The sequence below is a fragment of the Zonotrichia leucophrys genome, chromosome 8 (assembly GCF_028769735.1).
Source record: "Zonotrichia leucophrys gambelii isolate GWCS_2022_RI chromosome 8, RI_Zleu_2.0, whole genome shotgun sequence".
In the NCBI taxonomy this organism is placed as follows: Eukaryota; Metazoa; Chordata; class Aves; order Passeriformes; family Passerellidae; genus Zonotrichia; species Zonotrichia leucophrys.
The window spans coordinates 18586160-18726576 of NC_088178.1; the positions used below are offsets into that span (position 1 = coordinate 18586160).

The following is a 140417-nucleotide window of genomic DNA, read 5'->3' on the forward strand; positions in this document are numbered from 1 at the left end:
TTGAAACACCCAGCAACACAAATATTTAAACTAAATCTGTTTTCAAAAGTTATTTTATGCTTTTAGTTTTCACAGCAAAAAATCCAGAAACCAAATCACAACATGGTCTAATTCCTCTATTCTAAAATCAAACACCCAGTATCCCTGGGGGCAGAAAGTCACTTTCCTTCCTCATGGAACAGTTCTACCATATTTTTTTTTTCTTCTCCTCTACTACAACATGATTTCTTAGTGATTGGAGATGATGTCTTCCCTTTTAACCTCCTGATGCAAAGTTTATGTAGTATGTATTACCTACCTCCTTCTTACAACGTGGAGTGACCCTCAAGATATTTATTTGGTTTTCCCAGCAGGGAAAAGTACATGTGAGGCTCAGCAACAGAAAGGCAACAGAGGACCCTCAAGCAGAGTAATACCCCTTCTGAGCAAACCACATGGCATTTCCAACAAAAAATGTAAAAAAGCCATTTATATTCCACCTTTTCCCAGGTGTGTGAGATACACAAACCTCTGTGGCTGAGGTGACTGTCCTCCTCCTGGAGGTGACATTCCTCCTCCTGTATGTGTTTGCCTTCTGAGCTCTGTTAGCCCAGCAGCTCTGCCTCTGCAGCCTCCAGCTCCTCCTGGAGTACAGGGCGCCTCTGCAAAGGTCTCTGTCCCAGCAAACTGGGATTTCCAGAGCTTGATGTCCCACCTTGTTGAACTATTCCAGGACAAGGGTGCTGAATCCCCTGCATTGTGGGATGCAGCTGTAACTCACAGCCCAAGGAGGAGTCTCTCCAGACCAGGCTGAATTCACATGAGAATCAGTCCCTGAAATCAAATATCTGTACACAAATTACTCTGCTAACTCTGTGCAACTCCCTTGCACATCTTATAAAAGATCAAGATTCCTAGCTTAGGTGGCAGGGTTTTTTCTTAACACAATCAATTTGTTTCAGTCTGTTTGTCACAAGATTTACATCTACTAGTTACAAGAGAATTTAAACTACATAGGTTGTTTGCTTATAAAATACATTTTGCAAAGATGGATCCAGTAAGGTTTTAGGAGATAAATACTGAATCCTTGCTTATTCTCATTCTCAAAGCACTGAAATTTTCTGTAAAGTACAAAACTCACTGCCACAGTTGTCATGGATTTCTGGTATCTCATACAATAGTAATTTAATATCTGTAACAAGAAATAAGAGGCAAAGATGCACTGAATGAACATGTAGTCAAAAACACCTCAGAAATAATTGATTTAGTGATTAAAGAATTTGAATGTGTACAATAGAAGTGAATAGCTTTACCTGGCTTTAGAGCAGAGGCATTGTTAACTGGCTGGGCTTAGCACAGCACAAGTCATCTCAGGTATATAAATAATGAATGTCACTGTTAAAAAATTATTTTCTGTGAGAGTCAACAAAGTATGAAAGAAAAGAGAGAAGAGAGCAGATTCAGCAGCAGAGAGACATTTAGAGGCAGAAATTACTAATGTTTTGATGAGAGGTAATATCAAGCAACAGGTCCTGGGTATGCTTGCAATGATTCAACCCAGTCCTTTTCCTATCACAGTGAAAATAATTGTGACAAAGAATGAGCAAATGACAGAACTTCCCTGCAAACACCAGTGAATCTTGATTGTACTTTCATCTCTCAGCACAGCTGAACCTGTGCATGGAGTAAGTCCTTGTAGCAGACACATGCAGAACTAATGCCCAGGAGCTTCTGTGAGGTGGAGGGGGGGAAGGACTAAATTCCACGCATCTTGGCATTCTGTTAATGCACACATAGAGCAAATGTAAAAAATTTTATACTTTTTTGAGATATCTTAACATTACATTGATATTCAGTACTTAATATTAAGAAGAATCTAAAATTTGGGAACTTGGTGCTTTTTCAAACATATTACATCTTTTTCTTAAACACAAGGCTGTGTTTTTCTCTGATCCTATTCTTCCTCCTTGAAGGTCTGCTGTTTTCATTGCCTTTTTAATTGTCTCTATCTATTCAGTCAAAAGTTGAGCCTGTAAAACACTGGTCTAAGTGCGCAATACCTAATATGAAAATTCATAGTAAGCGCAACAGAAAAATAATATAATCATATCATAGCAAGAACTAGGAAATTTGCAACAATGAAATCAGGTCAGTTCTGCATAGCTGCACACAACACTCTCACAAACTTGCATCTCTTCTCCTAGGAATTACTACTTTGTTTGCAGCAACTTGCATACAAGAAAACCTGATGGTTTTGTGCTTGTTTTAGGCAGATGTGCCGCCATGCTCCAACAGTGTGCTGCTGAGGAGAATTGGATGGGTCAGTACTGTCTTGAAGGACCAGGCATAGAAATTAACCCCCACATTTCCTAAGTGAGAAAAATTAGCTTGTGATGTACTAATTTACAAATGTGAGTTTTTGACAAGGTATTCAATGTCTGTCCCATAAGCTGTGCCATTAGGCAAGAGGAGAAACAGATGAGAAAGGGCAGGAGGGAGTGTTTAAGTTTCCATGACTCCATAAAGAGGAGGAAAGGGCAATTTAACTTTGAGAGTGTGCTAAGAGGGTTAATTCAGGAGAAGTTCTGCAATTTATTCTCCTTCTCCATAACGTTGGACCTTAGAGCTTAATGTAATGGAATGTGATTTAGAGTTCTGAATGTGCTAATTTTGTAATTCAGGTGTCCTGTGGAGAGGCTGTGTTCATGCCAGCTGTCTGGGGAATTAAATGCAGCTGATTTGTGTTGGGGAAAATGTGAGATTTGCTTCAGGCCAAAATCGTTGTAAAATTTAAACCAGTGTATTTTTCTCTCTCCTTAATTTAAAGTATGGGATACAGGTGGGCCTGAGGGGAATTACCAAGGGCTCCCACATACTTCCTGATGTTTAGTATAGAAAATTCTCATATTGTTAAATTACATCACTTGATAACCAGCATAAACCAGTTCTATTTATAACACCACTCTTCTGTTTTCCTTGTGCCCTGCTTTGGCTGTTCCATCTTCATCAAACCCTAATTAAAGTAGGATTTTGAGTCTCACGCTCTCTGCAAGGATGAGATGCCAATCTATAGCCAATTTCTTCAGAAGAAACTCTTGTGCTAAATAGCAATTTGATATTCCTTCATGACAGACATCTGGGTGGGAAAGTGGTTTCCATGATATTCTTGAGTCAGACTGGGTATTTGTGGATATTGCTGTGAAGCTGTGAGCTAACGGCGCCTGTCAGCCATAAGGGCTGTGCTCCAGTCTTGGCTCAGCACAGCAAGTCAAGCTTGCCAGGTGAATAACACAGCCCTGAATTATTTATTTATTTCAAAACATATCCTCAGGATATTACAAAATGTGGTTCTGGAAACGCAGGGCCATGTTTTTGGTTTATGTAAATCAGAGTCGCTCCATTTAGTTCAGTGCAACTGTGCTGATTTATGCCAGCTAAAGAGCTGGGCCACTGTTCCTTGGGCTATGAAAATGCTTGTTGCTCTAGAAATGACTCTGCATCTAAATGGCATTATCACACCACAACACCTGACCTGAGAGGTGAAACTGGTTACTTTTATTGAAATCAAAACAATTACATGTGTATCTTTACTGCTTTCCTTGGGCTGCCTCAGGAAAACATTTTAGGAAAGCAGAAAGATGACGTTGTCTCTCTATGTTTTTGCAAGTGTACTGTTTTTTGGAAATACAGCAAAGACCTCTCACATAGAAATGTTGGTGAACAGAAAATAAAAGGTTTCTGCTTTGTTTTTTTTTTCTTTACCTCCATCTTAGTCCCTTTGTAAGATCTTTGTGCAGTGAAGCATGAGTACAATCTCTTAAAATTAAAGCAAAATGCTTGAAAAACAGAAAACTCAAAGATGCTAATAGCAAAGTACAGTGAATGAAAAGATCTACCCAAACCAGCATCTGGAAGTATGGCAATTCAAACATTCAGCACGTGATACTTATGTCCATCAGACACATTTTATGATGTGCTTTTAAGCAGCAATATTTTATATTTGTTGATTTTGCTAGAGGGGAGATCGAGTTTGCAGAAAATACAAAGGAAGCAATGTGCAGAAGTGATGTATGTGCTTCAAAGTAATATTAAAATCAATTTCTGTTATTCAGAGAATATATATGAGCTGATTTTATTTTGTTCTGTTTAAGCGTGACTTGAAATATCCTCTTCACAAAATCATTTTAAGATGCTAGTGTGTGAGAGTGTGGGCACATACTCCACTAATATTCCACTAATATGTGACAGACAAAATTTCATTTCTAAAAGGGCAAGGCCTGACGCCATGGTACAAGTACCTTATTTCAGAGTGGATAAAATAAAAGATGAAAGTTGCCTTTAATGGAAATCAAAATTGCTTAAAATAGCAAAATGATTGCACTCTGATTTGACCATGTATCAAAGTTTTGCATGTTGATACATTTGGTCCCTACCTTTATATTTATTCAAAGTTCAAGAATTTTGTGGTAATTCATCCACTTCCTCTTATATTGCCGATGACTGCTGAACTTAGTATTGGTTTTATGTAACCTGCATGTAATTCTCTTGTTGTCACTTCCTGGCTAAATTATCCAGTCAATAGCTAATAGGTTTCTTCCTGTGTCACTTTTGTAATGAACACCTTTCCTGGTTTTCACATTGTCAATGAAACCGTTCCCCAGAAGTGAAAAGTCAGCCACTATTGAATAAAACCTTATCTGCATCACTACCAGAAAATTAATCTGAATTGGCCATTTAAATAGTGGAGCTAAATCACTTTAAGACCTTATTGTGGACACTTGTATTCAAAATTGAATTAGTATTAATTTGGTTTTATTTCCTTCACTTCACAATATGATAACACTTTGTTGCACCACTTTCTACTGTAAGTCTATCAGACATTTTAAATGGGCAGAACAATAGGTTCTAGGAAGAGGCACCAGTTATTCAATGCACATCATTTCAGCATCCAGTTGTAATTAAATTAAAGATGAAGAAAAGTATATGAGGTAATAAGCTACTGAATGTGAAAATGCAAAATGTGAAATTGAGGTCTTGACCACTTTGCGTAATGACCATACTGCATCTCTGACATGCCATTGCTGCTTCCAGGGGAGAATAGTCTTCCCACCTGATTAAACTTTTGTGGATTGTTTTTGAGTTTCACACCAGGGCAGTTTTATTTCAGTTTGTAACTATCCATTCTCCACTGTTTGCATAAGTGAAGTGATGCTTGTAAGTCATTCTGGTTTCTTCAGAAAAAGCAGCTACAGAAGTACAAACTCTTACTTACCTCATCCAAGACAGACACTGGGCATCATGACAAAATATTCTGGCCTGTTTCTGACATGTGAGTTTATCAGAATATAATTGTGTTAGATGTTTCATCTGAAAATCATAAATTTAATCCAAGCCTTTTTTATTAGAGCTAACTTATTCTGCCTTCAGTCAGAAATTTGCTGTTTCTACCACTGGTTATGCCCAAGGATTATTAATATCTGGTGTCAAGTTCAATTTTATTTGGTGACTGTAACAGAGATCAACCTTGTTTGATCCCTTGCTTTTTCTTTAGGGAAATTAATTCCAAATGATGCAGCTGAATTGAAGAACTGAGAATTTAAATTTCTCTTCTCTGCTGGTTGAAGGAGGATGCATATTTATAACAGGAATAGCAAACTCTACATCTTGGTTTCCCATATTTTATTACTTGCCACCGGTTGCAAAACTTCAATGCTCTCAGCAACAGCATTTCTAGTAGCTTCTTTGGGGGTTTTGCAAACTCTCATATCTAAGAATTAATAGTTCCATCCCAGAATTTGATAAATATTCTTCTGCTTTTTATTAAATTATTTAATCTTTGTCTAGAATTTTGTCATAGATGAGTGAAAAAGAAATGTGACTTCTGTTCCCCATTATTTCTATCTGTTCTCCCTGCCTGGCTCTTCAAGTGTAGTTCATTTACTGCTTCTTTGCAATATCTGTATGTCAGATATTGACACAGAATTCATTTGTAAATCTCTTTGAAGGCTACTAATGGAAAAAGTCAACACTAAAAGTTTGTTGACAGTGTTGATACTGCCTTATTTGGCCTGAGATATAAAACAAATTTTGTTCAAGGTTTTTTACAATGTTCCGCACGAAAGAACATTGTCTTCTTGTGAGCTGCACCAGTTGCATTTGGGTTAGAGACTGATGGGCTCTTCCACTCATTGTCTTCTTCAACCCCAGAAAGCCACCACCTTCTCTCTTGCCTGTCAGACTGAGTGATACAGAGCAGACATATGGTCTCACTTTCCAACATTAAGTTAATTAACTGTTTTACTTGGGTGTTTTGCATCTCCTTCACAACTTTTTCCCTTCATCCCCTCACCCATGGTAGTGCATATAGTAAACATTACTGTTTCACCTTCCTGGCACTTGTAGAAACACAGCTTCTGTAAAAGTCCTGGAAATGTGTCTAGTGAGGAAAACGGGCCTAGACAGAAAATGCCTTCCTTCTAGCCTATCTAGACCTGTGTTTTCTTTCCCACAATGGCTCCCATGTTGAAAGCGGGATTAGCCACAGAGGTTGGAGGCAGAGCTCTCAAGCACAGCAAGGCAGGGGCGCCTTGAGCTTCTCCTGGGTCTGATGGCTCTGCACAAATCCCCTGCCCACGGGTGATCAGAGGTGTAGCTGGTAGAGATGGTGCACGACCCCTACAGAAAAGTTCATCCATGCAGGAGGAGAGCCAGCACCCTGGTGTGTGCTATATGTTGGTGGAGGAATTTTGTTCAATGTCTTCTCCCTTAGCACACTCCTTTTCTTCATTTTAAATTCAGTAAATGCAACAATCTGTCCCGTCCTGACTCACCAAAATTAGCTGGGCCAGCAATGGATACCAGCAATTAATTTAGGGACTAAGTTGTTACTAATGATTAGAATACTTTCTGCCACCTCCCCTCTCTTGGCAGCTTCACAGGGAGAAATATATGGTTATTTCAAGGCCTTTTGACATGGGGCTTCTGTAAGACATTCAAGCATTCTGAGCAACTGACCCCAATCATGCTTTTTTTTCCACTTACTGAGACAGTTTTGGTCATAACTACAAAACATTTCAAATGGCTATAAAATTGATAGGACATTAAAATTACATGTTTCCAAGGTTTCTTTTTATTATTGCTCTGTGTAGGCCATGGCCATGCCCACTATGTTATAGAACTATTCAGCAGATCTGCCCAGACAATGATGATGCTTTTTCAAAAAGCACTTTGGATTTGGAATAATAACCACAATCTGCTACAAGACAAATGTTGATGAAAAGAGGATGCCAGCAACAGAAAATGTGACAGAGCTGGAATTTCTGTTAGCAAAGCTGTGTGTGCAGCAGTGTTATTCACACTTAGAAATGCAATCTCCTTCAGATAGCACTGCCTTCTGATATGTGGCGTGGGCCTGATCTAAAGCCTGTTTAATTCAGTGGACTGATTCCCAATGACTTTAATGGGCTTTGGATTACACTCTAATTGCACTGATGTTCCTTTTAGTAAAGCTCTTGGTTATAATGAAGCTCAACAATGCTGTTTGTTTTTCCCTCATTTCCAGGTGTTAATATTTTCACTCCCGCCATCTAAGCAAAGCCTCAATTATCAGGGAGGAGAAGGAAAAACCCACTTTTTTCACCAGCTGCTGTGATCTGCTGCACACAGATCACTAATGCTCGGTGCTGAGTCACAGCAAGCAAGGTGATGATTATCATGTAAACGTGGTTAATAAAAGCAAAAGTGCAGTGGCATTTCAAGCCTGATTTGACAAGAAATGTCTCCATGCGTGAATGGCCCACTCTAGTGAAAGAACCTAGAGTACCTGTGAAATAGGAAATGACCGAATATGAAATGGGACCAGAGGTCAGGGGGAGGAAAGATCTTAAGAGAATCAATGAGGGAATTTCTTCTTTGCCTGTGAAAACATAAAACAAACAGCTCATAGTTCAGAGGGGCACTGACAGTTTCTAGAATTTTTCTCTAAAAAGTATAAGCAATAAAAATCCTGCCCCGGTATGGCTGTTTTGAGCTGGTCCTGTAAATGCTGGGGTAAATTGCCCTTCCCTCCCTGGTGGGCAGCTCCCATGAGGACAGGGCTGCATCCTTCCACTATAAACAAAAGGTAGATAAGATGTCGTGTCTATTTCCGTGATGTAAAGCAGGATTTTTGACAAAATACCAACACTTACCTCATTAAATTCTCATCTGACAACTAAAATCATCTTCCCACTAGTGAGATGGGATACTCCTGTGGCAGCTACTTGCTAACTAAACATATTGACACAAGTTGCCTATAAATTAATTAACTTCTTAAGCGAATTAAACAGATGGAAAATGGGGAATCAGCTGTGAGAGGGGGAGGGAAGAATGGACAGTCAGAGACACACAGGCACACTGCTGATGACAGCAGTCCCTTTCTCTTCCTGTGGTCTTCTCCTTTCTAAATGGAGAATATGAAGTTTTGTTCAATTAATAAACACTGTGGTCCAGCTGAAGTCAAGTGTTAGAGACTAATGAAAGTGGATAAACCATAGTATTTGTTATAGGTTCTGATAAAAAGCAATAGATTTAAACAAACCAAAAATTAGAGAAAAAATGTAGGTCCACAAATAATGAAAACTGGAAAATGTTCCTTTTATGTGTTTTCTTCAAGATAAGGAATTTTTTTTTTGCTTTTTACCTTGAGCAGAGTAGTCTTCCTCATTTAAAGCAGATTTAATTTTTTTGAGCCTGTTTCAGAAGAAAAATTAATTTCAAAATAAAAATTCAGAAATGTTCTCTTAGAAAATGTCAAAGATTTTTGGTATTTCCATAAAGAAATATTTCCATTTCACAAGATGTCAAAACAAAATGTTTCATTTTTTGAATAAAAATATTTTCATAAGTCAGCTTGAATTTGGTAATAAGTCGTCTCCTTCCATTTTAAAAGGAAGGGGAGGTTGTTTGTTTTGCTGAGTTTTTCAGCAAATTTGTTATTCATAATTTTCTTTTCAGCTCCACCCTTGATTCCATGTGTATAGTTTTTTGACATGGAAAATATTGTTTTAGTTAAGGAAAAGTAACTACCACACTCTACACTAAGGTAGAAAGCTTGATGTGAAAAAGAAAATGGGCAAGATGGACCATGAATGATTTGATTACTAAAGTATGAGCAGAAAGCGTCTTGCATACTCTGGCAGGTAACAAACTCTTTGAAGAGTTTGAATTTCGGTATCTCAGTATTTCAAAGTTTTCCCAGAAAAGGGATGTGTATTCTGTACACTATTTCTGCTCACAGATCGTAAAGCGTGCTATTATTTCTGTGTACAGAAAAAAATAAATAGAAATTCCAGAATCTGAAAAATCTTAAAAAATGAAAAAAAATCTCCCTAAAATACAAATTACTCAAAGATCTCCAAGAGTTAAAAAGTTTAATGAAGACCTTCAAAACCTTTATGGGACCAAAATTACTAGTAAAGGATGTTTCAACAGCTAAGCACCTCTCTGCAAAATTATGAATCACTGTTATTGTTTTTATAGCAGGAGCCCACAGTATCTGATGATAAGACCTTTCCATTATTTTTGTGTTCCAGTTACCTGTTTTTAGCTGTGTGAAATGCCTGTATTGAGCTGTTATTTTGATTCAACTAAGGAATTGTATAATGTAGTAACAGAATGTTTAGTACTAACTTTTTCAGCTTACAGCATAGCACAGTTGTTCTCATAAAACAAATAAAAAATGTATTTATCAGTAATATTGTATAAAACTACAATAAACAATGTCTAAAAAATTGTTAAGTTTTAAGTAGTTTAGAAAAGTCATTGACAAGCATGTTTTTCATAGGGAATTTTCTATTTCCTTCTGTTTTTTTGCTGTATATACTATGCAGTAGAAGCCATGCTTATCTCAGGGAAATGTACTTCAAACTTAAAATCCAACAGATATCACCTTGATATCCTAGATTTGTATTATTTACCTACTTGTGTATGCCACACCCTTTATGCACCTAATCCTTCAAATATTAAGACAACCATAAAATATTTACTCATTTTAGCTGTCTCTTTGGTATATGATGCTGGACAGGAATTAAATTGTGAACCCTAGCCTAAATAAAGGCTTCAAGAAAAACCTATAGTTCAATTTCTGTTGCAGCCATAATAATTTTCAAGTGTTTTCACCAAAAAAAAAAGAAATTAAGTTACCTTGGAAATCTTTATTTTCTGTCCTGTATCTAAATATTCATCACTTCGGTTGTCTGCTACTTTGCCTATACTGCATCACCGGGCTTTCTGACAGTCACTTGCTTTCCCTTCCATGACCTGCAGCACTTTATTGTCATTTGCACTCACTTAAAGTGCACCAGTGGTGTCTCTTTTGCAGCCAGTTAGGGCTTCTGAATAGATAATTTCCACCTTCCTTTGGTCTATGCTTGGCCTGGCAGGTTTTCTCTTTAAATGCTGCTGTGTCAGTGGAAGCTGGAAGAAATAATCAAAGGCTTTCTACATAGGGGATAACTGAAATCTTAAAATTTCCATTTGCTTTTAAAAGCATGAAAATATTAAGGTTAGTAAACATTGATAAGCTATATTTCCAGAAACACTGAAATGAGTAAAGGACTTATAGTGAATCACACACTGTTAGTATGGGTTTTGTTTGATCTTGGTCATAGATGTATTATTTTCTTCTGAAGTCTGAGTGTAATTTACTTGTCAGGTTGAATGGTCAGAGAGAAAGTTGTTCATTGACCCAAAGAAATGTATGGTGTCTTCATGATGATGAAGAACATAAAAGAGTCTCCTTCTTGGGAAATATTAGAGTTGATAGGGAGTGTTTGAAGAATAATGTGTCAAAGAGACTGACAGCAACATGGACAAAAGGAGGAAGGGAAATAGAAGATGAGAGGCTGAATTTGTTCTCTTTGGGATTTCACATTTAGGAATTTTAACAAAGAAAGGGTCATTATCTGGGCAGCATAACTTCCTGGACCCATCTTTTATCTCTTCTTGTCCTTTTATGTAATTGAAAAAAAAGGGGTCTTTCACACAGACAAACAGCAGAGGAGCTGGAGGAAACACGATGGACAGAGGAGAAAATCCCTGTGGCAGCTTTTCAGTGCTTCCCATGGGGCGGGATGTGGCAACCTCTCACTTGCACCCAAGGTTCACTGCTCTTTAGAGTCTCGCTGCCCTTCTGAAGCTGGGAACTTTTTGTTGCACTCTTTTAACATTCTTCTCTCCCTCTTTTTTCCTTTTTTGCTAGTTGCTAGGCTTCTCAAGCACTGTGCTAATTCTTTCCACAAGCTGTTTGATCTGAGGCTATTCGTTTCCTAATCCAGCGCTACTTAATAAAAGAAAAATTCAACCCATTATTCATAACCCAATTGTAATATTATACATTAAACCTGATATTTGCTACACAGTATGAAGTCCATACAGGTTTGTTGTTTGCTTTCTTTTCCATGGATGGGGTTACTGGATTGTACGTCCCAGTAATACCAGCTATGAAAGGCAAATAAGCTCTGAAGTTACATGATATTCTGCTGGCATTTGATTTATTATTTCTCTCCTTGGCCTCTTCCTTAACCCTACCCACCTTAAACTGAGGCTAATTCAAATCCTCACCTGTTGCCTGTCTTCAGTCTGGTGAATTTCTTCTGGCTTGCTACAAAAGAAATATCTCATATCCGAGTGGTGAAGTACCCTTGGATTGAGGTTGTCCTGCAGAGGGGATTTTGGCTGTTGCAATAAAAAAGGTGCAGAAGTGGAGGAGTTATGGGGCTAACAGGAGGCTTGCAACTAAAAGATTCAAAGCAGGAGTGAAGAACTATATTATTCATTCAGATCCTATCCAATTTCACAGCCCACTTTTCCAGTCCTTATTGTTAGCTTTGGGTAAGTTCTCTAATTCTATTGCCTTGTTATGCATCTCTGTAAAAAAAGTGTTATTTTCCCATTACAGCTATGATTGTGTCCTTTTAATAGATCAAAGTATACAATCATAAAGTTCCATAATTTTAACAAGCATTAATATAGTAATGATGATATTATATATGTGATGAGCTGCCAAGCTCCACACAGGAAAGAAGGACAAATGAACTCAAGGAATTCAGACTTATTGAAAGACAAAAGACTTATTTTAAACAAAACAAGAGCCTGGATAAAGGGTCTCCCTTATGTGCAGCTCCAGTAGGCTGGTTGGCTGCTCTGGCAAAACAGCAGTTTGTGCTTTATTCAGAATTTCCAGAGTGTCTGTGTTGGCAGTAATTTACCAGGTAAAAAATACCTGAAGGACTGTAAGGTGTGCACATACACATATATGGACTTAGGTATTTGTGAAGTTTGCTGGACTTGAGGACTGTGAAATCCAAGAAAATGAGACACAAAAAGAAAGTTGTTTCCTTTGCAACTTTCATTTGCAAATATTAAATAACTGTGTAGTAAATATTTACTAAAGAAAGTAACTAGCAAAATTCTACTCTGAAGTTTATTGTGCCAAATTTAGAGACTACTCAACCATTAAAGTGTGAAATAAGACTGTTTCAGCCTTGATTTAAATGCAAATCTCAATCCAATCTTAACTAGGGAGTCATTAGTAATACACCATTATAAAAGAAATCATTCAGTGTATTTACAGTGTTCAGTTTTCATGCCATCCTCCTCCCTCAGGGTATCATTCACCAGCAAGGAGAGTTTTCTACCTGATAAGGCATTGGATAAGAGATGTTACTGGCCAAAATCCAACCCGCCTGTTTGTAAAGGTTTTACATTCAATTCTCCTGTTTCTTCCAGATATATTTGTAACTGCTATATAGGACTGATAATATAATTTATGTTCAAAAGTGTGTAACATTTATGCCACCTGTGTACCTTTGGAATGGCCGATATTCATGCAAAAAGTAATTCATTTTTGAGTGTGTGTGAGAAATACACAACAGTTTTGCTACAACATGTTAATTCAGAAATGCTCATGACAGATGCTGAGCCCTTTCTTTTGCCTGAGGTTTTGGCTACAGATTATTTAGGGCGGTATTTTGGTTAGCTAAACCTTTAAATTCAGCTCCACAGTATTGAAGAATCCAGGCATTTTAGCTCCTGGTCCAGCTAAATAAGATCTGTCAGAACTCCCCTTACTTTCAGACTTGCACTTACAGATTTTTTTTCTCATCTTAGCTGATCAATGAAGTGCAAACTCTTCTGGCTGACTGCAAGTTTCCATTTATACAATGGTCCCTCATACCATTTCTGATGGTCTTGACTATTTGCTATAGGTCAGTCCAGCTGTAAAGCCAGCTTGCATGAAGGCAAGGCTTTAAACATAGATTTTTCAGTTTAATGCCCAATCAATTTCATATGACACCTTAATTGGCTCTAGTATGGTTTTTTTAGTGGATAGAGGAGCAGTTTCAAGGACTGTTCATGAAATAAAAAAGAAATACTTTGATGTTATAAGAGAAAGGGTCTTGATCAGCAATCTACAGATTCCAGCCCTGATCTGATGTACATGAATGTTCAAAGGTCTTCCATGAAAGTGTTTTTGGGGCTTAATTATCTCTTACAAGGAGATAAAAATGGTATCAAAGCAGAAGGGTCCCAGGCAAGACAGATGTAAGCACTTAACCTCTCTCTCAGTTTAATGCCTGGGATTCAGCTCTTGTGAGCACAGAAATACCATTCATTGAAAACTCTGGGATGATGTAATTCAGTCTCCCACACTGCAAAGTTGAGGCCTTAATCCAAGTTAAATTTATAGAAGAAGTGCTAGTATCTATGTGTCATAACACACACATACATATATTTAAATATGAACATATGTAAGGGAAAGAGAATGAAAGGTGTGTTACCCTGTGTTAGTGGGAATAGCTGTCAGTAGAGTTAAATAGAAACTTAAGGTAAACATGTTGTCATCCTCATACATTGCCTGCATTGGAATGTGGATTTAGGCTTTTTTTTATATAGTCTTTCATTACTTGAACTTATTTATTCATTTTAAAATCAGTGTGCTTCCTTTTAGAATAGCTTTGTACTTTTCCTCCATGCCAACACTTTATACTTTATTTAAAAGTGCCTGATAGAAGTGAATATCTGATTATGGAAACTCACTGGAAAACACTGCCTGCTTACTCATTGTAACATAAATCAAATGTCCAAACATGATTTTTAATACAAGCTTGAGATCAAAGGACAAAGTGGCTATGTTCTTCAGAATACAGCAAAGAATCCTTATTTTAATGTATTTGAATAGGGCAGGTGGCACCAGCAAATTACATTACAGTCCCTGGGTAATGCAGCAAGGAAAATAAGCAATAAAATACACCTCATTCAAGCTCACAGCTACAGCAAATAGTTGGGTTTGGTTTAAAAATCTCTGTCCCTGTCAGTGTACTGTCATTAAAGACAAAGCTTTCTTGGGACTTGCTCACATCTTACAACCTTTTCTTTTCAAGTAAGGATCCTACAAAGCTGTATCTTAGCTAAATCTTATTTAAAGATTTATTAGCAAGGCTTTCAGGTCGTAAGTAGATCACAGGTAGTGGTTTCTTATGGGCCCTCCAGTTTGTTTTGCATGTGAATTTTGACATGTAGGGCTCCATGAGACTTTGGAATAATTCCAATGGGATATATGATCCACAACAGCAATGGTCAGAGAAAGCGCACCACCTGCACTCCCAGAAATTTGGAATCCACAAGAGTGACCAGATTTCAGAGAAGGAGACAAGAAGGCAATGCATCCACCAGGTCAAAAATTGCCTGAGTTGTTGGTCTTGACAGCATGCAAGTAGGAAATCTGGGGGAAGGACAGAAGCTAGGGTGGTGTCTGCAGAGACATAAACTTACCTTGGTTTGGGATCATTATAGGAAAGGAAATTATGTTCAATTTGTTGTAGGAAGAGTTCTGCTGGGAGACTGAAATAAAGACTAAATTATATCTGATCACTGCTTTTCCCAGAACTCAAAATTCTTCATGCATTGGAGAGACAATGGGTCCAAATAACTGCTGGAAATTACTGTTGTTTGTGGAAGGGAGAAGAGGGGAGGATAGGAAGGCATGTCAGTTTCATAACATCTCTATAGCTTTTACTGGAGATGTCAATGTATGTTTCTTTATTCCTGATCTAAAACTCATCCACATACGCAAGATGTGCTATAAAAGACTGAGCCATTAAAAAAGATAAATAAATAAATAAAAGGCTTTGAAACTGCACTTGATAAACATGAACTAAATCCAGAAAAATTTAACTTGACTCAGAGCCAAAACACTCCTTGTCTTTGGATTTGGCTCCTAATTGAAGATGAAAATTAAACAGATGCTACAAATGTCAGTTAAACGCATTTTTCAATCTGGTTTTTTTATAGTTTTTAGCTCTTTATACATGGACAGACTTCTGCTTTCAAATCATTACTAGTCTTTTCAATTTTATTTTTATTTTTTAAGTGAAGGAATTTTGTTTCTCCCATGGAGCATGACTCAGTGTATACACAATTAGTATGCCCTCACAAGATTCTTTTGCATGTCATTTTCCAGCATTGAAAAATTTCTTTTTTTTTTAATCATATGTGCCCATTAGAGCCATCATTTGTAAGTATTTCCACGACGGCTAGTGCAAATTACTTCTATCTCTACTGCTCATTTGCTTGCTGCTGTGTTATAAATATGAATTATAGAGTTAGACCCTGTTATAGTTGCTCTGAAGACTCATTGTAAGATGAGAACCTGAAGAAATTATACATAAGAGACTTCAAAATTTTCATTCACTTTTCACTTCTTGTTCTATTTGTTTCCAGTTTTCTTGAACTAAGCAGTATGACCTGAGAAGTCTGGTCTATGTGTACTTGTTACGTGTGTCTTGTGAGGAAGATTTGCCAGAGTTTTCTAAAGATTTAGCACAACAAAACCTTAAAAAATATATACAAATTGCTCTTTTTATTTCTGGGGCTCGTTTTGTAGCAAAACTCTTGCAGAGTGCCAATCAGGGCCCGTATTTGATCTTTCTATTTTTCTGAAGGCACAGTTTTCTTCTTTGGTAGAATGGTTTGAAAGGTTTCCCGGTCAAAATGTTTACAGTCTGGCAGCTGGTTGTGTGAAGACACAGCTGAATTTGGTGGTGAATTTTGTGCATGGTCGGTAGTGCTACAGGGAGGGGAGGAGAGGCCTCACCTCCTTCCTTCCACCCCTCCTGTGGGTAAGAAGCACCACAGTCACACAGCAATCCACCACACCGCCTTGTCGCGCTGGGCAGAATGGGCCTGGAACCTCACATTATTATTTACAACTTGTGTATTCACAGCTGGAATAGCTGTGGATTTGTAAAACATCAACAAATTTCACCACAAGCCTTTCTGACAACCCTGGAGCACCCGTGAGTTCAGCTGTTCCAGGTGTTGGTGGCGCACCCACGGCCGCTCCGGCTCTGCCGCGGCCTAGGCTGGCGCTGGCACCGCGCTCCCAGAGCGCTCCCAGGCAAGGCTCCAATCCTTCCCAACGGGAAGGACGGCCTTATTGCTCCCTGTAAAACCTCCCTGCCCATGGCTGGGCTCCTTGCCTGTGTCTGCTGGCAGCTGCTGATGTTTCCGTGTCAGCCATTGTCTCAATGTAGTCTTTGTAGGCCACTCTGAAACACACAAGGTGATTTTCCACCTTAACAAAAAAAAAAAAAAAAAAAAAAAGGAGAAAAAGAAAAAAAGTGTTTCCATTAGGAAGAGGGGAATGAACAAAGGCTGTGGAGAATTGAATGAATATCCAACAAATATTGTTCGAAGCTTATCTTCAAATGAGCAAATCAGCTCCAAAGTGCTTAATAAATGGCCTTATCAATAAAACTCAGAAGCTACAATTTCTTTTTACAATGTGGATATATTTTGGGTTTTATTGAAAAGCTTTTACTGATAACTAAATCATAGTAATCAGTTACTTATTTTTAAGAAACACATCACATTTACAGATTGGTAAAAATTGTTTGAAGCTTTATTTAGTTGGTTCATTGTTAGACAAGGGCAATGGAAAAAAAGATCAGAGTTGAAAATGTGAGAGTGACTTCACACTCGGAGAGAATTCCTTGACTTTTCAAGAGTACCTATTGTTGTTTTAAATTACTAGCACGGGATATCTGAAGACTGTCATGTTCAGATAGGAATTCAGAGACTTAGGTACTTTTCTAGGTTTCATTGGAGTCTACCTAAGATCAAATTTGACCATTAATTTTTTAGGGTCCTGCAAGACTCAGGGGAGTATTTCTGTTTAAGAGAACTTAAACAAAATTAACTAGTCTGTGCTCTTGATCAGAGAAATACGTGGTCTTCCTCTGTGTGATGGAGAAGTTCTAGTTTCTCCATGCATTGGAACAGAAACTTGTAATTTTATGATGAGAACTACCAGGCCTGAAGTGTAATGGGTTCTTACTTCTTCTTTAAGGGATTTTGCATTTAATGATGGTGGAGCAATCATTTTCCTTATTCCCAAGAATTCTGCAGATTTTTTCCAAGGGACAAGGTCACACCCTAAATGTTAGTTTATTATTTAAGATGCCTTAAACTTCTCAGGTGGCAGTGACAGTGTAAAAGCAATTAGTGCATTAAATGATGGGATTTAGTTTTCATATTTTTTAAATCTCATTTTTCTATGGGTAATTTGCTACTACCATGGGAGGTAGTAGAATTCTTTTGTTATTCTTCTGTCTCCCTGGGCAGAGGGGAGAAGAATAAGACACATACATCTTGTCTGATACAGCCTTTGAAAAGAGCCATCAAACACTAGCAACATGTGCCCTCTGTGAGACATATATTCCTTGAAACTGAAGCAAAATGGGAATGATACTTGCCCAAACACTTAGCTAGGAAAGAGCTTTTTGCTCTGTTGGACAGAGAAACTTTGCCACTGAAGTGAAGAGTTAGAAGTTCCCATATTAATGTGCGTGACTTCTCTTTCCATATGTGACCAAATGTATTCATTTTTATTACTAGTAGTAGCAGCAGTATTATATTCTTATTTGTGCAGGACAAGTTTACAAAAATATTGTGCTGTTCATTTCATTCTGGGCAGTGATCATCAAGCTCTTGTTGAGGGAACCATCAAATAGTCTTCATTGATTACACTGAATGTATTGGTTCCTTACTGCTGAACATACATACCAAGCGTCTTCTCTGTCAATATTTGGTATCAGCAGGAAGCACTTCTGCTTAAAAAAAAAAAATCAACTGTGTTTTATTCTAGTTTTGCTGTATTTTATCTTTGATATTGGGATACCCAGATTGATTGGATCATCTCAGATCATCTAACAGGGAAAGGGGACCTATTTATTTATTTTAAATTGGTCATTTATTTCCTTTTCTTTTCTCTTCTCCAGATTTATATTCTGACCACCCTCAGCTAAAGGTGTTGGATGGTTTAGCTTAAGTTCTCTGAGGAATTTTTTATATCAGTTTTTGTATCAAAGACAATGCCAGAGAATTTAAATCACTTTTATTTCAAAGACTTTTAACCTAGCTAAAATATTACAGTAGGCATATGAGAACACGTGGCATTTGTGTGTTTCTCCCTCCCCTCCACCATCCCCAGGTAATTTTTCTGTCATACTGATATAAATGAAGACACACTGTAAACATACAAAGGTATATTTTTTGCACCATTATCTTGCAATGCGCTTTAACGCATGGGTTTAGCAGAGATAAATGGGAGCAGACTAGCTGGGTGGTGCTCGTGTTTCTGCCATGAGCAGAGTCCTTCTGAGCAGGTCACACCCTGCCTGGCACCCAGCTCAGCTCGGGGCTGCAGCCCCTTCCCCACCACAGCTCTGAGGGCTGCAGCAGCCCAAGCCCAGGGCGAAGCCCAAGCCCAGTGCAGAGCCCAAGCCCAGGGCAAAGCCCAAGCCCAAGGGCAAAGCCTAAGCCCAAGGCAAAGACAAAGACCAAATCCAGGGCAAAGCCCAACCCAGGGCAAAGCCCACGCCAGGACAAAGCCCTCTCCAGGCTCAGCCAACATCCATTACCGACTGTGCACAGCTGCAGCACTGCAGCTCTTAAGACAATGTCTGGGAGAAGATTCTCATTTTTCTCAATGAATTACTGAGCAGTTCTGTTCCGTCCATTTAGAAGATGAGGATTAAGGGGAACATCATACCACAGGTATTATCAGACAAAAACAATGGATATTAAGCCATTATTTGTGCATTAGCTAGTTTTCCCCAGGTAGGCTTTATCATTTCCAGACATTTTGTTTTGTGTTGTTCTTCTTTTTTTGCCTAATCACCTCTAAAATTATGAACACTCCAAGAATAAAGCATCCTGAATAGTAAAGCAGCTTGAAATATTCATAACTAAGAATGCAACTGGTAATGCTCATAAACAAAGTTGTTTGGAGACCCCTTTATTAATTTTTAATTTATTTTCAGTCAATTCCTTATTACTTCCAAATTCCTGTAGGGGATTCTGTTAATTAGTCATGTGTAAAATATTCATTAAAAACAGCTTCCTATTTTCTTCTTTTATTGCAAATTTACATTTCTAATCTTATAACCAAAATAAATGCCATTGGGTAGAGAAACCACATTAATTTTGATCAAACCCTTGAAATAGAAACCCAGAGAACAAAAGATATGGCAATAAAATCATAGTTGCATTGTGCTTTCAACTCACTAGAAACAGGTATGCCTATTTTAAACTATTGTCTTCTTCAGATATAAAGAACAGATATTTTAGATTATTTTAGGAATTCTTGTTAGGGGAGAAAAAAGAACAACAAGCAAATGTGAAATCACAGTCTCCCACTGGCACTTTCTATGGGCACTTACCCTTCTGAATTTGATAAAGCTACTGTTTTTGAAATCTGGTCCCAAAATGGAGGCAAAATGTTTCCCAACAAATTGAAGTTTTTCTTCAACCTCACTTTTTATCTAATGATTAAATAGAGGAAATGTGCTCTTGTGATTTAGTTGGATCTCAGAGGTCTGAATTCAATTTTTCTTCTGATATATTGTCACTTCTTGGCAACTGCATCCCTCTGGACCTCAATTCTCTCCGTGTAAACCCTGACTCATATTTCTGTCCCTGTGAGTTCTTAGGTCTTATACTCAACTTTAAATATGTGATGAGGCCAGTGGGAAGGTTTGATTACTGTTAGTAGTGAAAATTGAACCTGTGCACAAATGGGACAGAATCTTTGTGCTCTCTATTCCAATGGAGAGGAAAAGGAGAAGTTCTTCTTTAAACTGTATCAAGATATGTGAACACCACTGTGTTTGGACCACAATCTTGCAATACTGTGTTTATATTATTGCATTCACATTGTGGTATGCTATGCTATAAGTCCCTTCTGTGAAAGTAGGGCTAAACCAATATTTCTTCTTTTTCCCATCTACTTTGGTCTCTGTCAGCATAAGCATGGAGGAACAATTCCAACAAACCTGTAAGCATCAATAAATGTTGTGTGTGCAGACCAGAAGCCAAGCCCACAACCTGGCATAAATCTCCATAAAATCAGGGATGATTATTTCTTCTCAATGGGACACATCTCCCACTGATATAAGGCATATGGTTAATTTGCTAAAGTAAAGCAAACTTGGTTTCTTTGTCTTTTTTTGTCAGGATGGCTGACACCCCCCCCAAAATGTTATTATTTTCGTTCATTTTCCCAGAGAATAGACACTAAAAAAGCAGGGGAAATACTCTGGAAATAGTACCTACTGTTAAGAAGAAAATTCTGTGAGATAAATAATGGCAAAATATTGTCCAAAGTCACCGTCATGACTCTTTTATCTCTTTTTACACTAAATACAGAGAGGCTGATCCAGTTCCTGCCAGGAAGAGGAGCCAGGAAAAAGTAAAAACACATCCTGTTAGAGGTATGGGAACACAAAATTTGGTATGTAGAAAGGAAAAGTCAAGAAAACATTGAACAACAAAGACTGTTATTCCAATCCCAGCAGATCTGGCCTGGAACTGGAGTGACTGATTTCTGAATGAACATACTTAGGCAAATCAGCGCAGCTTTGCTACTGCCAGCATTTCTGGGTTTGAAATCCTTCTTCCCCCACCAAACCAATCCAGTTGTAAGAAAGTAGGGCTGGTACAGAGCATTCATAGGGTGATCCGTTCTCTTATGAGCTGAGCATCCCGAACACCAGAATATTGACCAGCATGGAAATAGTATGACAAAGAGGCCAGAGGCTGTTCCCTACCTGGGGAGAAGCAGCTGAGGCTCAGAGCAGAAGTAAAAATGTCAGGGCTGTTGAATGTTCCCCCTATCCAAGTGCAAATTAATTATTTCAATCTCCAAAGTAATGTACTTTGCTCTTCTCGAAATCCCAGCCTGGGCATTAAAGTGGAGGACAAAGAACAGGGCTATGTGCAATGGTGCTGCTGGCAGGGAAAGTAGAGCCTTTGTAAGACTGTTGTGGAGATGGAGGCTCAATGGCATCTTGACTAGGGAAATCTGCATTTCATGCTAAATTTCCATTTCAGGAACTAGTTTTCCCTTTGTGATGTCATTTACAAAAAATCCACTGGACATAAAATGCATATCTTGTGGTATTCTAAATGTAATTTAGGCCATTTAGAATTGCTTTGAAGCTTGTCTCTGAATTGGGAGCGCTGCTGACCTGAATTCTCCACACAGTACCACACACAGCTTGTCACACTCCTGGAAGTGGTGAGAAACTGCAAGTGCTTCTGCTTGGTGGTCCTTTGTACTCAGCTCGAGCTGAATACACATTACTATGCAATAAGCATAGCTTATGTCCCCCTGTATTCATCCCAGGAGAAAATTGCCTTTTCAGTGGCCATTTTATGTGTATTCTTCCCCTTCTTTACTCACTACTTTTCCCCATCACTATATTTGTAATCATTTTCTAAGTAACACTTAAAAATTGTTTTATAAATTGTGGCTCGCTATCTCTTCCATTCCTTGACATAAAAGCTCATAACTGCTGCTCCATCAATACCCAGCGTCTCCCTCAGATGCTTTTAATGTATATAACACTAACTCTAGGAAAATATTTATTGCTGCTCCCAATTCCAACAATAGATCTGGCCAAGACTAAATTAATCACTGCCTTAAAATCACTAGAGATTATGTAGTACAGCACTGGCTGAGCTGAACCATGACTCAGCCTGATAATACTCTATCTGAAAACTAATCACCACCCACCATATCATCATCTTGAGCCAGCAATTCATCTCCATTATCTCAGTGGCTCTTCTGATTGCAACTAGATCAAAACATCTTGCTGCAGTCCTGATTAATTTTACCTCATCCCTTTTTGCCCAGTTCAGTATGTGGAAAAAGTCGATCGGTGATGTTAGCCTGAGTTCAGCAAACGCAAGCTGACTCTGCTGAGATGCTTTCCACTCCATCAGTTCTCATAAATTAATTCCTCTGTGATCCTTTCAGGTTCTTCACCTGGAACAAAAGCCAGGTTAAAAGTTTATATGTCCTGGTCACTCATTCTTTCCTCTCTGTTTAAATTCGAGCACTACATTTTGTTTAATATTTGGGTGGTGGAGACTGATCTGCAAAATTAGTCAGATGCCACCTGCTAGTTCCTTGTCTGCTAGTTCCTTGTCCCCAAACAGCAAAACCCTTCAGATCTTGAAGTATTCTTTGTTAACTTAAGTACATGTTTACATTCCCTCCACTGAAGATCAGTTTAACATCTTCCCTTTGGTTTTTTGGATTTTGTATCCAATACATTTTTGCTACTGATTAATTCCTACTGTAAGTAGGAAGAAAAGTGTTTACACAGTAGTTTTGCCATGCCTAAGTCCTTGGTGATTTTTTCTCCTTCTCTGTTATTCAAAAGCTTTACTTAGTCTTTTGTTTTTCTTTCTTCTGGACATTTTTGAAAATTCTGTTCTTTTTTCTTTAATATTACAGCACAGAAGTTGATAATATTTTGAAGAACTTCCTCCTTCAGTTCTTGACTGCTAGCAGGTATTTTAGATGTTGTAGAGGCATTTTTAATCACGCTCTCTCTCTTAAAAAGCCTTATGCAAATCTCTTCTGTACTTAATATGCTTTTGTTCTGAAGAAGGTTTTTAATGTTCCAGTTAAAATTCTGCAAATACAAAACCCACAACACAGAAATGTTAAATAATAAAAAGTGTGACTTTGCATCACAGCAAGAGTTTTAACAAGGGACTTCCATAGGTCCTGAAGAAATAATTAAGGAGCCATGGAATATTTTATTCCTATGGCAAAGTAGCAAAGTACAGCTCTTTGGAGATATTTTGTAGGTATTTGCACAGAAACTGAGACAAGTTTCAATTAGGCTCACATTTTGATTCCTTTGCCCTTTTAATCTGGTCAGCCAGTACAGGGACAAGTAGGGTTGAGGGTAAGAATGTCTGCTTCAGCTCTCTGTTTGGGGTTTGGTGGTGATTTTCCAGTTTTTCCATTTCCCAATGTTTTCTGAGTATTGTTGTTTTCTTTTACCTACCTCTTTACTCTTGATTTCATACTAGTGTGCTAGGACGATAATTGCGCTGGGAATTTTATACAAAACACATGCAAATTTTTTTCAATGATATTGTGCATATGCTGTAGGCTATAATTGTTTTGGAAGATTGCACTGAATTAGAAAGAGTACTTCGATTCAAAATGAGACAATATTGTGCCCTCTAGGACTCTCAAGATGTATATTTAGATCCTGCCTTGACAAAGACTTTGTACATAACCTTGGCACGTCCCCTCATCTCTCTGTTCTTCATGTTTCCAGCTACCCAGCCAAGACAGAAATACTCCCCATCTCTCATCTCTTTGGGGTAGACTGTAGCGTGCTTTGGTGTTTTGCACAATTTTTTCCCCAGAACAATCACTTCGATTTTAGTGGGATATCTTTGATACATGGAAACTCTGCCAAAGGCAATTTTTTTTTTCCTAGCACTGGACCTCATTAGATGCTTAAGAGGTTTATAAAGCTTTAGCCAAAATAATTTTAGTGCAATATGACATATGTTGCCTCCAAGAAAACATTACATAAATTTGCAACTAGTATATCCTGATTAAAAGCTGTAATTGAATGATGTTACACTCTGAAAGGAAAACTATCCAATAATTTTCTTATGAAAAGGCATAAATTTGGATCCTTTCCTTTAGCTCATGAGATCACTGTCCAGTTGTTTTCTTTCACAAGTGTATATCCCTGTTATGAGAAGGCATGTTATTTCTATCCAAAGTGCTTAATATAACATATTGTAAATACTTTCCCAAAAGAATCAATCTTCAGCCTTAAAGGTTATTTCACTTTAGTGTGCAATATAGCACAATTTCTGCTGTTTGATCCGTTTGAGCCAGGGAGTAGCTAAGATTATACATGGTTTATACTGCATGGATTTTTAATGTTTCACACATTAGCTTTTAAAAATTGCCTTCATATTCCCTATATTGATTTTTGTGGCTCCTAACATACAGCACCCGCTGAGTGGCTTTGCCAAACTCTCCTGATGAAAAGATGATATAGGAATCCTCAGCAGGGGCAAAGACAATCATAGATTAAAAAATCCAGCATCCAGTTGACCATTTTTCTTAAGCCTCATTGTAAGATTTCTTCTCTTTTTTTTATTCTTTTTATGATGGCATGCACAGTATAACTGCCTAAGGGCATGCTTATTATAGACTGTATTTTAAAGCTGATTAAAAATAAATTCTCCATGCCTGTCTGAAACTTATTCCACAGAGAATCTTGTTTCATATCAGACGAGTAAAAGGATCTGTTGCTTATGTTCACCTTTTACCTCAGCCCACATTTAAAAACTCATATCAAATTTCCATTACACTTCGTTTATTATCCAGCCTTTCTACTTTCATCAGAGGAAGCATTATAATGACTGTGACTTTGAAAACTTTTATAATTAATGTGTGCATGTGTACATATATATTTATATATTATTATATTTTATTTATACTCCATATAAAAATTAGGCTATCAAGTCTGACAGAATGATCTTGGTACCATAATAAACAGACCTCTCTTCACAATCATTCTGCAGCACACAGGACTTGGCAAACTGTCAGATGGCAGGATGAAGAGGTAAAGAGCAGAATCTGCAAATTCTGGCTGTGCACATGGGAATAGGTTCTGGGCTTTCCAAGAACTTGTGGAGAAAATGAAACTTGGCAGGATCCATTCGGAAATTCATTTCATCTGTTTTCATTTTGCACTGTCTGTCATCTAGTTTTTGATCACTAAATGAAAAAGAAAAATGAAGTTCTGCCATATGCATTCTATAAATTTCAATTTAGCTATCAGGTGTCACACCTGCCACAGTTTTGCTTTTTGCTGCATTTCAGACAACAGACATAATCATTTGTTTGTGTTACCAATGTTGGTTCAGGAAAGTTTATTTATGGTGGTGTTTGCAGTAAATCTGCTCATTTCCAACCATTTCTGCATAAACCTACCACTTGAAATATAGGCAGTTATGTCAGCCTGTATAGGAAACACATTGTACAGTGTTAATTAAAGGGCTCTATTTGTGATATCTGCTCCTCCACTGAAATACCCTGAACCCTGAAACTGGCTGCTAGGGCATCTTGACCAAAGCCACACTCTGCAGGTCTCAGGCCCAGCTCCTCTGCATGGGAGGAGAGGTTTGCACACCCTGTGTCTGCTCTGCTGCGCCCTGCAAGGACAGGTGACAGCCCTGCTTGCTGCCCTCCACCTCCCCAGGTGATTTCTCTTCCCTGACCCCTCAGGGTTTGTTTGGGTCAGGTCATTGATGGGCTCTTGGGAGTGTAGCCGTTCCAAATTTCTCTTGCTGCTGCTGCTCTGGCCATGAAACCTTGGCTGGAGCCTCTCCACATCCCCAGCCCCAGGTGCCACAGCCCCACCTGGGCTTTGGGCTTTGCTGCTGTGCTGCTGCCACACCCAGCCCACGCCCATCCAGCCCAATGCACCCTGACAAGTCACTCCCTCCTCATTGAACACCTCCCAGCCGCAGCGCTCGTACCGCACAAGGAGCACTCTGTGCAGGGTGTATTTATGTTGTTATTAGCCAGCAGGATTAAAAGCAGCAAGTTATCTCTCCATGAGCTGTCAAATATATTTATGCTGGAACCTCTTCCCCAGTTGTGTTTATTTTTTTTCCATAGAAAAGCATAAAAAGTAAAGTTGAAAAATTCATAAATAATCTCCTTGCCGAGTATAAGGAGAAAGTAGGGGTAGGTCAAATTTGTTGGAAAACACTGATTGGGTGGTGGCAATGAATTTTTCCTTGGCTCCATTCCAATTTTTCTAAATTATTTGGGTCAAGAAGAGATTGATGGAAATTTAATAAAAACTGAAATAGAATTCAGAGTGCTTTGCTCTGATTCAATATCTTGATAATCCAGTATTCCAAATTGAAAGGATTTTTCTACTTGAAGGTCTTTTTTCTTTACTATTTTAATTTTTAAACTGCTATCTTATGTTTTCAGGTAGTTCATGCTTTCTTATTCTTTCTCAGGTGGTTTGGAACCGGTTCATACTTTTTGGAATTGCTGGAAAATCAGAAAAGGTTCATGTGGTTCTACACAGAGTAGAAATATAAGCCTATTGGATTAATTTTTTTATTTCCTCTTTTCATATTCTCTTCTTTAAAGACTAAATATTAGAGCCACAATGTGAGACCACGTATGCAATGCAAAGGGCAAGAACTATCTATTAAATACTATTGCAGTAATAAAACACAAGCCATATATAGCAGTCTCACTAATGAAACAGCATGATACTATGTGCCATGCTGTATATATGGGTACTGTTATTTTAGATCATAGGATCATGAAGTCTTTTTTATTTTTTAAAGTTTGGGGGCAGGATGGAAAAGCAACAGAAGCATTCTAGTTTGGCTTTAATTTATACCATAATTTTTAATGGCATTTAATTTTAGGATTTTATCCTTGCCCTTGGGTAGGTAAGGAATTCACAGACTCTCAATTAATTACAGTAATTTTAAAAAGTTCTGATATAAGTTCTGATAAATGTTGGTCCAGGATTTGAGAAAAATATAATTCACATTGAGGGAATAAGACAGAGGATTCATGGGGTGACAGTGAACATCTGTAGAGTGACTTTCTGGATATATAATTTTGAAACTAACCTACTTGAGTTATAATGAGAAAGCAGCTGTGGGGGAAGTTGTCACATTAAGCATTAAGCTTGAGCATACTGATAAGCAGAGGGGCTGATACCCTCCTCACACATACACCCATGCACTCTGTCATACTTATCTAAAAGGGAGCACATCTCTCACTGCAGGATTCATAAATATGTTAGCTTAGAGCAGAAATTTGGAAAAATGGCTATGAAATTTAAACAGCAATTTGCCGGACTTCAATTTTTTCCCCTTATTCTGTCTCTTTGATTTTACAGCCTGTGTTTGTTACAATTTATTGTAATTTCTTTCATGGAGCAATAGCAAACCTGTACCTGTGCCTGGTGCTCAGTGACTGTCAGGCTCACTCCTGCAGCTGCAGAGCTCTGCAGTTCAGCTGTGCCAGCAGAGCCAGCCCCACTGACAGGCACGCTCCTGCTCACCTTGTGACTCACACTCTGCTGTGTGCCTTTCATAGGAAATCTGCTTAAGTGTAAAAATATACAGTGTTTTATACCTGCATCTCTATGCAGGCTGGAGCACCGTATAGCTATTAATAAAACTGTTGGGAGTCAAGCACATCAGAACGTGTATCTCTGGCTTTTTAAGAAACTGACAGATTTAATCAATTAAATTCCAATGCTCTATTCATAGCTCGGGTTTTTTATGGTACAAAGATTTGCATTCCAATTAGTGCTTGCAAAAAAGTTTTCATGTTAACCTGATCAGTAGTATTTGCCCCTCCTTGGTGTCTGTCTTATTCCATTGAGACTGCAGCGATGTGTCAGGAAGAGCATCTCTGTTACCTTCTGATTGAACACAACTCTCTTAGGGTTCCTTTGAAATCTTGAGGGCTTGTCACTTGAGGCATTATTTTTTTAAGCATGAACAAATCTTGTCAGCCTAAGCTGAGAAATCAGCTGTATTTTATCAGCACTTTGGGATCAAACTTCATGTTCAGTATTCAGCACTGGGTGCTATGAGTAAGACAAAACTAGAGGTTACATTATGATTTAGGAAGACCACCTCTGGTGACAGGGGGATCAATTTATTACTGTTTCCAGAATACTTTTACAAAAAAGAAAAAAAAACAACTCAGATACTTTTGCTAGTGTGCTATATAAAGTGTTTAATATCTTTCAACACTTGCTTATTTATGTAGGCATATTATGTTGAATTAAGTACAGCTTCTTTGACTTAAAGTGCCTTGAATACACACACAACTTTTTAAAGAGAATTAATTGGCATCATAGGTCTTTTGTAATTAATCCTCCTTAAGGCTGAGGTAATGCTGCTTTGCAGCAGGTCTATCACTTACCCAATTACTCACTGATTGCTGTGCACTCTAGTCTTCCATCTGGACATCTGTAGAGCTCTGGGACTCAAATAGCTGCATGCTCAGTCCCATCTGGAAGGGTGTCACAAAAGCAAATGTCTACAAGATGTTGTTGGAATAAATAAAATTGAGATGGTAATTTCTGCTCCTACTCCCTGTGCCAAGTCAAAGAAAAAAATATTCTCTGGTAGTGACTGAAGACAAGAGAGGACCAAGGCTCAGTCAGTGCTCCCAATACCTTCTTGGAAAACAGAGAGCACTTTGGCAAGATGTTCTATCACTGCATACTTCCAGTGTGCTTACCAACATGCTGGAAACTTTCTTAAAAATTTTTGAAGCCAAACAGGAACCCAAGAAAAGGTGAAAAATTCCCATGATACCATAATGAGAGGAAAACAACCTTTCTATATAAATGCTGAGATCTTACCAGGAGGAGTCTTTTAACAGTGCTCATAAACTATATGACCTTGCAGACAATGAGAGCTCTTCATGCAAATCATTTCTGTGCACTTCATTTCTGTGTATGTGTTGTGGATTTTGTAAAAGTCAGGGCTGGAATTTCACTCCCGAGACTGAACAGTGCATCTCTGCTATAGTACAGGCAGAGAGCAATGGATCTGAAATGCTGCATTGATGGGCTAATGTTCAAAGCAGGAACAATTCTTAAGAAATTTTAATAATTTTAAAACATTCTTTATACTGTGGGTGCAAGATATGTGGGAGTGGGTGTGATAAAGGACAGCTCATGGCAAAACAGACAGTCTGTTTTAGCATGCTCATTTCAAGACAGGCTTTATTTTGTGAATTGTCCAGGTCTTCTTCCATTTCTGAGGCAGTCATTTCTCACCCTGGGGCAGCACAGTATGATACAGACCTAGCCAAATGTCCTTAATGTCTGTAGGGGACGTCCATAATACCCTGTACATTCCCCACTTGTTGCTGCTGCTTTTCAAGCTTTTACTTCTTCAGTATTTAAGGCATGAAGGGTATTAAATTATAGGGAGAAAAAGGGTTTCATATGGATATTCTGTACCTTCAAATGAGCACCAAAAATCTTAGTAGGATCGTCACCTTCTCTGGTATAAAATTCTTCAGCAGCGCTTTTCCTCCCAGGAATTCCTCCTACCAGACATTGACAGCTTGCCAAGGAAAGCAGCAATGTTGCACTTTCTGAAGGCGCTTGCAGAGAGAGGCCTTCAAAGAAAAACAAAACAAACAAGAAAAAACAAATTGGAAAAAAAAAAAAAACCACACAAAATCAAAAGCACCAAAAACACAACAAACCACACACTGCTTTTTTACTTCATCCTCCAGATTTCTTTCTTCTGAAATCATAATGTTGCTCCTCCAAAGCTACATGGGTAAATCCATCTGACTGCATGAGTGCCAATGCAAGGCATTATCCTGTTTATTTGAAAGACTGCTGGAAGTGAGCAGTGCGTCTTCCAGGCTGCTCTCATGGCAGTTTAGAAATGGAACTGGCAAAACACAGCTGAGTTATGGGAAAAGCATCGTGGCAGTTTAACACAGCCAGTCTCAGGCCTACTGCCAGTTGTGGGAGGCATCTCATAAAGCACGGTGAGAAAAATCACAAAGCTGACATGCAAAAGTTTGCACTGGGTTCCTTGCCAAAATTGCCAACTATGAAGTAAAAAACTCAGAATCTGTAAATGAAATGGTTAACAGGAATTTCTGTAAATCAGCTCTAGGTAGTGGAGTGGAAGCTCCTTCTTCCATTTAACATAATCTTGGACCAACTGCTTTGCTTCATTCTGAAATTCCCACGTAGAAAAATCTTATACGCTAAAAAAATAACAAGATAGCTTAAAGTTTAGAAGGCATTATTTTTATGTAGAGTAGCTTAAGTCAGTTTCTTTTGGCCTTTCATACCTAACATCAGAGGGAAGAATAATAAAAAAATTGTTATTTCATCCAGTATCTTGAGCACACAGATAAATACATATTTTAAAGAAATGCTTAAAACATTTTTTCTGGTAATTTAGACCAGTGTGAGAACCCTGAGAAAAGAATAAATTACAAGCATGTATAATAACCACATGTCGATTAAAAACCATGCAATAGCCAAGCATGAAGGAGGGAGTTAAAGGATTATATGTGGAAGAAATAACTCTAAAATTTGTAATATTTTATGTTTAAGTCCCACCATTGTAATTGTTTTTAGTGGTGTTTTTATACGCTGTTGAGTAATAGTTTGTCCAAACCCTGGCTTTTATAGAAGGAACTGCTTGCACAGAGATTGTGCTGACAATAACTTGTAATAGAGCTGTGGTCACTTAATTAAACAATTTGGAAGCTTAATTTAGGTGACATTTAAAATTGAAATTTCAAGTATGTTATTCTGTCATGTTCTCTCTTGCTATTGTTCAGTAAAATACTGTATTCAAGGAAATCCATGAAATTACAATTCAAAGACTGCGATAAGAATGGATTATTTTTGTACCATTTTTAGCTCTCATTACAATTTTTGTTGCAAGACTAAGTCTTCAGATTGAATATAAAGTATATCAAGCTTTAAATTCGGTGATAAGTCATTGTTAGGACAGAGAATTTTGTGATAACACAGGCAGTAGATTAATCCACTCTGATGACAGCCCTGCAAGTCTATGAGGAACAGAACACAGAGCAAGATTTATCCCTTGCATTGACAAGGACGGTGAGGGGAATGGGAAATGGAACAAAATTAGTCCATTTGCATGACAGCCTAAGACTATAATCATATGGTTCCACTCAAATCCTACAGTAATGGAACATAAAGAAAAAAGCATGAATAAGGCACATCATTTAAAACTATATTGTACTCATCAACCTTTCCAGTGTCTGTAGAAAACATAATCAGAGAGGAAAAATTAATTTCACCCTGCTAAATTGCACTGTAAATACAGAGGAGATACAACAGAATTGTTCAAACAAACTTATTCATGTGGCTTTCTTAGGTTTGGATAAACTCAATCTTCTCTGTATTCACTAAGATGAGACTATCAGACTAAATCCCCAGCTTGCATAAAGCAGCATAGTTCCCTTGACTTCAGTAAACTCAGAATCTCAAAATCTCCAAGGAAACTCTCTTCTTGATAGGGAGGTTCAAAAATATTGAAATAAAAGATAATTCAAGATACCTAGAGGAGAGTTTTTAAAAATTAAGATTGACAAACAGTGTGAAATATAGAATAGCAAATGTATATGTTCATCTTCTGCATCCCTGTAGTTCCCTGAAACACACTAGAATTTCTCACAAGCATCCATTTGTGCACCCAGATGTTTCTAGGATCATGTCAATGAGGCTATAGGGAAGGGCTTTGTGATCTGAAATCCAGCATATCATCCCTTGAATTAATTAAAGCAACTTTGATGACTGTAAGAGTTATAACATATCTACCATATAATGCATATACTATAAATCTGTAGTTGGTTTATTCTTTAAGTAATTAAGCTGCAAACTAAGGCATAGGCACCAAGTAAATATGATGTCATTATTGGAAAGCTCTTAAATGCTTTGTCCAAAGGTCAAAGTAAGAATTACATTAATTTAGTCGTGAACCTTTGCACTTTTTCATCTAAACAATGGAATCTCATTTTAATTTCCTTTCTTTTTCCACTTTAAATACAGGCATTTCTGTGAAGGAAGTTGCATATGACTATCTGCACGTCTCCTTTCCTGCAATCTTATGAAAAAAGCTGTATCATATGGTATAATCAGCACTCACTGGGCCACATAAATACGGCAGCAGTGTGTTTTGAAAATGTTTTAAATATTTAATCTGAAAATATCTGATTTAGTAAGTGAAGACTTCAGTGTACTAGTGAAAGCAGTTCATGAACAGACTTATTGCATGCCAGTTCTTTTAAAGAACGAGTCCTATAGCTATGCACGAGCAAAATTTCCACTAAATTTAGTTTGCAGGCAGGAGTTTCTTCAGGAAATGCCTGCCACACCTGGGTGTTCACAGGCAGGATTACCTACAACTGAGGCAAGCACATATTTCTTGCTGCTTTGTAAGTTCTGCAAACCATTCTGTCCTGTTTTTGTCATTATACTAATGCATGGAGCAGACCTTAAAACAATTTTGGCTAATCACCCAAAAGGCCAAATGGTCCAGCATGAGTATGTATGTGTGTGTGACATTGTGTTCATGTGGGGCTAAATGTGGAGCACAGATTTGAATTTACTGAAGCAGCTGAAGGGGTCCTTTTCCTTATATGCACACTTAACAGAGTATTGATACCATTTAAAAAAAAATAAGGATTAAAGTATGGGGGCAATCAAACTGCTCACCAGCCACCTCCATTCAACCTCTTCTTGCCATTTGGAAGACAAATCAATTTAGTCACTTGGCTGCAATGATGTTTCTCATGCACAGTGTCACAGTATTGCAGATTGCCTGCCTCATTCACAAGACCTGCTTCTCTTCCTCTCTTTTCAGCATCTTCATGGATTCCAAAGACAACCTTCATCTAGGTTAGCACTGCTGTGCAACTCATAACACAACTGCTAACAGACTGGATGGGTTCTTCACTGCTATTATAAAAACAGCTCATTCTTTTATGCTCTTCATTTATGACACATCTCATTACATTGTTTCGGAAATGCACAGGGCTATGTTTAAAAAGAAGCTGTGCTTGGTGTAACCACGCAGTGCAACCTCTCCTGTAGGGATGAGGGATGGTGAAGGTGGCCAGGGACCCACAAGGTGCAGTGTCCTGCCCAAAGCTTGGTCTGGGTGCAGCTGCGTAGCAGGGCCAGGGCCAGGGCCAGCAGCCTGTGAATGGCTCAGCTGACCATGGCCAGGCAGTACCAACACTGGCAGGGAGCCCATGATGCCAGACAGGCCTGGACCAGAGTGCCAGGATGCATGGAACAGCCAATCTATAAGCCAGACCAGCTGGAAATATGGTCAGGAGCCCATGCAGATGGCAGCAGAAGGCTGCAGGTCTCTGCTTGGCGTTGGGTGAATGCAGGTGCAGATGTTGAATGGATGCGTCAGAAATGGAGTTCTCTCCTCACTTGCCTTGTGTCAGATTGCCTCTGCATGAGAAAGTCCTTTCAAATATACTCAAATATACTCTTCTGGGATTCTGTTCCCTTTCTAGAGATCTCTACTCACAAAATGTGAATTTTGTCTAAAAACATGCAGGTGGACATTTTTGGGGGGATTATTTGTACACGGGAATAAAATGTGAATCCTCTGCATGCACTTACACAAGTAAATCTTTAGCACTCAGTTGTTTGCAGAAAGTGAACAAGGGCTGGTCACGAATGCTGTGAAAATGGAATTTGCTTTTAACTTTAAATGAATATTCATGAATAATTTCCTCCGCTATTTGCTCACCACTCATATTTAATGATATGGGAAATGGAATGAATAACAAGGTGCTGAAATTTGCTGACAATACACAATTATTTAAGTTAATATAAACCAAGGAGCAAAGTAAGGAATTTCAGGAGGAGCTAATAAAACTTGAGTGACTAACAAGATACCAGATGAAGCTCACTGCAGACAAGTACAAGATAATGAACACTGTAAGAAATCATTTAAACTTCTTGTGCCTATTGATGGGGTGTGAATTAGCCTTCACCTCTGGGTTAGGATGGATGTACTATCCAGCAGCAGAGAGGAAGGAAAAGTGCGGTAAGCCAGGGGGGAGGGTAAATTCAGAGCAGAAATATCTCTTCAGTCCTACTCCAGCCATGAACAGGGCTAAAGTAAGATAGAAATAGTGACCCCTAGACCCATAAGAAGGAGTCCAAGCTGGGAAACAATAATTACTATATTTATTTATTTATTTATAATTAATTAATATCTCATTTGGGGAATAAAATTACATTAATTTAAGATAAAAGGCAACTCTGAAAGGATAGAGTGCATGTGAGAAGGTGTCTGAAGGATGCAAGTTAAATTTGCAAGTTTACTTTCAAAGTCAAGAGACCATCAAGAGCACCAGCACCATACAAATTATGCAACTCTGTGAGGGTCATATTTTCAGTTTCTTCAAGACGCGCCACAATCCAATGCATGAGAGGACAGACAGAAAGTTTTAGCAATGTATTTATAGACTTGTATAAGGATGCTGACCATTTCAGCACACTTCAGGTTTTAATTTTAAACTGGTCCAACAGAATTTGCCAGCACTTAGCCACTAGTGCCCCAACACCAGAGAAACACGACCCTGTAGGGTGAGTGAGGGAGAGTATGGCTCTAAGTCATTGGCTCAAACAAAAAAATCTTAACTTTTCTGTAGCTGCTATGAACTCTCTGCTATGCAGTATTGGGGTCGAGAGAAAGCCCTTTCTGGAGTCAGTGCACATGAAGAACATGCTTTACCAGGTGACTGGTGTGGTAGAAAAGCAATTGGATAATAGCAGGGCTGCCTGAGGATCTGTCCCTCCTGTCCATGCTCTCTCTCAAAGCATTATCCATCTGTCATTGAATGGAGAGGCTTCACTTACACTCTGTGTGCTACAGCCAACTTTTCCCCAAACATTTCAACTTCCCAGCAAATTCTCATGTTCCTGAAATCTTCAAGGAAGGAGATGATATCACAGAGAAGGAATATTACAGAATAATTGTTTGTTGGCCCATGCACCACAGAGTATTTTCTGCCTGGGAAGGGATAATGCAAGAAGTCAGTGATTATATGATTGTTGTTTGTAATGCAGATGTTTGGGTTTGACTTAAAGCACTCTTGGCGGTTCGTACGATGAACTTTCCACTCTCGATCTTAAACGATCATTCATTATTTTCCTCCTCTGAGTATTATTTTGTTTCCTGTCATGGTCCTCAAGTATTTTTCCTTCTGCTAGAGTTCTCAGATAGGAAATGCTCAAATTCTTGAGGAGTCACTGGGAGAAAGGATGAAGGGGTAAGGAAGGAAAGAGGGCAGGGGAGGAGGGCTCTGGCCTTGGCAGGACTGTGAGAAGTGAGGCAGAAGACAGCAGCAGCAGAGAGCCAGAACTTCCATGAACTGTTATCCAGGGCATCTGGAATTGTGAGGGGCTGAAAGGATGTAAAAAGCATCTTCTTTTCCAGTATTGTGCGTACCTCATTCTGCCCACAGTTCTGTCCATATCTGGCTGGTCACACCTCCTCCTCTGCTCCCTTTGACCTTCATTTCTGCAAGATACACCCCCATGGCACATCAAGTTTCCTGGGAATGCAGGACCAAATTCCAATATCCTTGCTTAGGATTCAAGTCATTCTGCAATAGACATTGAAGTTAATCGGTAGGACCCCAAACCTATGTCATGATTTAACCAGTTTTCAGAGTGTTACCTGAGGACAAAAAATCCACCATGGCTTTTGTGGGGTAGTGCTCTGCTGAGAGGTTGTCTGTAGCATTGAGAGGGTAAACACCTTGGCAGGCCAGGACAGGGAATGCCGCTCTGGGACTCTGTGGTAAGCAAACAAGAAGTGTCAGAACTCCTCTCCCATGTGAAAAACACAAGGATATAATCATGGGCCTGTAGGAGCCAGTCTGGTCATCTGGTGGTTCAGATGTAAGAGCCCTTCGCTTCTGCTGCTCTGGGATGAAATGAGTGTATTAAGGGAAACTGGTAGTGTGGCATTTCATTGGTGTAATTATTCATGGAGTTCACTCTATTTCTCCTGCAGAAATGAGACTATTGTTACAATTTCACTGTAGCATGACCAGGAGAACACAAACAGACATGGAAACTGAATTACTTTATCCCTTTTAGCTGTGGGGAACTTTATACTCAATCTGTACATCTCTGCTGTATTATAGCAGATGCAGAAACAGAGCCCAATTTCAGGGAAGTTAATCTGGCTTTCAGAAACATTGCATTCACTTTAAATTCCCTTATTTCATGACTTCATCCAAGGTAAAACAAAGAGAAGAAAGGAACTGGCTCTGAGCACTGAAATGTGCCATTTCCTTCAGATGGACATAGCTACGCAGATTTAAAAGGATGTGTGCGTGCATATGTTTATGTGAGTTTGTGTGTTTATTGCTTCAGAATTGCCTAGAGTTACATCATCCCAAGAGATCTATTCAGCCCTGTATGCTCAGATGGAATATGATGTTTGCACATAAAATGATAAGGATTTGTAAAGCACTCAGACAGGAAGGTGAGGTGAGACAGTTATAAAACAGATGCTGACACTACTTTTGAGCTAGAGCCCTCTGAGGTAGGCTGCCCTGTGATTGAGTGGCCTGTGTTTGAAAAATACTTTCCATGGATTTTTTTATTTGAAAATAATTTTAACCAATAATGGAAATTCATTATTTTGATCTGACATTTAAGTGCATTTTCAATTGTATCCAGATTTCCGTGACTAGAAGAAAAAACTCCATAACTGTCCTAGTGACAAGGATTAATGAAACATTTCTGAAGTATTATAAAGACCGTCTAAATTTTTGAAGTGATAGGACTTGATTTGAAACCAATGAATAAATTTGATATAAAAAATACCCACAGCAAGCATCAGAGAAAAATCTTTATAGAGTGCATTTGTACATCCTCTGTCTGTTTTATATCATATTTTCTTTTTGGCAGGAAACAGGGTGACTCAACAGTCATTTGTCAAAAAAATAAAAAGCAAAGCATGAAAGATCACGATCACAATTATCATAATTTTATTATTTGCATTAAATATTATCCCAATTCAGTAACTGATACATGTAGGTACTTATGTGATAGAGATAAATGCTTGTGTTGCATGCACGTGCCCTTGGCTGTTCTGCACATTCAGGGTGGATTATGCTGGAGTACACTGTGATGGGTTAGGTACTGGCATTTGAGGGTGCTGAAAATACACAGGTCTCAGCACCAAGGAGGGTGAAGAGTTATAAACAATACCTGGGGCATTCAGGATCTCTCAATCTGATACACCCTCTCTCCATCTCCTTTGAGCATGACCTGTTGTGGTCTGAAAGTGGGGCCTGCAACCTATGGCAAACTTCAAGTTTGGTGAGATTCCTTCTCCTACACTCAGCTAGTAGTCCAAATTTGATCACACCAAACAATATCTTTAATACAGCAGATCATGCTGCTGCTCATTTTAAAAACCACACCTAATGCTAGCTCTGTTCAGTTTTTGCTCCTTTGTTGGCACTATAGGCCCTTTCTGGAATGAAAGCAGTGCTCTGTATTTATATTTATCTATTGAAAGCTACATATGATTGAGCTCTAGAAAGCCATCAGCTGTGCATGTTATTTTCACAGCATTGTCTGCACAATCAGCGTTCCAATTACCTTTAAAACAAGGATAGGAATAAATAGGTTTATTCATGATACAAAGCTTGGAAAGTACCAAATAATTTATAAAAGCAGGCTGATGTCTTCCCATCAGTTCACCAGCAAAAAACAACAGCTTGAGAATTCTACAGTCACATGTAGGATGTTATAATCACAGTGATCAGTAATCAGAAATGTGTGGTTTGAAGTCAAGCATGTTAACCTGTGTATATTCATTTACTTATGCCTTCCTAACTCAGTCTTGCAAAGACAAATGAGCCCATTTATAAAATGAGCAACACAGTTAAGTATAGAACTGGGGCTTTGCTCTCCATGGATAAGAATGGAAAGACTGACTTGTGAAATACTTCCACAAACCATTTATTTCTAATGTTTCTTAATGATGGATTCTGCAGCACTGGCATTCCACATTCTTGTACCCATTTTATTTAGCTTAGACCTATTCTCCACTCTTTCAGGAATATGCACATTTGTGCATGTCCCTCTTCCCTGCCTACAAAGACAGGTACCCATCAATACTTCAGATTTGTGACACCTCAATATTTTTTTCTCAGCATTTTTTGAAATTTTTGACAGCACAAATTTGAAAGTGTCTCCTTTTCATGTGTTCACTTGCTCATCTCCACTTGTTTAACTCCTGTCCCTGTATGCCAATAGATATTATCAGTAAATCCTTCTGGTTTAATCTCCAAAATGTCTCAGAAATCTCTTCTTTCCTCCTCATTCTCCCCATAAAATCTTTGTCAAGTCCATCCTTCTCCACATCCATTCCTATTGTGACCTTGCTGTCTTCAGCCTCTAAATGACACTCACATTAGCCAGTTTTTAAAGCAGTGTAATGCAAAAGTAATCCACTGCTCCCAGTATTGAGATCTCATTAAGATATTCCTAAATCCCTCTTCTTCACTGTCTCCCTATTGCCTTCTAAATCTGATCGAAGCTCCTTTTATCACCGAGTTGCTCTTGACCTAGCCTACCTTCTCCTGTCCTTGCTCTGCTCCTCCTCATCTTTCTTCTTTATGTGCTGCCTGCTCACCCCGTGCCAGGCACAGTGTCAGCCCTGGCCAGCTGGACCTGTGCCCTGCCTCCATGTCACCCAGGTGCCTGTGGGTGCCAGCAGGGAGCTGCTCCCATTCCAGATGGAAACATCCTCACCTGCTTGGCACCGTCCCCTTGCAGGTCTGAATCACTGACCAGTGAAAAGGTGCTAGCACGTACCTTTTTAGCAAAAAGACAAGGAGGCATTCACCTCCCAATATTAAGATTATGGGGTATTTTTCTGAGTCATCCACAATTTCTCCTGTATCCTCATATCTTTAATCAGAAAAGGAATTAAATTTTTTTACTACAAATTTACTATCATTGGGGTTATGAAATTTCTCTCCAAGTCTATCTGGACACCCCTTGCAGAATGCTGGTGTCTAGACAAAATTGAAATGTACATCCCTGAGTGGTAAAAATGTGTTTCCAGCTCTTAAGGCCTGAATCTTAGGTTGTAACTTCTTGTTCTCTTGCTTCCTGTCAAAATCTTTTCGCTTGATTTTGGGGAGTAATAAAACACAGAACAATAACATTTATTTTCTGCATTATAGGTTTCCATCTCCTATTACTCCACTGAAGTTTAGCAGCAGGATTTGTAAGTTAGTACAGACCAGCTGAGCTTACAGTACATGCCAGCACAAGGGACAGGACAAGACGTGCAGATCAAAGTTGTCCTCAAGTCATCTGATTTTGTGTTCCTCTCTGGCCCCATGCATTAGATTATGGGAAAACTTAAGAAAACAAACAAATTCCTAGTCCCTTCCTCTCACGCCCTTTAAGTCCTCCCCCCATCACAAAGTCAAACAGGAGGGAAAAAGTCTTCCTACACCTGGATCCTTTGTTCACTATTCTGCAGTTCGTCAGAAATTAACATCCGGTTCCTGGAGCTTCCTCTCTGTTTACCAAAGTGCTCCAGAGGTGTTTTGTGCCAACCAGACACCTACGTGCTATTCCTACATGCCTCACACCTCCCTGGCCTGAGTAGAGCCTTATTCACTGAGCTGGAAAATGGTGATGAGCAAATAGTTCCCAAAATTTTAGAAAAAAGTGTTGCCAGATCTAGAGATAATTCCCAAGAGCAGACTGATGCTCTCCCATCAGGTACCTACCAAACTCCCAGCCTCTTGTCAGACATGATATATTTTGTGACAGTGACCTTCCACAGCCTCTTATGTTTCATTTACCTTAGAGAGATTCTCCATTCTCCCAGCAGCATGGCTGTTTGTGCACATCCCTCAGCTTGCAGCTATAAGGACAGGCACACGTCACTGCTTCAGTTTTACAGTGCTTCAGCATGAGAGTCATCATCTCCAGAAAGCTGGGAAATGACTGTAGGCACATTGTCCCTGGCAAGATTAGAGAAAATATTGGCATATCAATGCATGATACAAGTACATGCTGAAGTCTCTTCAGGATGCTGTAATGAGAATAGACCTGCTCTCGAGTTAAACACAAAGACATGCCAAATGCTGTATTGAACGTCTTATTACACAACCCATGAACTCTTAGAAATTTGGTCTCCTTCAGTTCCTGAGTTTCCTGCCTCTTTCCTCCCTGCCTATGTCTTTGTTTTCCTCACAAAGCAGAGTTCAGAGATTTCCTGTACCTCCCTTACATCCCATTACCCTTAAAGCAACATTGCTTGACTGCAGTAAAGATCCATCTCAAAACTGAAGAAAGCAGTAAGAACCACAGCAGTCAGCCAAGATTGATTCCAAACATGAGTCTTAGGGCTCACATGTACTCATGTCAGCAGGAAAAGGTGGAAGGAAGCATGCAGACCATTACCTCTGAGCCTGTAAACACCCAGCAAGTCACTGTTCTCCCCCACCTCCTCCTCACCCTCCCTCATCTGCTCCACCTGCTGCTCCTGCACTGCCAGCAGGCTGCAGCCACCCCTGCCTGCTTCCCCCTGCCCCTGCCACTCTCCCAAACAGCTCCATGCTGCCCTAACCTCCTCACCCTGGAATCCTCTCCGATATCCTCCACCAGACGCAGCCTCTCGTTTCCCTTCTGCTTTCTCACTGCCTTCCTGCTTGCCAGCAGACCAGCTCCTCAGCCCCTCCTGACCCTTCCTGTCCTGCCTGAGAGCCTCAGGAACTTTTGGAAGCGTGAGGCTTGGCACAGAGGGCAGAGTCAGGGCTGTGCCTGTACCGGGACATCACTCTCTCCACAGTCCTATGTGCGTATTTTGCACATGGTCGTATATTTTAAAGCAGGGAGTTTTCTTCTCTGACACAGGGGCTCTGCACCAGGCACTGCACAGCAACAGCATCACCAATGAAACTGCTTCCATTCCTAGGTAGGTGAAACCTCTGTCTCTGGGGAGTGTGTGCCAGGTGAGAAGGGAGTGGGATCTGAGGAGAAAGGAGAAATAATTATATTGAGGGTGGTTGAAACCTGCTGGGTACACAGGACTGGAAATCCCTGTAGCTTTGGTCAGAGCTGCTGTTGGATTTGGTAATTGCATGGTTAGGATCATCCCACAACCAAACCCAAAACACCAGTCCTCATCTCATTTTGGCTTTGGTACTGAAAAAAAACCAGAAACATTGTGAGTTTCTGTGCATTTTTTGTATGTTTTTTTCCTTCTCTCAGTCTCCATCTGCTTGGGAAATTTTTAGATTTCACATGCTGAAAACAGTAAAATGACAACAGAATCAACAGGTTTCTGTTTTAATCCCTGTGGAAGACAGTCTCTCCTCTCAGAAACACGGAGAAAATGTGAAATTTGTTGATATCTAAATTGACTTGGATTATATATAATTATTTAAAAATTGTGTGCAATTTTAAGTCTTTTGAATTTTTCATGAAGTCTTAATTTTTTCAAGAAAACAACACATCCGTGAGATTTCATGCGGCAATGAAGCTGTAACACTAGGTTAGCAAATATCCAGAATTACATTTAGGTAGGGAAAAGCAGGGAAAGAGCACCCAGAAGGATCTTTGTGTTTTGAAACTTTCACTATGTCCCGCTAACAATTTGTAAACTACAAAGTAAAAAACTTAGTTTCCTTTCTGAGCTAAATGCCTTATATCTACCAATTGTAGGGTGTGTGTGATCATACAGTGATCTGTAAGTGTTCTCAAAAGAAGAGATTCCTTTTTTGCTTTGTGTTGAAAACCATATGCATTCATACAATGGGAAAGTAGTTATGGTGTTTTGAGAGATTAAATTTAAATCATTTTTCACACTGCAAATAACTTTTAAACCCTGCTATCATAATGATGTAAATATGTGATTTTTCATCTTATTCTACCAAACCATGCCTATTTTTTAGCTTCAGAAGTATGGGAGTGCTTATAAGAACAAAAAGTGTGATCAGGGGAACATTCTTTGGTATTTTTCCCTGGCACATGGAGGGCAGTTTGGATTTCGCTCCATACCTAATTCAGAGTGCAAATGAATGCCTGGGCTTTACTGGAAACTACTAGAGAGCTTTGAAAGGAATGTTTCCCCCCAATCACTGAGTGACTTCTATGCTGTTTACCAATTTTATGCTGGTTGAGAACACATTTGAGTTATCTGTGGTGTCTGCTGTTCCACCAAAGATGCCCCTGTAGCTGGTGGCCCTTGCCCTATCCTGTAGTACAACACTCTGTGATGATGTTTACTGGAATACACTCATTTTGTGGAAACCTCTAGCCCAGATCTCATTTTAGAGCTCAGAATAAAGGTTTTAGATAATGATTTTCCTTTGTTCCAGTTTTGATTTCCAGTCTGCTGGACTATGGCTGCACTTCTCCAAGCTGCAACATGACATGCCACAAAGATGCCAGGTGTGAAGTTCAGGGTGGGACAACAGGCTGCTACTGCTCCCAAGGATACACAGGAAATGGCATAACAGTCTGTAAAGGTAAACAGATTTTACCTATTTATTTCTTTATGTGCTCACTTGAAAAACTTACTCAAGAGCCCACTAGCTCAAGGATGAAACTTTATGTCACAGCAGTATCCTACGCTAATATGTCTTCAAAGCCAAAAACTGTAATATTTTTTAAGAAATTGTACAAATTATGCTCAGCTTGATGTTTTGATACAGCTTGCCATGTGTCTCAGTTGAGTATGACCTGTTTTCCAGCTTTTCTTTTCCATGAGAGCTACTAACTAATCTTTGCTGATTTACCTTTAGCAATTTCCCTTGTGACTCAGGATTTCTGCAGTTAGGGCAGGTGTGGTGGCTACTGCACAGCCCTCAGCTCCCTCCTCACACACACAGCACTTGGCCACTTTTCCCAGCAGCTGGTCACCATCAAGTAACAGCTCCTGGGCTGCTCTAGGAAAACAAGGAGGTGTGTATGCCACAGAGACATGCCAGTGTTGATTTCTCTACTACAGAGAAATATGCCAGAAATCCTATTAAGCAATCTACTTTAGGATGACTGTCTTTCAGCTAAAGAAAAGGATATTTTCCCCACCTTCATATTTGAGTTGTCTTCCACTATAAATAGCTCTAATATTTCTTTTCACTGTTAGGTATGGCTATGTCTAGCTGCAGACAGGCTGAAATGAATCTTGTCAGTTTTCAGTATCCTGAGAAGTAGTTAGGAAAAGTAACAATTTACCAGACCAGTTTTTGTGTTTCAAGCATCTTGGGAAATTTAGCAGTTAATACTTAGTAGTAACCCTTTGGTTTGGTATGAGTGTAGGAAACCAGGCCACAGGTATTTTGGAGTTCTGTAGCTTATTTGCCGTGCTGTGCTTGGAAGTATATTTGTTTAAGAAGATTTAGAATGCAAAAGCCTTTTTTCCAAGGCCTTTTGTGTTTATAAGGTGGGAATGTTTAAAGAGAAATATAGATGTATAAAATAACAAAAAATGAGGAATCACAAAACCATAGAATAATTTAGTTTGGAAGAGACTTCTCTTGGTCATCTGGTCCAGCTCTCCACTCAGAATAGGTTCAACCTAGAGCAGGCAGCTTAGGGCTTTGGCCAGCTGAGTTTTGAGTATCTCCAAGGATGTAACCTGCACCTCTCTGGGCCCTTGTTTCAGTGTCTGACCAATTGTGAAAATGTTTTTTCTGATATCTGGTTGAGGTTTCTCTGGTTGCAGCTTGTATCTTTCCCTTCCCATGTGCACTTACCACTGTATGTCTAATAATAGTTTTGCTTCATCTCCTCCATAAGCCCTCATGACCTCCCATTAAGTAGAGTAGGCAGCATTATTATTTGCCCTTTGCCACCCCTTCTAAAGTTTGAACAAACACTGTTCTGTCAGTCTCTTCTTTGCATCAAGTTTCATGTAGTTTCTAAATAAATCGCCTGAATTTAATGCTAACCTTGCTGTGATAGGTTAATCATTATTTGTCTATCAAGCTGGACAAAAGAAAGTAAGAAATAGCCTTCACAACACTGGTTTTGTTCTTGCACTGGTTCAATTGTAGCACCATGAAAGTCAGCTGGTTTGAATAATAAGTGCACATCATGTTTGCAGAGTCAAGGGCCTACACTTGTGAATAATGCAGAGAAAGAAGAAAAACAAGTCAGTTTTAACAATACTGCCTGGCATAAATCAAACTATCATTTACTTACCTGGCATCATCTGGTACCCACTACATTGTCTGTACTGGTCTAGAAAGTCTGAAATTATGAATAATCAATTTGCAGTAAGGATACCTATTGTTCTCACTGCCATGATTGATGTTCTTAAACCCATCCATTATACATGCACCTATTATAATGTTATTAAATCCAAATTTGTGAGGACAAATTTATCTTGCCTTCCATGCTCTTTTTTTTCTCATACAATACCTTTTTCTTACTTTCCCTTTTACTCGTATTTTCTTAGAGAAATCTACATTCAAATTTCATAAAAATCATTATTTGAGTACTTAAAGAAAATTCAGTGCAGTTAAATATGCATTCACAAATCTTGTAAATCCATTAATTGTTTATTAAGAATTATACTCCGTGTTTGAAAACTCAGTCTTTTAAATAAAATTTCCAAAGTCAGTCCAGGCAAAAAAGATACTAGATGTACTTGTGGTGCATTGCAGTCAAGTGGCAATGGTTTGAAGCAAGTCTCATGTCTGGAGACCAACATTTTCTCTGGTAAAATACCTAAATAGCCACCAAAGTCACTTACCCTCCAGCAAAGCTCATATCAGAGCAGTGTGGCTGCTGGCCCTGAAAGAGAGACAATGTTTCTCTAGGGCAGTATGAAACACAGTGCATTACTAATATTGTGCAGTAGTCCTCTAATAGCATAAAAAATTAACCAGAATTTTAATTGGGTAGGTTCTATAAGGGATTAGAAATGTAGGCTGCACCCTATCATGAATAGTTTAAAGCTGTGAAGACGTAAAGCAAAGCCTCAGTTGTTAAATGATGTATGAGATCTTGCTGTTCTGTGTGGCAAAAGCAGCAGGTGTGTGTGCTGTTCTAGAGATAGCTTCCCATTTTTATTCAGTTAATAATCTTAGGCTTTCACAATGATAGTGCAGTCACCTTCAAAGGAGATCATCAATTATGTGCTAATACAGGCATTTTAGAAAGAGCCTATGTAGTACATTATGTTTACATATTTGCCCTTTTTGTTATTTAGATAGGCTGTGAGAGTCATAATTAGTGTCAACAACATTAGTAATTTTGCATAATGCAGAACCAACTTCTTCTTTGTGGTTATCCTGGTAGACAATTAAACCAGAACAGTCATTGTTTTGAGACTTTATTCTGAAACAAGCAATTCAAATTCTTCCTCCTTATAAACATGTTGAACAGAAAATCTTAGTTTTCAGGTTAGTCCTCTTAAGTTTTCATGGCTGAGAAACTCTTCATTTTTATTTATAGGTACATTCTTACAGTGAAAGGTTTACATTTGTTTCTCTACTTTCACTTGCTTGTAACACCTCTTAAATACTTGTAAAAGTTATTTCTTTGCTAGCCCTGTCTTTTCACTGTGACACACTTAGACATTTTCCCTTGAGTTTTCTGTGCTGCAAAAGGCAATAATGTCCTCTTACATTTATTTCCTAGCACCATTATTGATGAATCATGAATCACTGATGTCAAAATACCTTAGGAATGGGGTTTGTTAGTTTTGACTTTGCTCCCTTTGCCAGCTGGCTAAGTGACTGCAGAGAGCTCAAGATTATTGGATTTGCTGTGTATAGATAAAGACACATAGATATGAATTTAATTTCCTGGTGTCAAAGTCATGGCTTTTAAAATAATTATCCTTTTACAATCTTTCCCACAAGGTTTCAACCACTTTAAATTAGGTCATGTTTTGGACTTTCTGAAGGCATACTTTGGCCACTCTAACAAAAAGCTAATCCTCTTCATAATCTCATTGTCTTCAGCAAGAATATATGCAGGAATGCACATAGTCAGGAGAATAACTGATTGTGGTATCTGGCCTCTTTTATATACTGGAATTATAACTTACAGAGCAATAAATTCCCTCTGTACAGTATCTTCCAGAAAGCCATAAATGAGTCACCTTGTCAAGTTTTACACCTCTGAGGTACAAAATACTATCCCAGTCTCCTTACCTCTTCTTTTGTATTTATATTCCTTGCTTTATGTAGTATTAAATAAGAGAGAATGACCTCTGATAGTACATCTATTTGCTTTTTAGGATTGTTCTTGGGCAGATGTGTATTCTGCTTGTAATTCACAAGGCTTTAGCTTCACAATATCATACACATAATTGAAATAACATGGGCTGAAGCTCTTGGCAAAAAATAAATAAAGATATACCCAGAAACAACTGATTTATAGACAAGTTAACTGCCTCTCATGCAAAAATGCCGTGGATTTTTTACAGATAAATAGTATATATTTGCCATTTGTGTAAGAATAGTTGGACATATAAATTAGGTGTTGTTCATAATTCCAGCTTTCTTCTGAAAGAAAATTAAAGGAAACTAACAAAATTTTTGATCCTTTTGAAAAGATAAGGGTAGAAGTAAAACTTCATAGAAGCCAATATTTTATTTTTAAAACAAAGGGGAAAATGAGTTGGCATCAGTGATGCTTTCCTAAGCAGCTCTGCTGTTTCAAACGCTGGCTGCTTCTTGATTGCTGACTGCCAATTTGCTGCTTTGCTGGCACACTGCAGGAAATTAAAGTAAACAGTGTGATCACAGTGTTTACTTTAACTTTGTAAAATACGGAAGGAAAATGAAGCAGCGCTGTTTGTTCCAGGAGGGTAGGCAGGCAAGCAGGAAAAGCCTGAACACAATATCCCTCCCAGATATCCCTACACAATATTCCCTTGTAAATGTCACTTGCAAATTATACTGCAAGATTAATCAGTGTTTCTTGTAAAATAGTTACAGCTCTTCCAGAAATATTGAGCAAGGACTTAGGCTGTCAGAGAAATTTTCTATTGGGGCAAGGCAGTAACTCTGTTTCTGAAGTGCACTGTAGGAGGATTTATCATTTTACAGAGGTAAAAAGTACATCAGTGCAAAGCGGTATTTTGTAACAAAATACAGAATCCCTGTTAGAACACAGGGCAATTTGTGTAAATCCAGCTGAATCAAATTAAAAGCATGCTCAATATCTGAACACAAACATATTTTCTTGCTTTATGGAGGGTCAAAATACCAAGTCTTTGGCTTTTGCTGTCTATAAAAAGAAGTTTTCCTGTGAGACCTCAGTTCCTTGTCCTAACATGATGCTGCTGAGTCCCACCATTGACTTTTATTGCAATCACTGAATTTGTTTGGATTCACTGGTGTCATTGTCGCCATTCTGCAGTACCCAATTGTCTATAGTTTTTATGGAGGGAATTTTTGCTTTCAAATTAAAATGACCCTGTAAAACCACTGTGTGTAATCATTTTATTCTATCCAAAATTGTTCATCAATAGAAAATTATTTAATTCAAATGTTGATTCACCAAAGGAGATTTTTTTTTTAAACAGCAGGCATACATCACTGGATGTCACTTCTGTGTTTACCAAATAGTCTGAAATCACTGATATGGAAGATCCAATCCACACATTTCCTAAATTCATTTCACTGCTATCAGTTACCACAAGCTATAAAAAGGCAAATTGCAGCTGCTCTAACATAGCACAGCAGGAGAAAGATATGCCTTGGCCAAACACTAACAGGGCTCAACTCAGCGTGTGACAGCTTGGAAAACTTGGGATGTGCTATACAGGGGGCCAAAGAAGATCGCTAATTCCCAGCCCTTCTGACATGCTCCTTACCCTTTTTTCTTTCCCCTTCTTTTCCTGCACCTCCCAGTCTCTTCTTCTTTGCCTCTATATTATGCTGGAGCTTTTACATGGTTTCAGGGAAGAAGCAGGAATCACCTTTTAATTCAGAATTCCTACTGCAGATTTAGGTGTTGGGCATTTTGGTGATCCCAAGATTTGTCTGGAGGCACCATTCTGTTTGTTGCATATTTAGGTATAATATTTAACTTAGCCCATGGTTTCAGGGTTCCTCTTCAGGGGCCAGAAAGTTTTCTTCCCTTGTGTCTTCTTTGGTAATGATGCAGCTGAATGGTTTTTTACTTTTCATGAAGTGCAGAGATTGACTGCTGAGCTGTGAGATGTTACCCAGCTGAGGTATCTTGATTTCACATTCCAGATTAAACCTGTAGGCAGATCATGGAATTGAAAAGTCTGGATAAATTAACTGGGAAGATTTGATTTTCTGGTGCATAACATTCCACTTGCCTAGGAAAGTGTTTGCGTTAATGTTAACATAGCAAGCTCCTGGCCATTTGGGAACCTATGGCTTTATGTGTGTCTTTTGCCTTTTCATGTGCAAGATGTCACACTTTCTGTGAATTTGGGAAGGGCTTGATGACTGTGATGTCCATGGGCTGCTGGGGACTAACCAGCTGTTGTATGGTTGCCTTCCAGCCACAAAGGATGGAGTTATATTTATGTTCCTGAAAACAGCCATACCCTTGGCTAACAGTATTAGTCAAAACAGCTTCTGTAGCCTTGAATTTGTTTTTATAGCTATATTCAAATTAGTTTTTAGCTGAATTTTTTAAGAGTAGGTCATGAATTTGAAAGGGGAGCATGTGTTACAACGGTGCCTGATGCATGAGAAAATGAGTCAGGAAGAAAGCAGTGCAGGATGTCTGGAGTAACAATAACACCCTGCTGAATGAGGCATGGTGGGGGCTGTCTTACTCCAATTGTCTCACCTCTGTAAATGGCTGAGTGTGGAATCACAGAGAGTGACATGGTTCTCCCAGGAAAATTCTCGGAAGCTGTGTAGGACCTGTGGGAAACTTAGAGGAAAGAATTCAAACAATTATTATCTATCTTTCTGCAACCACTGTTTATAGCTATGGTTCTCCAGAGTGTGATATTCATAGTTCACCAATAGTGGGAGAGAAGATTCCTAAAGGCCAAACAGGTCTTAGGTCCACCATTGTTTCTATAGGAACTGTAGATTTCCAATAATAAAGTGTCTTTTCATGCCTCCTGATCACCTTTGGCTGTCCCTGATACCCATTTCGTGATAGCTGAGTCCATCAAATTTTGACTCAAAGCGTTTTATGCATCCAAAATGTCAAATCCAAAAATGAAGGAATCACTCCCAGTTTCCCACTCAAATGAGAGACAGAGGATCTTCAGAGATCCTTTAGTTCTTCTTCCTAAAACAGTAAAAACTGTTTTACTGCCAGAAAACACAGTTCACCTGGGCCAAAGACACAGCCTACAATAACTATTTTTAAGATTGACCCTAACTTTTAGAAGCCCTGGACAAAGTCCATTTTAGGGACTTTTTACATAGATTCATTACATTCTCAGATTTGAGCCAAAAAATAAAAAAAAAAAAAGACCTCTCTATTTCTTTTATGTGTTTTGTTTACATTTTCTTGAAATGGTACTTTGAGCATGACTAAAATACAGTAATGCATTTTTGAAAGAACCAGAAAGAAAAAAAACTTCCTCTTGTTATATCTTTAATCATAACCAGACTCTCTTTTAAATTAGTCCTGTTTGCATCTAAAAGAAGTTTTTAAAATGTGTGTAGATGATGAGGTAGAAAAGAGTAATTTGTCTCTCTCAAAAATTTACCCAAACTTTTAGGCTGATTATCTGCACTTGGATGGTTTCTTACTTGTTTAATTCAAAATGTGTTTTAACCCTTGCCAAATAACGCTAATTTCCTTTCTTGAGAAAATACTCCTTTCATCCTTCTTTATGGTACTAAGAATCAATATGTTACATGTTCAGAGGATGTGGGAAAACTCATTTAAGGAGCTATAAACTTGTTATTTCAGAGTTTGCTTACTTTGTGTTTACCAGAGATATGATTCCCTTCCTGTGTCTCTAACATCTGAAGTAGTCCCAGGAGGTCCAACGGTAACAATATGTTCTTCTCACTTGCTGTTTTCAAGTAAAAGGATGAAAAGTATTTCCTGAACATGTATACTCATACATGTATATTAAATGCACACAACCACGTACACAGGGACCTGTGTATAAGTAGGCATGAGAATAAAAGCAGAATTTTCTATGAAAAAAAAGTAAGGTAATCTCAAAATTGTCAGTTTTACTTATTCTGTGGCTGTATAGTGAAAATTAGTTTTTGTTAAGGAAAGAACAGGATTTATTGTAAAGAAATTCCTTCCATAAATTCCATTTCCTCGACACTTCTCAATGTAGGCTTGCCCGTGGCAGAGGCTGCTGCAGCCATCAGACTGTGCAGCTGCCTTTGGGCTGTGAAGTCGGTGTCACCCACAAAACAAGGGATGCATCATCAGGAATTACACACATGAGATGAAGTCAGTTTTGCACAGCTCCACTGATCTACATGTAATAATAGCCCACTAATCTCCTATATTCATTTTACTTTTTTCTCTGTAACTCTATACTGAACTCAGAGAGTTCAATTGCAGAAAAGTGGTTTTTTTGGGATTTTTTTTTTTGCCTTTTTTTTAATTGTTGTTTTTTATTTTCTTCTGCCAAAACATGCTGGCCAGGAGTGGTAAAGTTGTATGTAACCACATTTGAAATGTGTAATTTATCTAGGATGATATGCTGGTGCACAATTTTTCTGTGTATGACTGTGAAAAATTGCCGACTGAGCTGTTGGCAGAGCGAATATCAAACCCAGCTCAGCCCTGTGTGTATGAAAGAGTTTAAGAAGGTAATTGACACTTTGGACCTCTATTTGCCAAAGAAAGAGATAATGACGTTCTCCAAGAAGATTAGAATCTAACCAAACATTGTGCTCTAAATATAGAGCACAAAGCCAGGTGATGTTTGTGAAAATGCTGCTGGGCTGCAGGAGAGGGAGGGGGCTGAAGGACTGCAATTTTGCACTGTATATTTTTTAGGTACACAGATTTAATTTAGAGATTATGGCTTGAAAATGAAATTTACAGTATGTGTGTTTTTCGGCGATAAGAAATTGATTTTGTGACCTTGGTGCACACTAATTGAAATATCTGGCACGGTGTTTTGCTGAGGTTAAAGGAAGCCATACATGCCTGGAGCCGCATTCTCCTTTCACCTTGAACTGCGTGGTTAATCACAGCCCCAATCAGGGCCAGGAAGGAAGCTGCTGTTTCACTGGGGTACAAGGAAGCTGAATAATCTCTGCTCATTGTCTAAGGGATAGCTGCTTGTGTGATTACTTCTGGCTGGGCTTGGGAGATTCACGATTACTTTAAAATGGAGAATTCTGGTGCAGTTAATGTTCAGGGAGAGCCAGAGGCCAGAGCCCCAGCAGCTGTGGTACCACAGCTGGAGCAGACACAGTGAAGTGCCGGGGGGTCTCCTCCCACCTGCCCACCACAACCCTGGCTGCTCCTTGGGGTGAGACACCTCTGTCCTGTGCTCTCTGCCCCTGTGCCAGGACAGGAAACAGGGAAAAGGTTCTCTGGCTGTGTCCTGTGTGTGCTGTTCCATGGCATGGAGCCCTCTGCCCCTGGATGGCTCCTCCTGTGCACTCTCCTGCTCTAAAGGGATAGTTGCAGCACTGAGGAACAGCAGCCATGTCCCAGGGGACTCTCTTTGTAGGGGTTTGGTTGAATATGCTTCATTTAACTGGGCTTCTGCCTTAGCTTGGACATGTACGACTGTGACACTCTGAGATTGTCTAAATAATGGTGTGGTAGGGTGTCCCATTATTTTGCTTATTATTTAATGTTACACATTTGCTAGGTTGGCACAGGATCTTGTTTTTCAAAAAGGAAAATGAAAGCTCCTGAAAAGCCTTGACAATAAATGGTTATTTGCTCAAAACAGCCAAGTCTAATCTTTGTTTATATTACTAGGCTTCATGTAATGGTGTTGCAATAAAGAAAAACAGTTCTTCAGGATATGCACTGGCTTTTATGTTTTATTTGTAATGAAAGCTAGGCACATAGGCAGCAATCTACTTAAGTTACAGTGAGGGAGAACATAAGCTTGGATGGTGACTTGCATGTTTATATATTTACTTTTTATTTGTTGCAAAGTGCCTGAATCTCAATTTTAAAAAAATGTGAAATTAGCCTGAGGTATTGCAGATTTTATCCCCAGAATTTTACCAGTGGGAGACGAAGAGAAAAGGTGAATTCATCCTACACTGGGAGACCACTGCTTCCCTCTGCCCCATCTGTGCACATGAGCTGTGGGTCTGCTCCCACAGCCATTGTCCTGTCCTTCATGCCCAGTCCCCAGCTGGGACAGAGCACAGACATCTTCATTGCCCTCCTAATGTTCTAGTGAATTTTGGGTGCCACCAAAGCTCAGAAGGGCTGAGGGTAACCCAGCCTTGGCTCACAGAGTGTGATGGCAGGCAAGGGAGATATTGCAGCAATAATCTCTGCATCCCATGACAGTCTTCATCTCTGATCCCTGCAACACCAGAGGCCCTAAAAAAACTCCAGAGAAGCTTCAGGGTGTTGTCATGGGCTGAAAGAGAAATTCAGTTAAGCTCTGCAGGCCTGAATAGGAGCTCTGAGTCCTGCATTTTTTCCTTGTGGTGATGAGAAAGGAGTAGGTGGAAAATTGTATTACAATGAAGGCTTTGCCTTACTTTTTCTCTTGAATAAATCATTTTCATGGGGAACATTGATCCTGAGGAAGCTCTACCTTTCCAAAATCAGCCTGCAAGGAGTTCAGAAGGGAGAGGAAAGTGAAGATACTCAGACAGACAGTTTCAGGCCCTTTGTTCCTATCCAAAATGTTCCATTATTTAGAGCTATGATGAAGCATGCATCAATTCATAAATATGACCCACTGTGCAATATAAAAAATATCAATATTTCTCTCCCATTGTGTCAGGGATATCTGGTGCATACAGAAAGACTTTCATCTCCTTAGCTACCACAGAGAAAATGGGAAAGGCAAACAGCCTTCAAAAGTGACTCAAAAGCAGAGATGAGGAGAAGTTTCTAAAACTTAACACAGCTTTTCATCTGAGCAGATCAAAATACAAAATGTGCAGGGCAGCAGTTGTAAACTATGCAGAACTACAGTTTGGCTTCTTTTACAGTGTTGTCATGCAAATCTTGCTATGGTGATTCCACAACTCTTTCATCATACTCAGCTTTATGGTTAAAACCTAGGAAACTCACAGTGAAGCTGCCTTTAGAAAGTGAGGTCACTTCAGGGATGCATCATACAGCCTCACTGGTCTCACAGAAGTCACATACTCAGTCCTAGGTATGTTGGGACACAGCACTGTGTTACACAAGTGTTGAGCTCCATTTATACCACTTTGCACACACAAGGTCTGGGGTTTAGGTGGATGTCAAAGGAGAGGCTGGAATAATATTTACACAGCTGTAGACTGAAGAAAAAAAGAACTGTTAACTGAACTTTTTGTATTTCCTACTGAATAAACAGGTAGTATGTTAATACCACCAAATGCTTCTTGTTTGAGCAGAGGGATGTGCTATAAAATCTCTGAGCTTTATTCTCTGCTCTTAGAGAAAGCTACTGCAGCTTTCATTAGCTGTAAACAGCTCTTGAATTATTACTCAAATTTTGGCCTTAGACTGATCACCCTTTAGGAAACTTTTAACCTGTCAATGGCACATTACCCTCAAGGAATGCCATGCAGACAGCCACATCCCATTTTGAGTTTGATATTCAAGCCAGTAAGGAGTCTGTGCTGCAATGTGGACACCTGGCTTTGGGAGCTGCGAGGGAAACCCAGGAGCAGGGCTATTGCTGCCTTCACTGGCACTGTGGTAAAAATAGAGCTGCTGCCTCTGTTCCTGCAGCAGCAAGCAGAGGCAGGAGCACAGATGAGTACAGTCAGGTGTTTTATCAGGGTTTCCTGCAGAAGGGGTGATGCTGGTGACATTGCTCCAGCAGGGAGGTAGGTGACTCACGATTGAGTCTCGCTAGCCACAATGGCTCTGGGACACAAAGCCACAGTTAGGGATGGATTTTCCAAAGGAATATATGTTGAGGATTTTTGAACTGTCTGGCTCTATCTGAGGTGCCTAAAGGAGGACTGAGTTGTTTCAAAAGAATACTCCCAGTTGTGGATGCCAAGCAATTGAAAATCTGTCCCTGAAGTGCCTTTTATTTTCCTACCATCTGATGGCAGTTTGGGTTTTTGATTGATTTATTTCTTTATTTTTAACTGTAAAGACCTTTTAATTAGGGAGAGGAACTATGTGAATGAGCTAGAGCTGCTGGTGGTAGTAGCTCCTTGCCATTAGAGATTGGGTCATTAAATAAGTAGATAATATCCTCCTTATTGAGGAGATTTAGAAAATCATAAGGACTTTGCATTATTACAGTGTTTAGCATTCACAAATGGAGTAAAAAACCCCATAATGGCAATTTTCATTAGCTGCAATGCATGTGGAGGGCTCTTTTCTTTCTTTGAACAGCCAAACACTAAACAATTCCTAAATCCCTCCTTGTTACTTATGTTTTCTTCTTGGTGGTTAAAAACCCCATAAAGCAGAAATTGAAGACTTGCTATTAAAATACTTACTGACAGCTCCATTCAAAACATCCTTTCAAATAGTGCTATATCACATTGTGATTCATCTGCTATTCTGATAGAGTTGCTTTAACAAGTACCTTCCTTCTTAGTTAGAGCCCATCTCTTTTTACTGGAAAATTCTTCCTTTAAACACTTTACTGAACCTCTGCTGTAAACAAGCCTTTCTTCCTCTGGTGCTGTACTGTTTGTGCTGCAAAACACATGTGGCCCCTAAAAAGCACGGTGACAGGTTTTTTGGCATGAAAAGGAGAGAACAGCAAGAGAAAGAAACCCTGGTTTTTTTCCCCTCCTCACCTGTGTTGTAGGGGTGCAAGCACCGCATGAAACCAGCCCAGGTCAGGAACATCCTGGGGATGGAGTGGTCCCCAGTGCATTTCTCTGTCAGAGCTTGAAGTTAGAATTATTTACAGTCACTTTAACAGGACAACAGCTGCTCTTTACCTAGAGATGAGCCAAGAGCACTGAAAGAATTTGGATCTGAATTGCAGATGGATGGATTTCAATTTGATTCAAGTAGCTGGACTGCATGATTCTGTACTGTAAGCTCTCAAAGTCAGAGCTTGAGAGAAAAATCATTAATTTGGAAGCTGATACCCTGAAAGACTTTTATGAAGCAATATATTTTCATAGCAGACACAGATCAATTTAAAAGTAGTAATCAAGAGCCATGTGCTACGTGTTCACAGACAAAAAAATGTAGGGAATCTAGCCAGAGCCAGACACTTAACATTCAGAGCATTCAGACTAGCACTGAAGATATTGCCTCTATGGAAAATAGTAGGGTTCAGAATTAAAGTATTGTGAATTTGTGAGATAATCACAATGTTGTGCAGACATAAAGATGCTGCCAGATTGCTGCCAGAAACTAGCTCAACATAACTTTTCCAGGCAAATTTGTGTTTAACTTCTATAGAAACTTTGGAGAAATGAAGAGTCTCTACAAATATTTGACTGAAAAGATGTGTTAAATTCTTGAGAAAAGAGATAAAATTATAGGATGACCCATTAAAAACACTTTTAATCATATTTGAAAGGCATTCTCTAAATTTAAAGTCACTATACAAGTTTTCATCACATGAGATTCAGGTCCTGGTCCTTACCAGTCCTAAGAATTTTTAGGTGTAGCATTTGCTTAAAAATAACGCATCCACACATTAGTGTTTTATGTCATGCAAATAATTGCATTGTGTAAAAGCAAAATTTATATTTACTTGGAAAGTACTACAACTAAACTCCTCCTGGAAATTTTTAACTTTGCTCCCTAAGTAGTCTCTTTGGCAATACTTACATGAAAAAATAGAAGCCACTAGCAGTGATAGGTATTTCAAAAGGTGGATTAAAATCATCTCTTATCAGCTCCTCAACCATCTGGGATTTGTGCTTGGAGCCAGGCATGGTTTTTGTTCCTCTGCTGAAGTCGTCCTCTGTCATGATTTACAGCAGCCTGAAGAGACTTTTGTGTGTGTTACATACACTTTCTTAGGTTGATTTTGCTCTAGTTTTCCATGTTTACCAGTCAGGAAGGAAAGTGGGGAATAGTACAATCTTTGATGGACGCTTTTGTTTAGCTGACCTGTTCAGGTTTTTGGTGTGTCATGGTCTAATTCCAGCCAGCGACTCAGCCCCACACAGCAGCTGCTTTGCTTTCCCCAGTGGGGCAGGAGAGAGAATCAGAAAAATAAAAGTGAGAAAACTTGGGGGTTGAAAAAAGTACAGTTTTACAAGAACAAGAGTTATGCACACAACGAAAGCAAAAGAGGGCTTCATTCTCCATTCCCATGAGCAGGCAGGTGTTCAGTCATTCCAGGACAGCAGGGCTCCTTCATCTGTAACATGGAAAAACAAAAACCATCTCTCTGAATGTCCCCCCCTTCCACCTTATTCCTCCAGCTACACGTGCTGAGCATGACACAAGCTGTTAAGGTATGGTGTCATATAGTTAAGCACTCTGCACATATTGTCACTAACATAGGTAAGGACAGTGGCATATTTTCATGGGTGTTTCCATAGCACACAGAGCACAGTGCTTGAAAAAAATCTTATTTTTCATGAGGAGCCTGGTCTAGTGAAAGCCTGCTCATAGCTGAGGGGTTAGAACTAAATCTTTATGGTCCCTTCAAACACAAACCATTTTCTGGTGATTCTATGAGTCTGTAACATAGGACCTATTGGAACATGCAGAATTAATTTTTTGCTTTTACACCTCTTGGCAGATTCCATTTGGGTGCATTGTTTTGCTTGTGGAGAGTGAAATTCCTAAAAAAGCCTCTGTGTCAATTTTTACTACTTCTGTTCTCATCATGTTGATAGTATATGCAAAGAAATCATGCAAAGAAAATGGTCATATTTTTACCACTGGTTTCTCCTCAGAAGAGAGATGTTATATGTCATATATATATATATATATATGTTAGATGTTATATGAAGACACATGGCTCTGTATTACATTGCTACATGCTACTCCACACAAAATCTTAGGAAACTGCAAACATTGAAATTTATTGAGACTAGAAAATGACAATTAATATCTGACACCTTTGGAAGTAATGTTATAACTAATAATTGCCTCCTAGCTGATTTTGTTGTTATTTCTCTGCTCCTGCCTTTGACAGACCAGATGTAAGCTGCTTTTGACTGGACTTTCAGTGGCCTCCCATTATTATCGGCTGGGGCATAAAACGCTTCCTCACATATTTGTATAGCTGAGTGTGGTCACAGACTCTCCCCATTCCCATCTCTCTGCTTTCCCTCCATAGAATATCTCTGTCTTGATTGATATTAAAAGCATACAGTAATTTAGTATCATCCACGAATTTAATTCTCAGAATGTTCCTCTTTTTCCAGAGCATTAAGAAATATTTAAAATGAGACTGGGATTAACACCAGCTCCTGGGGAAGCCCACTGGGTACCCCTCCACAGCTCAGTGCAGAGCTGTTTGTCATCACCCACTGTCCTTTGTTCACATTCCTGCAGCCAGTTTGCAATCCCCATGGCGGCACTCTTACCCAAGGCATCATAAGATATTTTTCTAATAAGATTTTGTGAGCCACTGTATCAAATGCTGTGCTATATCCCAGAGATGCTGTACTTTCAGCCATTGCTGAGATTCACATCTAAGGTTTTCAGGAAAAGGGAGTAGGAAATCCCAACTCCTACACTTCAGCAATGGGAATCTCATGTGAGAAGTGCCACCAGATAAGAGGAATGGCAGAGAGGTGGGACTACCTGCATTTAGGAGATACAGCCAGAAGGAAAGGACAGAAAGGCACAGCTGATAGCAGGGGAGGGCTGCCATGGTTGTCTGAACAGAAGAAAGGAGAAGGGCAAGACAAGGAGTCTCAAAACTGGGAATCAGCTTGATGGGGGAGTACTGGAGCTGTCAGCTCTAAGGGAGGATCTCTAAGCTGTCGTTCATTCAGTGATTTTGTTTGATTCTCTTCAAACCAGGAGCCATGCCTTAGTCTCCTTCATAATAATTCTTCTGCTGCTGTTTGCATCACTTGCTACTTGGAGGTTTAGGAAGCAATTTCAAAAATATCCAGCAATTCTCTGGATGAATTCAGATGAAGGCATCTTGTGTGTGCACTGCGCAGTTCATATCCATAGGACATCTCTTCTCATGCCATCAGGGTCATGTGGATTGGTGGGGACAGGAGCTTTTGCTCTCATAGCCCCAAGTTTGGGACTTGTCCCATAGTCAAAACAGAAATACATGGACAGACCTTGCACTGGCTTTACCAAGAGCTATTCCTGCCTGAGAATGGCAAGATCACACTGAGGATCAAATCCTCTTTCTGAAGGGATTACATTTCCTGCCAAATATGTGACATGGTTCTGTTTCAAGCACATACAAAATAAATCTCCATCAAGACAGACGTTTAACAGTGGCTTAGTATCCAGGACTGTCATGGGAGACAGCTCTCAGCATCCAATCCAGCAGGATCTTCTGGCCAATGTCTTCAAGACCTTGGGATCTACCTCTCTTAAATAATTTATAGGGATAATATCTAATTAAGCTTTTGTATTAATTTATATGTATTGCACAAGTGTGGATAAGAAGAGTTACATTTTTGAGGGAAATTACTTCTGAGAAGCCACTTATAAACATACCAGTTTTCCTTCCTGTCAACTCTTGTCACTGCTTGCAAATCTTCACTCTCTTCTTTGTGTCACTTACCCATGTTCTTCCTTGGGCTTTAAAATGCATTCATCAAAGAGATAACAGATTTAGTTTTGAACATCACCAAGGATTATCCTGTGAAAACAATACTACTGAAGATATGTGATGGCTGATTTGTAAGTCATGTGTGGACACTTAATGCATATTACAAAAATTTCAGTCCAGCTCCTGGGGAAAAAAAAAAAGAAGAAAAAGAAGCAATATAATCTCGCTCAAGAGCAAGAAGCTCTTCCTCTTGCAAGAAGCAGTATAATCTTGCTCTGTTTCTGGCAGTGGTGGGTGCCTGTTCTGAGAGCTCCCAAGAGTCATACTTCCTGTGCTGGGACAATCAGAGGCAAATGCTGTCATTTCCACCCTGGAAACTGACGGCTAATATAGTTAATACCCTGCACAGAATGCTCACATAGGAAAGTATGGATAATAGTGTCATGAGACTTTTTTCCCTTATGAAAATATGCAAAAACAAAAGAAGAAAGAAAAGAAAATAAAAGGGTGTTTTAAACCAGATATGCCAGCCTTAAATATTTTGCAGCACCTTCCTCCTCAGGAAATTAAGAATGTTTAAACCACACTAACTTAGGGGTGTGTTGGCATGGCTGTGTGATCCCAAGATCCAATCCATACTTCAAGATGGCACCAATTGGAAAATGTTCTCATGAATAAAATAATATGGAATAAAGTGTTGTTTATGATTTCTTTTCTCAGCAGATTAGCTATGTACATCTTGTAACACAGGCTGACTTTGTGGAATATCAAGCACTTCTAGAAACCTGTTTGAAAATAAATTACATTATCCAGCCAAAGCAATATCAGAAATGTCCCAGAGTCTACACTATCTTAATGTTGATTTAAAATCATATATTCATATTACCATTTTATGTCTAGTAAAGCAATGTGATGGAGCCTTTCTTTTGCCAAAGTTGTATTATCTCATTTCTCTGAGTTAGGTAAATTGTAATGTGTCTGCTTTACAGATGGGTAAACTTAGCATAAAGAGAGGAAAGCCTCTGCTTTGAGTTAAGAAAGCCTAAATGTGAGCACTTTCATCTATATTGGTCAGTCGCAGTGGCAGTGGCTCCTAAAATGCGCCTCTTTCCACTCATTTATATGACAGATTATTTTACTTTAAACAATTCTTGGATAAAATATATTAGGTGTCCCTAGGGCAGGGACCTGAAATCAAGAGTGGCACATGAGGCATTGCCTGTGCAGCTGCAGAGATGCTCTCCTGGGCTCGGGGAGATGGAGCTGCTCTTGGCGCCTGGGGCAGCCAGGTAGGAGGGATGGGGTGAAGCTCTGCTCAGGTGCTGCCTGCAGCTGGGTGATTGGGGGCTTCTCAGCACGAGGGCAGGGCGGGTTTGTTTAGGACTGCCTCCAAACTCCTTCCTGCTAAAACACTGCTAATGAAGAGGACATTGCCATTACCTTCATGTCTTTCCCCTGCTTGTTGTGTTTGAATAAAAGTGACTGCTACTATGCTGATCATAGCACAAGCTCCCATAGGTGTTTATAGGACCCCAACCCTTTGGAAATGAGTTTTCAGTGGAATTGAGGCATCATTACGAAATAAAGACTGCCCCACTTATTGCTGACAGTGTCAAGACAGTCCTGACCATATCAAGAATCACAGCACGACATTTGTCAAAGTGCTCTTGGTGCCAAAATTCTTTTTTCAAGTTGTGATTAAAGAAGGAAGTAATCACAGAGAAAGAAAATAGAGTACCCCAGTCAGTAGCCAGTCTTTTCCAGACAGCATTTTGAGAAATGCTGTATAAATTACAGGCATGTAAATTACAGCTAGTATTATGAAACATTGGACCTGCGGGGGGTTTTAGCCTGCATATATGGAACAGCCAACATACTGTTTCCATCATTTTAATAACCTATATAGAGCAGGTGGCTGATGCAGTTAATGCTGGCATCATTTTTCTTTCCCTATGTGATTTGCTGTGATGACAGTTCTGTCATTTCATTTTGACTATTTAAGGCTATTAGGAAGCATTTTTGGATAATCATCTAGAACAGGTATTTTCAAGCATGCCTAAAGCATATAGGGTGTCATCACCTTTCACACTGCATATTTCTAAATAAGTATATGATATATTCTTTGTTAATCAATGAGAAAACTACGGACAATATCACCAGCTGTGATAAACTGCCTAGATTCATTTAGTTAGATGGAGTTATACTCTTTTGTTCCAGATGGAGATCAAGTCCAACATCATACAATTGCAAACATTTCAAAGAAGTGAAACATTTCTAAGATCATTGAAATACATATTTTGCATTTCAAAGATAAAATACCAATATGTCATCAAACCATTTAATTTTCTTCCAAGTCTGAAAGTAAATTGACGAGAGATCAGCAATTGGCAGGAGAACAAATGAAACATATTGAAAGAGCCAATTTGGTGGTGTCGAGGGAGGCAGATGTGTCAGTTTTACATCTGCTTCAGCAAAGTCCTTGTTGTTGTTTTTCTCCCTCCACCTTTCAAAAAATATTTCATTAGCTAAAGGTTTCATTATTAGATAATTGAATAATCCTTGATAAATGTCCAAGTAGCACTTTGTTCATTGGAGACCCCCTTTTATCTCCATGCTCTGATTCAGGCAGTTGCAGTTCATTTGTGGAAGTTTCTGACTTTTTTTTCTCAGAACTCATCACACCTGACACACACAAGGTTTCAATTGCAGCTGAGTAGTTTCCTGGGCCCCAATACTCCAGATGCCAATCTACTACCTCTCTCCTGAACTAGCTATTAAAAGGGAAGGAAGTGGAAACAGCACTGAGATTTCCACTGACAGTCTGTTTCAGGGCATAGGCAGACATGGCAGAGAGCAGCAGCAGCAGAAGGAAGAAAAAAAGAAGGAAGGGTAAGTGCTCCCATGTTTTTAAATGCAGAAAGCAAGGTGGGATCCTTATACAGTTATTTTCTCTGTGAAGCAGGTAGACAGGTATGAGCTAAGTCTGTCAGCAGGTGTTAGAGCTGCAAGACTGAAGTGTGTCAGAAGCTGCTGTTTGAAGAAATATGTACTGGTAATGAAATGAGTGATTCCCTGCCGTTGGCTTTGCCTTGATTTTTTGCTGGTCTCTGTCTTCTTTGTTAATCATCTGTCACATTCTTGTGAAGAGGTTTTCAGAAACGCATCAACAAAACAAGGAGGCACAATTATTTAAATCAATATTTTATAAATTTTCAAGAGATTTGATAGGCATTGTGCCAGGGTGTGTCTGAAAAGTTGAAAAACCAAAGAATTTTATTAGATGAATAGTAGGATCACTGGATTTGTAGAACCTTTTTGCCAAGTTATGTATCTGTGAATCAGATCTCATGTATGCATTGTCCTGCAAACCAGGAAAGTGGAACCGTGAAAATATTTGACTTTCTTTCATTTAAAATAGATTAAAATTTCTGTTGCTAGGAGCCGCTGATACTTGGGTTTTGGGGGTTTTTGTTTAAGTTTTCAGTATTGGCATTGCTAATGTGATTTCAGGAGCTAAAGCTTTAAGCAGAAAAAAAATACTGAATGACATAGAAGTATTAATTTCATATACGGGGGGCATTTCTAAAGACTGAGCAGTTTAGCCTTTAGGTGCCCATTGATGCATAAAAATAACAAGTAATAACAAGGAATTCTGCTCCAAGTAGACTATCATAACCTGCAATTTTGACCTTAGATTCTACGTTAGAACATTTTTTTCCAATAGGAGAAGGAACTTTTCTTTAGAGCAGGGTTTAGTCTGCTTGAGAAGGTTGTTGCAAGGAGGCATCTGTTGACTGGGCTCACAGGGCTTAAAGACAAGCATGAGGAACATGTACCTTCTCTGTAATACCAAAAGGGTATTTGGGGTTAAACCTTCCAACCACTCAAATCCATGGCAGAATTTCCTTTTTAGCTCTGCTTTTTAATGGGGTAATAAGGTGCCTTTCTAACTGTGCAACTTAATCTTGCACCGTCCTTTGCTCGAAGTAAAAACATTCTGGAGAGCAGTGTTTGAAAGGAAGTTTCAGTTTGTTTCATTTCTTAAGATTCATTATGTGGTTTAAGCTTACCCAAACAAGATCAAGGTACCAAATGAGTTCATATTGCTATCAAAGCAAATGTGACCTTTAAGGGTTTGAGCTCATTTTGTTTAAATCAAAACAGACAAGGTAAGTGGAAGGATTTGGTAGATGGGGAACTGAGACAAAGGCAGGCTAAGTGATTCCACAGGCTTCCACCCACAGTCTATAGGACAGTCAATAAAAGAAAATGAAATCTGTGAGTCTCTCAAGGTCACATTACCAAGGGTGCATCCAGCTCACAACCTTTCGTTGTGGAGGTGGCTTCAGGAGCATGTGTGGAGGTGGAAAATCAGGAAAGGACACTGCTGTGTAAAGGAGGCAACACACCTTTTGCATTTGGGAATTACTTAGGGGCTGGGGGAGGTGGAGATGTGGCAGAGAGAGGTGTCATTATGTCAGGGCTGTTGGATGGAGCATCAATGGAATTGCCTGACTCTCTGGAGGCACATGGCATGTGTGCAACTGTGAAGGTCAACAGAGATGCTGGTATTTTTCAGAACAGTTTACACTTGCTTACTTTGCTCTTTGTTTTCAGGGGCAACCCCTTGCTGAGTATCCACCAAAGATGAAATTTCCTGCTGGGTTAATGACTTTTAATTGTGCTGTTCCTGTTATCATTCCAACAACACTCTCATCATAAAGTGGTGTGCTATAGCCCTGCTGTCATAAAAGATGTAGACAGTATTTGTCATGCAGTCCACTGGACAGTCCAGAGCACTTTCCTGTGCTTAGTATAGATGGGAAGTCTTCAGTAGCAGTAGGCAAATGTTGAATTATTAAATTATGTCTACAGCACTTCATATAATTATTGCCCAAGTGATGGTACAGCGAGATAAGCCTGGTGTCGACAAGCAGAATTTTCCACCTTTGGAGTTTGGTTAACAGGCTTGCTGTTTTGAAATTCAGGAAAAGTCCACTCTCTCAGGAAGAATTTAAATAGAAAATTAAATGGGTTTGCATATTGCTCTGCATGACAGATTTTTTGTTAGCCTTCAAAGTCTGCATGATCTAACCAAGCATGTGGAAGCAAGATACAAATTTCTGAGTGCTATAATTTTTGTTATTGTGGAAAATTGTTAAAGGTAAATAGTTACTCCAAATGTTATTGTAATTCACTAAATATTCTGTGGATTAATAATACTGTATGGGGAGACAGCGGAATAGGAATGGCTGAAATCATTTCTGTGTGGCTTCTCAGCTGGCTGCTTTCAGAGGGAATTCACTCTCTGGTGATTTTTTTTTTCTCCCTCAAAGAAAAGTATTCAGACGAGAAATTACTCCACAATTATGTCTAGGCTAGAAATTAGTGTGGCAGAAGCTCTGTTTGGTCTTCCCATTCCTTTCTGATAAAGTGCAATTAGTACATCCCTAGACTCACTCTGTGAGGTGTTTTGGGCAGGGGTAGGCTGCTACCACAGCCATTCTCTAAACATGCAGTTGGAAACGACAGCTCTGCTCTGCTGACAGAAAACATCAAAGCAACAAAACATGCCATTTTATCTGATGGGGGTAACAATATCTCAGCTAATAAAATGGCTGTCATCCCTGCCTATTGTATAGATAAGGAAGCTGAGGATGTTGGGATGCTCTTTGTTGGTACGCCAAGTTGCAATTATCCTATGACAGAGCCCTTCTGGGCTATGATTGATGAAACATTTTGAGGGGGAAAGTGCCTCAATAAGTGAATTTCATTGGATTTGATGAAGATATTGCTTGCACAATGGTTGGCAAAAACAAAAACATTTTGAGTAGAACTAGGAAAATGTGGCCTTATTTAATCTGCCTGAGATGTCCTTGCCACATTCATTTATTTGTGTTTTATGTTGGATGTAAACAAGTCTAATTCTGAAGTTCTTGTGCTGACCTTTTCTGGCATTGAGATCAAAGCACTGTCTGCAATAAAGATGAGAAGACTTTAAAGACTTTGGTGGCTTGTCAGAGTAGGGTACGTTTAAACATAAAATATCACAACACAGCAGCCTTTGGCTAGAACAGGCACCAAATGAAGTTCTAAAGAATTTCTTGCTCCTCAAAAAACCCATCATTATCTTGCAGTTTAATGGCCTAAAAGTGGAGCCTGCTTAGAAAACAATTTTTCCTTCTTGCCTGAGCCTTAAGTCGCAGGGTGACTCTGCCAGTTGTCTCTGGCAGCTGTAACATGGATGTCACCAGCTAAGAGGAAAGGCATGCCCTTCCTTTACTCAAATCCCTGTGTAGATTTTAGGACTGGTAAAACACTCCTCTGAGGAACAGTCAGCCCTCTGTAAAATATCAGCCTTCCCAAAGCATGGCATGCTGTCCCATCCCCAACATGCCCCTTTCCCTGGCTCCAGCTGTTCTGTATCCCAGATCTTTCAGTGAGCCTCTGGAGGAGGTCCTGGAGGTTAACTTCACAGTGCCTGATCTGGAGCCAAGGCAGCTGGTGTAAGAATTTGAGCTCTATTATATTATTTTCTTACATAACAGCTTGACCATTTGAAAATAAATGTCTTTTTAAACACTACTTTTTGGGTCCATAGTCTGAATTTAGATTTGAGGTGTAACCCTTCTCTAAGTGAAATGTCTAATGCATAGAATAATGTAAAATTTGCAACAATTTCAACCACAGAGAACATTTCCCAACAAACTGAAACTGAGATTTTCAGTATGTTGATTGTGTTAGCACTTTTGGAGCAAAATTGAGGCTGTCCTATAGAACTGCCTGTACTGATGCATTCACAGGCAGGTGCAGAGGACAAAAGTCAATGACTTCTTTTGATGAATAAAACATTTGATACAAGATATAATGGCTTTCCTAGACTGAAAACAAAGTCACCATCTTTACTGCAACTCGTGGCCCTTCACCACGTTTCCAATTAAAAAGCTCAGTTTTCAGGGATACTTAACATGCTGCAGGAATCTACCCAATGCTTCTACGAGTTCAGTTGATTCAGTAATCGTAATATTTATCTTGATTATTTTTGCTTGAACTTAGGTTTAGGCACTTACTTTGAGGGGTTTATTTCAATACGTGAAGGGAAGCTTCTTTTTTATATTTTTGAGTGATTTTCTTGGGAAGCAAGATTTTAGCCTTTCCAACTGAGAACTTTGAAGCAGAGTAATACTCAGGGAACAATACTGGTGAAAGTTTCTGCAGTGCCTCCCTCTCAGATGGAACCTCAGCATGGCAGTCTGTGGAGATCTGTTGTGTTTTATGTGCGTTTATTCAGTGCTTTATGACAATCCTCCTTTGCTCTTATCTCAGAATGTAAATTATACCACTCACTTTAACCAGTGCAGGGATGTTTTCTCTGTGCTGTGTAACTGGGAATTTTCCTCCAAGTGTCAGAGCTGTGCTGTGCTGCCTGGACCAGGCTAACAGAGGCTGGATTTAAAGGGCAAATTAACCTGGTGAGAGAGCAGCACTGCTGCAGCACCCCTGCCTCAGGGTTGCACACACCTCTGAGCTCAGGCAGCCCCACAGTGTGGCACACAGCCTGGCTCCCATTGCCAAAAGATACACAGAATATTTACAGCATATCCACACCCTCCCGCCTGTCAGCACTCCCAGGATAAAATGGACATAATAACACTTTGTGTGGCAGGTGGTATTATGGTGGAGAAACTTAAAAGTGTTTTTATCTCTGACTCGTGCCACATTTCAACTTTATACCATGGTATGAGTATTATTTCTGTCCAAAGCCAGATATGTTTTTTAATGGAATTTTGGTTTTTGCCTACTTAGTGTTTTGTATCATTGGGATAATAGAGTCCTTAGGCCCTGTTTCAAAGAATAAAAACCTTCACTAGAAAATTACAAATTCATGTAGACAACAGTGATTATGAATCAACAGACTATTTCAGCCTAGGATGTATTAACTAATGAAGAGTAGAGTTGTTAGTGTAGTCAGCAGGGGAAAAGTCTCTTTAGATTGATTTAGGATGCCACGTACCCCCCTCACACTCAAAATCCATTAAGAGATCTGAGTAGGTTAACTCATTCTGCTTTTTGACATGAAGCTAAAATTTTCCAAATTTTATGCCTTAGAAAAAAGGTCCAGAAAGAGCTACCCAGACCATTTGGCACGAGGAGACCATGAGTTCCATCACTTCAAACTGTGTTTCAGGAGGGAGAGATGAAAGAGGATATTTGGCCTTAAGACCAGTCTGGTTTTTGGAAGAGGCTGCTACAGAAAGGAGGAGAACTTGATGCTTTTCAAAGTAGCAAATTCCACTAAGATGATACTTGGCCATTATATGGGAAAACAATTATAATCATCCAAATACCTGCAACCTTTTAACTGAGCCAAGCAGTACCCCAGACCTCACTCCTCCTAAGTTTTATAACCTCCTGTTCCACTTCTATCACTACATTTACCTTTAACTAACATAACAAGAAAAAAAAAGGGGGGGAGAGGCTGTGGGGAGTACACAACATCAAAACCTGTATGATTTTATAGTTGTGGTTTTTTCCGAAATCATCCACTGGGGTCAGTCTCTGAGAATATCACTGTCAGTAGTTAAGATGTTTTGACCGTGGAGTTAAATACTTGTAGCATTGACAGTAGCTGGAAATACTTCAGTGGTTATTGTTGTAGTCATTAGTCCAGCTGAAATAATGCTGGCATGTTTTCCCTCTGGGTAGAATTCCTCAGCCTAATTGTCTCCTCCTTGCCAGACCATATTTGATATCTTCAGGTTTGGAGACTGGATGTATTCCAGCAATTAATGGCCTTTCTCAGTTATAGATTGAAATTATTTCCTTTTGTAATTTAGTCTATTATCCAGAAGTGAAGCTCTTGAATTCCAGAACATTTAAATGGGATAACTCACAAATAAGATAATATAAAAAGGACAGTCATCAAGCCACATGAAAGCTTTGTGGGCCACTGTAGAAGATGACTATTTCACATGTAATATTTACTTTAAAAATAAAATAAATAAAATCATTATTCACTATTGTAAAATCTTCTTATAATGGCTAACCTTAATATTAGCTTAGAGCAATATAGGTCGAAGTGTTTCATAGAGCAGGATTAGGTCACCTCATCTAATCTCCTGAAGAGTGGCAATCAAATTTTGTCAAGATACTCCTGTCTTCAGTACTGCAAGCTGGGTTTGACAACAGTAAATAGTGATCCCTGTGTGTCTGATGCCCAGGCCAGACTCCTTAAGGTTCTCCATCCACTCAGAGCATAATTAGCCTGTGGTTTCAGAAATCAATGAGCACTCTTCCACAGTGGAAAAAAAAAACCAGCTTTTGTAGTCACTGTTTTATGGCCTTCCATGATGAGTTACTACTTCTCTCAATGAAATTTTACCACATCTTTTATTGTGTTCTGCTTTTTAAATCCAAAATGGAACATAGTACACATCTCAAAAGCAAGAAATGTTCTTAATATTGCTTCAGATATGTTACAGGAAATTATTTGCAATAAATTTGTCCTTTGGAAAAAAATGTAACACAGTGATACCTGGGCCTCATAAAGTGCTACTTGTTATTAAGCAGCAGATTCAAAAGCTGAACACTGAGAAGCACAGTTGTCCTTTCTACATGTCTAGCTGTCCTTGTTCCCCAAGGAAAGTCTTAATGCCATGATTCTAAATTTAGGATTTAGCAAAAACCTTCTAAGTAAATTCAGTTCCTCTTTTCTCTTGCAAAAATGATGCTAAAATGGAAAGTGAAAATGGACAGACTATACCTCTCTTGGACCAGGAAGGTAGTCTGGAAATGTGAGATGCTGGAATTCATCTTCACCATGACCTCTGTTTTAGTGTTTCACTTGCTGTTTGATGGGTCATTGTTGAGGGATGTTTGGTGCATGGTGATGTACAACCTCTTTGCAGCTACTGGAGAATTATGTAAGAGTGGTTTTGGTTCTGATGTAACATTCACAAAATTCTGTCATACTGAGTTTGTGTTTCAGAAAGTTCTGCAAGCCGAGTTTTGAGAAATTAGTGCTGGAAATAACAAGAACCAGTTACATTGATAATTGAACAACTTTGAGTCTTATTTTCCTTAATACTGTTATACAGTGGCTATTGGAGTATTGGACAGATATGTGTACACAGAATAAGTAAATACTCTGAAAAAAGAGTTAATGTAATCAAGACTTCACTCTCACATTGTGATAAATCTACTTTCATGGATGGTGCTGATTCTATATCAGAATTATGGAAAGTGCATTGGGAAATCTGCAAGAAATTATAATGCCAATATTGTGTGGCTGTAGTTTGATTTGGGTTTGGTTGTATTTCTGGTTTTCTTTGTTGTTTTTTTTTTTAATGCAGTTGTATTTGCAGTGCTGAAACAGAACTTCTACTTGAGCTCCCATTCAGTTCTGCAGGAGGGGAAATCTACTGGCAAATCCCTTTCAGCAGGGGACTGCTGTGCTGCTTACTTTCCTTTAAGCAAAAATATTCTGATTGTGCATGTCCTGTTTTACTTTTCAGTAAAGGATGTTTTTAAGTGAAAACAAACAAGCTAGCCACAAAAATGAAAGCTAAATGGGAAATTATGTAATTTAATAACAGTGAAGCTTCTAAAACACTTTGCTGGTAGCATTCAGAAAAACCCTGAATATATATATACCTGCACACTGCCAGCAGTTCAAATCCAGCATATCCCCATTCAGCTGCACTCCACTTTGTGTTAATTCCTTGTTTTTGAAGGAGGCAAACCAAGAAACTAATGATGTGTCTCAATCACATTCTGTCTAATCCTGAAGTAGCGAGCTTGACACAGGGTGTCTGCCAGGATGTTGAGGTTGGATTTTGTAATTAAATCAGTGTGGGTGAGGAAGAGCAATGTGATCTTGATTCTTGACTTCTGCTCTTGGCAGGTTTTGCCCCTTTGCTCCTGTAATAGCAATGGTGTAGGTTAATGGGAACCACTCCTTGGGCATTTGTGAGTTTGAGGTCAGGCTCTTTTATGGAAACAGACCTTTCACACAATTAAACCAAACATGAGCATATTCACTAGGAAAGAAACGCAGAAACAGTCCTGGTATTCCTGAGCCTGCCACAAGGAGCAATGGAGCAAGTCAGCTAGGGGAAAGCGTGCTTCAGAATTAGATATGAACCTGAGCTGGGCCTTTAGCTCAAACACACCTGTCTGCCCCCTCCAGGGAGGAACTCAGCAGCCTGGCCTTAATTTCTGGCTCCCAAATGTATGATATGAACCACCCCAAACAAATGGATCTCATCAACTCCAATTAAAACTACCCTTACCAGCTAGTTCTGTGCCTGAGCAGTTATTTTATGAATCATTGCAGAGCCCCATGTATTTGCTCATTTGTGCCCATCACTGTGTGCCACCTGTGCCACAGGCTCACACACCTCACAGTGCCACTGGTGTTAAATATTTGATTCTGCCCTTTGTGCTGTGCAGAGGCTCCCAGCACAGCACAGGTGCTTTTGTGTGCTTCCAGCCCCAGCTGCCTGGCACAGTGGGAGCACGGTGCTGCTGTTGCCATGTGACATTCCAGACCCCAGGATGCAGCCCTGAGTGACTGAAGGATGATAAGCCCATATCCTGACATAGAACAGCACCATTTCTTCCCATAGCCTTTGCTGCATGCTTCTAGCAAGTCTGATAAAGCTAATCAGATAATGCTCAATGTTCCACTGCCTCACTCAAGCTGTGTTTTCTCTCAGTTACACCTTCTTCACATCTTGCTCACCCACACCATGATGGCCCTACTCTGGACTTCATATACAAGCTGTAAAGTGCTGATGCATTTCCTGGCTGTGTTTTCTGACTAAATATACTTTTTTGTTTTGAAATTTAGGACAGTGTTGCCTGGAAGTTTTTATTCCCCCTTAATCAGACTGTTTCCTAAGCTGCTTTCCTTCTGTCTAATCTCTTGCGTGGGACCAAAATGTTTGGATTTGAGTGACATCTCACTTATTCACATCCTGTCTGATGGGAGCATTGTGTTGTTTGAATTCACAATATAACTAACCAGGAGCTGCATGAGAGTGGAACTGAAGTTGGGATTATTTTTTATCCACTCCTATTCAGTATCTATTAACCAGTTTTCCAAATAATTCACCTAGTCACAACTTCTCACCTCAGAAACCAGCCTTGGAACTCCAGCAGACCACCTTCAGCCTGTTCAGGGGTTTTTTCACACTGTACTGTGTCTGACATTACTCTGCTACAATCTCCCCCCTTCTTTAGCATTGCATTTTAACAGCTCATCAGAGCAGCTCCTCGCTGGTAAATTAATGCTGTGTTCTTGGGAGAAAGACAGCACAGGATCCTGGAGTCCACCAGATACAAGGAGGTTGTGCTCTGCTGCCCTGAAGAGTGAGTGGCAGCTCCTTGTCCCTTGTGCCTGGGCTGCTCCTTGGGCTGTGCTCAACACCCACACCCCTGACAGGCTCCTGAGACCCTGCTCTCCACAAACAGGGGATGCCTGACCAGCTACAAGCTTTGCCTGCCGGAGAAAATCCTCACAGCACTCCCAGGTCTTACCCTCATGACCCAGTCAGGGAAGGGGTGTCAGTCAGACAGTAAATAACTAATTTGTGGTTTGGACGCCCAAACTGATGTTCTGCACTTGCAGCTCTGAAGTTTCTTGCTGAATCTCTGTTGGTCAGTACAGCAATGAGGTCTCTTCTGGGAGAGTGATGTTGATACACTCCATATGGGCCTCTGCTCTTCAGAGGTGCAGGGGAGCAACTGATGGGGAAAAAACTCTAACAGGACCAGTCAATATTTATTCCCTCCTTCAATTATTTAATCCTCCTTTAACTTCTGTTTCACTAATTTAAGCACCTTGTTCCTTTTTGTTCTCCAATTCTTGCAGATGCCTCTCTGGGTAAATGGTTTATTTCCAGTCAAGGATTAGTACCTTTAATGGTATATACCCCATTCTTCACATAGGAGTGATCACAAATTATTTCCTTTTTCTGGTATTTCACAAGTGTTGAAAAGAAGGACATTCTGTGTGGCTAAACAAAATGACAATTTCATCACTGGCACTTACCTGATAATAAATGCTGTCCATGTTTAATTTATAATGTCTGGAAATATCAGCAAGAGATGAGAGAAACAGTTTGGATAATATATTAACCCCTCCAAACCTTGTCCATTCTCTGAAACTCAACCTGAGTGTGACTTTAATATGTAGGAAATTTTCCTTCTTCTTTTAGACTGTTCTGTCCTGTTCCTTAAACTGGGACTAAGGGAATTTCCTGTTGTGAGGCCGTTCAGTTCATCCAGACATGAAAGAACTGCTGATCTGAAATCATCCCTTCATACACGTGCAGCCTGTGTGAAAGAAAATATTTGTTTGCTGCACTAAGACCTTATAGGAGCTAGTTTTAGAGCCACCAAGTCAAAACTGCTTAAAAACTCCTGCCAAGCTACAAAAACATCCCAAGAAGGCATTGTGAAAAGCTCTTGAAGGTGGTAGGGAGATGTGAAATCTTAACAAGGCAGAGCTTGCAGCAGTAAGATTTCCTATGCAGCAACTGCATGGTTCCCTGCCCAGGTGTAGGACAAAGATGAATCAGGCCCATTATGAAAGCAATTCATATTTAAATGAGATTTCCAGCCCAGTTTCTACAGTCTCTAGTGGTTATTCTAAGCATCTGCTCTTTCATGCTGATTTAGACCAAGCTCGAATGCTGAATCTTTGGAGAATCATAAACAAATTGTGTTAAATTGCCATTAATGGAAACAAATCACAAGAAAGGAAAGGGAAGGTTGCTAATGGTGTTGCTGTTCTTAACTCGGGCTTTGATGGCAGTAGATGCAGTCCTGCAGCACAGAAGTAATGTATGTAAAATCACCCACTGTTCTGAGACCTCCAGACAGGCTGAGCACAGCGGGGAGAGCAGCACTGGAATTTGTTTTACAGGAAGCCTTTCATTTCCTTGCTTTTGAGGGGTTAAGTGAGGCACTTCAAGCCCTGTTCTCCCACGAGGGTTACACTAGGGAAGGGTAGTTCTCCTTTCCCCCAGGGGCTCCCCAGCAGCTCTGGCAGCAGAGGCTACTGTCAGAAAGCAGCGGATGCAATGCATCAATGAATTCCCCAGCCAGCCTGGCTGCATTTCCTTCCTCCCCACTGCTGTCCAGCGCTCATACTGCTGTGTCCCAGAGATACTGGGTCCATCTTGATAGATGGGTGTGCCCCAGAGGCCTCCAGCCTTGCTTTCCACAGATAAGATTGCGTGGATTAGGGGAAAATTTTTTGTTGATGTTCTAATTGCATTAACTTTATGTCACGTGGGAACGCACTAAGTAGAACACCCACATATTGTGGTGTAAGAGCTGCTTGTAGTCCACAGTAACATCAGGCTTAACTAAACTCCCGAAAATCACAGCACTGGGCCTATGCTTGTTCCAGTGAGACTCAGGTTAACAAGCTCAAGCTCTGGTCAGGTGTCTTTAATATTCTCTTCATTTCTACAAAAATCTCGTTTTGCATGGATTGGGGAGGACTGAAAATGCACAAATCATTCTGTATAGCTTTGGATTTCCGCCTTGTTTGTTACTTGTACGGAGGAAAAATTTATTTAGAAATTTATAAAAAGTAAAATAAGAGAAACTCCTGTGTGATTGTGAATCAATATGACAAGTTTCACCCCACAACTAACTCTTCATATTATATGTCATCATATCATCAAAAAGTCTATCATGGAGATGTGCCCAGTGCAATGAAAATCTTTCATAGCTGTTCAATAAATCCATTACCTAAAGATTTTTCCTCATGATATTTTTCATGTAAATACACAGGCAGTATTACAAAAATCGTCTAACCAAAGATGATAACTCCAAGAATTTTCCAATGCTTGTCACAAAAAAAAGCAAATTATATACTTTTGTAGTTGCTTTCCAATTGTAGGTTATAATTTCATAACCATGCATTATTAAAATACCATATATTTACCATATATGACATGGTAAATCTTGCACTTTAAAAGGGACAGGGAATATAACAAAGGAAATGTTCCACGTTCATTTTCCTCCTTCTAAAATCTTATCAGATTCCTCTAGCTTCCAAGTGCATCATGCCCCTAAAATCCACAAATCGTTCTTCCTTTTTGCATTGGTATGTTTTAAAATTTGTAAAATAATTTAATACTCTCTATGCAAAAATGTACTCATATTAATGAGCACAAGTGTTTGATAACAGAATCACTAGCTCAGGTCAAAATGGAGCTCTAGAGGGGTATATCAGTTTTTCATTTTTTTTCTTTTTTTTTTTTGCTTTTAAAAATCCATAATACATTCTCAAGAGACTAGTAGAGGTGTGATTACATTACATTGATTACTACAACAGTAGTTGATTCTATCTAACTATGACATTTATGTACAGCAAAATACGTGCTCACTGTAATTTTAAGGTAAAAATGGAAAATGGATTTTATTATACAACTCTACCATAGAAACATCCTACCAGTATTCAGGTACACATTGCTATATCTTTCACATATCTTTGAGTTACTCAACACAAATTCCCTTGGAAATTATGTATAACTTTCTTTACATCTTGATTGGTAATGATGAGATTTTAGAGCAATCCAAATCATAGAACTGCCATGTAAAAAATAACTAGCCAAAAATGGAAAGCAACCTAAAAAACCAACCAATCCCAACAACCAGCTCCATGGCCCCACTGTCATTTCTCAAGACAGTGCAGCTATTCAGGAAATGCCTTCTGTATCTAACAGACTTGAATGTAACATTACCATTTAGCCATGATAATTAACCTTGTCATTTGGCTGGTCATGCCTCTAAAGTCTCCAAATTTTTCACCATTTACTGGAGACAAAAAATCTTTAAAGCAATGTATGTTCCCGAAATTCTGCCTGCAGTGTTCAGTGAGTAGCTGTGCAGCATTAAATGCACGTGCTGTAATTAAATTAGGTAGCAACAAAGCAGGTGGACTCTATGAGTGCTGTCACTTAAAGTATCCTTTCTGCGTAGGCAGGAAATTTTGTTAGGAAAACATTTTTTTCATCTATAAATCCCATTGTTTTTTCCTGACATCCTTTAAATCACAAATCCAATGACATTATAAATCATGTAAAATTTGGAATATTACTTTAAGCCCCTAGGCTCCTCATTGGAGTGCTGTCTGAATAAAAAATTCAGGTTGTTTACACAGAGAACTCGATATTATTTTTGCCATCATTTTTTATCTTGTAGAGTATTTTGTGTAAAAAGGAATGTTTTGATAGGCTGTATAAGAAAATCCCTTCTGTTTTTTTCAAACTTCTTCTCTTGCCTTCCTCATTAACCTAGTAGTTTTCCATAGCCTACTTCCATCAGTAACTTTTATGTCATTAATTTCAATGCAAGCAGGATGTGGTCCAGTAAATTATCCCCCTGCACAGTCTGCTCAGTATTACTTTAGACCACGGGAATAGCAAAATGAAAGCTCCATGTGAATTTAACTCTTTAAAATATTCATTCTTGCGTTTGCAATGTAAGTTACTGCTGTTCTTCAATGTTCAAAATGTTCCTGTAATGATCTGAAAGATCTCTCAATAAGAAAGCTTACCAAGGCCATACAGTCACCATTAAATCCCTTGCAGACATCATAAATATTGAGGAAAAACACCAATAATCCAGTGAAGTTATTTAGATATAATTCTAGAGAATTTGTTGATAACCACTGTATGAGTCCCTTTAATATTGCTTATAAATCCTTTGGCCCACCAAAAAAAGGCAATATTGTTGGACATCAAGGATTGCAGTTGAACTCCTAGAAAAAAAATCAAAAATAAATGTTCCTGCATGTAGCCTTTAGACTCCTCAGCTCTGTTATTCCTCTACTTTAAATCTAGTCCTGCTACTATCAGTGACATTCTACTTCTCATTTTCCAAGACTACAATCCCATGAGCTTTCCAAAGTCAACACATACTCTTTTCTAGAATCTGTAATATTTTCCCAAGACCAAATTAATTTTACAACTAACTGTAATAGGGTATTCCACTCTTTTTTTGTTGTCACTAAATGCTAGGCAAATTTGGGATGCAAAGGAGTCAGACACACACAAAATACATTAGAAGGGGACCCTGTAATTAAGGTTGCAAAGTTTTCTGGGACCTGGTCTCTGCAATGCTACGTGACAAACCAGATTTTTTTTCATATTCTCATGCTTTTTTTTTGAACTGGGATCAACATCACACTTTTTTCTCCCTATCATAATTCCACTTATACTAATTAGGTTTTATTTTGGCATTCTTTAAGATCCAAATGATACACATCCTCTGCTGTATTCTCATGAATACCAAGGCTGTGGAATAAATATTGTTGACATGTGTTGGCACAGTGCTTTTATACTTGGATTCCTCATTAAATTACATTACATTTTAGTTTTAATGAGCATAATCCATTTGATACTGTTGACCCAAATTCCCCTGAGGAAAACTGCAGCTCTGAATTGATATTTGCATGTCTGAGTCAACTGAATCACATTGAAAATCACGTCAGACTTCAAATATCAAAATGTGTCCTGTTTGAGTTATGCTGGGGGTCGTGATGAAGTTTTATTCCAGAAATGTATTCCTGCAAGGCTTTGTGGCTCTTGCTGTACTTTAATCTTGTCACTGCCCCAGCTTGCGAGCCACTTTCCTTATCTGCATCCTATCTCTGTAAACAGCTTATGAGAACACTGACCATCAGGAAGCAGGAGCACCTTTGTAAAGCTCATCCTAGGGTGTCTTTTCTGAAATCATATTTCTTCTCCCTGTCATGCTCCTAAATCATTTCTCTTCTGCAATAAATTGTTATTTCTCTCCCTGTTAGAATCCTTTCCTGTCATTCATCATGTTATGAGTACCTTTTGCTTGAGAACAGGAACAAAATCCCAGTACATTTCAGGAAGTCTTTAACTCTTTTCCTTTCTCATGATGTAGAAAATAGAGAATTCCACTCAAGAGTGCCACCTTCTTTGGGACACTTTCATTGATTTTTTGTTTCAAAGTTTTGGGGTACTTCAAAAAAATGGGCTACTGGAAAGATGGATTTATCAGTATTGTGAGTGTTTTTCTCAGTTCAATAAATAGTGGGCCTGGATAACAAAGCTTTTGAAATTGTTTTCAAGTTTGGTCTGAAAATTATTCAAGAGACAACAGAAACTTTGGAAGATTTTGGAGAAGAAATGGTTTTATTGAGTCATTGCAGGAAATCAACTATGCAGTTCAAAGCATGAGTTCATGATTTTGTTTCACCTTTGATTAAGATTGCTGGATCCCCATGCTCATAATGACAGTCTCAGACTCGTGTATATTCCTCCTTTTCACTGTGTCATTGGAGGCCTGGGGTTAGTCCTGTAAAATTGTTCATGTGAATTTTCAGGTACAAAAATTATGACTTGCAGAGCAACTGCTAAGAGGAAAGGCTCAAGACATGTATCTTGCTGATCTCTTTGTTGAGACCTTTGGGATAACTAACAAAAAGCAATATACTTGAAGACTCAGGCCAGTCAGCAGGATGAATTTGTAAGTCTGTTTTTACAGTAATGCTGAGAGACACCACAGAAGGTGTTTTAAAACAGGCCATAAAAAAATGTGCATTTAGCTATAGAGGTTTTGCTTTGAAGTCAGAGAATTAAGGGGTGATTTCTTTATAGCCTTTTGACCTCTGCTTTTTATCATTCAGAATTCCCAGACGCATCCTCAGAGTGAGCTTCTCCCTGTAGACTTTTGGATAGGAAAAAAAATATTATCAAGTACACCCATGGCAGAACACACACTTGTCTCAATCCTTTATTCCACGTGTATATCCAATTAAAGCATTCATTTCAGCATCCCACTGATGTCTCACTTGTTGATTCACACAGGATGAGGGCAGATGAGTGCTGCTGAACACCTGATTACTTCCTTGGCAATGGGAAAACTCTATAGACAAATACCAAGACTGCCAGCTCAGCATTCAAGATTTATGCAAGTGAAATACCAGAGCCAAATTAAGCTTATAGAAAACTGCTTTCTTCAATCATCAAATGTAAATATATTTTCCCATAATTTGTCTTGCAGATGATAATGAGTGTGAAAATGCTACTCAGCCTTGTGGAGAGCATGCCAATTGCACAAACACAGAGGGAAGTTATTACTGCACATGTATGTCTGGTTTCAAACCCAGCAATGGTCAACAAATTTTTGTTCCTAATGATGGAACCTCCTGTGTGGGTAAGTTATTACTGTCTGCCACAGAGCTTTACATTGTCACTCTTCTCTTAGTGCTTCTCTTAATTATAGAAATCTAGCAAAATGCTCTCATATTTGTGAAGTTTGGAATTTGTGTATAAAATTCCCACATTTTGGACTGGAACAGGCTTGCAGTTCAGGCGCACACTTCTCCCTGACAACAGAGCACCTGCCATTGCTTTCAGTGACACTTGCATCTTAACTCAGTTTGCAATATATTTAAATCCACATGACACAGATTTACACAATAAATATATAGTTAAGGCTGCACAGAAATCACCAGTTCACCCATTTATGCCACTGTTTCACTGATGTGTGAGCAAAGTGATCACATTCTCAGGAGAAAAAGTGACAAAATATTCTGCATTCAGATCTGGATCAACAAATTTCTCTATAACTTTGAACTAATATTCTTCAAATAGCTTTTATTTGGAAACTTGTTCAGGATACTTTTGTTATTTTTCAAGTCTAATCAAAAGCAACAAGCAAGATCAGTGGTTATCCTACCTCCTGTGCCATTCATTAGCCTCTGGTTCTGTAGCAGTTGTATGGAACATGTTCAAGATTACAGGGGAGGAAAGGTTCTCTGGAAAAATGTTATTTCTGAACAACCATGCAATCCTTTAGGATTTCCTCTGAATGGAAGAACTGCAACTATTTCTCTTTTTCAAACTCCTGGTAATTTTCTCTGTATGTTGCAAAAGTCCTCAGGGAATGGGGAAATGAGAAATAAATCTATTGCCCTTTACACCTTTATGCTGACTGTGTCTCATTCTAGGTATGTCTCCTGTGAGCTTGTGAGTGCTGACAACCTCTCTTCTCACTGCTCTTAATATCAGCAGAGTGGTTGCATATTAAGCCAGAAAGTGATCTAATCGACATTTCTTGCCCATTGCTCACATCCATCTAAAAGTGCTCTGCTTTATCCAGCTGCTATGAATCATTCTTAAATTAGCTGAGATGGAGACCGTTAGCACATTGAGCTGTAAATATTCTCACCATTTCTGCTCCAGGTTTTGATTTTTACATTATGACATTTCCTCAGCTTTGGGAGTTTGTCTTCAAACTTATTTCTCAGACTTCTTACCCTTAGCTTGATAATTTCTTCCTTTTTTTCCCTCTTTATTGGGCAGATTGATGGTTTTTTATCCTCTACTAGAGTACTTCTTCTTTTCGAAAATCCACATGGAGGAGAGCTTTTAAAATGCACATTGAAATGAAAAAAAAAATTACCTGTAGGCACCTTTTTTCATTAAACAACTGTACCAATTACTTTACCAAGATGTGAGTCCTAAACACAACCTTTTGATCCACAATTATTTTTTTTTCCTTATCCATCAGGGAAACCATAATAGGATATTTTGTACCCGATAGTTCTGCTGCTACAGGTAGCAGATATGATATGCACACAAGCAGCTGACATTTGTGTATTCAGGGTGACAGCTGAAGCAAATATCAACATTTCATTCTAAATAGAGTGCAAGTTATTTAGTACAAATCACAGAACAGAACTACCAGGTATCCATCCTACACAAGCTTATGGGGCCCCACAATATATTTTTAGATTCTGCAAAGTCTTCTTATTATATTAAATCTCCTTTTTAATATATGTATATATGTACATGGCAGTAACTTTAAAACTAGTGTTTGAATTTTGGAGAGTATGCCATTATGAATCCTATTTGTTTATGCCCTCAAACCTACCTGAGCTTCCAGTAGTGCAAGCGTGGCACAAAACCTTGTGTGTGCAAGTCACCTTCAAAGTCCATGAAAATACCTCTGTGCTCCCTCTTTGGAAGCCACAATGAGCTCCCAAGTAAAAAGTGATAATGTTCCCCAAGGTCGTAGATCAAAAGAAATCTTGGGAAAATGCTTTGAGAAATGTTGGTTCACCCTTAATCCAGCCAGAATGCTGGGTATTGAGTTGAGGGTCAAAAGTATTTCACCCATGTTATCAGGTAGAATTGCTGAAGAGATGACAAAGAAAGATACAGATAGAGGAAAAACTGGACAGTAGGAAGGGAAAGAGAGGAGAAAAGGATAAAGGAAATGGAGAAGAAAAAAATAAGAATGCAGAGATGTGACATTTCTGAAGACATTTTTCTGCTGTCCTGAAAGTGAGCTATTAAAATCTATTTTTTGATTTGTGCAAAAGCCATACTTTTCCTTAGACTTCACAATTTATTGAATGTTCAGCTGCAGATAAAAAAGTGAAATAGAAACCTACTTTTTTCACCCCAGTCAACAGAGCAAAAACATTAAAATGGCCATCTGTGAAATGAAAGTGACATCCACGCCACTCAGCTTTTTCTGGGAACATGCTATTAGCTCCCTTCAGGTATTTCTGAGAGCACTGGGAAGGCACCCATTCTCCATCCCATCCTTTGCTGTGACAAGGGAGCTGTACAGTGGATGGAATCTGGCGTTGGGCCGCGTTGCTAACTTTTCTTTTACCTTTGCCATTCATAGCCTTTTACATTTCTACTTTGTGCGTGCTGCTGCCTTCCACAGTGTAGAGACACGGGGAGGGAACATCCAGTCCTTTGCAATTGGAGTTTTCAATCACTTGCAAGCTACTAATAAGCAGAAGGTATAATGTAGACATCAAGCTGTCTTGACTGGCTGGTGAGGAATCAAAGCGTTGTAGGTACAATCCTGTAATTGGCAGGACTGAACATAATAACTGTTCTCCGTACTTTTAATTTAATTGGAATTTCCTTGCCTGCTGCAATAGATGAGGAGTGACAAAGCAAAGAAATAAAATAAAAGGTTATAAATCTATTTTCACGCTAGCCTAAGTGATGTTGGTGATATTATTTTTCTGATCGCAGCTATTATAAAAGCTTCAAAGTTCAGCTGCAGGATTTGTTTTGAATATTTACTGAAAGGCCAGGGCTTTTTGCAGACCTGTGGCAAATGCTCTTCTGTTTAAAAAGCTGTTGTTCTTCAACCTTTGCTCAGGAATGCTGTCTCTGAAGACTGCTCATGCAGCCTTGGCAGCGCACTCCTGCTCCCACAGCACAGCAAGGAGGAGAGTTTGGGATCCTCACCCCAAAGCTCCTCTAAAATTGGATTGCTGAAAGCACTGACAAGCTGTTGTCCATGTGTGGTCCAACAATTGCATATTTGGTTAAAAAGGCGTAACTACAAACTATAAAGAAACAAAAGCCCACAGCTACCGTGCACAGCATTTCAAAGCAGGAACTTGAAAGCTGCATTCTTGCAACTGTCACAAACTGTTGGCTGCTCCTGACAATCTCATTGATTTAAAAGGGATACGAAGCTGATTAGTACCTTGCAAGTTCAGGCATATTGCCTTTTAATTTTGTCATCCAGGAGTTGTTCTTTCTTCTGAAAACAGTAAATTAAATAGGCATGATATGGACCCATTCCATATGGACAACTCAACTGCAGAAAATCTATTTGCATATACTCAACAGGGTGTCTCTATCAGACTTTATATAGCAGTCCTGTTGCCAGAGATGTGCCAAAATACTTGAATTTCTGCTTTTTTTTTCGATAATCCTCTCTTCTCATTAAAATCTCCGTTACACTTTATATCTTCTATAATTACAAAAAGAATTTGCATGACTGCCCAATAATAACAAATCAATTATTTACTGATCTAAAAGTTTATAAAAGTGTCATGACAATTTTGAAACATTTGTATCAGTAAATCATACAGAAACCTGATCCTTAGTGTTCTGAAATGCATTCAAATATTACTTTTTTACTGTAAGTTTTGGCAAAGATTGTTGTCAATTGCTGGTGTTTTAGCACTGCATTACATGATGAATGGCTTGTTCAGATGCACATGCCCTCCATGCAGCTGACAAGGCCAAAGAAATCTTTGGTTTGAGGGTGGTGGTGTTTTCAAGTTAGACAAACTGGCTTTGTCAAGATTTTCACCCCTGCCACTTCATTCAAAGTCTCTCTGTCTTACAGAGTCACACAACAAGGCACTGACAGACACTCACTTGTTTCAAGCAGAGCTTTATAATTTACTGATGTGAGAGGTTATTTAAATGCCAAGAGTAAGAACTTTAGCCTTGTGTCTTTAAATGACAGCATTTAATTACGAGGTATCCTGTGTGTAGCACTACATCATGCTATTTTCCTTCCCTTTTGCCAGATTGGTTCATGTACAATGTGGTTAGCTCCATAACTATGAATACTGAGGTCACAGAAACCATACAAATACTCATAATGCAAAACTCAGCTCCTTAAAGAGAAACATTAGCAGTTTGGGACATTAAATATGGAAATAAACTATTGCCCTAATGCAGAAAATCATCATTTAACTTCCTGCTTTAAACTTCCATGCTGGCCCCAGGCCATTTAAACACAGAGTTTTCTTGGTGGCTCTCCCTGCAGGGCAGTGGTGGCTGTGCTGGGGAGGGCAAATGCATCTCCAGTCCCACATCTCCTTCCTGTCTGTGCAGGAGTCTGAATGGCTTTTCCTGAAGCTTCTGAGCTTCAGGCTCAAAACACAGCATATCAGGTTCAAATCAGAGCATTGGCTCATTAGGAAAAAGAGATATATGAAAGTAAGGTGGGATTTCAATCTTAAATTCCAGGGAGACCTCTGTCCAAATAGACAGATGGCCCTCAAGTATTCTTCATGTATTTTTTTTGCATTCCCTCTATATATCCATATGCTTGCAGTTTATCTTTCCATTTTTCAATAATATTATTTCACATGTATTGTTGCTTCATTTCATGCTCCATTTTGAAGCCCACCAAGATTCTTGTATCAAAAGCAGAGTGTGAATCTAGTAGAAACTAAATATGCTAATAGTGTATTTCCAGCCACCCCCATAATCTGCTTTCTGCTTGTCTGTTTTTAACATGCCCTCTGGCTGAGCAGAGGCTGCCTAGCAATTCAGATAGCTCTTCTTTTCCACTGATCAATTAACCATTTCTCTTTTTTCACCAATTTCTTCCCAAAACTAAGCACCATACCAGTTCTTGACTGGAGTTGCTGTCCTCTCTCCTCCATTCCCTGCACTGCCTTCCCTTTCCTTCAGCTGTTACTTAAACCCACTCATGTACCACTTCATTTTTCAGATATACCTGTCCCAAAGCTCTTCATGTTTTTCTCCTTTCCAGCACAGCACTTCACAGTCCATTACTTCATTCTCCAGAATTATTTGGTGTAGTTCCCAGTTTGCTTTCTCCACTGAGTTATTTGATCTTTATCCTTAGCCAGCCAAATAATGCAAAATAATCACTCCTCCAGCCAGGGATTTAGTACCCAGCTCTCCCAAACTGATCAATTCATGGATTCCCTTACTGGAATTCATTGGTTTTAGTCTTGGACTATGCCCCTCCCAGTTACTGAACTTGTCTACCTAATGGCAATTTATTTAGAAGCAAAAAAGACATTTTAGGCAAATGTAATTTAAATGTGGATTAAAAAAAATAGAAAAGGATATGCCAAGCACTTTAAAGGGCACGGAGTTTAATTCTTAGATTAACAAGATGGACAGAGTGAGCTTTCGCAGTGTCTTTTTAAAGCTGCAACTTAAAAGACAAGTCTGCAGGGTCTTTTTCTTTTTCTAACTGAGCAGAGAAAATCTATTTAGTCTAATCTCTGAAAAATGGATTTCAGATGATTTGCATCATGCCAACCATTTTGTTATGATAGAATTAATATGGTTTTAAAACACGAGCAGTGTAGTATTATAGAGCAATAAAAGTGGTGGTATAAAAATATGATCAATTATGATTTATCCTTCTAATCCTTAAGTATTATAATTGGCAGGGGTTTTGCCATTGAGATTGTGGGTTTAGTTGTTGCTTCTTTTTATTACATGAAATTTTATTATGAAACTGCTTGTAGTGTGCAGGGCTATTATCAACAAAGCAGCAAGGTGTTATTCTGTACATACTTAATAAAAATTCAATTTCTCACAATATTTGCAGATGTAGATGAGTGCAGCAATGAAGGAAGCGTTGCCTGTGGAGATCATGCAAAATGTGAAAATGTGGATGGAGGGTTTAGCTGCTCCTGTAAGGAAGGTTATCAACCATCCACAGGAAAATTGCAGTTTAAGCCAAATGATGGCACTTCCTGCCAAGGTACATGATATTATAAAGGTTTATGTGTTATTATAGAGATACATCTTCTGGGAAACCCACCAGTGCCTATTTATCTTCAGTTAGATTAATCAGCAAGACATGAAAAAGAGGCAAGGCTGTGGCATCTACAATTCCTGTGAATAGAATAATTTTGTAAATGTATTTTTGCTAAACAGTGTGATGAGATCCATCTGAAATAATGGTTACCTCCTCACAGTTGTCAGATCTGTAAATTTGAACTCTCTCTGCCCCACCTGTGGAAGTCCCATAAAAGGGACCAAATTCTCCACCTGAATATAAGAGCTCATTCCAATTCAATGCTATAATTTTGGCTGAGATAAAGTCTTTGTAATTGTAGTCTGAGAATGGAATGCTGTGTTTTATGTGCATAAATTCAGAATGCTGGTGGTGTGGGGAATGACCTAGACAAGAGCTTTTGCAATTATTATGTATTGAATATTGATTGAACTGCAATGTATAATTAGTTTCCCTTTTTGTTTTTACAGAAAATCCAAGGGCCAAGTGTGAGTTATTCAAAGACTGTATAGCTGAACATATTAATAGAACTTTAGCCAGGGTAAGTAGCACTGGTTTGTAGATTAATTTTCAAATCCTTTAATTGTTTCTGTTTGAAACTGCTATTTCAATTATAATAGTTCTTAAACAGTTTTTAACAAAGGCTTGAAGCATACAATTGAACTTAAGCATGTTGACAGAAGGCTTTTTAATAATTTCAAATTATTTGAACTGGGTTGTATGTTCTACTCATGATAATAACTTGCTGGGAATCTGCGTGTTCTCTTTCCAGCAAAGTGAGTCATGATGCATGAAAAATTCAGAAGTGTGGTAATCACTCAGCTGTTTCTGTAATTTCTGGAGTTACACACTGCTGCATTTACTGATGTGCAATTATTTGCTTGTTCAGAAGGAAGGCAAGATAGCTTACAAAAGTAATGTCAACAAGTGACTAAATAGAAAAGGGAGCCATAGCATCTTGGTATGCTGGTTTATTTACTCCTCACAGGAGAGTGGGTAAAGTGATACAGGATTTTTAAAAACAAATACTCTGCGACCAGAGTATTTTTCACCAGAATTTTTTTTCCACCAGAAACAGCAATTCCTGAAGCTAATTAAAAATATATTAATGAATGCACTATCCGTTACACAGTATTGTCTAATTTTAAAGGATAAATGAAGCATAAGCATAAATAAATTAAAAACAATTGTATATGTTTGCATTTGATATTAAGCAATTTGATTCAGTTACTGGATTCAAAAAAATATTATTTTAAAGGATTGTATTAACCTAGTATTACATATATGTAGTGTTAACATAGTTTTTATCTTTGCCTGCAATGTAATGCATCATATCAAATATAATACCTTGAGTGCAAAGGCATGGTAAATGTTACAGCAGAATCTTAGAGTGAGATTTTTTTTTAAAGATATACTCAAACTAAACTTAAATTAATAATTAAAAATACTTTATTGTAAATAACTGTCAGATTTTTAGCCTGTTTTTTAATTCTGTTCAGTTACAGTCAAAGACAAAGCAAGCCCCATAAAAGCTGTTCAACAGCAGAGAGTGGAGATCATACAAAATCAGATGTTGGGTGCTTTAATAATTAGATTCCAGAATTGTGAAATAAGAATTCTTCTCTTATTCAGCCATGAGACTGAAATGTGGAAGGTTAACCTTCATCTCACACTCTCCTGCCTATATTTTAAACTAGCTGTTTTATGTAAGTGCATTTAGCAGTTTATAAATTGAAGCACTGAAGGAGAAATAGGCAGTACAGTTCACTCAACTATATGCTTTATAATTTGCATTTGAGAAAAAACAACTAAAAAAATATAAATACTTCCCATCTGTTCCCACCTCTTCAGTTAAATTTTAAAAGAAAAGTCAATAGATTAATACAGAGGCAGAATAATCATATCATTGATATTTAATTTTTTTTGCAGAATATTTACTAGTTCAGTTTAGATTATCAGGATAAATAGAACTTAGCTGCTGTAGGGAAAAAATGTGCAATAATACTGCACCATTTTTTTAATTGTGGCTGTTTGTGAGGGTTATAACTAGACATGTGTAATATCAATAATTTATAGGTCAACATGTTGATTGGGTAGGAGTGTTTATTCACAAGTGTCTTATAAACCAGTATGTTAATTAACAGAAATCAGTCTATTGGGTTCATTTTCACATGCAGAAATATGGCTTTAATTGTTTCATTAAGATATGAATTCTGGCATTTTTCAGATTAGTCATTTAAAAACACCTCTGGAGAAGCTGCAAGAAATTAATAAAAATACTTTGGGACCCATTTTACCTGTAGAAGTGATTTCATATGTTGAAGCACTGTCCCATTCACCGTGGAGCACCATGAGTGACCCCGTCTCTGACAGTGAAGCCCTCCAGAACACCACCATTAATGTGAGTGGATCAAGCCTTGGAGCTGTGGGGTTTGTCCTTATTCCAAAGATAGCCTGTGACTCTTCTCAAACACATGTTTTACTTACAGGTTTTGGTCAACACTGTGAACAATTTTTTACAAAAAGACAAAATTACAGCCTGGGAAGCTCTGCCTGTAGATAACCAAAGGAGGAGCCTGACCAAGCTGCTGCACACTGCAGAGCAGGCAACACTTCTCATGTCACAGAGCTTCAAAAGGACAGCCCAGCTGGATGCTAATGCAAGTGACATAGGTAAGATAAAGAAAATTATTCTAAGGTATACTTCAGATGTGGATTAAACTGAGGAGTGTTTCAGCCCAATTATAAAGATTAGAAATGGTGTTATGTGAAAGAAACAGGTGTTAATTTGTATGATTTTTGTAACTAACACCTGACTTTCAGTGTAGGTATCATAATTTTCAAAGACTAAACCTTTGAGTCCGGAGCAAAAAAATAAATTGAGAGACTGAAGGAACTTGTTTTCATATTCTCTTTAAATCTCTCATTATGGCCATATTCACACAGTCTAGATTCATTTTATAAGCACAAAATTATCTATGCATCTTATGTGTATAAAAAACGCCAGTGGAACAAAATTTGGACTTACTTTCTACAGATTTTTTTGACTCTTTTTGGTTCAGTGTAGTTCTTAAAAATGAACTTGGAATAAGGATTGTACCTAGTGAGTTTAATCTTGAGTGGCATAATCTCAACAGGAATTTCTCACTTTAAGAGGAATTCCCCAGGAGGAGAATTGGTTAGTCTCAACTGCACCATTTTGTTCACCTACCTTCTCTACCCTGTGTGCTGCTGTCTTCCCACCAATACCTGCTGATTTTGCTGTGGGAATAAGAGTTTCACCATTCCTTCTACTGAGAGCAGAGTAAGGCTGACCTTGAAAGGTTAATGATTGTATTCCTTGGTTTTGTTCTAAAATTATAAACTGAATGAGCCCATTTCCAAATTGGACCTAAACACTAAAATTTTTTGTTACTGTTTTTCAGCATGAATACATTTTTCACAGGTCTCATATGCGCCAGACACAACTATTTTAGGTTAAGACCTACAACATCACCCTCTCTCTCCACTGCTTTTTTTGGTGTAAGCTCTTGAACTATGAGCTTTACAAAACTCCAGCCAAAGAAAACAATTTCTTATGCCCTTACAAACATTTTCTGACAGCTGGTCTATTGAATAGCTCATATTATTTTTGTGTGCTGTGCTATAAGCAATGCAGATGGTCTAGCTTAGTGATATTCCTCCGTCAGTCAAGTTTTAGATTTGTTTTGTTTCATTTTGTTTTGCTTTACTTTGTTTTGTTTTTTAAAAAAGCCCTATTGACTTCTTTTTATTCCCATCCTGGGTGATTGAACCTCAGCGCCGTAATGAAGCAAGTAAAGAGCTCAATAGTCTCTAATGTAGTTTTTGTCCTAAGGGGTGATGTTTGCTTGTTTGCTTTTTGACAAGACACATCATTAGTTCATGGTGCAATGTGTATTTGGTAGCGTGGATGGATAGCCATAAAATATATACTTTTCAAAAGTTGGCTTTTATCAAATGTTATTATTCAGTGGAGAATTTTGTGCTTTCCTTTTTATAATTGTGATTTGTAGCCCCTTTCAGAAATACATTTTTAATAAAGCAATAGCTCTTCCTAAAGTAACCTACATTGTTTTTCCAGTACCTAATTTAAGGCAAGGTAAATAAGAGACTATATTTTTCAAAGAAAGAGTAAAAAGTGTGAGAGCAAAATGTATGCATGAAAATTAAAAAAAATAGATGTTTAAACAAACGTGTTATATTCATGACATTTTTCTTGAAATATTTTGCACAAGGATAGAGTCTTAAAATTCACAGTAATTATGCAATCCAGTAGGACACTTACTAACCCAACTCTAAATTATGGCAGGCCGTAATGGAGCTGTGATTTGTACAGTATTTTTCTTGTTTTACAGCACTCAAGGTTTTTGCTTTTGATTCACACCACATGAAACACATCCACCCTCATGTATACACAGGGGGAGATTACGTAAAGATCTCTCCAAAGAAGAGAAAGGAACCTCATCCAAATGGTAAGAAACAAAGGTTGGAGAGTAGGTGGGTTAATAAACGCCTTAGACAGATTTTTACCCACTAGAAAACAGCCAAATGTGCAGTTTACCAAGGCTGAACTTCCCCACTGCTAACTACAGAGAAGACAAGATATTTTTGTCCCCCTTTCTCCTTGATTATCTCAAGACTGATATTTCTAACATATCCAGTGGCACAGTGTCCAATGAGCTTTCACACTGGGCATTGCTACTACAGACCTGAGCTTTTATCCTTTTCTCAGCCATAGATCTGCTGTGTGACTTTGGGCCAGCTCCCTCAACTCTCGGTGCTACTTCTCCTTCAAAATTTGGTGCATTTTTCAGTTCAGAGAGTAGCTCACTGGGGCAAGAACTTTAGTGTAATCTTTAGTACCAAACCAGCAGGACCCAGATATAGCTTGTAGTTCAGAGTTATACAGAAAGGGCTTGCAACTACTGTTGCCACTAAATATAAATGCATACCATTAAATATAAATAAATGTGTTTAAACAGGTATGGACTCATACCACATAATTTAATAAAGATGGAAAAGATTTTTTAAATCTTCATCTTCCATCTAATCTGTATCTCGAATCATATCAGTATCTAAAAATGTGGTTTCTTGTGGCACCAGGGAGAAAGTCTCCACATTTTTTAAGATCAGCATTGAACCCTAAAATATCTTTTTCTTTTTCCCATCCTGGGTCCAATGTAATGGAAGTCAAAGCAAGCTAGGTGCTTCAGAAAAGTCCAGTATTTACTTCAAGTCAGAGACATTTCAGTTTATAAGAGTTGACACCACATGTGTAACCAGTTGCAGAACAGCAGCAAGCATACATTACTCCAGGAAAAATACATATGGATATATCTAATTAGTATTGCCGGTGTGAACACACGTTTTTACTTCCAATGCCAGTTACATTGTTTTAAATAAAGCTATATTTCATTGTCTCTAAAACATTTTTATAAGTATTCCACAAAGACTCCATCTGTTTTGCATATTTTATGCAATAGCAGCAATAATGTCTATTGTTTATTGTTTCCTTAATGTCTTCAATTTTGTTCTTCCATAAAACGCCCCAAACTCCTAACCCTGGTGTGTTTGATTGATAGGCACTGTGGCAGTTGTCTTTCTGCGGTACAGCAACATCGGCTCTCTGCTTTCCTCGCCCAAAAACCTCTCCTCCAAAGACCCTTCTGAGCAGAGACAGACAGTGAGCTCTGCAGTTATAGCTGTTGCAATTAGCTCAAATCCACCCACGCTCTATGAGCTCGAGAAAATAACATTTACCTTAAAGTATGCCAAGGTAAGGAGGCTTTTTATTATCCGCTTCAAGTAAAACAAAGCATTAGCCAATCATTTTATGTGATGTAAGCATACCTGCAGCATATGATGAACTAAGACATAATTCTGTTGTTTGCTGATGTGAAGTTATACTTTATGACTCCAATAAGATTAATCTCAAATGTGACATCCTAAGTGCAATATGAGGAAAATTGCTATGGGTCTTAAGCAAGGGCAATGATGCCATCTTTGCTGGGTTGTAGTATGGATAAACTGTATATGTCTGAACCAGAGAATATTACAGGATCTTGATTGTTCTGTATTTAGGTGGGTTTTCTTTCTGAAAGTTTATCAGACACTTAAGCATGTATACTAAAAAAAGGGGGAAGTAATGTGTCAAGGTTAATGCAAAAAAGGTAACCTGGAATTAGGTGGTAACAGCAGAACCTATAGTTTTGGAGCTTTGCTATTTCTGAAATCTGAACACATTTACTTAAAACTGAGAAGTTTACTTCCAGCAAATACAGATTTTTGCTGGCTTGAATCATATGTGAAAAATCACCTTACATGGCACAAAGAATCATCAGAAACATAAGAAAGCAATTCTGTAGAGGTGAGCAATGGAACAAGATGCTAACCTTGGTTACACAGCTTTTAAATTTGTTTCTTCCCTTCTGAGTTAGAAATCACCTTTATATAAATTAGCATGTATTTATAAAGCCTACATTACAGGGGAGACTTAGTCTTTGACTAGATTTAGTAAGCACTCACTGTACTAAATAATGCTAATGGTCTTCCTCATCACTGTTGTGTAGCAGGTGATATAGCAGGTGTGATATGACCCTGGCTTTATCCCAGATTGCTTTGTAAAATGCATGGAATAAGTCTCAGTTTTTGAACTGCTCATTTGGAATGGATAAGCAATGTGGCTGTAACCTTGGAGTCTACTCCATGTTCAGCAGGTGCAAGCATATATATAACAATGTTTTCAATAGGTAAAAATTCCAACATCTTTGCAGGTGCCAGCAGGGTTCAGTAATCTGATTAGACTACATGTTTGGTGGGGTTTTAGCTGTGTGAATAAATTGCTTCCATCCCCAGCCACATTTTAATTGCTTGGAATAGGCCTTGCAGAATGTGTTTTTTGTTTCCCAACCTTCCAATGATAACAAGCATTTTTTAATGAATTGTGCGGTCTAGCGTAAGAAAGGTCTCTTGATGGGAAATATCCTGCCTTTTGCCATCAGCAGAACATCTTGTTTCTGTTCCAGACTGCAGATAAAGACATTAAATGTGCATTTTGGAACTACTCAGACACAATGAATGGCAACTGGGCTACAGAAGGCTGTGAGCTGACACATTCCAACTCCACTCATATCTCATGCAAATGTAATCATCTGACTCATTTTGCTGTTTTGATGTCCTCAGGTGGCTCCGTTGTAAGTGCTATTTTAATTTAGTGTTTTACCTGATACTTTATTCTGTTTTCTTTCCTTGTGTTTTTATTTTAGTGCAACCTGCATACTCACCCCCCTTTAGGTTGTCTCTCGGTTTTGTTCAGCAAACACACAATTTATTGTGCACAAAGCAAACAAAATTCCTCCCATATGTGTTTGAATTTCCTTATGTCCTTTCTGCAGTATTACAGAGCAGTGATGCAGCAAAGTATCTTGTTCCAAAAACACAGTCTGTTGTGCTTATTTTTGGAGCATTGCATTTCATTTTACATCTCACTTTAATACTGCTGTGGGATTTATCTGCCATTCATTGGTGGTCAGTAACCATATGGCCCTGAATTTCTGTCTCTCAAAACTTTGCCACCCATTTGTCTAACCTTGGCATCTAAAAATCTGCTTTAAATTCTCTCTGAAGAGTTTGCAGCAGCATAACCATTCTGAAGTTTATGGCTATTAAACATGGGCACTCCCAACCAGCACAAAATTGGGAGGATGGCCATTCAATTTATGTCCTTCTTACATTAAGAAGCTCCATAGATTTCCAGGGTCTCAGTGGGGATCTGCAGGAGCTCAGGTCCTGCCTCAGGAGGCAGCTTTATAAGGTATCAGAACTGACAGCAAGCAGAATATTAGCATGAATATACTGTATTGAGACAGTTCTCTCACACTGTGAATTTCATGCTGATAGAGGCTGTTTCCTGGTTGCTAAATAGCATCCTAAGTCTTCAGTTGAAATTTAAAACCTTTGCAGGTACCTATATAGTTATTTTGAAAAGAAAGGCTGGGAGGTGAAGAATCTCTCATCCTTTATTTAGCAAAAAAAATACTGGGATATATTTTATGGTCACCTGAATACCATCCTTTTGCTGATGTACAGTCATGTATTTCAGAGTTTCTTTGTTCAAATAGCAAACAGCAAAAGAAATTGTATTCTTATACAGAAAATATTCACGTCCAGTATTGAAGTATCTTGTGTTTCTCAGGAGAAAATTCATGTTAAATATCTGGAATAGCATTTGCTTGAAGTGATTGTTATTTCAGAGTCTTGTTTTGATCATGTTGCAAATTCAGTAAGACAGTAATTCAGTTTTGCTTATCTAAGTCACTGCTGTGATAAGTTCTTTTATATTAGAAAATATTTGTGTCATATTAATAGATGTCCTACTGCCAGTGTATTTGTCATTCACTGAAATGATCTGATTTTGAAAATCTTATTAAGAGATACTGATGTTAATAAAAAGTTTCGTTAAGAAATATCAGAAAATGCAAGAGCAGGAATATATACAGTTTATTACTAATTTCCCCTAGAATTATATCTGTCTCACAAAAACCCAACACTTTTTAGATTATCCAAAGTGTATATTTCCAGTGAAACTCTACAAACAGTTTTGATTAATATTTTGTAGAAGAGAAGAAAAGAGCTGTATTATGGAATGAGGTCTTTCTTGAGATGTTACAAAGCTGTTCTTTTAAATACTATATTATAATTTTCCCCCAGGGTGTTACAAATTATAGCATTCTTACAAGAATCACTCAGCTAGGAATAATTATTTCGTTGATTTGCCTCTCCATGTGCATTTTCACCTTCTGGTTCTTCAGTGAAATTCAAAGCACTAGAACGACAATTCACAAAAACCTCTGCTGCAGCCTTTTCCTGGCAGAACTTATTTTTCTGATTGGAATTAATATGAACAATAATAAGGTGGGTAGTTTTCACTTGTGCCTTGATTTTGTATTGCAAAATAAATATACAGTATAAGATAAGATCTTCCTTCCACTCCCCACACTTCCTACCTACAATAGTGACCCTGCCTTCCCAGTACAGTAACAGGAAATACAAAATGGTCATTTAAAGAGGCAGGGCCTTCATCTGAGCTGGTGTGTATTGACTTTGCTCCATGGATTTCACTTAAAATTTGTCACCTTTACTGAGAATGAGATCTCAATGTGTTTAGCATTTTCACTTCACTTAGGATGCTGTATAAAGCCACATTGGTGGCCCCCAGGTTAACAGTGTTCTCTGAAATCAGGCCAGAGCTGCAATCCCAAGCTGACATCTGAGATATTGAACCGTTAGCTGGAGGACCACATGTGAGGTCTTGACCTGTTCCTTTTGCTTTTCAGAAAGCTGGGGGGTTGATTTTTGCATCTCAGATTAGTTTCAAGAAATAAAATTATGCATAAATTATCAAAATATCCTACTATAAGTAGCTGAATAGGATTTAAAATCACTTGAAAAAATACAAGCTGCTATCCCTGAGGTAGCACTCCAGCATTGATGGATTGAAAAATATCATTTTACAAACACTTTGTATAACAACAGATATTTCAGAAATAATTCCTTGTGATTCCTAATTACAATGTTATCAAAATAATAAAAATTAACTTCCTGTAGAACAAGCCTATATACTACTCAGTTATAACAATAGGATCAAATTAGTCAAACCACCTATGGGAAGACAGAAACTAATTTTAAAAGTGGAATTAGTCTATTTTACCATTTGCTACAGAAACCACTAATGAGCAAATGTAGAAATGGGTGTAGGCCAAGTTCTTGTTAACCAGCATTACAACTGGGCTGAATCCCCACTTTAGGGTCACTCAGTTGCTCTGCATGTACTGTTATATTATAATATATATTGACAAAAGCCTGTTAATAGGATTGTGACTCCTGCTTTCTCTGGTTGAATTTCTAGCTCTTCTGTTCAATTACTGCCGGACTACTCCATTATTTCCTTCTAGCTGCTTTTGCATGGATGTGCATTGAAGGTATTCACCTCTACCTTATAGTTGTGGGAGTCATCTACAACAAGGGTTTCTTGCACAAGAATTTCTATGTCTTTGGCTATGTCAGCCCAGCTGTGGTTGTTGGAATCTCTGCTGCACTGGGATACAAGTACTATGGCACCACAGAAGTGTAAGTCACTGTTTCTGTGTCCAAATCATCGTACAGACGGAGACAATAATCACAAAAGCACATTTCAAGGCATTTTCTGCTGTTTAATTTTCAGATGTTGGCTCAGCACTAAGAATAACTTTATATGGAGTTTTATAGGACCAGCATGTCTAATAATTCTTGTAAGTATAATTTTAATTTTTTATTGTAGTACATAAAGACAATAATAAAAGGTGTTTAATAATCACCCACCCACTGCCAGCATAGCTGTGAGTGCTAATTATAGGGCAGAATTGACTAATTTAGACCTTTTTATAGTACCTCTAAATTATTTATATGCTGTACATCTAAATACTTTACTAGTCTGAAAAATGAATGTTTGACAAAAAAAGTTCAATATAATATCAGAGGAGTTTTTTCTTACTCTCTTTCCTTTATGCCAACGGTTTGTGAAATTCTGTGAAGCATTTCTGGTTTTTGCAGAGAAGCATCTTTGTATGTCACTGGCATCTCAGCATGGCTCAGCAGGAGGTGTTACACAGACACCATCCTAGCAGACAGATAATCTGGTTTTTCAAATGTTGTGTGACTTAATCTCTTATCAGTGATCGGTCATCTTTGTAAGATTAGACTGTCATCTTTGTGGTTTTATCATTCGCATGTACCCTGTCATCATCAAAGCCATTTTAAACTAAATTGCGACGTCAGAGAAAAGAACCTGCTATTTCACATGGGCAGACAAGTCAAGTATTGATAGCCCTATTTCAGCTGTGAAGAGGGCCTTTTTAATTCCTATTGGAAGTGGTTTCAAACCTGCAAATTTGGCAGGTATTACATGTTCAATTCTGAATCGAGATGTTTTTGGTGTCTCAGGAGCATTCCTAAGTGCTATAAAGTTTAAGGAACCATTCTGGCTGTAATGGGGCTGTATTCTGTACGACTGTGTTGACAGTGATAGCTGAGCTAACAGGAGGAGAAGGTGCAATACTGAGGCCTCACAACACCCACGGTCAAGTCAGTTACAGCTGTGCTCCTTTTTAAGCTATTTGGTACAATGTGGGGATTTGTTAAAAAAAAAAAAAGAGGAAGATCATAACCCATTCAACTTGCTAATGAAACAGTTTTATGTTTGAAACTATCCATTTCAAAGCTTAATAAAGTATCAGATATAATTCTGGTCAAATTTCACACCAAATTCCCACTGCATATTGGGTACAGCTGGAAACAACCTGCCAATATAGCTGCAAGGGTATGCCTGCCCATCTCACCCTTGTGGTGAGCACAGCAAATTTGGAGAGGCAAAGCACCCTGACCTCCCTTGGGTCAGTGCTTCTGGGTCAGATAACCCTGGTGTCCAGCAGGTTAATAAGATGAATAAAATCATGGCAAGGCATCATCCTTTACTAGGAAATTCTTACAATTCTTAGGTTTATGTTTACAATTTCCTATTTCCTCTTTAGACCTTATCTTTCCTTCCATGGAGGCAGCAGGGCTGGGGTTTTGTTGTTATTTCTCTCATTGCTGCTCCTCATTTGCCCTCAAGTAAAGATTTATGCACAGTGATGTATCTCTGTAGGGTTAGCACACGAAAATCGCATTATCAAAACACACAAAATGCCCCAAGAGCAGGCATCTGTAACCTTGTTTTCAGCTCCAGCTGAGCTGTGCCCAGCGGGGATCTCAGGTACACAGCACAGAGGCAGAGCTGGTCTGCAGTGGCTTTGCTGTAAATCTGGCTGGCTGCAGAAGCAAATCCTGCAAGCTGGACTCTCAGGCCTGTAGACATTCTCTGGGCACTCCAGATCTTCCAGCAATCCCTGCAAATTAAAGGAAAAAGGGAGGTGTTAGAAGATGATCCAGGCCTGTATGCCAGCGCAGCCCTCCTATGGATGAGGAGAGCAGCCAGACAGTTTGTTTTTCTCTCACTCCTTTGCCTAAGACCTGTAGCTGAACAGCAAAGAGCCCTGTAGTTGTTCAACTACTTTTTGTGTGTTATAGAAGTATTTTGTGCTAATTTGTTTTCACAGCATTTGCATGCTTTCATTTAGCGTCTCTTCATAACAATGTGCTCCTAGATCGTGGGGGGAAAGGCAATCTGCTTTCAGCAAGGTGCTTCAGCAGCTCCAAGGTTTTTTTGAGGGTTTTGACAGCTTGTTTTGACAGCAAAATGAAGCCTGAACTTCAAGAGGGATATTTTCTAAGGGTGTAGGTACCTAGATATTTTGCTCATGCTCCATCCAGGTAGTAAACGAAAATATGGAAAACCCTATGAAAATAGGCACTGACATGGGAAGAGGAAGTTGGTGTAAGATGTCTTCTCCGTGGGAAGCACATTGTTGGTGTGGAATGGAACAGTAATTCTGTTTCCATTGTCCAGCCTTCCTGTTGAGAACACTGCATGGGCTCAACATGACAAAGATTTCTCTTTCCAAAGTAGTGCCACTCAGGCAGTCCTTTTAATTGCAGGAGCCAATCTTTTCCTAATATTTCCATTCTGCCCACAGCTAATTAAAGAGAAAGAATTAAAAAAATATTGATTAAGAACTCTGACAAGAAAATATCATTTTTGTTCTAGAATAACCAGATAGGGCACTACAACCACCATATTCAAAGCTGAAATATCTGGCAGCTTCAAGTTTACCTTTAATCCTAAACTTCATCTGCTAATAGCATTGAATTTGCAGATTTTCCAAGACAGTTAGGAGACCATGGATACCAATTCTCTGGAGGGCTACTCACCGCAAAATTCTTGCACAAAACCATTAAAATCATTGTCAGGACAAATGCCCATGTACCCAAATGGTGGTTTCCCTTTCTGTGAGTGGGACCCAGGAGATTTGTGGTTTGGATTATACTGTAATACACTTCTGAGACAGCATGTAAATGATGAACAGAACCACTCCTGTACCAATGGTTAGCTGTCTCAGGGCACGTTGTTTCAGACATGTCCTTGGGCTGTAAATCTGTAGTAAAAATGAAGCATAGGGAGCTCAAGTGTTTATCAAGAGTACAAATTAAGTTCTTCTCTGATTGCCTGAGCAGAAACACTACTTCTGAAGGTGTTTGCTTATTAATACTAAGGTTCTATTAGAAGTCTTAAGTGGAAAGTAATGGCCTTATTGATCCCATCTAAAAATTATTATTATTATTAGATTGGTGACTGTACATGAAAAGAAGTGGGTCAGAAGCTCTTTAGATGGACTTAGCAAAGAAAGAGCATTTTAAACCTTTAGAAAACAAGCTGCAAACTGAAGATAATTTCTACAATTTATTCCTTCCTCCTAATATTTGTAATCTTTAGAACCACAACCATTTTAACTAAGACTATGCAGTAGATTAGATCAAAGCATACAAGTATGGAGAAATTATTTATAACAAGTATTTAAACTTTTTAATAGGAACGTGAGTTTATCTCAAGCTTTAAGGGACAAACATTCACACACATGGCAGCCAAAGACTGATTGAGGCAAAGACAAATATAAACCCCAGAGATAAAAGATATGAAAATGGGGGAGGAATAAAAACTCAGAGAATAAAAAGAAGCCCTAGATGACTTTCTTTTCTATTGTAATACACTCTTACAGTAATAATCTCCCTGGTAATAAGTGTACAGAATGGAAATGAGTATTTGTCGCCAGGGTGATGTGGCTGCAGTTTTGATTAGCATGTGATTTCTGTCAGCAACAAACTCCTTCCCGTTTTGGAGCCTTTCAACATGGCTTTCCCCACCTCTGGCATCATAGCTTTTTGAGTGGGAGTAGACCTGTGTAAGGGCTTTATTCTGTACCCCTGGTGGTTTTGGAATCTTCATCTTTTAAACTCTATAGACACAGCATAAGTTCTTCCACTTGTACCTATTTTGAGGTTCAGTTATATATTAGCTATCCATTTGGGAGTAGAAATGATGTCTGGAAGGGTTGGCCAAGGGCTGTTAACACTGTAGTTATGAAAGTCTATGAGACATTAAAAGGAAAATTTGGAAAAGAATCACTGCTATTCCAAGTGCAGCTCTAGCCAGCCCTTCTAATATACCTGTCTCCCACAATGTTCTCCCATCAAATCTGTTCAGCTGAGCTTTGTGCAGCAAGTTCAAAGTCACCCATGAAAACATGATTTGTGCCTTTACAGTATCGACAGAGTCATGCAGACTTGACTGTTGTACCTACTGTCACTGTCACAATAAATTGGCACACCTCTGTGAGGAACCAGGACTCAGAAGTGTGACGTGTTGTAACATTAATAGGTACAATTTGCCATTTGACAGTATAAATCTATCACTATCATTTGTTGAGATCACCTCTCTAATAAAAAATACAGACTTGCTCTTTGAGGTTGGAACATTTCCAAAATTGAACATCATCCAAATAATCCTCTCTGTGGCTTTTATCCAAACATCCCAGTGCTGTGCAGTGAGGAGGTAGCTCCTGCATGCGATTCCTTGTTTTACCTCTCTGATGAGTGTTTTTAGGGACTTTGAAGGTGTCTGGCTTGGCTTCAAGTTCCAGTTTCTTGAAACAATTGGTAATTGTAGTGTTTACAACTATAAATATGGCTTATACATGAACCCTGCAATTTTCAGAGCATTCTTGTGCACTTGACTTAGAACGTACAAGCCAAGAATAATTCTTGGAGTGGTGTCCCCAGAAAATCCAAGCTCTTTTTTTAATAAATGTAATGAATAATCAACTGTAAAGCAAAAACATTCTAAGAACTTCAGTGATTGATTAACTATACTGGTTTGCACCTTTCTTATATAAATGAATGGGTAAATGAATAAAATATACAGATTGCAGTTGCAAAATGCAAAAAAGTGACATATGAGTGATGAAAGCAGGCTAGCAGTAGAGTAATGCTTTTCATTAAGGAACTGCCTGCATATTCATTAGAGGTAGTCGATTACTTAAAAAATACATTCATCAGATAATTTATTTGATGAATTTTACCATTATTTGTCAAATAATTTATTCAACAAAAAAAGGTAAAATTAATGGATTAGTGCATTTATCAAATTTTAATGTACAGCTCTAATACTTATTCAGTTCTGTACATTTAGGTTGATTCAGGATTAGTAATACTGCTGCAATCAATGCAGAAGAATTCCTGGCAAATCCATTACTGTGCTGTTTTTTCATATACTCACAAATTTCATGTACTTAATCTAGACTATTCAAACTGAACATATTTCTTATAAAAATAAATATTCAAAGCATCTAAGAGATTACATTTTCCCAAGCTTCAATAAAGAACATGGTCTGACTGACCATTGTTACCATAAAAAAAAAAATAAAGAAAAAAAAAAAAAAAAAAAGAAAAAAAAAGCAGCCCCTCTGAGGTGAGTCACATCACAGTGATGTCATCAAGTCCACTGTGTCTTTGGCTTCCTTACTTTATTATCCTTGTTCTTCAGTGAAACATTGCACAATCAGTATTCCTGACATTTCTTGATATTCTAAGAATTATTATCAAAAATGTTCCTTGACCTCTGACTTCCACCACAACAAAACATAGCACCATCTCACATTTTTCAGTGAATATTTATGCTCTGAAAAATTCAATGGGTTTTTTTGTGATAAATGCTAAGCTATGTTTCTTAGATAGATGTGAAAGATATACTCCACTGTTAACTGTGTGTTTTTCAGAAAATAGCTGTTTAAAACATTTTTTTATATCTACTGTTATTTCTCAGTCTGCCTTTTTAGTGGAAATAAATTCCTACTGGGACTAGCAATGCCTTTATTATTCTTTTTTAAAGAGTAATAGTCCCCTTTTCATTAACCTCTCAGTGGCTTCAGTTAAAGGTGTCTCCATGGCATTTCTTATGCCATTGTGGATAAAGTGGAGAGAATTAATTATATAGTGGCAATAAAGACCGAGTCTGCAACTTTGCTTGAAACAGATTAGTTTAAACCACAGTGCTGTTCAGCAACAATACCTGCTGTGCTAAATAATAACTGAGTCAGAAAATACTTGCCCTGTTCAGTGGACAGGATCAACAGCTTCCATGTTGCCAAACCCAATGGATGCAATTTCTCAGCAAGACCAGAGCTTTCACATGAATCAAGGTTTTATCTTCCTTCTCTCTGCCATTAAAGCCCCAATTCTATGGTCCCTGGACATACTTAGAAAAAAAGAGGGGTATGTCCTTTAGTCATTTTAGAGTAATGTAATTAGAAAAAATATTTGATCCTGTGTTATTGCATAGTAACAAATTCATTACATAAGGCTGAAGGGTCCTTGAAGCATGTTCCAAACAAAAGTGTTTGCTTTTAAAAAATCAGCTTAGTAGTTCTATAAGAAAAAAGTATATGAAGTTCCCTATTGCTGTCCCTGGAAGGACATTAGACTCGAAACTCAGGCGTGTCCTCTGTCTCCCAGAGTGAACCAAGCAGACACAGCAGGGGAGGGAGCACAGGTGGATGTCAAGGGAAAGGAGAAGAGCACCTGCATGTGCCAGCTGGCTGCAGATGTCCTGAGATATACCGCAGCTCAGAGCAGATTAATGTCGCACACATCCTCCTTCAGTTCTAGAAAGACTCTTTTAGTGGATCCATGTATAATCAGCTTTTGTGGGTTTTTTTTTTTTTTTTGAAAAGCCATACAACTGACTGAAATAGGCTAGTTTTGTTGGTTTGTATTTTAGGGTTTTTTCATTGTTTAATATCTTCTTGGTCGTTCTGTTATGTGCCTTGTTCTAAGCACAATTACTATAAACTTATATGCTTACCCTAAATTGTTCACTGAAAGGACACCATAGGTTTGCTTTAGACAGTTACTGTAGACTGATGGTGTCTTTTGGACTTTCTTAGCAATTACATAATGACTTCATCCACATGACATCTCACTTGAATCAGATCTTCTTCCACTATCCTAGTGCCCCTTTGATTCATTCCTGACAGGCATTTACAGAGGTGAACTTAAATTCACAACAGTAATTGCACAGGAATACTGTGCTTGGAAATGTCACTTGGACACTATAAGAAGTTTTTGTAGTTTTGAATAAATCATGCCATGTGATCCTGAAGAGGATTTGGCAAATTGTGGAAGGTATGGATAGCTTTCTGACCATCCAAAATTGAAAATACAGCTTGTTCTCAGACTTCACATCTCAGTCATGCTCCTGATGCTTTCTCCTTCATGCTAGCTTATCCAGTCACTGAAGCTAGTTGTACTAAAAGATAATGTACAACTATTTCACTCCTCTTTGCTGTGTGAAACTCCTGCAGGTTTCCTGCACGAGGCTCCAGATGCAGCCAAGAAATGTTTCCATGTATGCAAGGAAACCATAGGAACAGGAGCAATGTGTAGTCTCAGCTTTTTGATGCACCTTGAATCAGTTCATTAAACAGCCTGATTTATGTCACTCCCAACTCACAAGACAATACATCTTCTCAAAAGCTTCTTGGAAAAGAAGAGTAAACCTAGGAATTATTTACACTGTGAGCAAGATAGGCCCCAGTCCTACCACTGGATCTAACTGGGGTAACATTTATGGCTGAGGTCAGGTACAGCTCTGTTGGTTCATCCCTCCTGCCCTTGGCTGCAGAGCTGACAGTAAATAATGTGTTTGGTTTTGCAATCCAATAAGAAATAACATTGAATCCACAAGTCTGCAAAGCTGTTTACCCTGATGAAAAGCATGGAAACCCCATTTATTTATTAATTTACGTCTTCTTTTAAGTGTTATAAAAATATAAATAAAACAGTTAATTGAGTCTAAATCTATAGCTTGAAGTACGTAAAAGAAAAACTTTGAAGTATTCATAAATAAAAAGCACTCCTATGTGAACTTTTTTTTTTTTTCCCCGAGTCAGGATTTGTAATAAACTCATTTGGCTACGTTTTAACTTTTAAAACAAGAGAAATCATTAAAATCTTAGAAGCATAAAATTCTACCCCTGAATAATTGAAAATATTTCCCAAAAATACAGCCTAAAGGGTGTTCATTAATGTTTTTGTTCCGTTTCCTACTCCCAGATAAGACTGCTGTTGTATACTTAAAGCTTTCGAGAAGATCTATCCACTGGGGACATGGTAATGAGATAAATCAGTCAGGAGACAAACCCTGACTGTTTGACTGCCAGCTTGTGTCCAATTTTATGCAATTAATGCAGCATACATTTTCATTTTGAAGCTTAAATGGTTGTATTGTTAATAACTTAATTCCGTTCTCCCGGGCTGCAGTAACGATGACCCACTGAACGCTGTGGCTTTAGCCACCATCAGCCATCCAGCCAGAAAGGCAGGCATGGATTGCTCTCCCTGGCAGAACCCAGACCATCACAAGCTCATTAATTCAAACACTCGTAATGAGGGTCATTGTACAGACTGATACAGATATAGCTGCTCTGAACTTCAGACATTTTTTGAAAGAGCCAAATTCAATATGATATATGTAAAAAATTCAAGTATATGCCTAAGAGAGCAGCAGGAGAAATTTTCTCATTCTTTTTTGTGAGATCTGACATCAGCATATAGATGGTTTCATCAATTATTGAGACAGAGACTAAGAAAGGAAAAGGGAATGATTTGGGGGTTTCATTTTTGAAGTTTGAATTTAAAGTGCTCAGACTGAATCAGAACTAGTATGTCTGAGTCTTTAGAATTAGCTGCTTCTTTCTTATACCTTCTCTTCTTTGTAACACTAGAGAGCCTTTAAAGGCTGGTATTTGAAATGTTTTAATAACTTTTGAAAGGCTGGGGTGTATCTTTTTACACAAAGATATCATACATGAAATTACTGATTCCTTTTTCATTCTATAAATAATGTGCATTGGAAATACTCTCAAAACCTCAGCCTCATATTAAGCAATTATAGCAGTGTTTAAAAAACAAAAATGTTTAGATAATCCTGGACAAGGAACTGGGGGGATGAGGGAAATCCAGGTCTTTCTGCTCCAGTGAATATTTAATTATTTATATGGCATGGAATAGATCCAGCAGTAGCAGTAGCAGTGAATAACTATACAGAGCTGAAGAAACCAAGGGTCATAGCCAAGTCTGAATATTAAGTAAAACAGAAAATTGTGCCCCATGTCTCCTACATCCTGTATAAATGTGCTGTCCACAGGGATTTTCATTGTTCAGGAGTGTCCTTTCTGGTTTTATTCAGAAAAGCCATCCTGGTCAGGAAGCGTTTCCTGGTGAAAACACAGTCTAAAACAGTAAATGTCTTTTAGTGCTAATGAACTGACATTTTTCAAGAAAAAAAGTCTTGGATGAAATTTTTTTGAATGCCCTGTCCTGATCCATTTAATTTCACCACAAGTCCAGGTGCTAACTGAGCCACTGCCATGAAAGACAGACCATTCCCCTCTGAGCTTTCAAGTGCTCTTTGTCTTGCTTTAAAAAAGGAAGGGGGGGAAGAAGGAAAAAAGATGTCTTAGTTGTCAAATCTGACAGCTTTCAGCTACCTTGATGGGGCAAAATTATGATAGATCACTTCACTCAGTGTCTTACAATTTAATTGTAATTAATTATGAAAGAAATTACAGCTCTTCAACATGAGTGCAAATATTTTTATTTGCAAGTTTTATTAAATTTTGTGCAGCTCATCCTATTCAGTGTTCAACTAACAAAAAACACCATTCTGTATCTACACAGGGAGAGTTTCATGCAGTGTGAAGCACTAACATCATATTTACTTGAGGACAGAACACTACAATACTCTTCCAGTATGTAAAATAGGTACATTTCAGAGTGGGATTAAAGACCTATTTTAAATATAGCTGTTGCTAGGCAATGTGCTATTAGCAGAACTCCAGCAGCCTGGAACACTTAGGATTTTGGGACCTACATGCTCGTTCTTATATTATTATTTAGTTTCTAAAATACTAGCAATCCACAGAGAGGTTGGTGATTTGCTTAGACAATTGGTGAGATTGTTCCTCAGTGCTCTCTGCTGGGGCAGTCCCAGACCTGACAGGAGTGGCAGCCAGGGCAGCAGCATCTTGATCTGTCCATGCCCAGCTTTCCTCCCTTGCAGAAGCACCTGCTCAGGTAGCAGGGAGACAGAGGGAGGGATCTCACCTGCAAGCAGACTTTCAGGCATATCCTAGATGCAGGTGGAGGTAGGTTAGCTCCATTCTTTTCCCATCCTATTCTAAAATACATATGACTGATTGAACAGAGATCCCTGGGCTAATTCCTTTGGCAAAGCCTCCCTATTGTTGACCTGATGATTAGCAGAGCACCAGTAAATTTATTTGAATTCTAAATTGCTTTTTCTCTCCTGCAAGAGGATGTTATCCAGATCAGTGCTGTGGGTCAGATGTGATCCTAGGAGTTGTACCACTCCAGATTGCTCTGAACTCTTCCTTGTGTGCCTGTTGTACTTAATCCAGCAACATCACAGTTCTGAACATGGGAACTGTAACATGGAGATCCCCAAAACAGCAGCGGGAAAAGTTCACTGTCCTGCTCTTTACCACAGTGTGCATCCATGACTCTTCTAAGTGCTAAAACCTGCAGCAGTGCCCACAGTTTCCTGTGAATGTCTTGGGACTGCATTCTCTGTGGTGTGCAGTGATAAAGCCTTGACAATGCTGGTGGTAATAGGAGTTTTACTATTTAACTGGCATTCTACATATTAGCTTAATGGGGCCAGAATTCCCTCCAAAACCCTAAATCCTTCCGACCCTTTTCATATGTGATGTCCCAGAGAGGGATATAACACTTCATCCTTCCTTTAAACTCATCTCAGTTGTACAACACAACCCAGTTCCTGCAGGTTTGTGTCTTCTTAGACATTATCCAGGGTTATACAGCTACATAAATGTAGTTGCCCATACCTACAGAATCCTGATTTCATGGGCATCCTAATAATTGCTCTTGTTCATTTCCTATTTCTCACAAATACATTTTAAGTTTTTCATTTGTTCATAAATATACCACAACATTTCTAGAATTTAAGAATGCTAAAAATACTTTTACAAATATCTTTAGGGAGACTTGATTCCCTGAAGATGCTGTGAGTGGAGGCTTTTTCTGTATCAGTCCTTGACTTTGATTAACCACTTAAAAAAAGAAAAAAAAATGAATAGATTAATTATTAAAATTAGTCCTGTAGTGCACCTGAGCAATGATGAGTGAAACATGATTCTCACTGAATTGCAGAGGAGGCAGAGCTGAGGATGCTCAGCACTTCAGAGAATTGCCCTGGCAGGGAGAAAGTCAGAGGTTTTCTTTGTAAAATGATAAGGACTGAGTGCACTGTTTGCCCAATAGCAGTCTGTGGTGGTTTGTTAAATAAATAAAATACAAAAAAAATTATTCAGTTCAGGGCTTGGAATCAATGCAATTCCCCTCTAGTCTATTAGCCTTGCCGAGCAGCCCCTCTCAGGACACAGCAGTTTCTCTGCCTGCTCAGCCATGTAATAGCACTGAAAACAAAGGCACCGGAGCCGCCGTGTCACACTGTGACATCGTTATTCACTCCATAAAACCGCAGCCGTGCCCAGCCCCTCACGCCCGGGCTTTGCCCCCAGCTGCAGACTCACTGTGCTCATTATTCAGGTGAGCTGTCCCCAGGCTGGCCCTGTGCACAGCCTGTCCTGAGCTGGTGTCACAGCTGCCTGCACATCCTGCTCTGCTCAGCCTCTCCCTCTCCGGGGACACCATGCCTTATGTTTGCCACTTCCTTCTCATTCACCTGGCCTGACACCTTAAGGCAGTCTTAATTATAGTGCCACTGAAGGTTTAGTCAACAAGATCTTAAGACTGTGGTTTAATTACAAAATGAAAACACATGATTACAACCAAAGTAAGTATAAAACAATATTTGGCTGTATGGAGCAATTGAAACTTTTTAGATGTTTCAGCGTCTCTCATGCAGAAGCCCCTCTCTCTCAGACAGAAAATTTGGGGATCCAGGACTTATTGTGTACATCTGTATTTTAGATTACTTCTGCAGCCTACTACCTCAATTTCTGCTTGTTTGAAACTCAGTTTTGGATACAAATTCAAATGTCTTAAGTGCTTTTACCTTTGGCTAGGCATTTTAAGTGATTTGACTTCTCATTTCATGTGTTGGAACACATAAGGCTCTTTGGGGATATCAGTTCTATTTCCCCTTTAGTCCTAATAAGTTCAACTTATTAGTGTTTGTACTCAGTCCTGCCATCCAATATGAACTTTTTACTTTACGTTTCCCAGAAATAGAGGCCATTGGTATGTTCATAGCAAAGAACATGCAGAGTATCAGGTTGAAGCAGGACGCATTAAGTTTAGGATACCTTTTGGGATATCTATTGGATTGCCAGTTTTCTCCAAAGGCCACACTTGACACATTGTTTAGATTAGGTGGTTTTTTCCTCCAGGATTTACCCATTAGTTCATGCTATGGTTTTCCCTCATGTTTTGCTTCATTTCTGTGTCACAGGGTAGTTACTAAACCTTTGTTGCTATCCATTTCATCCTCCCTCAAAGGACAAAATGCAGTTCCAGAGGTTTCTAACTTAGTTGAAGCATTGTGTACAGCCAGTCTATGTGCTTTCACTTTGCTATATAAATTTTTATTAATGGAGTGCTTAAAAATGGGGCAAAGACCGACTTAAGACTTTAATAAATCTTGGAAACGACCAAGTGTTTCAGAAGTTAAGTTCACCCTCATTACCCTGTAACACTACCTCCTGTGAGGCTACCTGAGACATATTGTACAATAATTGTGTTCTGGCAGCTGACTCCAAGAAGCTGGTGTTAACCTCTCCTGCTCCCCTGATACATACAGATTATTCCCATTCGAATGGGCTGGTGAATGAAAAGATCAGAGTTAATGGGAATTACTTTAATGCAGGAGGCCAAATCCTATTATCCTGTGAAACGGACAGTGCAAATAGTATTTGTGCAAGGGAGCCCCACTGGGATGAGGAGAAATGGAGCCTGCTGCCCACCCCATCCTTGCTCAGCAAAACCTTGCCACTTCTGCAGCTGCTTTTGTGAGAAAGGGGGGTTGGCCCATGGAGCTTCTCACAGAACCTATTTCTGGCAGTTTTTAAAGTTGCAGTGTGTTCTCCATACCTCTGGTACTTTGATCACATTTCCCGCTACCTATTTCAAATTAATAAGTATATTGGGTGAGTTATGCAGATTACAGTGCATGCATGAAGTTATTTGATATATTATTCGCCAACAAATATAAAATAAAAAGTAAGTCTGCATATAATTATCCACAACTGCTGACTGAGTCATAATTAACTTTGAAAAATTGCTGGTTTAGGAGATATCATAGATTACAATTTTAAATATAAGGAGCTTCAGAATAGCTCTCATGATCAGCACTAATACAAGGTATTCAGTGAAGGATTAATTCCCAAAACTGCTCATCAGCTCTATCTCCTGTCTTATCAAATTGTAAATATATTATGCTGCATTAAACTATGAGCACGCAGCTAATTAAAGCAGAGACTGCTTTAATATTAGATACTCTTCCTTTGACACAAGAAAATTGTTCTAAGGACATACCTTATGAGTGTTAACAAATGAAAGTGATTCCTTTTCAAGTGGTGCTGTGCTCCAACAGCTTTTTGTTTTTATTCCAGAGACTTTTTTTTTTTTTTGGGTTGGGTTTTTGGTTTGGTTTGGTTTCTTTAAAGAATAAGAAGCAGGGGAAAACCATACAGTCTTTCTGGAGAAACAGCTTGGGGAAGACATTAATTCTATTCATTCTACAGTTGGAACCCCACAGGAACTGACCAAGAGATTGCAGCCAAAGACTTACAAATAGTACCTGAATGACACACAGCTTAAATTTGGATAATTTACTAATATTTTAAATATATTCTGATGTTAAATGCGGCAAAGTAAGAAGGCACTTCCACTTTTTTAAAGGAATGCAGTATAAGTTTAACTGAAAGATCAGTGAAGCCTAGCCAAAGCAAGAAAGAATCACAACTGAGCACCATTTGCAAAATTGCATATTTTAGCTGCTTTTCTTTGTTTCAAACTCAAATCAAGCGATGCCATTGTAAAAAATCAAGGGAAAAATACAAAAACTATTCATCTATGAAAAAAAAAAACCATAAAAGAGAAGATATACAGCAATATACCTTTCAGTAAAATCTAGATTTTTAAAATTATTTGTGAAAGCCTCTAAGATTTTTCTGCCACTTGAAAGTTTTCACACCCCAAAGACCTCAAAATGTATGATGCTATTAATTTCATTTAGCAACAAAAGACACACATATTTTGAGATCAATATGATACAGTACAATAGAAAACCCATAGGGTAGAGGGTTTTTTAGGAGTTTCTAAATTTCTCATTCCTTTTTTTAAATTCCTTTCCTTTCCTTTCCTTTCCTTTCCTTTCCTTTCCTTTCCTTTCCTTTCCTTTCCTTTCCTTTCCTTTCCTTTCCTTTCCTTTCCTTTCCTTTCCTTCATCTCTACTCAGGAAAAAATAATCTCAGCAGGAAATCAAAGAGATTTACCAATAAAATCAATAAACATTTGCAGACTGTTCGTAGTGATACTGTTGAGATAAGGTAGGGTTACATCCCTGTTTGATCAATATTTTTTCAGGGCTAATATTTTTTTAATAGAAGTGAATCAGAACAGGGTGGATTTTTTCCCCTCCAGGCATGGGATTCTGTAGATTTCAGATACACAGAAATTTTATCTGACTTGTTTCATTTAAATGTTTAACAGTTATTGGCATTCCAAGGTATCCTGGTTTAAACTAAAAGTTTTTCTCTTCACTCCCCCCAGGTTAATTTGTTGGCTTTTGGAGTGATTATTTATAAAGTATTTCGACACACTGCAATGTTAAAGCCAGAAGTCAGTTGTTATGAAAATATAAGGTAAGTTTTCCATTTAGTACAAATGCTACTTTCTTTCTGTAGGTTTAAATACAGGCAGAAATGATAATGAGTATTGAAAAGTAGCAGTTCAATATCCTGAGATTTGTAGAAAAATATTTTCTTTTTTCTGTTATTACCCTTATATATATTTGGACATAAATTTTGCAGTCATTATTCCCACTGAGTCATACCTTGTATGATAGGGTGTGTGTGAAAGATGGACAAAGAAAACAAGTGGCCCATATCAACCAGAGGTAAAGACTGATGGCAAAGTTCAAGAAGTAATTGTCCTTTTTTCTTAAGTATTTTCCTCAGCCTCTATTCAAGGCAAAGCAGAATTCAAATCTATGCCTGAAATGGGACCAAAATATTTGCCTTGAAGTAGCAAGTGATAAGAGATTGGAGCCATTCACGTTATTTGGGAAAAGTCTGCAGTAGGACATTGTGCTTCTGTGGCACTGGAGGGATGGAGCAGATTCTTTACTTTGCATGCTGCTATGATTTTTCCATCAACTCACTCTCTTAAAAACTGATTTATAGGGACCTTGAAAACCGTTTGTGCAGGAAAAGCTGAAGTGTACTACAGGGAACATTGAAAACAACTTACTGTTTGTGTTGCTTAGGAACACTCCTGCAGTTTCAATGCATTGCACTAGATTTATAGTTAGGATTTAGCAATCGTTTGATTGATTACTTTCTCTTATTCCTCACCTTTCATAGCTTCATGTGGTGACCTGTTTCTAATGAAGTTGAAAATTATCAATTTTCAGGGGAACAGTGCTAAAAATGTCTGCTGTTCAAAGGAAGTCCTGCAATGACTGAGCTGAGAATGAATAAGAAAGTAATCAGTGGCTTCATTTCCATGAAAACATGCTGTAATTTGTGCAAGTCTGTGAGCAGGGCTCTACAGCATCTTGGAAAAAAAAATTGTAGCAAATCAGTTTCTACAATTTTAAGGCATCAATATGATGACCCAGGAACTATTTGAGAGGACTTGTGTTCTAAAAACATTTTTTTTTTTTTCATATTTAAAAGACGGAATTTTAAAAAGAGCCTGGTTTTATAACTGGCACCATCCTCTGCAGTGAACCTGAGAGGCAGCCTGGGAATCCTTTGATGTCATGCACATGCACTGACCTAAGAGCATACTGAACATTTTTCTGGGTTATTTTTTTGAGGAAGATAGGGGGGAGGAGGAAAAGTGGGGGAATGCTTCATAACAGACATATGTTTTTCCTTGGGGAATTACACTAACAGTAGATTTAAATCAAATCATATGGTGCTGCAGTACACCAGAGAAAACATAGCTGAAGATTAAAGAAGCCAGTGTTTTAAGGCCCTCCAGTTTTACTCCTTTGCTCTTCCAAAGTGGTTGTGTGACTTTGTTTGTGCTACAGTGCTACAGCACACCCTGAAGAGCAGCCCCTGCACTTGCACTTCTCAGGCCTTGGCAGCTGTGAAAGAATTTCCAAGGCAGCACTCACCACCCAAAGTGGAGGGAAAGGAGAGTAGCATGTGCCTGTGTGTTGCTCACAATATTCTCTCCCTGTCCAGATCCTGTGCCCGGGGTGCCCTGGCTCTCCTGTTCCTCCTTGGGGCTACCTGGATTTTCGGGGTCCTCCATGTGGTCCAAGGGTCTGTGGTTACTGCCTATCTCTTTACAATCTTCAATGCATTCCAGGGGATGTTCATCTTCATATTTCTTTGTGTGCTGTCTAGGAAGGTAAGCATCCTACTCCTTGTGGGAAGTGACTCAGTCTCATGTCCCTGCACTGTCCAGGTGCCCAGCCCTGAAGATGAGCTTCTGCCTTCAGTGGAGGCAGAACCTCTGTCCCATTTTTATGTTCTCACATATTTTGTCCAGTTTTAAAACCTAAGTATGAAACATGGGGAAATGGGGTTTTTTTTAACTGTAAAACTGGTTACAGTGTCATTAACCTGATGAAATAATAATGTGTGCAATAAAATTTCCAGTATTTTCAATTAGCAGCAAGATTCACCCACACTGCCCTCGGATGATACTTTCTTCAGTGGTCTGTCCTAAAGTAAATGTCAGCCCCACCTTAAAATATCTAGTGACAAGAGCAGTACAAAATGAATTCAAAGGCATATAGACCTATTAATAAATCTATTTCATAATTGAATTCAATAATTTTATTTCAGATTCAGGAGGAGTATTATAGATTGTTCAAAAATGTTCCTTGCTGTTTCGGCTGTTTGAGATAAAGGAGAGGAAAACACCTAAAAGCATCTCAGCAGAAGAAAGAAGAAACTTACATGATGTTGTTATGGATATTACTGCAAAATATGGTATTTTGAAAGTTTGAAATGACCCAGTGAGCAGGCTTATCTCTTAACTAAATTACTGGTTTTGTACATACATGTGCATTCGTGCAGAACATCTGTATTATTCTGTATATTAACAGTATACAAAACAAACTGGATCATTGCAAAACAAATATTAATAAAGAAAAGGGAAAGAAATTTCTAAATAATCTCAAGACCTCATGACTGAGGTTTTGTTTCTAATATTAAAAATATCTGCAGTTCTTGAAAGCAAGATACCAAAAACCAACTGGCACAGCAGATTTTATGAAGTGCTTTGCTAGTGGAAACATATTCACCATCCTTTTGTAGTAAAAAACTTCATACATTAAGTTGTATGTGACCATCTGTGGGGAATGGGTTCCATTAAAGAGTCAATAGATAAAGATCTGCTTCAGCCTAGACTTTTGAAAACATTTCTTTTAATTTAAAGTAGATTAAAAAAGGAATTTGTTTAATATTATTCTCTTATCACTCTGAAATATATATTTGTATATTAATCAATCCTTTATTTTTATAACTTCTAAAGAACTGTTTAGATCTAAAGAGCTGAGGTCAGATCTGATACAAGAATGGTGGGACAGTCATTTTATAACTGAAAGATTATTTTGTGAATACTTTGAAAAAGATCTGGTTCTCGTTTTATTTAATTGCCAAAAAGACTGAGATCTGCTTAACTGGCACTATGATTTTGGAGGCTGTGGGAAGAAGATGCTTTCACAGGTTTGTCACTTCATAGGTGGTTGGAATCCAGACTTTGTAGGATCAAATTAAAGTGGTAGAAATCACCCATGCAGAAGAAGACAGATTTAAATTCAAGGTAATGTGGCTCTGTACCATGTAAAATTCCAGTTACAGCAGTTTTCTCACAGCGTCTTTGCGTCGAGCAGTTGTCTTCCTCTGAGGCTGCTGGGTTTGAATCACTCCTGTACTTAACCTTAGGAGTGTGAATAGAACCACTAAAATCAAAGGGAGTACCAAGGTGCAAGTTTGGCAGATCAGAGCATAAACACAATGCATCAACCATTCCACCATGGCATCTGACTTATTTGAAAAGTATGCTTTAATTTCACCCATTTAGCACCCAAATTATGTGAAGTGCTGAGCAATTTCCTGTCCACATTGCCTTCTCAGGAAGTGTCTAGGATCTCAGATGAAGCCCAGTATTTTTGCCAGTGAGGCACTGTAAATATGTAGTTGTTAATAAATCCCACTGTTGTGTTGTCTGTTAAAATAAAGCACTAGTCTGAATTTTATTTATATTAAAGGAAATCTTTTTTTAGTAGTGGTCAACTTTGGTTTTTATCCTTTTTTCCTTATACACAGGGTTTTCATTGTATGCACTGCAATGATAGGCTTCATTAGGTATGTTCCATGCCTATATCAAGTCTTTTTGAAAAAAGAGTAGTCTATTTTTCAAAAAAAAAACTAAAGAAATCTCCTGGTCCTTTGAATGTAAAATATGTGAATAAACTGGAGTGCTTTGCTTTCACATTTTGACATTTCCATTCATTTAAATAAATACAGTGGTAAAAGTTCACATTGTTACATATCATTTGCCCTCAATTATTTGCTGTATTTCCTTTGCTGTTGTCTATGTTCTTGTGAGGTTTGGAAATGCAGATACATATTACTTAAAAGGGTATTTTTAGAAGGATATCTACCAGCCCATCATTTTTAATCTCCTGCAGAACTGTAACCTATGGTAAACTGATCTGGACAAAGCATCTCTAGTAACTATATAATGACTTCAGCATGCTCAGGGAGATTGAAAAAGTTCCTTGGAAAGAAAATATATCATAAATGTTTAGCTTACAATAGTCTTTGTAATGAAAGAACATCTTTTATAGGAAAAACTGCTCTCCTGTCTCTGGGTCAGATCTTCATTGAAACTCTGTTTTCCTTACATATAAGGATGAGTTTTCATCTTTTAATACAGCACATAGGGAGCAGATACCTTTCTTTTAGATTCCCTGCCTCAGACCCTGAAGGATATTGCAACTGTCCTTCCTAGCACATGCAGATGTACTACAATTAAAAGGTTTATTTGCCACAGCCCTTAGTTACATGAACCCAAATCCAGCAGAGAGAGAAGGGCTGACATTGGACATAAATTGAAAAAAGAGAGGTTTCAACAAGATATAAGGAAAATCCTTTTCACCATGAGGACAGTCAAGTGTTGGAAAGGATTTCCCAGAGAGTTCATACAATTGTGTTTAAATCTTTGGAGGTTTTTAAGACTGCATAAAGTTCCAGCAATCTGATCCCAACCTGACCCTGCTCTGAGCAGGAGGGTAGATGAGATGACCCTCTGAGATCCCTTCCAGCCTGGATTATTCTATTAGTCTATGGAACCAAATGAGAAAAATAATAATCAGGCATTAGTTACAATTTTGTTATGCAAACTTGTGCTCAAGTGCTAAGCAAACTGTTTTTCCAAAAGTAAATTCATGTAATCTATTTATCAGATCAACTAGCTGACTGGTTTGAAAACTAAGAATTTTATTTAGCACTTTTTAATATTACACATTTTAGAGGCTTGTGACATGTCCAGTGGGGCCAACAGGAAAAATAACAAAGTAAAAACAAATCAGTGATTGACCAGATATATGAAAAGTAAAATGTTAAGGTTTCACTCTGAAAGTAAATCCTTGATGAATAATTTTTTTCCATTAAACCAAACAGAAATTTGTGTTCAGTGTTGCATTTCAAGGTTCAGTGTTTCAGAATACAATAAATAAGGTAAAGACTCATCTATTCTGAAATAAATATTCCCTCAAAGAATTAGAATAGTATTTCAAAGAAACTGCAATATTATCACCATAGCCATTGGGAGATTCAGTCTGCTGGAGCTGTGCTAATAAACAAAACTTCTGTGCTCTTTACCTATTGGAATGAAGCAGGTAGTCATTCAAAACAAGATAAATACAGTGCAAATTTATTTCAGATTTTTCTCCACTCCCCAGCTGTCACAGACCTTCAGCTCAAAACATGGGGATGCTCCAAAGCCAGGACTTGAGCCCCTTGTTGACCACACAGATAAAGCAATGCTGCACATGATTATGGGAAGCAGAACAAATATTTTCAGGGCTGATTCCTCCAGCTGCTACACTTCCAGCATCACTTTTCTCATCAATAATTTCACTTTTTATATATTTATCGTCATAGTTCCTTAAAGGCCTGTTCATAATCACACTCTTGCCATGTGCCAATTAAGCCCAGGAGAAGCCCTACCTCCTTCTTTGAAATATCTATAGACTAGATAAAAAAGCCAAAACCCATGAGGTTAAAACTTCCTTTGCTCTGGGAAAAGAGGTGGTAGGAGGAGAGCCACTGGCCAACAGCTTCCTCCAGCCTGTGTTACTCTTTTCCCTTGGTTCTCATACATCCGGTGCTGAGTGCTCTGAGATTACGGAAGGCACGGTGCCACCTCACCAAAATCATGCCCATGCAATTTTTATATAAAATTAAGCCTTTAAGATGGATGCAGACTTGAAAACAGCTGAACAGCAATGCCCTGATAGTCCACTTAAAAACAACCAAACTGTCAAGTGCAAATGTGCTGAAGCATTTTCACAAGCTGCCTGGCCCCCTGCCAGCTCAGCCCCCACGGCCGGCCGGCACTGTGGGCAGCCTGTCCACGGAGCTGCAGCCACAGAAGGACAGGACTGCTGCTCTCAGACTCTGCATCTCCATGACAACACTCCTGAACAAACCTTGTGGAGAACCAAGAGCCCTCGACACACCCAGGCTTTGCCAGGAGTCCGGTCCATGGCCAGGCACAGAACCTGGAGGCCCTGGAACCGCGGCTTCCAAGATGCAAGATGTGACCAATATGAAATACAGTAATTCCACCAACTTTACTGCTGCACTGCAATATTGACAGCAGCAGTCCTACTGGCTCAGAAGAACAGAAAGTATGAAAAAAATTCCATACACACCAAAAACTAACAGTAAAACTGATTTTTGAGAATGTTCTTTTTTTCCCAAGAGGAGCAACAAAATGCTTAAAAAAGCACACTGAAATTATCATGAAACATAAGTTATTACTGATTCTATTTATGATAATATTCATGTTTTGTAGAGGCCTTATTTTACATCTTTAACAATTATGTTTTGTAGAGGTCTTACTTGACATCTTCCCAATGCAGGGTTGCATTTTTCCCAGAATTCCTTTTCCAGAACTATGCCTTTAAATTTGGCAGAAGCTTTACTTCTACAGCTGTTGATTGGCAGGTCCTTGGGTTTTTTCTTGCATTTCTGGTAAGTGCTCATATTTTATTGTCTTTTATCCTCTGGATTCCCAAGGAAAAAGTGTATTTTCAACAAACATAGGGGAAGCTCCTCTATTTCTCAAAGCATTGCTGATTATTCTAATTAAAACTAGCTCCAAGACTGACCATCAGCCTTCACTGCAGTGCAATAGGCACCTCTCTGCAATGTACGCCTTTGTATTTATTGTAACTATTTATATAAATGCTGCAGTCAGCTCTGTATCCACATAAACCTAACACCATTTATATTAATTTTGTAAGACTTTTGTTAGACAGTGCTAATTTAGTCAAATCCAAGTTGATTATAAACTGTTCTTCTTTATAATAACTATGTTTGAAAACTATGTTTCTAAGAGACAATCCAGTTTACTTTGTTAAAATAAGTTATATTTAATCTGGGCAGGGATGTTTTCCTCCTGTGTCTGGCCCACCATTATTTGGTCTAATGGATTGAGTTAAAGGCAACAATCTTCAAAATCCCATTCCTCTCTCTCTTTGAATGTTTCTGCACTATGCAGACTTCTTGGCATCACCTTGGCTTCTGCTGGGTTTCAGAAATAATTGTTGATGATACAGTAAATTTGTTTTCTCTCCCTTGTGTTTAAATCCCAATCTTACAAACACTCATGTATTTGCTCAGTTTTATGCACGACTAAGTCTTTGGCGTTAATGAGGCTGCTCATGTGCATAAAGTTAAGCATATGTGCAAGTGTTGTATGATCAGGGTCTTAGGATGCCAATTTGCAGTAATAACAGATTTGCATAAACTCATGATCCCAAGCACTGGGCTTCCTGCTCATTATCAGTAGTGGAATTAATTTAGCTGTTTTTCATTCCATGATGTTTATGAACCTGTTCTTTTTTTTTATTTTGTGAACTTCAAGTTGTTGTGATTACCAGTCCTCAGCCATTTTTGATTTTGTCCCTCTCACTTAACATATGTGGGGCTTTTCCCTCCATTTACAACTAGCTCACCTTAACCATGTTAGTATGAGCTCATTTATGCTCAAGATAAAAGATCAGGTCACACTTCTTAAGCTGAAAATACGCTCCATGCTGTGTAAGAGATCTGCAGAAATACCAATTGCAAATACCCAGCTAGGACTCATCAAAATCCTGTGCACAAGTCATGGCTGCTGTTGTCAAGGGGTTAGGCCCTAAATGAAGTGAGTAGCAGCTGTAACCCATTTAGTAGAGATGCCAGCTAAGGGAGAGGCAGCCTGCACTCCTCTCTGGCAGGTGGGTCGCATTGAAGCAGAAAAAAGCAAAGTATATCCTCACTGAAATTACAGTGCGTGTCCTACTGAAGGATAATCTCCCTTCTGATGCTCAGCTCTGCTTTGTCTTCATTATGATTGACACTTAATACCTATAATACAACTCCTAAAGACTCTGGGGTTTGACTCCTCGTTCTGAGAAGCAGTGCTGCATTTACTCCCTCTCTCAGTGGATGGGGCATGACGAGGTGTCCCCCCTTCCCTGGCAGGGCCTGCTGAGGACACACCTTCCCAGAGACCCTCCCTCTGTGGTGCACCCAGCTCCCAGAGCTGACCTGCAGTTCCCAGAACAGATGAGAGCTGAGTTGGGATCTTCCAGCCCCCAGTAAAGTAGAGAAGGCTCTGGAGTGAGCGAGGGATAGCCGTGCTGCAATAGGGAAACAGAGGTAGAAACAGTGACACTTGGTGAGTAGCAAAACAGAGGCATGAATGCCTCCTAACCCTAATATGTAACATTTTTAAAGAGGGGGAGAAGATAAATGAATAAATTCTGCTACAAAAGAGATAATTGAGAGCTTTCATCTCAAGAACCTCTGGAAGCCAACTGGAGCCACAGAGAGCAGTATCTCTGGAGGCCAGCCCAGGAGGAAGCTATTAACCCTCTTAGTGCTGGTGGAGAAGAAGGAAAGCCTAAAGTAGTAAATAAGTGAATCTCTGTATGTCTCAAAGCCTTAACTTCAATTCTTTTCAGTACAGCAGCTTTCTTTGCCAGCCCAGACCCTTGAACACACAGGGAGAGTCACAGGGAGAGTGCACAAAGAGGCTTGGCTGTCTCTGCAGGGGCTGCAGATGGAGTAGCTGGAGCACAGGTCTGCAAGGGCAGAAAGGAGCATCCCATTGTGTCCCACCTTCTGCAAGGCAGGAACTCCCCTTTCTTAAACAGCTTTGTTCCCCTACCAGGGGCTGCTCTCTGAGCTGCATCTGATTGTGGTTTCCAAGCTCTGGCTTGGCTCTTGCAGACGCTATTCCTGTAACAGACAAGCCTGCTCCTCTGCCACGTATTTGTTTAAATGGGTTCAAAAGTTCCCAGCTTCCTGACGACTTTTTTTCCCCCCTTTGTTTTATACCAATCAGTTAATTTGCTAACATCACCCTCCGTATCTTCTGATCTTAGGCAAGCTGGCGGGGTTTACTGGTGCCTTTATCGCCACATTACAGCCAGCAGTGAGGAATGCAGGTCAGAAGGGAAATAAGAAGGGACGGCTCTTTTGAAATGGGGAGGAACAAGGTCAGGGTTGTGGGGCAAACAGGAGAGGGTGGAAGTGCAGAAAAGGGATGTACTTTCAAAACAAACTCATGCTGCACTAATCCAACTGCTATTCAGCTTTATCCCCCTCTGCTTATACATTGCTAGAAATCTCCTTTTATCTTCCTTTGTCTCTTTTTCTTATTCTGTCTATTACAAAGTCTTCACGAAACCACTTATTTTTGTTATACATTTTATAAAATGCTCTGAGTATTTCACAACACACTTTTATTAGCTTCTGATCAAGAAGTCTGTTTCAAATAAAAACATTAGAACCGATCAGAAATGGGAACGTTTTTCACAAAAGGTGATGGTTTTTGTTTTGAGAACAATCTACTTTTTAGTCAGAATTTTTGTCCTAGCCAACAAAGAGCTTTTTTTATCTCTTTCCCAGTTACTCCAGATTTACAAGAGTGAGAATGAAAACACTGCAATTTTTGTCCTCATTACAAAAGGGACAGAGATTTAGAAGAAAAAGATTCATTGAGCAGTAATATTAGAATAAAATTGTGCTGTTTGGCTTTGGTAGCTTTGTGCTTGTTTATATAAGTGGATTGATCAGAGGCACTCATATTTTGTTTTTTCCACTGCTCTGCATGTCCTTGTTGATCAGGACAGTCCTGCTTTATCTCTCACAGTGTTCTTCCAGGTCATGGTTGAGCACAGAGGCATGACCATGAGGAAACTTGCCTTTACTTCTGCCAATCACATGCCAGTCGATAAAGAGAAATCCATTTTCTTTCTACCTAGCACTAAAGTGGGAAAAGAAAGGTTCTCTTTTCTTTTCTTCTTTTTTTTTTTTAATGTGTATGTGCAGCAAAGTAAACAAAAGTTTAAAGTAAACTTTTTCAAATAACTCTTTTTCCTGGCAGAACTTTCTCTGCCTTCTGCTGGCTGAAGGGCATTGTAATTCATGCAATAAAGGGGGAAAAGATCTGCTGGTAGAGATTGTTTACTTTAAACTTCTGTTTGTTTTGCCTCCACTCCGGGAAGAATGTAATATTTCTATAAAGCTCTGTTAATTTTTTTTTTTCTTCCTTTGACTGACTTGAGCACTGGAGAAAGCACTCGATCAACAAACAGGAAACCAAAGACTTTTCATCCCTGTAGGACAGAAGTGGCACAAACTGCTGCACTGCAAGCTGCTTTCAACTGATCCTCCTTGGGAGTGAATGGATGTTACTTGGAAGTAACCCATACACTCGGGTCAAAATTTTCAAACCAGTCTCCTAAGCCCAAACATCCCACTGAAATCTATGATGGAGTCACTAAACTACTTCAGATAATAATTAAACATAAGTGCCAGAGTGTGGGTGTAATCAGTAGGCCACCATTTGTGGATGTTCTGCCAGTTGGACGAGCTGGGTTTCAGATCCGGTTTCCAGGCTGGCAGAGCAGATGTGCAGATCTAGGAGCTGGTCCTTACATGGAGGCAGAGCTCCATCAGAGGTGAAAGTGCCATGCTGATTGCAGACCAGGCTTGTCTAGCAGTGGTTTGAGGTGCCTTATCACTTTGTGGGCAGCAGCTCACAAGTTGCCCACCATAAAGCAAGTGAAAACTGAGTTTCACTTTTCCCTTGTCAATTGCTGTGGACTCTGTGTATGTGCCTGTCTGTCTGTCTGTTTTTTTCCTCCTTGCTGAAAGAGGTTGAGGCTGAGAACATGGAAAGGGTCATATGGTCAAAATGCTCAGTCCAGAGTGATGTTTTTTAGGATGGTGTGGTATCTGACATGTTGCATTTTTTTTTCTCAACTAGTTTATAAAAAGAGGAGCACAGGAATAGTCAGTCCATTTAAAAGAGATGTGATAAGGAAGGCAATTGTTATCATTGTGTGCTAGATTCAGCATTTCTGGGAGAGCTAACCTACATCCAGTTGCATAATAACACAGCAAGGGTTGTTTTTTGCACTCTTGATTCATAGCACGCTGCAATGGTGACTCTGATCCACTTATCCTAAAGCGCCTCCTAACCCAGAGCAGTGGGTCCAGGTAGCATGTGCTCCAGCTCCTGTAAGGATTCAAATCTTAATCTCTGACTTTTTGGGAGTGTTTGCCAGAAACCTGCCCATGAGCTGCTACTCAGCACAGTAGGGATGTGCTTTCCTGACAAATCTCAGCTGCTGAAGCAAGAAATCATAGGCCCAAGAGATGCCCAAATGTCTCTCCCTTTGGAAGTGCCTGAGACAGTAGGTGGAAGCCTGTGCTCTGACAGCTCCTTCCAAAACTTCCCCCACCCCACCCCCACCTCCTCTTTTATCTCTGCTACGGGTGAGCAGGAAAAGAGCAGGAAGAGCGACAGAACAAAAACAGCCCTGAGACTGGGGACCAGGAGTCAGGGCTGCTTCTTGCTGCTGTCTCAGCTGTGCAGCTTCACTGACAGCCAGGTGCTCCAGTTTTCTTAGCCACAAAGATGTGTCAGGGAAGGCACAAGCAATCCTTCTCCCTCCCTTTCTCTTTCTGCTAGAAGAGTAAAGTTGGCACTGTGATGTTTTTGAGGCACTCTGTGCTGATGGTCACAGGTGTTCACTGGCCTCCCCGTTCAAACTGTGCCAGGCAGGGGACTTGGGTGAAGCTGAAGGTGCCTGCACAGCCTGGATTCAGGCAGGAAGACATCTGGGGTTGCAAGAAAGTGCTGAGAGCAGATTTGGGGGTCCTGATATTGGTCTTTAAAATTCTTGATTTGCCTTAAGCTTCGGTAAGATCTGACCCTAAAAATTGATCTAGAAAGTGTTAGATTTATTTCAGCAATATGGATGTTCAGGAACATAGATCTTCAGAGCCAGAAAGGATTAAAAATTTCCACTCCTATGTAATGAAAAACTAAGAACCTTATCTGAAAATGTCTGCCTCAAGCTCTCAGCTTGTGACAAAATATTGCAAGAGTCTTAAAATTCCAGGATCTTGAGAACTCTTGCCCATTCAGCTTCCTTCTCTTTCTCCAGTCTGCCACAGTTCTTGAATAAAAAGCTCCTGAAAATATGTATGTAAATGTGGGGCATTTTACAACATGCTTGCAAGGCAGGCAAACGGGTCAGGCCTTTGAGGAAGCATGAATAGGTTAGGATTATAATTCATTGTAATGTCATGGCAAGCTGCAGTTTCAAAGGCCTAAGTTCTCCAATTTTATCCAATCAAAAATTTAAAGAGACAAAAACCCAATTTGTTTTATAATCAATAAAATGTACAGCTTCTTTATCTTATTAGATGAGGCTGTCAGTTGCAGTCAACCATTGTCAACAGGCTGCTTGATCTATCAGTAAAACAAATCATTACAAGGAACACAGCACTGCTGCTGTGGCTTTTGTGGTGTTTCTAATGAGGACTGGCAATACCTCTATTCCATTACAAGATTTGAAAGTGAATTTGTTGGAGGCACACCCAGGCTTAAGGTAGGAGAGGAAGGTTTAAAAATAATTAACTGTGCTGTTCCAAATAACTCGATAGATTAAGGATTCATTCACAATAAAGCAATTCCTTGCCTCTATGATTGGTATTTAAATCTAGGGTGGCATTAAGTGCTGGTCTGCTTCAGCCTAAGCTTGGGACTGCACAGGATTAGAGGGCACGCACGGCTGCTCGCGCATGGGGTAGCTGAGAGGAATGAAGTGTCTGAGCACTGAACAGAAAGAGACAGGCAGGAGGAGAAAATATGACCACATGGGAGGGGGTGAGGGGCTGTTTGGCAGCTGTTTTGCACCATGCTTGTGGCCATCCCTGTATGCAGTGGCCCTGGAGCTCATGCTGGCACCCAGCATTGTTGCATCCCTGAAGCACACAAGCTGCACAGCCCTGGAAAGGGGACCCTCCCTGCCACACATGCACTGCTGCCTCGGGCCCTCCCCACATGCACTGCTGCCCCAGGCCTCCACACGTGCACTGCTGCCTCAGGCCCTCCCCACATGCACTGCTGCCTCAGGCCCTCCCCACATGCACTGCTGCCCCAGGCCCTCCACACCTGCCCTGTGTGTTTCTCTGTTTTCTTCCCTGTAGGTGCTGGACCATATAATAAGGTAAGACAGGGCAGGCTGAAGGACATGGCTTCTTTAGGCATGTTTCCCTATTAGGAACTCCCCCAACTCCATGGCATCCCTCCTGCAGCACCATGGCTACTCACCAAATCCAGCTGCTGACACATGAGGGTCTGAACAGGATTTCCTTCCTTTCAGACCAGACAGAAAACGTGCAGCCTTGAGAGAAGGGATGCCTTGGGATTAAAAGAGATCTGAGGCTGAGATGATAAATGTGGGACAAAAGCTCCTGTGAAAGGCACCTTCCTAATTCAAAGGTAATGCCAATGGAAGTCATACCCTTAGGTCACATAATTCCTGAAATAATCTACAAAGTAGCCCAGTAAATCAAGGAGAACTGATTTGAAGCTCCTCTTCCACCTCAGACTGCTTTTTTAGGCACTTAGCTCATAAGAAAAAAATCTCATCCACCTGGCAAAATACAGGGGGCTGGAAACAGCAGCAGCTCTGCTGAGCCTCACCTGTAGTCTTGACTTTGGGGTGGGAGTGCACACAAAATAGGACAGGTAACTCTCCACCAGGGAAAGAGATGTCCTGGGAAGGGACTGTGGACAGTCAGCAATGCCCAGGCCATGTCTCACTGAGGAGTCAGGTTTGGGATCCCCCTCTGCAGCCTTCAGAGCTGCTTGAAGCTGGATGGGACCCAGAATTGTCAACAAGCTGAGTAGCCTCTCACAGTCCTGCTGTGAGCTGATTATCACATCTAACAAAATAATGTGCTGGAACAAATAACACTTCAGGCTCTGTTGTTTCAGGTGAAACTTAGTCCTACTAAGTATAAATTTATAATAAGAGCCACAGCATTATGAGTTTCCCAACAGCCAGATTTAATTCAAATGCATAAATTCAGACCCTTACAGGGACACTCTCATCTTTGTGCGCTGGAATTTGGGGATTTACACACATAATTCCCATTAACGCTAGTAGGAGTTACAGATGCATGCATACATTCCCCTCCCCATGCAGGCTTTTCCCTTGGGGATAATAACTGTGCTTTAAATTTTCCTTCCGCGATGGTTTGCAGGGATGCTCGGCGCTCCTCGCACGAAGGGCGCACCCGCCGCGGGCTGTCCCGGCAGCGCAGCGCGACCTCCCCCGACACGGCCGCTTCACCCGCGGGAAATTGTGTCCCTGGAAAGCCGGGGGACACTCCCGACAGACGCTGCTGTCGCGATTGAAGGCCAGAAAGTGCCGCTGCGCTCTGCCCGGTGCCGCGCAGCCGAGCGCGGCCGCAGCCCCGAGGCGCGGAGCCCGAGTGCCACCTGCCGGGACCGCACAGCTGGAACCGCGCAGCTGGAACTGCTGGCACCGCCCGGCACAACGCAGCCCGAGAACGAGGGGCGTCAGGTTTAGGGCAGGAGCAAGGCAGGTGGGGTAGCATCGGGATGATGCTTGGCTGGGGAGGAAGAAGAAAATACGTATTCCCTCCAATTCCATGCAGAATTCATGTGTGTGGAAAAAAATTAGGGATACGTTTGTTGGAGTGGTTAGCTGAAAGAAAATGTGAATTGATCTTATTCTGACTCTTTTTTCCCTTTTTTTTCCCTTTTTTTTCCCTTTTTTTCCCTTTTTTTTTTTTCCTTTTTTCCCTTTTTTCCCTTTTTTTCCCTTTTTTTCCCCTTTTTTCCCTTTTTTTCCCTTTTTTCCCTTTTTTTCCCTTTTTTTCCCTTTTTTCCCTTTTTTTCCCTTTTTTCCCTTTTTTATTTTTTCCCTTTTTTCTTTTTTCCTTTTTTTCTTCCTTTTTTCTTTTTTTTTTTTTTTCTATTTTTTTTTTTTTTTTTTCTTTTCTTTTCTTTTTTTTTTTTTTGCAGTCATTAAGAGCACTGCTGCAAAACCTCTATAAGGCACTTCGCTTTAAAAAGGATTTAACCTGATGTTTAAACAAGCTGCCCAATCAAGGCCAGCAGCACAGCAGAATATCCTCTCGTTATGTGTGTACTCATTATCGTTCGTTGCATTTGTAACGTTTTGGAAACGCCTGCTTGTCTAACAAGATCTACTCACATAAAATGCATCTGTAGCATAACTGTAGTGGGGAAGAAAGACCATAAATATTGTACTGTGCCTGACCAAAATATATCCACGGTGTCCTGTTCCCTTTTTAGCAAGTTTGAAGTCGACTCTGTTGAATTTAATAGGCTGATGCTTTTACAAAGCATGTGTTACAGATGAACTGGATTATGTAGAGGTTGACGGGGCAGTTGCTTTTGAGGGAGTTTTTTAGGGATGTTTTTTGATGCTGGAAGCTTCAGTGAAATTCAGGGCACAGGTAGCTGCAGTGCCCCTCTCACAGGCCTGCTTTGCTGTCAGAGGCAGAGTAGGCTGGTGCCAGCTTGCACAGCATAGAGGAGCTGCAGGCAGAGTCCCCCTGCTCCAGACAGCCCTGTCTGTGCCTAAAGCTGGGATGGTCACACAACCTTTGCAGCAGTCTGACTGCTGAGCTAGTCTTAACCACAGTTCTTTCATGAGTATAATTCTCTTGTGTATATAGATTACTAATAAGAATTTACCATCACAGTATGTAAATGGCATGACCCAAATTTTTTTTAGTAGTTGTGTTTTAACCTAAACACTGTAAAGCTGCAACAATTCTGTCACATTTTCCTGTCTCCTTTGAAGATCTGTTCTCATAGAACTACCAAGTGGTACATGGAATAGGTATGTCCCTTTTCCCATGGGGACACACACACACACACACCAGAATTCACCCCTTATTCACACTCTGGGCTTCATTTTTTTTATGAAAGCTAAAAATTTGGCTTTCTGCATAATTCTTTATCTGGAAACAGAAAATCTTTGTTAATAAATCTCTTGTATATGCTGTGAAATGCTGGAGGATCTCGCAGCTCATTGCAATTATGTGTATTTTAGATCAGAGAAGTGATGGCTTACACTTAGGGGCTCTGCAGAGAGTGTTGCATGTTATGCTAGCGACACAGCTTTGGCTGCAGGCCCTGATCCAAAGCCAGCTGCAATCAAACAGTCAAAGGTCATGTCTCCACAACAGAAAGAAGTTGTAATTGTAGCTTGTCCCAGGATTACCCTTGGTGGTTTAAGCCTGCCAGCATGAGAAGTAATAACACAAGCAAATGTGTAGCTGAGAGCTACCAGCACACAAAGGCCTCCAGTGTGGGCTGGTGGTGCCTCCTGGAGCCCTGCACAGGCAGGAGCAGCCCGGGAGCTGGGCTTGTTCAGCCTGGAGAAAAGGAGACTCAGGGGTGACCTTATCACCCTCTTCAGCCTCCTGAAGGGTGGCTGTGGTGAGCTGGGAGTCGGTCTCTTTCTCCAGGCAACAACAGACAGAACAAGAGGACACAGTCTCAGGTTGCGCCAAGGGACATACAGGCTAGAATTAGGGAGGAAGTTTTTCACAGAAAGAGTGGTCAAATACTGGAATCATCTACCCAGGGAGGTGGTGGAGTCACCATCCCTCGATGTGTTTCCAAAAGACTGGATGTGGCACTTGGTGCCATGATCTAGTGGAGGTGTTAGAACATGGGTTGGACTCAATGATCCTAAAGGTCTCTTCCAACCTAGAAATTCTGTGATTCTGTGTCACCAGCCCTGGGCCACCTCTGTCACCTCCAGAGCCACGGGCAGCCCTGCTCACAGGGCCACCAGCACCTCCAGCCCCCCTCTGCTGCCAGGACACTGTGGCCAGGACCTGCCTCTCCCCAGCCCCAGCTGCATCCCCTGAGTCACAGCAGGCCACAGTGCCAGGGCAGGTGTCCCAGCTGCCCTTTGTCCCCAGATCAGGATAAGGCTGTCCACATCCTGCCAGAATAGCTGCTGCAAAGTGGTGATTGGTGCTAGCTGACATTAGGGGGAGAAAAATCTAAGCTCCATAGCCTGAGGGATGGCCAAAGCTGGAGAACATGAATGAATTTTCAGAAATTCATTCTGGAAACAGGAGATCCTTAAAAGGAGGTTTAAAATGTATTACTTGCATAAAGATAGATGTGCAATATATATATATAGATGTCTCTAGAAATATTTTGCAGAATTTGCATGATTTTTTGAAGGTCCATAATTTAGAGTTCCAAATTACTATTTCAAACCCAGCTTGTTTTAAATGGATGGGAATTCTTCTTCCAGCAGTGACAAGTAGAAATTAAAAGTTTCTGAGTTGTACACTTCCCATTCCTGTGTCCAAACTTTGCCTCTTGAAAGAAAGTTTCTTATTACTATATCTCTAAGTAGTTAATGTTCAGAGTGTATTTTATTGTAATAGATTGAGAAAATGGCAATGGCTCTATATCATTATACAAAAGCAAAGGGATCTCATAGTACTACTTTAAAAATGCAGAAAAGATCACGTATTTCTGCTGTGTCTGCCTTATAGTTTGCTGTGAACAAAGTCACTATCATTATCTATGAATGCTGTTGGGTCACCCTGAGATTTAGGAGAGTGAGGGGAAGGAAAGAAAACAAAGACAGAAGAAAAGAAAAAGAAAGAAGCTTTGCATTGCTGCCCTTTCTTGAAGGCAGACTTTCAGCAGATCACTTTGACCTGTCTCCTGTCTACCTGTCAAAATGATTATTTGTTCTTTCACAGTGCCTAGAACAATTGCAGGGTAAGGGTTTGTTTACTCTTTTGCATCATATTGAAATCATTTACTTTTATAATTGTGGACAGCTGGAAAAGGGGTTAGGGAATAAGAACAAAAATTAAGAGGACTGGCAAGAGGGTAAAGGATTTAAGACAGGGCACCAACCAGTTTAAATGCTTGAGATGACATAACAAACACTTATTGAACACCAAAGACTAGCTTATAACTTCTGTGGCTGTAAAGTAAATGACAGTTTTAATCAAATTTCTGTCTCTCACTAGAACAGTAATAAACATGAGCAGATATTTTTATCTCTTCCCCATACCTTTATCAGCATCAAAAACCCAGAGCAAGGAAAGTTGCTATCATCTGTCCCTGATGTAAAACATGTATCTATTAAGTAGACTTCTGAAAAGCTCATTTAAATGCTCTGGTCTCTGCTCTTAGCCATTATGTGGGCTCAGTCCCATGTAAAGCCTTGAAAAGCAAAACAAGAGCTCTTTTGCAAAGCCTCCTCTCCATTTCCCAGAGTTGTTTTTTTCCAAAGCCATTGTTTTTTTCTCCTGAGTATAATACCATTGTTTTTATCTTGCTGCACTGTTTCTTAGCAGAAGAATGTTTTAAGAACAATAACATAACATTTAGGAATAATAACCCCCTTGTCTCACGCTGGCTCTGCTGCTCTCACTCTCAGAGCTACACGTACTGTCTGCAACCAAAAGACAATACCTAAGAATGAACTTCAGAAAATAACAAGTATTTATATTTTCTCAGCCTTGCCACAAGGGGCATTGAGTCTTTTTTGGTCCAAGTGGGATAGCTCTGTATGAGCCTTAGTAGCAATTTGTTTGAGAAGATTTCCAATTAGTCATGGATATTTTTCAATAGCTGGGGCATGTTGTGCTTAGTGACACACTCAGAACAGAGGAATCTCCTTTGTTCTGAAACTGCTGTTTGCACTTTTGTTTGTTTTACCCCAGTTTTCTTATTAGAATACAAGGTGAGCCATTGTTTCCACTTCCTACCTAATCTTTCCGTAATTGCAAAATAATTGTGTTGGTTAATGTTTGGGGTTTTTTTTACCAGAAAAACAAAATTCCCCCATAATATCCTTACAATTATCATGTCAAGAGCACTTTATTTTACAAATTTCTATGCAAATATAGATATAGCTGGGATATGTACTTGCATTTGAGCAGTTATCTAAATGCTTCTTTAGTTGCATCAGGATTACCTGCTCACAAGGTCCAGCATCAGAGAGTTAGCAATACTAACTTATGCTAAATTAATCTTTCAGGATTTTTTTTGTGTTCATTGATATCTGGTTTGATTTTCCTTTTCCTCCAACTAGAAGAGAGGACTTTGCAGTTCCTGTGCATACAATGGTGCTTGTCTCTAGTCCCCTTCTCAGAGCTCCTGACATCTTCCAATTTCTGGTCAGGCCCTTTGAAAAGAATCACAAAAGTCTGTGCAAATATTTCATTTACTTTATTCACAGAGGAGGCATATGAGAACACTAAAGCTATGTGCCCTTATTGATTGGGTTTTAGTGAAATCAGAGGAGAAATTCATGTACCAGCTGATTTTCAGACAGCCACTAGCACAGAGCAATTCACTGATGGATGTCACCAAACAGAAGGTCACACCACAGCATATGCACTTGGTTGTGCTGTGCAGTGACTTCATTTGTATGCAACAGGGACAGTGAAGCTTGGGGCTGCCTCTGGAGGGAACAGTCAATTCTGCAAACATTTATGACACTGCAGACTAGTCCAGGGAAGTTTACCTTGCCCTTGTCTTTGTAAAATGTTCTGTCGATCAAGGTTATCTGGTCAGAGCTCTCCTGGAGTCTCAGCACAACCAGATCAGGGAGCAAAGGGGTGCAGGGACATTAGAGAAGGTCTTTATAGTGTGTCTTGGGGAACATTTTTCAGAAAAATCACTGTACCAGGACTTGGAATTTCTGATCCCATTTTCCACAGACTGCTTTGGACAAACAAGGAGACTTTAGCCTTTTTGTGTCTTGCCACAGCTTATGAACAGGATGCAAATCTTCTCTCTCCACCATTTGAGGTCACCTCATTAATTCTTCCTGGTGTGTGTGGGACCCCGATTGGAACTTGGGTGTATGGGTATAATCTTACATCATGTTGAATAATGAACACATAAATGAACTCCTATTGAATGTTTGTCTGAATGAATGGCATGAGCATAGGAGAGGAAAGGTGGATTTCTGTCTGCACTGCAGCTTTGGGGGAGGTGAAATCTAAGCCTGGGTGTTCCACAACCCAGATTTTGTTTCTGCTCCATCTTGTGAAAGGTGCCATCATTACTTGTTCCTCTCTTTCTTCTATTTTAGCAGTGATCTCTATGAGTTAATCCCTTTATTTTCAAGTACTTATTTTATTTTCTAAATTCTCTGAGAAGATATCAAATCAAAGTTTAAAAAAAATCAGCTAGAATTAACATTTTTACTTAATCTTAGGCAATATTTGTTTAAAATGTGGATAATTATAGGGGAAAAAATTAGGTTCAGGTGGAGATCAGATTTCTTGGGGACTCTCAAGAAATTTAAGTGGTGAATCAGAAAAATTAATTATTTTCACTGGTCTTTTCTTAAATCTTTATTCATACTACCTACAGCATGTCTGTCATTCCTTTCTCTGCCTCTTTTTTTTTCTTTCTTTTACTTGTTCATCTTCTCCCAGGATCATTTATAAGAAGAGTTATCTCAGGTTTATATTTTCAGATGTACTGCTTGTTATCTTGCAATCTGCAAACAAATAATCTTTTGTATCTCCTCTATCTCACTGATGTCAAATGCTGAAGCAACTAGGCCAGAGGAGCTTCTCTTAAATATAGCTTAAATGACAAAGGGGGATCTACCTATTTTCATTTCAATTCATTGTTTTCCTGAGGAAGTAAAGTAACTGTTTGCTAGGTTTTGTTGGGTTTTGTTCACAAAAGATGGCTTTTGTCGATATTGGTTGGTTGGTTGGTTGGTTGGTTGGTTGGTTGGGAATTTGTAACCAGCAGCAGTTTTTTGGTTGTTGTTGTTGTAGTACAAATTGTTATAACCAGCCACACCAAGTTCCATGATGAAACTGAGGTGGAAATAAGTGTGTCCAGGAACACCAAGGTGTTACTCCTGGGTGAAACCTGCTCTTGTCCAGCCTGGGATGTGCAGAGCTCTGTGTGGGTGCAGGTTGCTGCATAGAGACAGTAAATGTGGCTGGAGAGGAACTAAAGCAGCAAAAGGCACATGTATACCTATGCTTATGTGGTGACTGAGCCAAAATAAGGAGGAGGTGAAGGAGGAAAATGTGCTTAAGAGCAGGTGTCGTTCAAGGGAGGAGTCAGCAGCAGTGAGGAGAGGGACACACAAGAGAGAAACTTTATTAGTGACTGAAGGCCAGCCAGGACAGCAGACTTTGATGAGTTTTCCTGCACAAGAGCTCCAGCTTTGCAAGTTAGGCAGAAGTCCACATTCACAGCATCCATCTTCTCCATATGAGTTTTGTGGGCACACAGCTACTCTGAGTCTGGGCATTTGGATGTCTGCCTGACCAGCCCTGGGTGTTTATTTCTCATTTGGGAATAGAAGCACAGGGTTTGCTCATGGAAATAACTGAATGAACTCATTTGCAGGTGCAATCTTAATGTATTCTTAAACTGCTACCCTCTTTGCCTTTCCCAGCTCATTTTTATAGGGCTGGTTTGGGGTTATTTTTCTGTCAGTGGGTTATTAAAAAATAAAAAAAGTAGCCCAAAATGTTCCCCAACAGAAACCTGTAATCTCCCAGAGTCTTTTTAACTGGACTGGCCCAATTCTTAACAAATATAGTGAAAAGAGCAGGGCAGAGAAGAAAGGTGCACAGGATCATTTGACCATTGGCATTTGGTTCTGAACTTCAGAGTAAATGTCTGTATTCTTCCTAGTAACGTAACTTTCCAATCATGTAAAGTACAGCACACCAGAAAACTTTGTAGCAGTTAATTTATTTTTGTGGAGTTCCCTACTGCCAAAAGTCAAGGGAGCAAAGGAGAACATAGTGTAAGGCACAGTTCACATGGCTGTGCTGCAGAGCACGGGGACAGCTGATTGATGCAGTGTGAGTTTACCCTCCAGGATACAGCTGAGGTTATTGGTGGGACAAGGAACTGAAGATTGTGTTGCAGCTATTGGCTTCATTCATGAATTGTTAATGTAGAAGAACAAAAGAATTCACTCAAGGCAATCAATTTCCTTTTAAAAATACAACAATTCACCCCAAAAGAGTGAAAGAAGGCTTAAGTGATAAATTGCAGGAATATTGCCTTCACTTTTGACACCCATTAGACCTGTTTTATATTGGGGAAGTAGTATCATTAAGCAAAGTAGACAGTGCTTTACAACTATTAGCTTATGAAAAGATACAGCTACTACATAAAGATAACTGTTATTAAATAAGAACATTTGGCAAAGCCTTTAAAGAATAAGAAGCAGAGCTGCCTTCGGTAGTATAGGTCTTTCCTTACATGCTTTCACGAAAACGAAGGCCCAATTTGGAGCTATTTGAGTTCAGAGGCACTTAATGGGAAGCTAGATTTCCTTAGCAATAAATGCAAGTGTAGGTATAAACTGAAGGAAGTTTATACCTACACTTCAGTATGAACTTGCTCCTCCAAAAACACCAGAGTGAAGTAATCACTGTGTGCTGGAATCCCCCCATGGAATGGCAGCAACTGCTGTTCCTCCCCAGGAGGAGCCTTGGAGCAGGGGTGGTCAGCATCCATTTCTGCAGGGTTCAGGGCCCTAAACAGTGCCTCCTTCCTCCTTGCCAGCCTTTCAGACATAAGCTGAAAACATTCACCAGCAACTTACATCCCATAGTCCTTTTCCAACACAGATCATAAACACTCACTCAGTCTTATAATACACTATCTTGTAAGCTGTTAAACAAAAAATATGTGACCGAGTTTCAAAAACCCTGCCAAACAAACCTTCCTCCTGATGTCCAGAAACTGCTGTCCTTTCTGTCTCCATGTCTAATTTGAGGCAGATAAAACCAACTTCTCACCACGTTTTATCCATCTGTAACATTTCTTCCCACCACATTATACCCCAAATGTTCCTTAGAGAAGCAAGAATATAACACTGATAGAAAGGGGGCAGTTCATTTTCTAACCTATGCCATCTCCCTTGAGAACAAAAAGCATATATATCTACTGAAACCATTAACCCTCATCCCACATGCCAGGTTATGGCCTAGAAGCAAATCACAGTGATATTGCAGACGCAGGGATTTTTGAAAGGAAAGGATGAGAGACGTAGGATGGTGAGGACTGCATGAAACATCAAACACAGGAACAAGGTGAAGAGAATTCAGAGCAAGGGTTAGTCTTTGCCCTGAATGTTGGCTAGGAAAAAAGAATTAGGTTTAGAGCTCTCATCCTCGTTTGCTTATGCTTTCTCCCCCCTTTCTGAAGTCTGGATACTTGGCTATATAACCATTTTTTCCCCCTTAATCATTAGCCCTATATTTGGGTTATTTTTTAGGTGAAAGCAACCTTTTCTAATTCTCTGAGAACGTTCTGTTCTATCTAGTGCCAGATGGTGAAGTGGAAAGCACTTGGGATAAGTCCTTCACCATCTGCAGACCAGAATATCTCCACCAGTATATTTTCCTCCATCAGGTCCTCCTTCTTTCTGTTTTCCCTCACAATTCTTGTTCATTTTCTTCTCTGCCAGCCTTCTTGATCTTTATCAGCAAGCAGGAACTGCCTGCCCCCAACAAAGCTAAGTGCAGAAGAAAATCTGTGTACCAATCTCGCATCTGAGATAAGCTTCAGCAACCAGGGGAGGTTGGGAAAAGACAGCAATATTTGTTTTTGTTATTGATCAGTATTTCTAATATAGGAATACCTCATCCTCTCAGTCAAGATAGATATTTCTTTGAGGTAGATGCAGAGTCTTCACCTGGTGAGAGATTTTCCCTGCCTTAAAACGTTTATAGTGCAACAGGCATGACATATTATCCACGTTTTGTATTAAGTGTGATTTGCTCCAAGACCAACACCGATCCATAAATTGAAACCAGTTCCCCTCAGGCTTTATCTACTGCCTGAACCACAAAACCAAGTTTTCTGATTCCTGAAGGCCATTTAGCAATTGGAACTCAGAAATATTTCATAGTTTCTTTTCCTTAGTAGCTGTAAACTGGGTCTTACTGAAGTCAAAAGTGTTCTAGTGATTTTTGCAGCTTGGCTGTGTTTTGCCATGTTTGAATTAAAGCTTATGCACCACTTCAGCATTTCTGCGCTAAATAAGAATTTTTCATTAGTGCAAAACTGTTAAAAATGTTTAAAAAATTAGGTGCAGGAATGCACTCCTCCTTAAACTGTACTGCACCAAGTAACTCCGACATATTGTTGGAGTTCTCCCTCTTCAAGTCTACATCAGAAAAGTTGAGACTGGATATCAGGGAAAGGTTCCTCACCCAGAGGGTGGTTGGGCACTGGAACAAGCTCCCCAGGTAAATGGTCCCAGCACCAGCCTGACAGAGTTCAAGAAACTTTTGGGCAACGCTCTCGGGCACACTTTCAACTCAGCTTATTCTGTGATTCTGTGATTCTGTAATGTCACTCTTTTTTATGAAACTTTGCATTAGAGCTTCTGGGTAATCAGGAAAGTTGCTGCTTGGACTTTCAGATGTCTGTCACCTGCATATCCAAGTGATCCAAACTGTGCGTCTGTATACTACAATTACTCCATTCTACCTCATATATTTCATTTCCAGAGAATGAGCAGCACTTTTTCTCCCACCAAGCATTTGTATTGTTGTGCTGTAAATTTGAACTCATTCCTACGTCATTTTCTTTTACATCTTGCCCAAGTTTTATTCAAGTTATGCCTCATTCTCTTCTTTCCACATCAAGGGCATATATTATACTTGCAGTTGCCATGTGATTGACAGCAAGGATGCTATTATGCACCAAGCAATCTGAAAAAGTAGGTCACATAAATTTGCAGAGTGTAGTTTGCTGAAAACCTGTGGAGATTTACATATAGCATATTGTATGGATTTGTTCTGAGCATCCTTTGCCCGTGTTGTGCTTTAGAAAGATGTGGTGAGTGGGAATGTTTTTCTAGCCAAACACCCTTCATACTTGCTGTAGGATTGTCCTGATGCCAGAGCTAGTTCACCTTGAAATTTGAACATGAGCTGGGAAGTGAGCATAAATGGAATAAAGTGATTTAAGGGCCAAAAATAATATAAAGATTTAGGAAACCAATACCAAACAAGTACAGGAAAAGAAGAGATTTCTGACTTAATTTATGCAATTTTTTTTTTGTAATTAAATGGAAGTCAAGAGAAAACACTCTCATCTCATCCTCTAATACTTCTGTAGCTCTGACAGTGCATCAATGAGAGCAATAAAGAGGGCCAAACTGGGCCTCAGCCTAACACCGCTGATGTAACTCTGAATTATCGAGTCAGATAGAGACAACATTGTGCAGAAATCTATAAGCCTGTGTTACTGAGGCCCCCAGTTAGGTACCATAATGGTTTCTTTTGGCCTGTGAACCTTTGAAATGATCATTCTGCTTTTTAAAGACTCTTAAGCATCTACAGGTCATTGCATTGGGTTACAATTGCAGCTATAAAATGACCAGTAACAAACCAAACACTTTTTTTTTCTCTTTTCTGAAGCATGCTTCTTATGCTGCAGACACTGCTTCTCCAACTCATTATAGTGAGATCCCTTATTGCCCAGCATTGTACTAACTCTGTCTGGTCTATTGTATTGTGATGACACTCCTTTGCCCATTGTATTAGGTTAGCACCTCCTTGGCTATAATAAGTATGAAAAAAAAATTCAAGGTTTGACTTGTCAAATGGAACTTTTCAGTGACTTATTAAAAGAACCCCTGCGGTATTACAAAATGCAGGTTTTCTGTCATCTAACCAAAAGATCCCTTTAGAAACCTTCATTTTTTTTATATGTGTAAAGACAATTTCTTCTAGTGAAACTCTTTGATTCTTCCCTGAATGAAATCAAGTGTTTTAAAACTTTTTGAGTTGCCCCAAAGGCTCACTTCTATACCATAGAATGTGAAAGACTGTGAACCACTCACATAATCATCACATAGACACTGTGCAATGTGCTCCTGGCAGCAATCCTTCATTACATACTGCAGGCTTTCATTAAAAAAACAAAAAACAAAAAAAAACCTGGAGAAAATCAGGGAAGAGAAAACTGTGTATTTCTTGATGATAAGAATTGAGAGAAAACAAAGCTGGAGAGAACACAGTTGTCAGAGATTGCTAATGAGGTTATGATAAATTGCTGCTAGAGAGATCTTACCTGATGAAATAGAGGGAGAAACAGAAATGTGAGGAGAGATAGCATTCCTGTTAACCTCCTTCAAGCAGATACACCTCAAGTAGTGCTGTCTCTGGTACTTTACAGTCCAACAGTAATGTACTTGTAGGAGTAGAGATCATAAGTCAGCATTCTACTCTCTCTCCTTACACCCCTGCTTAGAGAGCACCTTCCTCCCACCACAGCACATGAATTACCACCAGCATATAAATCAGGTTTTGCACTCTCTTTGATATATTTGTTATTACTCCTTTTCCATTTATCTCTTGTGCTATAATGCTGAGGTGAGGTTGGGGTTTTTTGCCTTTTGGGTTCTTTCGTTGGGTTTTTGGGTTTGGGGTTTTTTCGCTTATTCATTTGTTAGCAATGACTGTGGTGAACACAAGACCAGTTTTGTGGGCAGTCTGGGAAGACAGAGCCTCCCACATCTTGTGTGAGATCCCAAATGAAGGAGGGGAAGAGCAAGGTCAGTGTCCAAATCTCTGTCACAGAGGAATAGTCAGAGCACCACAGGAGGAGGCAGCAGCACCTAAAGGATGACTGAAACCCCCATAAAGTAAGGTACATTAATGAAAAGCTTAGAGAACTGTAGGATGGGCTTTTTCAGAGAGCAAAAACCCATCTGAGGAGTATTGTTGCCCTTATTTGACTTTGAGACAGTCACTGGGTCTACAATGCAACAAAGCAAGAGACAAGCTAGAGATGGTGGGAGATGTTAAAATAAATTTTCTAGATAAAAAAGAAAAGTTAACTGGGAAAAAAAGAATATATAAAATTCAGAGTTATTCCAGAAGTTCTTCAAGACTAAAAAAAAATAAAGTATCTGAAGCTCTCTTCTATTCTGAAGGATCTGTGAAGGCATCAAAGAGAAAAATAAAAAGTTTTCCTTGGTTCCTTTTTTCCTGCATTGTACACTTGCTCCTGGCTTCAGATAAGAGACTGAAGTAGAAACCTTTTTCCAGCCTTCTAATATTAAATAGATTTCAAAATGGAAAAGTAGAATTTTCTATATATCTCTATCTTTTTTATTGTGTAGCTTCAAATTATTCTCATTTGTTTCCAGAGTAATTTTTGCCATTTATTTACCTAAACTGTTTAAAACCTCTCTATCACCTTTCATATTCAAAGGCAAACCCAAACCATTTTTCCCCCAGACAGAGAGACAAAAATAAACTACTTAATACTGAGGTAATAACATGGACAAAATGTCACTCGTGTCTTTCAGTTCAAATCCCTTTTTCCCTCATGTTATTTCGATCTGCCTATTGAGAAGACCTAAGAGTCTCCCTGTAAAAACAATAGGTTTCCAATTAAATCTCATTAGTCGGACAAAACCACCTGTTTTGGGTTAAAGATCTTATAAGGCTCTAGAGCAAAATGAGTGACAGTGAGGGCAAAGTGCTCTGATGAGAAATCGAACAACTCCTTCCCTGAGAAGTCCATCATCCCTTCCCGCTCTCCAGATCAATCTGAAGCTCTTGTCAGCATCTTGTGTGTCTCGTGCTTTTTAGCAAAATAGACTCCCCTGATCGTTAGGGTCAGGGAATACCCTCATGGAAAACCTGCCTGCTTCTCTGAACCTGCCCTTCCATACAGTTGTCACACATCTCCTCACACCTTGTGCCACCCTTTGTGGCAGGCAGCCCAAGCCTGATTCAGGGATGCTCTTCCCAATGTTTCTGGGGAATCACACTCCTTGATTCACAATCTTCCTCTTGCCTTTGGTTGTGGTCCTTGCACCTTATTGCTTATAGCTGGAGGTTCATCATCTCAGTCCAGGTCCATTTTAAAGAACTGTCCACAGGTCTAAATGTTCCTGCATGAGGAATTCTACCCATTAAATGGCAATGAAATCTTACTTGCTGTAACTTCAGGATGGAAAGGCTGTTTCAAACTCATTGCTAAACTGCTCCTTGGAGTCAGAGAAAGGTATCTAGAAACTCCTGTAATGGTGTTCATTTCAATGTGCTTTGAACCTGCTGCTCCAGTAATCTTCAGTGACAAGGCTGGCTCACACACCTGTGGTTCCATGTGTGCTATAGGCACTTCTATAATTTTAGAGCCCATTAACCACTAACTTACAAGTCTATGGTACTTATATTTTGTGAATGCTTCGTGAGGCTCAGGCTGATAGCCTATTTTCTTGGTTTGCCTTTTTCTCTTGTTTCCCAGGTGAGTGGCCTGGCTTTTCAAACTTACTGTGAGATTGGTTTCTTTTCCATGCTTCATTAAGACAGAACATTTGTTACCTTCTCTTCAGACATTGCCTAAGTCTTTGCACATGCACTTTTATCTTTTTCTATACTTTTTCCAACATGTTGAGTGAGTAGAAACTTACAGATGGAACTGCTGATGTGCTTTCATGTAGAGCATATTTTCTTTTACAGTTGTATGTCTCATATTCTAATTTTCCTTTGCTGATACCAGCAGTTACTTTTATGCCTGGAAGATGAGCTCTTCCCACACTCCTGCATAGTTTTTCCTAGCAACATTTCTTTGTAGATTGGCTGGTGAGGAGAGCTGAAAGTTATAGGGCTGCTACCTTCCAGAAAGACGTTGAATTATTTAGTATCACCACTCCTACCTAACATGATAGCACCATTGAACTCAAAGTTCAGCAGTGGCACTGCCATGATCTGTTCAAGCACTCTGCTGCTACAGAAAGCCCGGAAGCTGTCTGGAGAGGCTAAACATAGGCAGATTTGAAAGAAATATTTAATGCTTATAAATAATAATTATACTAAGAAAGATAGTTGAGCTTTATAAACATAAAAATCTTGTGTTGAGTCTTGGCTGTGTTAATAGGCTCTTCTGCTGTGACTCTGTGTGGTGTGGCCGCCACTGGCACCTGCACTGAAGTGTAGATGCCTGCGATAGCTGGACCAGGAACACAACTGGTATAAAATATCTGTATCATTAATTAGGAGTTTAAAAATATATGCTCAAATGCACATATTTATTACACCTTGTTGTGCTACATCTGCATATATTTAGAAGTGCACACGTAAAGAATGGAGTGGTAAAGCTAACATTCACTTCAGAAAACTCACAGATATATGAATCTAAGTAGTTTTATTTGCTGTATGAAAGATCTTAAATCAATCTTTAAATCAAGAGGAAGACAATTTTTCATTCACTTGTGTCACAGTGTCCAGAAATTCTGGGAAAATGAATAGGAGTGCTTGAATAATTTACTAGATTGTACTTATGGTTCTTTGTGGTTTGTAGTAGAAGTCCTCAATTAGAGGGTTTGCTAACAATCAGTTCAAGCGAACTTGTTTTTCTAGAGACACTCTAACAGGCAACTAAGTTAGCATCAACCAACACCTTCCTATGTTCAAAACTGTAAAATACTAAATACACAGCTGGAGTAAAGTGACCCAATTCCATTTAAGTGGAGCTACATCAGTTTATTCCAGAAGAGATTCAGCCAGTGAATGATTTACAAATAAATTTTCAGAGGGGAAAGGAAAGCCAACAAGATGAAACTGCAGAAAATATCCATGGAATTTCTCTGTCTTCATTCCATTGCCTTCTCTGAAGAATTAAAAAACGGATAATTAGGTCCAATTTAAGTTTCAAGATTGGCATTATTTGTTGATCAGTGCAGGCATTCATTGAAAATTAAATTTAGAAGTTTCTTTTCCAGTTATTTGCCTTTGAAAACCAAGAAAATATCAATCTTCCCAGTGTTTTCTCCAAAGGTGATCAAAAGGAAATTGATTTAGGTATTATTATTTTTTAAAAAATTGAATATTTAAAAAAATGGATGGTTTGTGAAATAGAGTTCTCATATAACATTTTTACTGTTCTGAGAAGTACCCATGCTAGAGCAGATTTTCAAACTCTATTCATACTGAGAACTGTTTTATTCCTTGAGTGTTTGCACTGAAGTTACAGTGAATTCTCAAAGAGCAAATTAGTGTCAGCATAACCTAGATATAGCTCCAGTTAAACTCCATGAACAGATACCATTAACTTCAGTGCAGGGTACAGAGAGTAGAGAGCAGGGGCCTGCCTTTAACTTTTTCCTATATTTATATTTAAAAGTCTTGAAAATAGAATTTGAGCAGTTACACATCAAGGCTGCACATACCACACTGGAGAACAGAATTTCAGTGATATATGCTCTTCTTGCAGGAAAAGACAGTCTTTATCATAAGTGTTAGAATTGCTCCCAGTCAAATGGTAAAGAGATTTTCTGCAAGGTGGGAGAAAATGCAGTTGTGTAAGTGGCAAGACAGTGGGCCTGGATCTGCATCCCAGGAGGATGCCTCCTGCATCCTCCTGGGTATACAAACTTGTTCAGCCTTAATTCTTTATACGAGGGGGATTAAATTAAATCTTCATGGTCTGAGCCACAGGTGTGTTCAAGAGTTAGTTTGCCCTCTGATTTTTATGGGCAATGCTGAACCCCAGTGCTGAAGTCCTTGATAAGCAGGTATGAATATCAGTGCTCCATTTATCTGTCTTATACAGAAAATATTGTGATTATTAATACATATTGTTGTGGGAATAGCCATGTAGCAACTTTCTTTTAAACCAGTGAAAAATGGTACTCAATTTATTACTGAACTAACTTTCACACTAACTTAAAAACAAGGTGTCTTCTTATTTGTATATGATTAGACCTTTTATACGTTGGAAGTCATAGTCATTCATTAAACACTGGCAGATGATGTTGCCTTTTTTACCTATTTTGTGAGGGTAAAGTCAATGCCTGTTGTTTGAACTGGCTGGATATTATCTGCTCCTTCCTTAGGAATAATACACAGCTTATCTTATCTGACCCATGACCCAGTGTCACAGTGACCCAGTGCTGTGATACTAAGGTACCACTCACCTCACGAATTCTGTACTGAGAGCAAATTCATGGTGAGCTTCTTCCTCACACCATAAACTTGTCTGTTACTCTGGCACTAGAAAGGGATGATCCAGACCCATACTGTTCTTGCAGTGGTACTGTGATATAAAGGAATATGTTACTAAGAGGAAAGTCCATGAAACAAACAAAAAAATCATCATTATACCTGATAATATTGATTTCTAAGAAAAAAACAGTGCTTTCCCCTTCATTCTTAAAAAATTTTGCACATTTTGGGTGGGACCACAGTAAGTAACAATTTTGAGAGATCATGATATATTTTTACTGCTCCATATTTTGAAAATAAAAAACAAGATTCCTTTCTTAGGTGAATCTGAAGTTTTGCAGTGTAATACACTTGGACTGTTGTAAAGAAAAATGAAGCCTTGAGAATTTCCTTCTTTTTAAAATTCTTCCACCACCACTGACATGGGCATTGTTCTTCCAGGGATAGAAAGACATCCTCATGCAGTACAGCAGAGGGTCATGGGTTCTATTCTGAAGTGGCAGCGGCTGTTTTGTGTGTTCTCCC

At 39.1% G+C, this 140417-nt stretch overlaps 1 protein-coding gene across 1 annotated transcript; it reads left to right on the top strand.

The window, feature by feature from the left end:
- Positions 1 to 40481: 40481 nt before the first annotated feature.
- Positions 40482 to 112818, top strand: ADGRL4 (adhesion G protein-coupled receptor L4). The gene is made up of 16 exons (XM_064720000.1): positions 40482 to 40932; positions 42338 to 42487; positions 77749 to 77901; positions 83845 to 84000; positions 84507 to 84577; positions 86264 to 86437; positions 86526 to 86709; positions 88413 to 88529; positions 89640 to 89833; positions 91083 to 91250; positions 92767 to 92970; positions 93965 to 94185; positions 94280 to 94346; positions 108862 to 108953; positions 110508 to 110676; positions 111117 to 112818. Exons 1-16 carry the CDS (start codon positions 40911 to 40913, stop codon positions 111177 to 111179), a joined length of 2205 nt encoding a protein of 734 aa, XP_064576070.1. The 5' UTR covers positions 40482 to 40910; the 3' UTR covers positions 111180 to 112818.
- Positions 112819 to 140417: the final 27599 nt, after the last annotated feature.

Coding starts and splice junctions, on each gene's coding strand:
- ADGRL4 (XM_064720000.1), top strand. CDS start 40,911: ATGAAACTGCTTCCATTCCTAG. Junction 40,933..42,337: donor GAAACTGCTTCCATTCCTAG/GTAGGTGAAACC, acceptor CCTTTGTTCCAG/TTTTGATTTCCAGTCTGCTG. Junction 84,001..84,506: donor TGATGGCACTTCCTGCCAAG/GTACATGATATT, acceptor TTGTTTTTACAG/AAAATCCAAGGGCCAAGTGT.